Source organism: Melanostigma gelatinosum, assembly GCF_949748355.1.
Source record: "Melanostigma gelatinosum genome assembly, chromosome: 1".
In the NCBI taxonomy this organism is placed as follows: domain Eukaryota; kingdom Metazoa; phylum Chordata; class Actinopteri; order Perciformes; family Zoarcidae; genus Melanostigma; species Melanostigma gelatinosum.
Genome location: NC_136634.1, coordinates 29,184,170 through 29,324,287, shown reverse-complemented (window position 1 = coordinate 29,324,287; position 140,118 = coordinate 29,184,170). Strand labels below are relative to the sequence as shown.

Sequence of the window (140,118 nt, the reverse complement as noted above, 5' to 3'; positions counted from 1 at the left end):
GTAGGTGAAGCTGCAGAGGGAAGCTGCGTCGAAGGATGGGAACAGGAGGTGGAACGTTGTGTGGAAGGCGCGAAAGGCGTTCCAGCCCGTCCAGTAGGTGGAAAGGGTGCTGGGGGCTAGGCTGGAGATGATGGCTTGCTGGGACAGGGAGACGAGCTCGGTGATGGTTGGTTATAGAGTATGTATATCGTGTCGGAAAATGGTGGGACCGGGGTTGGGTCCTCCTCCGCGTCTCGCGCTAAGGTCCTGAAGGTCTGGAAGAGAAAACGAGACAGGGAGTCAGCGACGGAGTTGCGGTGGCCGGGGACGTGTCTAGCTCTGAGGATGAACCGATGGGTGACCGACAGCCACGTGAGGCGACGTAAGAAGGGCATGAGCGCGGGGGAGTTCGACCGGCCTTTGTTGATGACATCGACTACGGCGAGGTTGTCCGAGTGGACGAGAATGGATCTTTTCGACCACTCGTGCCCCCACAGGAGGGTGGCGATGACTACTGGATATAGTTCGTGGGCCGCTGAAGACGGGCGGAGGGGGTTTTGGAGGAAGTTGCGGAATTCGCTGGGCCACTTGGCTGAGAACCATCGCCTGCCATAGTATCCCCCAAAACCGGCGGAGGGGGCAGCGTCAGTGAAGAGCTGGATGTCTTCTGGGTTGGAGAGGTGGTCATCATAAAAGAAGGTGATGCCGTTCCAGTTGGACAGGAGATGCCGCCACATCTGCATCTCTGCTCTGGAGAGTTTGTCCAGGGCGACTAGCTCGTCGAGGGCGGATGTGGATGATGCGAGGGAGAGCAAGTGTGAGATGAATGAGCGGCCCTGGGGGATGATGCGCAGGGCGAAGTTCAGGTGTCCCAAGAGGGAGAGCAGTTGCCGTTTGGTACAGGAGGGGGTAAGGAGAAAGTTTTGGAGGAGGAGTATGATGCGGTGGAGTTTGTCGGCCGGCAAGGAAGCTTGAAACTGGACGGTGTCGAGGGTGATCCCGAGGAACTCCAGGGTGTGGGAAGGCCCTTCTGTCTTCCCCTTGGAGAGAGGTACACCGAGCTGAGCGAAGACCGATGTAATGGTCGAAAGGCCGTGGCCGGGAGGTGCTGACTGGGGTGATATGACTAGGAAGTCGTCGAGCAGGTGGACCAGGTGGGGGATTTTATGGTTGTTAGTGAGGATCCAGCAGAGGGCCTCTGCCAGCAAGTCGAACAGTTTGGGGCTGCTTTTACAGCCGAAGGTGAGTCGGACGGCGAAGTAGTATGCGTCCTTCCAGCGAACGCCGAAGAGGTGCCAGAATTCCGGGTGGAGGGGGAGGATTTTGAAAGCGTTAGCTACGTCGGTTTTGGCGAGCCAGGCGCCTCTGCCGGCGATTTTCGTGAGGGAAATGGCGTGGTTAATGGTGGCGTATTTCAGGGAGAAGTGTTTGCTGGGGATTAAGCTGTTGATGCTCGGGATGAGGCCACCGTGAGGGGCTGACAAGTCGATAATTAAGCGTTTTTTGCCCGAATATTTCCTGGTGGCTATGCCAATCGGGCTGATGCGGAAATTAGAAGACGGTGGTTGTGGGAATGGCCCGACCATGAACCCCGCACTTACCTCTGTGGCCAGTAAGGCGTCGACTGTGTCGGGTTCCCTCAGGGCGGACTGTAGGTTATTGCACTGGAAGGGTACTGAAGGCGGGGAGATAGTCCCTGGGTGGAAGCCTTCTACGAGGCCCGAGATGAGGAAGTCGACGAAGCGTGGCTCCGGATGGTTTGTGAGGGCCTGTTTTAGCGCTCGGATGTTGATGGGGGTTGATACGGATGCACGTAGTCATAGTTTTGTCGGGTTGTGGGGGCACGCTGGGCGGGAGTGGCCGCTGCCGCAGAAGGAGCAAGTGTGGAGGAATCTGCACTGGGACATGGTGGCGTCGAGTGACGCGGGCCAAAAGGGGAGGGGCCTTAAGAACTACAGCTAAAAACTATAAAGATGGCGGATTCGAGTGACTCGGACAAAATGGCAGTTAGGCTGCTGTATGTAATCACGTGTGCCTGGGCAGCACGTGATGTGAGGCGATCGTTTCAACGGGGTTTCTCAGGTGTAGAGCTAGGAGCTGTGTGTGTTACGTGAGAGGAGGAAAGAGAAAAAGGTGGTGGCTCATGAATCAAACTTCTGCGTGCGGTCCGCGTTGTAGTGATAATGGGGGTCGCTGGCGTATCGTACACAACGTGCCGTTGTCGGTAGAACTGCCAGCAGTTATGTACGATAGCCGAGATTCCACACTTCACTCACAGAGCTGATTTAATGAGCAGAGAATACTACACGAAGTGTAGTAAAACAAATGAAAAGAAATCAAATAAATCCCAAGCAAACAGTCACAGTTAATACACGAATACAGCGGAGCTTCTCTCGTCCGCGAGGAGTTGCGCCATATCTCAATATCACGCGACAGTAACTTAAACACACAAAAACACGGGAATATCAACATATGAATGAATGACCTGAATTAAATTTACGTTAATTTAAGCTAAGCTATGCCCAAATGCCAAGAATCTTACTTGTCGATGCTTCGTTGCAACGTTGAAGTGTTCGTGAGCAAAGCGGTCCGTTTTCCTCGTCGGGAAGGGGGACAGGGGGGAGCTTGCGGGTCGGCGCGGCTTTGCAGCGGGCGCTGTGTGTCGCACGGCTTTTGCTGGTGCGGCTTCGGTCCGTTGGCGTGGCTCTGGAGCAAACGCAGACGTGATCAGTCCTCGCTGCAGGGAGGATGACCTAACTTCGGCTGAGACGACGTGGTCCGTAGGTCTTGCCGGGAATCCTCGGTCACGAGAGGAGCGAGGCTTCGTCGGGCTCCTCTGTGCCGGTTTGTGCACAAAATAAAAAGAAAAGCGGAGAACGGATCGCTGATGCGGATTCGTCTCGCGGGCTGAGTGGAGCCGTACTCAAAGTGGAACACTGTCGTTTCGTCCAGCAAAACGGCTCGTGACCTGACAGGGTTTGAGAAGGGGAGAAGGGCCGCTGCTTCCTCGTGTCCTCGGTCGTGCTGGAGGGGGAAGGAGAGGCCGATGTATCTTCATGCGTCCAGGACGAAGGTCCGGGTGAAGAGCGGTTGCGTGCTCCCTAACTCAACCGAGGTCGAAGGGGAAAAGCGGAGAAGTGTGAACCTGCAGACAGTTTTGTAGAACAGGGGTTGAACCACAGGGGTCCTGGGTTCTTTTGGCCTTCGGCCAATGAGATTGCCGCGGTTACCATGGTTATTTGGGGGGGGGGAATTCACACCCTAGTGTGACATTCCACCCAGAGGAGCTGGCTCTCATCAAAACTACAGGTCAGGATGAGACCTGTGCTTGACAAAGTGAAGGCCTGATTCTCTTTGTCCACAGCACATGTTGAAGCCATCTGCTCAGACCCCAACAACCACGTGTGAAAAGGAGGAATGTTGAGTGCATTAAATGAAACGTGGTTCACAAAGGGGTTCACCTCATATGCACAAAAATTTTGTTCTGCATGTGTAACCTGTTCTACTCACAATGTAGGCATGCCTGTAGCGGTGTCCAGCCAAGCTGCACATCCGCCTCCAACACGGCCTTTTGAACACATTATGATGGACTTTGTTGAGCTCTCTCCATCTGAAGGTAAGAGACACTGTCTTGTGATGGTGGACATGTGGTCAAAGTGGGTTGAAGTTTTTCCATCAAGTAAACAAACTGCTGCGACAGTCGCAAAAGCTTTGATTTCTGAAATCATTCCTCGTTGGGGCATTCCTACTAAAATATCAAGTGACAACGGTTCTCATTTTGTAAACCAGGCCATTACAGAACTAAGCGCATACTTGGGTATCGACTTAAGAACACACTGCGCTTACCATCCAGCCAGTGGTGGCGCTGTGGAACAAGAAAATGGTACACTCAAGACCAAGTTAGCAAAATGTTGTGCTGACACAGGTCTGCCTTGGACAAAAGCTCTGCCTCTAGTTCTGATGTACATGAGAATGAGAAAGCGAACACGAAGCAATCTGAGTCCTTTTGAGATACTGTTTGGTTTTCCTCCTCATGTAGGAACTGAAGCACCAGGGGCGCCACTTCCCTCAACCGCCTTATGCGAACATGAAATGTCAACATATTGTGCACAATTAATGATATGCTAATGATATGTACCAGGCTATGATTCCCTGCTGAATAACCAAAAAGATGCTCGTGGTTACAGTATGTCATTCTATCAGCATGTCCTGTACAGGCTAATTAGGTCACCTTTAAAATAAATGTGGCTCTGGTGTAACTGAAGTTTGGTCAAAGTGTCAAACATTTGGGTTTTTATCCATCATCATACATTTTTTTTGCTTTTCATCTTTTTATTCATCCTCACCTCTGTGTCCAACTTTAGCCAGCAGATGCAGCAGCGGCAGCAGAAGGGTGTAGTTGGGGCTGAAACTGCGGCCGGTGTTGACCAGCGCAGTAAGCAAGGCCTCGCTGCCACCTTTACTGATCATGTAGTGGATCCGACGATCTGTACCTGAATAGAAAGAGATATAGCGGTGTGTCCCCTGCTGGAAAGAATTCCACAGAAACAAAACAACTGCAAACAAAACTAATTCTTTGTTGGGCAGAGAAAACCAGTTTGATTTAAAAGGAAGGCTGGAGGGGCGGACTAGTCTTTTCAGTGGTATTAAGACTGGCACATTTTATTTTTTGTTGTTGGCTCTGTGAGCACATTAGATTGGAAATAAAACACAGACTTTGAGGCTTAAGTGTTGACTTTCAGTCTTACTTTGAGGTTGTTTCCATTCACAGCCGAGTCGAGTGGAGAAAAAACCCAGCATTGTTCAAGATGCAAGTATTTTTCCAGCCACCTTCTTTCAATAAGCATTTTCAATTTGCACTTAAAGAACCGTGAAAAAACAACTGTGTCTGAGGTGGATAAAAGCAGAAACAGACTTGGGGAAAAAAATGATGACCTAAAGCAAATTACTTTAACATCAATGGAGAGCTGAAAACCACCATTTCGCTACCGAAAGCTTGATTGGGTCCTGTCAGATGCCTAAGAGGTCTACTCCATGTGTCTGAATGGTCTTTCATGCTTTTAGGTTGTAGCGCTTTACAAATAGATGTTATTTACTGTTGTACATGGAGAACAAAACGCTGTACAATGGTTCAATCAAACTGACATTTGAAAGGGCAGAAAGAGACAAAGTTCCCTCTGACCAACCGTTGAATAAGAACAGAAGAAATCGCCATTCATTAGCAAGATAAACTGGAAAATTAGCATTAAAATGGGTGCAGAGGAAAAGCTTCCTGTTTCAGTGTCAAGTGTTATATATTACAGCCATAACAAGCTGGAATTAACAGGCAATATGTTGCTTTAGCAAAGCTCTTCTTTAAACGTCACAATATAAATAGAGGGTTAGTCTAGGGTTAGCACTATTGGAATATCAACGGACCATTCTTTCGAGTGACAAATCACAGTTTAAACCTATTCAATCTAACCACTAAGTAGACTGGAGAGAAACTAAATATTTAGAGACTAGTTGCACTGTGGTGGTTGAATGGTGATCAAGGGTCAATTACACTTTTCTGGACAGGGATACATGTATTTAACATCCAACAGTATTTTTCCTAGTATTTCGTCCCCTGTCATGCAACACTTTGGGGACTTCGACTAGAAGTTTTGATCTTTGTTGAAATAGTTAATATTGAAAGAAAAAAGAGAAACATCAACATAAAACCTGACGAGACTTTACAACAGTAGTGTACCGTATATTCCTAACAGGAGTGGATGAATGGATACTCATTTATTCACATTTTCTTTTGACAGAAATGTAATTATTGTCCATGATACTTTGACTAAACCTTGTCCTTTTGAGTTATGGTACATCATACTTTTACCAGGATGTAAAAGAAAGAAAGAAAAAATAATTGTATGTTTTGTGGCAGTTTTGGTTAAATATTTTTACATAAGCAAATGACAATTTGCCATCAAGTCATCTATCAATGACATTATTTTCAACAATTATTTCAGGTGGACATGAATTCATGCATAAATGTGACACATACATCTGAGGAGTTTGAAACTAATTAAGTTAAGCAGATTCGATTTCTCATTTTCCTGCATCCCCTCCTCTGTTATTTGACTCAATACTGGCTTTTACACTGTCCCTGTGTTTACTGCTGCAGACAACAGTTAGTCCCCTACATGACATTGCCATGTCAAATGCACTTCAGTGGTCAAAAGCTGATCTGAGCTTACCAGCAGACAAAAGTTCATCCAGGACATTGAGGGTATTTAAGGTGCTCTCCACATCTCCTGCATTCTGCAGAGACAAAAAAAAAAAGTAAAAATATACAATGAATGCAAGTCCAAAAAATATTTTGAAAAAATAATGCCTAACCTCAATCTGCATTAATGCAGTGAAATGGACACTTTGGTGGCCTCTATACAAGTTATTTTTTGTTTCAGATTCAGCACATACGAGAATGCATGGGGCCCCAAGGGCAGACTACCTACCATGATGCGCCCCCTCAGGCCAGTGTGAGGGCGAAAAAATAGCTGCCCGGCCGTTCCCGACAACAAACGCATGTATAATCTAGGTTTTCATGGGTCTATCTGATTTACTGTACATGTTGATGGACCACCCAATCTACCCTGTGTCAGGACTGCGCCGTAGGACCCCAGGACATCCAGCAGATGGTGGCAGAGTGCGCCTTAATTAGGTTTTGTGGACTGATTGGACTTGGCTCACCTTAAGTGGGTTCACCTGTGTAATTGCCTCAAGTGTATTTAAGGCGTGTCTGTACCTTGCCCTTCGTTCGAGCCTCATGTTTTCTTGACACGTCTGTTCCTGTGTTTTCCCTCTGTGGGATATCTTATTAAAGTCTACCTCTTTTTGGCTCCTGAACTCGGCGTTTTGTATCTACACTCAGTACCTTCAAGTTGGACGTGACAGTAGGCTCGAACCACCAACATGAGTGTAACAGGCGCCGAAGGAGGAGACGTCAGCCTAGCCCAGGTGCTCGGCGCTGTGGAATCCCAGGGAACCTCGATCCAGCAGATCCAAGCCTGGATAACCCAGCAAATGCACCAGCCGAACCCCCCGGCTGCCAAGACGTTCCTACAGAAACCAGAGCGGTATGCCGGCACTCCAGAGACCTGTCAGGGATTTTTGACACAGTGTGACCTGTGTTTTGTCATGCAGCCTGATCAGTTCCCCTCAGAAAAAGCTAAGGTCGCTTTTATGATTTCGCTGCTAACCAGTAGAGCTCTAGTATGGGCTACTGCCCTATGGGAGGCAAATTCCCCACTTTGTGCTAATGCAGTAGAGTTCTCCAAGACACTACGCCAGGTTTTTAACCACCCAGTGAGTGGCAGAGAAGCAGCACGCCGCATCAGCTCGCTCCGCCAAGGAGCTAGACCTGTGTCTGAATATGCCATAGAATTCCGCACCTTGGCAGCTGAGTGCAAATGGAACAATGAAGCACTTTTGACCACTTTTTACAATGGCCTGTCGGAGGCGGTCAAAGATGATTTGGCTAGTCGGGAGTGGGGGGTCACTGTAGATGAGCTCATAACCACCTCTATCTGCCTCGATCAGCGCATACGCGAAAGGAGGCGTGAGCGCAGGCTTCCCAATTCGGCACCTCCCCAAGCGCATTCACCACTGGGCGCGTCGGGCCCCACTGCTCAGCCCGCTCAAGCGGAGGCAATGGAGGTAGGCAGGTACCGCATTACACCTGCAGAACGAGGATGCTCATTAGGAGGAGGGGACAGCGTAGTGAGCAATTTTGTCCACTCTCAGTACCCCAACCCAGTTAAGCGCCTCTGCCTGAGGGCTCGACTCACCTGGACCCCAGAGAACCCGGAGAACATCCCTATCACGGTGCTGATCGATTCAGGCTCAGAGGAAAACCTGATGGACTCTGCTCTGGCCAACCGCCTCGGTCTACCTACCAAGGCCCTTCCCAATCCTGTGAGAATCCAGGCGCTCGACGGACGACCCCTAGGCTCCGGTAAAATTGACTTCATGACACACCCCTTACTACTGCAGATTGGGTCACATACAGAGACTGTTTCTTTGGCTTTAGTCCAATCCCAACATGATAGAGTAGTACTAGGGTTTCCCTGGCTTCAGACACACAATCCCCAGTTCAACTGGTCCACTGGCGAACTTTTATCATGGAGCCCAGAGTGTATCTCAGCCAAACATGTTACCCCTGTGATGAAGTGTTCTGTTGCCTGTTCATCCTCTGAGCTCTCTTCAGTCCCTGCAGAGTATCATGACCTAGCTGAAGTATTTAGTAAGACTAGAGCTACAGCACTTCCTCCTCACAGACCTTTTGACTGTGCCATTGACCTGTTGCCTAACACTATTCCCCCCCGGGGACGACTATACCCTCTCTCCAGGCCCGAGACTCAGGCCATGGAGGACTACATTAGCGAGTCTCTTAAGAACGGGCTTATTACCCCTTCAACTTCACCAGTGTCAGCAGGATTCTTTTTTGTACCCAAGAAAGATGGTGGTCTACGACCATGCATAGATTACCGAGCACTGAACAACATCACAGTAAAGAACAAATATCCGTTGCCACTCATGTCTTCCGCTTTTGATCTTCTTGGAGGAGCTACAGTGTTCACTAAACTAGACCTGCGGAATGCTTACCATCTGGTCCGCATCAGAGAGAATGATGAGTGGAAGACTGCTTTTAGCACCCCCAGTGGACATTATGAATACCGGGTAATGCCATTTGGTCTGACCAATGCTCCTGCTGTGTTCCAAGCCTTTGTAAATGAAGTGCTCAGGGAGTTCCTCAACCGCAGTGTGTTCGTTTACCTCGATGATGTGCTCATTTTTTCCAAGTCCCTCACAGAACATCGCCAGCACGTCCGGCAGGTCCTCCAGCGGTTGCTGGACAACCAGCTCTTCGTCAAACTGGAGAAGTGTGAGTTCCACGTTACCCGCACCTCCTTTTTGGGGTATGTCATCTCCCCCGATGGAGTAATCATGGACGAATCCAGGGTGCAGGCTGTACTGGACTGGCCGGTTCCCGCCACTCTCAAGCAAGTACAGCGTTTTGTGGGGTTTGCTAACTTTTATCGCCGTTTCATTCGAGGCTTCAGCTCCATAGTGGCACCTATCACAGCAGTGGCCCGGGGAGCCCCAACCAAACTCAGATGGACCCCGGAGGCGCAAGCGGCGTTCGAGCATCTCAAGGCTCAGTTCACGTCAGCCCCACTGCTGAGGCACCCTGACCCTGCCCTTCCGTTTGTGTTGGAGGTGGATGCATCCAGGTCTGGTGTTGGAGCTGTGCTGTCCCAGAAATCAGGTATGGACAACAAGACGCACCCATGTGCCTTTTTCTCTCGCAAGCTTAGTGACGCTGAGAGGAACTATGACGCCGGGGACAGGGAGCTGTTGGCCATCCTAAGGGCACTTGAAGAATGGAGACACTGGCTGGAAGGAGCGCGCCACCCATTCACAGTCATCACGGATCATAAGAACCTCCAGTACATCCGTGAGGCCAAGCGCCTGAACCCCCGACAAGCCAGGTGGGCCCTGTTTTTCACCAGATTCAGGTTTATCATCACGTTTCGCCCCGGCACCAAGAATGCCAAGGCTGATGCCTTATCGCGCCAGTATGACGCCAACGTTACTGACCCTGTCCCTGAGTGCATCATTCCCCCCAGCTGCGTGGTGGGACAGGTGACGCTTGCCCTGGAGGACGCCGTCCTGCGTGCGCAAGAGGAGGATCCAGGTCCTAGTGGAGTACCCCCGGGCCGTCTGTATGTCCCGCTCAACGCCCGCTCTGAGGTTCTACAATGGGGGCATGACTCACCAGTGACGGGCCATCCTGGGGCTGCCCGCACGATGGAGCTAGTCAGCCGCCGCTTTTGGTGGCCACGCATGAGAACTGACATTGAGGAGTATGTTCACGCATGTTCTGTTTGTGCTACACAGAAGTCAGGAAACCAAGCCCCGGCGGGCCTGCTCCACCCCCTGCCGGTTCCTTATCGGCCATGGTCCCACATCTCAATGGACTTCATCACTGGCCTACCACCTTCTGACGGTAACACAGTGATTTTTGTAATTGTGGACCGTTTTTCCAAAGCAAGCCACTTTGTCCCACTACCTAAGCTGCCGTCTGCGAAGGAAACCGCTGATTTGGTGGTCCGAGAGGTGGTGCGTCACCATGGCATCCCTAGTGACATTGTCTCTGATAGAGGGCCCCAATTCATGTCCAAGTACTGGAGTGCATTTTGGTCCTTGTTTGAAACGTCTGTCAGTCTTTCATCAGGCTACCATCCGGAGAGTAATGGACAGACGGAACGCGTGAACCAGGAGCTGGAGAAATACCTACGCTGCATGGTATCATCCAATCCGGGTGCCTGGAGTCGAAAGCTGGTGTGGGCTGAGATCGCCCACAACCAACTGAGTGGGTCCTCCACCGGTATGTCGCCTTTTGAGGTTCAGTACGGATATGTCCCGCCATTTTTTCCCTCTCAGCAGTCCGAGTCTGCGGTCCCCTCTGCGGATGCTGCGGTGGCCAGATGCCGCCAGGCCTGGAAGAAGGCCCGTGCTGCGCTTACGCGCGCCACCGAAACCCATCGGATCCAGGCCAATCGCAGGAGATGGCGCGCCCCGACGTTCCGCCCTGGACAGAGAGTATGGCTCTCCACCAAGAACCTGCCTCTGCGCACGGACTCCAAATTCACTCCCCGGTTCATCGGTCCGTTTCCTGTGGAGAGGAGGATCAACCCGGTGGCTTACAAACTCAGACTTCCTAGGACTCTCCGGGTGAGACCAGTGTTTCATGTCTCTTTGCTGAAACCTCTCTTCTCCTCGCCCTTGTCCAGGCCTGCCCCACTGCCGCCGCCTCCGCGGGTCGTCGCTGGTGGTCCTGTCTACACCGTCCGGAGGCTGCTGGATTCCCGGCGGAGGGGGCGAGGCCTTCAGTACCTGATTGACTGGGAGGGCTACGGCCCAGAGGAACGCTCATGGGTGCCCTCACGGCACGTCCTGGATCCTGCCCTCATCCGTGCCTTTCACCGTGCACACCCTCTCCAGCCTGGCCCACCTGGAGGTGGCCGTCGGGTGGGGGGTACTGTCAGGACTGCGCCGTAGGACCCCAGGACATCCAGCAGATGGTGGCAGAGTGCGCCTTAATTAGGTTTTGTGGACTGATTGGACTTGGCTCACCTTAAGTGGGTTCACCTGTGTAATTGCCTCAAGTGTATTTAAGGCGTGTCTGTACCTTGCCCTTCGTTCGAGCCTCATGTTTTCTTGACACGTCTGTTCCTGTGTTTTCCCTCTGTGGGATATCTTATTAAAGTCTACCTCTTTTTGGCTCCTGAACTCGGCGTTTTGTATCTACACTCAGTACCTTCAAGTTGGACGTGACACCCTGAGGAGTTTCCCATCCGAAAGTTCACATTGGTCTCACTGTAACTGACGGTGCACTGGTATATGTGTCTGATTAAATTCTGCTGCTCCATCAGAAATCTGTTGGGTGAGCTAAACATTACCCTCATTAGAATGTGTGTTGAATGAAGAGGCCCCCGCCGCTGGCCAACAATCTGCCTGTTTAAATAGGGACAAACCATGCAGAGTTGTGTTGAGTTACTGTAACGAGAGACAGTTGCTAAACACAGAGGTAACCGCATCTGTGATTATGGAGCAAGTTATGTAAAATGTACCTATTGACCATCTGTAGCATCCTGCCACCTACTTCTGCAGCTAAATACAACGCCGATCCCTTTGGGTTCGGCTCAGTATGTCTCGGACAGGGCCTGGGGACATGGGGCTCTCACATTTAACCAGTGGTGGGCCGTCAGGGCCAGCAAAGCCTTCTCTGCTGGCCTAAACAGAATCACAAAGTAAAAGCTATTTTATAATTGAATCATTTTTCATAAATACACTACATTACGTATTCAAATTATTTTTTCCATTCGCTTATTTTCTCATTGCACAGCTCCTGTCTTCCTCTGTTGCTCTGCTTCCAGTGCAGCTTGTTGTAAGTAGAGCTTTTATCCAATCAGATTTCACCTCTATGTCTGTCAAGTCAAACAGGGGTTTTCTTTTATATAAATAGAAACAATATAAATAACTGAAAGGAATTTAAACTAATGGTAAATAAAATAATAAATGAAGCCGTTAGTAAAGGGTTTGATACTGACTGCGTGTGTTCGGAGGGAAAGCAGGGCGAAACCAATCTGCCTGGAGGTGTATATAACCAGTGACACAGTAACACACGGGGTCGCAGAAAATACCGTCCGGAAATTGGACAATCAAGTACCATCGAGATCGTAGGGACGAGGGGAGGGAGGCAGAAATGTTGTGTCTGAAAAAAACAGTTGTGGCCGCGGGAAAAACTATCAAAGAATCATAGCGCGAGTTAAAGGTAGGCTGCTGTTTGTTTGGTCTTAGCTCTGAAACATAACAGCAGACATGTAAAATAAAATGCTTTTCTTGTTTATCATAAGCCAGGCTACATCAAGTATAATAATGCACAATGATCTGATCAATTATGCAAATAATGTTGGTGTGTGTGCGTGTGTGTGTTTGAGAGTGAGAGAGACTGTACATTTATTGAAAGCCAGCAGTGGCTCTTATGATTAGAACTATTTATGTAGATAAGCCTCCAATATAACACAGTGCTGTTATACAGTATATAAGGTTAACCAAAATGTAATGTTTTTGACTTAAATGTCTCTCTTGTGGTTTATGTTCCTGCCTGAAAAGAACAGAGACAGAGAACAGCGACAGAGAGAAGGAAGAGAAGAGAGGCAAAGGGAGACCGCAATAAGCAGAAAAACAGTAGAAAGCTGACTTAAAGAAGCAGAAAAACAGTAGAAAGCAGACTTAAAGAAGCAGAAAAGACCAGAAAGCAGACTCAAAGAAGCAGCAAAGAACAGAAAGCAGACTCAAAGAAGCAGAAAAGAACAGAAAGCAGACTCAAAGAAGAGCAGAAAGCAGACTCAAAGAAGCAGAAAAGAACAGAAAGCAGACTCAAAGAAGCAGAAAAGAACAGAAAGAAGACAGCAATAAGCAGAAAAAGAGTAGAAAAGACAGGAAGAACCTTTAAAGTAAGAAAGGTAGGTATTGTGTGTCTGTGTGTGAGTTTTTTCCTTTACAGGAGGATCAAGAAAATAAGAGATGGATATAGAAATTGTAAATCTACAATGGTTTAAGGTAAATATATTTATGTCTATGCATGTGTTAAATAAGCATGCGTCTATACATGGTAATCTGGCAATTTATAGAACTATTCAATTTATTGAGACATGTACTGTGGCTTTAAAACAAATTTTGTATTTAATTTCTTACTGTGCCAAAATAAATGTGTATTTGCAGATGCCAAACATGTGGCAAGTCAGGAAGAGGGAGAGGAAGACGAGGAAGTGGACCCAGGAGGCCATGACACAGGCCCTACTGGAGGTGAAAGCAGGCAGGCTTTCTCTACGGCAGGCAGCCCAGCAGTTTGGGGTCCCTAAGTCCAGCCTGAGTGACCGAGTCAGTGGAAGGGTGTCCTCTGACTGTGTCTATGGTCCCTGAAGATGAGGATTCCCTGGTGGAGTACTGTTTGTATTCTGCCAGTCACGGGTTTCCACTGACGAAGCCTCAGGTCCTGGCCCACGCTCTGGCCATCTATAACGTCCGCCACCGGGACGCACAAAGAACCGTGCTTGGCCAGACGTGGTGGATAAACTTCCGGGAGCGGCAACACCATCGCCTTACTGCCCGGACCCCAGACATCATTGACCGTGGGAGGGCATCCTGCGCCAAGAGGGGGCCAATTGAGGAGTATTTCGGGCTCCTCACCACCACCCTGGAGGAGCACGGGTTGAGGGTTTCAGCTTGACTCAACAAGAAGGAAGGTCATCGTGCCCCGGGGGACTAAACATGCTTACAGGCAGGCCCAGGGAACCAGAGACCACATCACCGTCCTGGCCTGCCTCAACGCGGCTGGGGAGGATGTCCCCCCCCCCCATTCATCATCTACAAGGGGGGATATCCTGGGGGCCCCTATAACAAGGAAGGGGTTCCCGATGCCCTCTACGGGAAGTCGCCAGCAGGGTACATTGACAGTGAGCTGTTTAGGAAGTGGTTTGTCGGGCATTTCCTGAAGTTCGCCGTGCAGGAGCGCCCGCTGTTGCTCATCATGGACGGACATCAATCACACCTGGATCCAGAGCTGGTCCGGGCAGCACAGAGGGAGGGGGTCATTCTCTTGTGCCTGCCACCACATACGTCTCACATCCTTCAACCTCTGGATGTGAGTTTCTTCGGACCCTTGAAGGCAGATTTCTCTGGTGTTACAGGAGATCTGTCGGCAGTGAGCCACTCCTTCTTGGTTTCTAAGAAGGAGTTTTCAAGGGTCCTAAGAGACTCCTACCAGAGGGTGAAGGATCGGAGACTGGTGGTGGCTGGGTTCAGGAGGTGTGGCCTCTACCCTCTGGACCCAATGGCTATCGACTGGTCACGGGTCATGCCGTCCGGGCCGCAGCGTGGGGCCTCCTTACCACCTCCGCCAACCTCATCGGCATCTTCCTGGGCTGCGCCTGATGTTGCCCTCCCCTCCCAGCATCCCCTTTCTCTAGCCCCTATCCCCAATCCCCAGAACCAACCCACACCTGCCCCTCCTCCCAATCCCTACATGACCCATCCCCTGGTAACATCAGGCCGGATAACAGTAGACCTGGCCCACCTCCTGGCCGAAATAAACTACAACCGCAACACCGGCAAGGTCAGGAGGAACATCACCAAGGCCAGGTTACTGACAGCTCAGGAGATGTCTGACGTCATCGTGGAGGCAGAGGACCGTGCTGCAAGACTGGAGGCCCAAGCTCTGGCCAGAAGAGACAGAGAGCAGCAGCGGGCCGGAGACACCGGCCCAGCAGCCACTTCCTCTACCCTGTCTGGCGGCTCTCGCCCCAGCCGCAGAAGACCAGTGTCCCTCGGGGCTACTACAGCCACCAGCTCCGGACTTTCCATCGCCGGTCCCTCATCCCGCTCTGCCCCCTCTTGTGCCTCCCACGGTCCCCGGCTGCCTGCCAGCAGCACATCACCACTGAGCCTGCCTGCTGAGGAACACCGCCACCTTCCCCCGTCTCCTGGTCAGCGCATACCTATTTTGCATTTGAATTCACGTATAAATCAGAATTCATTAACTATTGTTACGCATAAACATTATTATAAGTATGTATTTTAGAGTTGTAATAATAAAATATGATTATTATTTCAGAGCCTTCAACATCGGCTGCGGGACGTGGCCTCTATGGGTCCCAAACTCCTTCCTCTCCCTCCCACTGTAAATCCTTTAAATAATCTGAAAAAAACCACAATATTATAACACGATGGTGACATTAGCCATGATGAAGAGTAAACAAAGCATGGTTATGCTTTTTCTGTTATTTATACAGCCTCCCAACCTGCAGAGAACCGACCTTCATCCAGCTCCTCGTCTGCTGGACCTACGACATCCACCGGTACTTCATGTTAACGTTCATTGTATGCCAACCCATGAAAATCTGATCATTGTCTTTAATTCAACGTAATTTTTTATTTATTTTAATAGATCACACTCCTGAAGCGATGGAGCAGACAGTTTGGGAGTGTGGCCGGTGCCAGGAACCTGACCCTCCAGAGAGCTCGGCGGGATTGGTGTGGTGGGTCCAGTGTGACAGCTGCCACACATGGTATCACACCGTGTGTGTGGGCTGGGATGAGGAGCTGGATGATGAAGATGATTATTTCAAATGCCATGTGTGTCCTGATTTTTAATTAAATTTTTGATTGGTTTGTTTTTAAATAAATGTTTGCACAGAACTTTTCAATCATTTGCACAAGTTATTTGTCTTTCACTTTAACAATGTAGCTTTTTAATCATGAATACTTGTGTTTTTAGTTGTGATATAACTCTTACTCTGCACTGTGTGTTATGATAATAATTGTTGTGTACATAATTGTTAAATTACATACATCAGCTGGTGTTTTGCCAGTGATTGACATGAGAAGAGTTTAACAAAACATCCAGCTGGTGGTGGTATAGGCTCAAACGGAAATTAAGGAGCTTTTATTGCATCATTTGGAGTTGTTGAAGCGTGATATCTTATTGTGAAGGACAGAACTACGGTCCCGGATGTGTTGACAGCATTGATGGTCATTTTTGCGACCCTGGAACAAGCGAATATCCCCGAAAAACCTGCAGCAGCCAGTGTTTACAACGAGGATAGAAGTCCGTACGGATTAGGCCAATAGCAGTGCACGGCTAATTCACCCGCGTTAGCATCGTTTTAACGACTCTGGTAAAGGCAAAGCTAACTGTAATAATTCCAACAATATTTTGTTTGAAAGGTACGAAGTTTAACTTCAGTTTAACACCATTAAATCAACTGAAAACATTACACGATCATTTTTATCAACATTGTAAGTGAATTGTATTGAAACATTAGCTAAAAACTGTCCGGTTTGGGGTACAACTCCGTTAAGACTTTGAAGTGATGTGAAGCAAGCTGCAGTCCAGTTTGCTAGCATTAGCATTAGCACGTACCAACCTTTTCTTCACAGCTGCATGCACAGATCACCCCTTGTTTGTAATGCCGTTGTTTAATGATTGATTGTACACAAATGTGTTTTATCTGGTTGCGGTAAATTGTATTAGTATGAGGTCAAATTATTCACTGTTGGTATTGTAAATATACATGACAGCATTAACTGTTTGTTAATATCAGGGCATTTTAGATTGTAGGATTTGACACTGGTGCTTTATTTAATCAAGCCGTTATGAAAACTTTGCCTGTGTAAATTATTCACTGTGTATTTAATATGGGTTCTGTTTCTTTTCAATTTAAAGGTTTTTTACCTGACTGAAAGAACTGAACAGCTAACAGTGCTAAAAGTGCTAAGCTAAAAGGCTAGAAGTGCTAAGCTAACTGAACTAAGTGGCAAACTGAACTAACGTAACGATGGCCTGCCTCGGTCGGCGCTAGCTGCTATTGGCCTGTCTCGAACGATTCCGTCGTGACGCCCTTTCCGGTCATTACGCTGTCATTTTCTTCGGCGATCGCCAACCAAACGTAAATAATATTAATTCATACATATCAAATAATCTATGTGTCAAATTTCATGAATATATATGGACGTTTATATGTCTAAATACTATAGGAAAGTGACTTTGATGAGAGAAAGCAGAAAGAACGCTCGGGCGACGCTTAAACAGCTCGAATGGAAATTAAGGAGCTTTTATTGCATCATTTGGAGTTGTTGAAGCGTGATATCTTATTGTGAAGGACAGAACTACGGTCCCGGATGTGTTGACAGCATTGATGGTCATTTTTGTGACCCTGGAACAAGCGAATATCCCCGAAAAACCAGCAGCAGCCAGTGTTTACAACGAGGATAGAAGTCCGTACGGATTAGGCCAAGAGCAGTGCACGGCTAATTCACCCGTGTTAGCATCGTTTTAATGACTCTGGTAAAGGCAAAGCTAACTGTAATAATTACAACAATATTTCGATTGAAAGGTACGAAGTTTAACTTCAGTTTAACACCATTAAATCAACTGAAAACATTACACGATCATTTTTATCAACATTGTAAGTGAATTGTATTGAAACATTAGCTAAAAACTGTCCGGTTTGGGGTACAACTCCGTTAAGACTTTGAAGTGATGTGAAGCTAGCTGCAGTCCAGTTTGCTAGCATTAGCATTAGCACGTACCAACCTTTTCTTCACAGCTGCATGCACAGATCACCCCTTGTTTGTAATGCCGTTGTTTAATGATTGATTGTACACAAATGTGTTTTATCTGGTTGCGGTAAATTGTATTAGTATGAGGTCAAATTATTCACTGTTGGTATTGTAAATATACATGACAGCATTAACTGTTTGTTAATATCAGGGCATTTTAGATTGTAGGATTTGACACTGGTGCTTTATTTAATCAAGCCGTTATGAAAACTTTGCCTGTGTAAATTATTCACTGTGTATTTAATATGGGTTCTGTTTCTTTTCAATTTAAAGGTTTTTTACCTGACTGAAAGAACTGAACAGCTAACAGTGCTAAAAGTGCTAAGCTAAAAGGCTAGAAGTGCTAAGCTAACTGAACTAAGTGGCAAACTGAACTAACGTAACGATGGCCTGCCTCGGTCGGCGCTAGCTGCTATTGGCCTGTCTCGAACGATTCCGTCGTGACGCCCTTTCCGGTCATTACGCTGTCATTTTCTTCGGCGATCGCCAACCAAACGTAAATAATATTAATTCATACATATCAAATAATCTATGTGTCAAATTTCATGAATATATATGGACGTTTATATGTCTAAATACTATAGGAAAGTGACTTTGATGAGAGAAAGCAGAAAGAACGCTCGGGCGACGCTTAAACAGCTCGAATGGAAATTAAGGAGCTTTTATTGCATCATTTGGAGTTGTTGAAGCGTGATATCTTATTGTGAAGGACAGAACTACGGTCCCGGATGTGTTGACAGCATTGATGGTCATTTTTGTGACCCTGGAACAAGCGAATATCCCCGAAAAACCAGCAGCAGCCAGTGTTTACAACGAGGATAGAAGTCCGTACGGATTAGGCCAAGAGCAGTGCACGGCTAATTCACCCGTGTTAGCATCGTTTTAATGACTCTGGTAAAGGCAAAGCTAACTGTAATAATTACAACAATATTTCGTTTGAAAGGTACGAAGTTTAACTTCAGTTTAACACCATTAAATCAACTGAAAACATTACACGATCATTTTTATCAACATTGTAAGTGAATTGTATTGAAACATTAGCTAAAAACTGTCCGGTTTGGGGTACAACTCCGTTAAGTGGCTTACTGAACGAAGTGGCTAAGCTGAACTAAGTGAGCTGAGTGAACTGTACTGAACTGAACTGAACCTACCAAAAATAAAAGGAGGAAAAGGGAAAAGTTGTTTGGTTTTTGAGTGGAATCCAGTTGGGACCCTTCAGGTGGACTCGACCCCTTTCAAGTGGGGAAAATGCAGACGTTAAAAACTTAACTGAACAGTAAAAGACGGAGAACTTGACAATGTCTCGAGGTAAGAAGAGAGGCCCTCGGCCCTCTGCATAGCCTTTGCAGTTTAAGTGAATGGGGACAATATTGTTGCTTGTCATAGTCTTCAACCAATCAGATTTTTAGTTTGACATGTTGGGCGTATACTTTGACGTGACAGAGCTCTCTGGGTGGCCTAGCCGAGTACGTCAGCAATAACGTGCGGATCAGTCTTATCGTGTGGTGTGATTGGTCAGAGGACTAGCGTGACTGTTGTGAAGCTGAAAGCTACCTTGCAGAACTTAGTAGTAAGAGTTCAGGTTGAAAGATATGTAAGAAGTTACGACATTGACATGACATTTTTAGCATTTTGCTTGCTGTAGATTTTTTTTTTTTTTTTTTTACCAAGCTTTGTTTTTTTAACACTCAATGGCTGAAGGAGGAGAAATGGATTTCTCGAGGAGGACATTTCAAGAAAAGCTGGACAAATCTGGATTGTGTGGTGATGCTTTAGCCCTGTTTGAATCAGTAGGGAACAGCTGCCTAAATGCTGCAGGGAGAGTTTTTAGCGCGTGAGTTTGTGCATGTTTTCCTGCTAAGCTAGCTAAGCATTGCCTGCCAGAACACGCGTCCCGTGTACAATGTTTTTCTACCGTGGTGGGCGTGTCAGGTATTACGTTGTCTGTTACGTCGGGTGGGTTGCCATGTTAAGCGCAGTGGCTCCACCGAAAGAACATTATATTTCCCACAATTTAAATTTCTGCATTTTCCAAATGCACTAGTATTATTCAAACATATTGTTCAGTTCATAAGCCTTGTACCAAACGGTTTAATACGAATAAGTGTATTGTTACGCCCCTAGAAACAAATAATAACCCGTAGCTGTGGCATCATAATGAGGTTATCAGGAGGTGGTTCAACTGTAGTAGGACAGCACTGAAGGCCCAGGTATAAAATGCACAGCCCGCCATTGCATTTAACGTGTGTGAATGCAGCCCAGTCTTACCAAATGGCGTATCAGACTGGTATGATCAAGCCATGCCTAAAAAACAGAAGTCATGCGTAGATAGCCTACAAAATAATTAAGCAAGTTATCCACATCATCATGAAGATTATTTTGAAAAGACTATGTACATATAACAAGCGTAAATTGTCACGTCGGAAAATGCACGAAAAATTAGGTAACTTTTTGTCAATATTATACAAGGATACATTGATGAATGACACAATTTTACAGTCCTTTGGCATGCAATGAGAATGTCTTTCTTGGTGTTTGCGTGTCATATCTTATCAAACTTAGCATAAATACTGTGCAACCTTCTTTGATGAGTTTACTGAACTGCTGTCTGTAATCTGTATTGATTTTGACTGTTGTTATTGTTGGTGACTTTAATATCCATGTTGATAATCCCCAGGACAGAGAGTCTATAGAAATATGTGGTGTCCTTGATAACTATGATCTGACTCAGCATGTGACAGGACCCACCCACAACAGGGGGTACACTCTGGACCTAATCATCACCAAAGGTGTAAACATTTCCAAGGTTGCTGTGACTGATGTTGCACTCTCTGATCATTTCTGTGTTTTCTTTGAGAGTGCAATCTCCTTGCACACAAATGTCCAAACCAAGGTTGTGACAAAGCGTTACATCTCTGAAAACACCAGTGAACTATTTATTCATAAGTTCTCCTCCACACCAGCCCTCTCTTGCCTCTCAGTCAATGAGCTTGTAGATGGCTTCAATTTTAAAGTTAAAAATATTATTGATGCCATTGCACCCACTAAAGTGAAGGTTGTCTCGGGTAAGCAAAGATCTCCTTGGAGAAATGCTACGTTGGTCAAAATGGAGAAACGAGTGTCGGCAAGCTGAGCGCAGGTGGCGAAAAACTAATCTCCAGGTTCACTGTGACATCTATAAAGAGAGACTTCGCAAATATAATTTGGAACTTAGAAATGCAAGGCAGTCATTCTTCTCTGACATCATAACCAAAAACAAGAACAATACACGCGCCTTATTTGCTACTGTCGACAGGCTAACAAACCCTCCAGTGTCGGTAGCTGCTGAACTCCAATCCACCTGGGCATGCAATCAATTTGCCTCCTTTTTTACTGACAAAATTCAGAAAATTAGACAAGCAGTCAGTGCCTCCACACCAACCACAGGATATGTGTTGTCCCGATCTCTGAATAACATCCATTCAAATATCATGACACAATTTCATTCAATCGATCGTAGAAGCCTAGAAGACATTATACAACATCTGAAGTCATCCTCCTGCTGCTTGGATATTCTACCAACACACTTTTTCAAAAATATTTCAAACTGCATGACCACTGATCTTTTACAAATTGTAAACACATCCCTTCTCTCAGGTGTCTTCCCACAAGCCATAAAAACTGCAGTTATTAAACCACTCCTAAAGAAGGTTAGTTTAGACTCCGCAACGATGAAAAATTATAGGCCAATATCAAATCTCCCATTTTTGAGTAAAATAATTGAAAAAGCGGTTTTCCAACAGCTGACCAACTTCTTGACCGTAAATAACTGCTTTGATGTTTTCCAGTCAGGCTTTCGACAGCACCACAGTACTGAAACTGCTCTTGTTAAGGTTTTCAACGACATCCACTTAAACACAGACAATGGCAGAAGTTCAGTCTTAGTCTTACTAGATCTCAGTGCTGCATTCGACACGGTCGACCATGCCATACTCCTAGAAAGACTAAAAATCTGGGTGGGACTCTCTGGCACAGCACTTAACTGGTTTGAATCCTACTTGAAGGGCCGAGAATACTTTGTGTCTGTGGCTCATTACACATCGGAGCTGACTAAAATGACATGTGGTGTTCCCCAAGGTTCAATACTGGGGCCTCTTCTGTTCAACATCTACATGCTTCCACTAGCTCAGATTATGGAAAACAACAAAGTGTGTTATCATAATTTTGCAGACGACACACAAATCTATATAACTATGTCACCAGGGGACTATAATCCCATACAAGGGCTGGGTAACTGCATTGAACAAATCAACAACTGGATGTGCCAGAATTTTCTTCAATTAAACAAAGCAGAAGTAATTGTTTTCGGTACCAAGGACGAACAATTGGAAATCACCGCTCAGCTTCAGTCACTGATGTTAAAACCCACAAACCAAAACAGAAATCTAGGTGTAGTTATGGATTCAGATCTCAACCTGAACAGCCATATCAAGACAATTACAAAATCATCCTACTATCACCTGAAGAATATATCAAGGATTAGAGGACTTATGTCTCAACAGGATTTGGAAAAACTTGTCCACGCATTTATCTTCAGCAGACTGGACTACTGTAACGGTGTGTTTACAGGTCTCTGTAAAAAGTCAGTCAGAAAGCTGCAGCTGATTCAGAACGCTGCAGCTCGAGTCCTCACTAAGACCAGGAGGGTGGATCACATCACTCCAGTTCTGAGGTCTTTGCACTGGCTTCCTGTCCAACAAAGAATTGACTTTAAAATCCTGCTGTTGGTTTACAAAGCACTGAATGGTTTAGGGCCAAAATACATCTCTGATCTGCTTCTACCTTATGAACCATCCCGACCCCTCAGGTCGTCTGGGACCGGTGTACTATCTGTTCCCAGAGTCAGAACTAAACATGGAGAAGCAGCGTTCAGTTTTTCTGCTCCACATATCTGGAACAAAGTCCCAGAAAGCTGCGGGTCTGCTGAGACCCTCAGCTCATTTAAATCAAGATTGAAGACTTTTCTGTTTGCTGCTGCCTTTAATTGAACCACATTCAATTCATATATTAATCAATTTCCTGCATTTCTGCATTTTACGACTGCATTTTATTTCTTGCACTGTTTTTTTAATGTTTTAATGAATGTTCTTAATTGTTTTTAAATCTCCTTTTCTTTTGCCTTATGTTTTGATGCTTTTAATGGTTTTATGTGAAGCACTTTGAATTACCTTGTTGTTGAAATGTGCTATACAAATAAACTTGCCTTGCCTTGCCTATACAAAAATAAATTGAATTGAATTGAATTCAACATTGGATAAAGCCAGGTTCAAAATACTGTGTAAACCCTTGGACTGCCGTTTTAATGCCTCGAGTTCGCCAACTTGGCTTTTTTGCAAGCAGTAAACGGAAGGGCCATATTAGGACTGTGGGTGAGTGATGTAGAGACGCCATATACGCCCTATACGCCATATACGCCCTAAAGAATACCCTGCTTTATGGTCTACTTGACTCTAAGGCTACATCCATAGCCTACTAGTCCATTTTCAAATGAAAACAGAGTTTAAAAAAAGAAACTATCTCCGTCCACACGGTGTTTCAGCATCGTTTTTGCATTGATCTCCGTCCAGGCTAACGCGCCTCAAAACAAATATAACATGACTCTTCACGTACATTGGGCATGCGCGTGGTTGTCGATGTAAACAGGAAGTAGATTGATTGATTCGTTAAAAAAAATATGACAGAGTAATAAAGTAGTAATAATGAAAGGTCGTGTTTGATACTTAAGATCTTCTCTAAAATCTTCCTCTATGAACTCAAACAGACACAGTTCGTGGAAAGTTTTAGAAGTTTCATTTTTCAGACTTAGTTACAACGCTGCAGGTCTTGTTCTATATCTCGCTCACATGTCAAATTTACTTTAAAATCAACATTTACACGTAAAGGTTTACTAGATTATGGGTCCATAAATGTGGTCAACACACGTCTCTCACTCGTTTCCTCAGTTTCGTTGTTCTCACTCGTAGCTCTGCTGTTAGCTTAACTATCTGTCCTACTGAATAGCATTTACTGGTTTTGTTCCTTTTACATTTTATCTGCGGACTTCACAATAGATGTGCAGAACAAAGTAAGCATTAATAAGGACAGGAAAGTCCCCCGTTTTGTGTCCATCACCCTCCCTAAAGCCGCTAACCGTGACTTCAGAAGTCCGCTCCGTTGGTCTGGTAACACCGCTGGTCACGCCGCTCGCTAATCGCTCCACTAACAGCTGCTTCCTCCGTAATAATGCAGACTTTAACTGAACAGCTGCTAGTAAAGACAACAAGGTCAGCAGCACCTGTAATCAGTTGTCCATGTTGAATTAACCCGGTAGTGTGACGAATCAGGGAAGGACTGCTAAGAACCAATCAAGTAGTGAACGCGGGTGTGGGCGTCAGCATTTCTAAACATATCCGTTTTCGACCGTCCACACGAAAACGCAACCCGGAGTTCTCAAACGTATCCGTCCTCGGGAGCGTTTTCAAACTCCTCCGTTTTCGGTGTTCGAAAATGCCGGCGTAGTGTGGACGCTCAGTGTAAACGTAGCAAAACATGCGTTTTCAAACGGAAACGGAGTAGGGTGGATACCTAAATGGACCGTAATTTACGAAATGAACATCATGCTGTATTGAAGAAGACTTGAAACTAGAGATTGAGACCATAAACCCATGTTTACAATGTTTACTGAGGTAATAAATCAAGAGAGAAGTAGAGTCATTTTCTCATAGACTTCTATACAATCTGACTTACTTTTGCTACCAGAGAGTTGCCTGCCTTGTGAACCAAATTGTTATAGTGTTTTAAATCGTTTTTAACAGTATTTTTTAACTTCACAGGCTAAAAAATGTCAGGTGGCACAACCACATATTTATTTAAAAAAAAAACATTTCTTCAAACTGAAATTTTTGACAAGTATCCCTGAGAGCAGTGATTCTCAACTGGTGGGTCACGACTCAAAAGTGGGTCGCGGACCCGTTTTCACTGGGTCGCGGGCCTTTGCCTGTAAAAAAAATGTATAATGTCTTTCACTCAACATTGCTAAACATTAGTAAATCATGTTAGAGCTTTAACTATAATATGATCTAGTGTCATTCTTTGCAGTTGCACCACCTGACATTTGCAACTCATTTCAAATTAAACAGGCATCTACTAGAACACTAGCAGTAGCTTTTGTTCTTGCCAACACCTTCATACATATACATTTTGAATCGAACAAAGACATTTATGATAAAATAACATGTTTCCAGTTTTACATTGGTTGTACCGCTCTAACATGAAAAGTGTACCAGCCTACCTATAAGTTGAAAGTAGCTATTTATCAATATTTAAAACTCACTCTGCCATAAAGGTCAGTTGAGGTCCTCTTGATGATGCAATAACCTGTTTACTGTTCTGCACTTTAATTCTATAATAAAAGTCCCATCTTTACAGCTGTGCCATCCTGACATTTGAGAACATTCAAAATGCTGGACAAAAGATTTCAAATGATCTCAACAGCTTAAAACTATTGGTATTTGTAAAAATGTGGTTTATTTGAATCGTTTCAACAATAAAGGCATGCCATAGTATTTTATTTCAAATGTATTATCATTTAAATACCCTTTTTAATCGTTTTCTTAGTCTGTTCATTTGCTAGGACGGGTGCACCGCTTGACGTTTTCCGGGTTTGAGAAGCCAAAGCATGAATATATATTACTTGATTGTACTGAAAATGTATTAAAACTGGAAAGGTTTTGTAGAATGAAATGATATGTCATGAATTGATACAATTATTTTTAAAGGAAATAATGGACTCGGACACAAAGATATGCATGCCATTGACCCAATATACGACTGAAGTCGAAGAGACAATGACCTTTGAAGACATTGATCGTAAAATGTCATACATTACTACAGGTGAATACGGTAAAAAACGTTGTACTAATAGATATCACCATGACACTTCCCCAGTTGATTACGCAGAGTAATCAACCCAGAGTACTCAGTTTTCTGAAATTGAAATATGCAAATTAGGCATTATCTTATGATAACCTTTAGTAACGTTAGGAGGAATCTACAAATCGACAAAGTAGTAAAGTGAATACCTAAATGTGTATTTTGGACGTTTTCCTTCCAAGACGTGCTATGGAAGCAAAATAGCCCAAAATCTCAAAAGATATTTTATTTCAAATGTATTATCATTTAAATACGAATGATTGTCAAAATTGACAATATCATGAAAAACAATCTTTCTAGCTTCCTGCTTCCTTCAGGACCACCTCATGTTGATAAGAGAGCAGAGGATATGTCCCGAAGTATTTGTATTCATACGTCACCCCCGCGCACCAAGGCTCCAGTGTCAACCACAAACCAAATTGTGTGAGAATCTGATACACAGCGTACGCAAAGTGGCCCAGGTTTAATGCACATTTGACACATGTTTGATGAAGCAACAACCAAAAGCGGGCCTACTCAGACATGTACAGTGTTTTTACACAAACACATATTTTAAGCTATCTTTGGATTGTATGTGATTGAATGCATTACACATGGGATATTTCCTTCCATTCCATCAGTGTTTCCTTCTGCTTCTCATGGGATATATGTGGGTTTACAGTCACATTACGACAGCACTGGCCTACATTCTATACGATCTGGGAGCCGGCGTTGAAGTCGTTGACGTCTGCCATACCCGTGGCAAAGATTAGTGCTGAGTTAAACATCCTTCACAGGAAGAAGGATTTGATATCAGCCGCTGGTCAGCTAGTTTGTGTTTGATTCATGGAAACGCTGGTAAACATAGACTAATAGCAACAGGGCTACGGGGTTGCTGCTGTCCACCTACTCAGCATGTCCTTAAATAAAGCCAGCTGTAGCTTAAAAATAAATAAAGCGGTTAGCAATATGATGCTGATACTGTTTATCAGACTCTGTGACTGATGTTGCTCCAAGATGTTATTTCATTGATATGTTCACTGAAGAGGTGTTTAATCCAGATAACTCAGATTATCTCTTGATTTAAAGCAACCACAGAAGCGCTGTGAAACATTACGAAAGATACCTGATAAATAAATGTATGTTGACAGCTGTGTCCTGGCTGAAAGATTGTTGTTTGTTGGACCAATCCACCTACCCCCCTCCTGCCCCCGTGTGTGCTTTTGAGGACTTTATACTTCCTCGTCCATGATTACATGGATAACATAAAAAAAATGTCTGTAGGTATAGCTACGAATTGTGGATGAGACCAGCTGCAGCTGCTGTCTCATGTCATGAGCAGCACATTTCCTTTGTCACACTCAGAGGTGTCCCCCTCCACAATGTCACGATGAGTCCAAGAGTGCTGTTTTTTTCCTCGCATGTGTGGACAATGCACACATGCCTTGGTCTATGTTTGCGTGCCCCCCCCGAGCATCACGGGCCGCTTTTCCGTCAGTACCAGGCTTACAAGCCCCTGCGTAGTGCGGCCTCGGGAGGATTTCGTTCAGCCGCCATGTTGATCCAAGGCCTCTTGTGCTTTTAAATTGTCTACTCTAGCTTATCACATTCTATTGTAAATTTTCATATTTTGAATTATGTCTTGTACTATTGCACTGTGTTCATTATCATGCACAGATCACCAAGCTAACTTCCTTGTATGTGCTAACATACTTGGTAATAAAACATTTCTGATTGGGTTCCATTGGGAAGTTATACGTTTTCATTATCCATCAAAACATCGATATGTCATTTAATGTTCATTATAATCGAATGAAGTTTCGGACACAGATGAACGATACGTCTACAATGATGCACAGTGTCGGCTCGTGGTTTTGACAGTGGACTATTCGGGTATTATGTGAAACCCTAGTAACTGGACCTTGAGTTCAACATTTTTTGGTTTTCCTAAATAAAACAAATTTAAAAATCAAAGTTAAAATGTCCTCTCTGCACATCTCTGAGAGACATATCTCAGAACCTGCACTGGACTCATCAGAGGGACTTTGTGTCAGGTTGAGCTGGATTTCCAGTTCATGACAATCCTTTGCTTTTAATGAAAAATAAAAGATGGACGCCACATTCTCTTTCACATAACTATATGACGTACTGTTCAAAGTAGTACTACTTTCAATACTCAATACTCAATTACTCAATTACTCAATACTTTAACTTCTCTTTCTACCTGAGTATTTCAACACTCTACCCACTCCTGCTTTGATAATGCTGAAGGTCAATTAACAGTGAACACACTGTACTCTGAAATATCAGCTCACAGCAACAAATCCCCAAATCTACATGGGATACATGGCTAATTCTGGTGTTTATGGTCTCATCACTTACAGTGATGCCTTTGAAGGCTCATTGTGCTGTGGGTTGAATGGAATACCTCATGGGTTTATGACCTTTATGAAAAAAAACAAGTGTTCAGAACTCCTATAGTGTTTCGATGTGTGCCAAGAGAAGATAACTACGAACTAAAAAGTCAAAAACTGAACAGCTCAGCCATGTTATTAGTTCTGCAGCACTGTAGAACAGCACACTGTGGATCCCTACCTGCAGACTGGAGAGGAGGAGCTCTAAGCCGCTGGAGGAGCTCATGGAGGCTGTCATACTTGGTCGGCCTCTTTCTGTAGCGAACAGACAGACAGACAGACGGACGGACAGACAGACGGTTAAATAGACGGAAAAATAAACTGTCAGACAGAAAGTTAAAGAAACAGTTTGTATTTTTGTTTGCCTGTTTATTTATCTCTGCAACAACAAGACCAACAAACTGTGAAACAGATAAATATACAAGCAAATAGAAAGATGAATAAACAGGCAGACAGAAATATAAGAACATGTTTAAAAAGACGGATAAATAGAAATATAAACTAACAGACGGAAAGACAAACTGCTAAACCTACAGATCAATAAACAGGCAGACATAAAGATGAACAAACTGTTAAACAGACAGACGAGCAAAAGAACAGGCAGACGGACGGACCAACAGACAAATGAGAAAAAAGAAGCCGGAGCAGCAGCACCGAGGCAAATCCAAAGTGCGTCCTGACCGCTGTGCACACAGCGTCTCACACACACAAGGAACTTAAAGCGTCGGTCTCTCTCGTCTCTCTCACACCGAGACAGACGCGTCACATGCATTATTGCTGTGTCTAAGGAGAGAGAGCGACATGGAGACTCTCCCTGAATTAAACTTGGCTGGGAATACCTCCGTGTGTGTGTGTGTGTGTGTGTGTGCGCGCGCGCGTCACTGTTGCAAACAAGTATATTCAATATGTGTACAGTATGTGTTTCTACACATCTTCCAGAGAGTGTCTTTTTTAAAATATAGCAGAAAACCCTGTTTGCTTCCTGTTGTAAAATACCAGCAGAGTATATTTGTTGAGTTTTGCATGGGGCTTTGTTAGTGTTGCAGAACACTGTCAAATGCATGAACACAAATAAATGTGTGGGCAGCCGTGTGTCTGTGCATGCGTGCCTGTGCATGTGTAACCCTATCCCTCCAGGATAAAGCGCTCCAGAAAACATTTGCAGTGTTGAAAAGGCCGCCACTATAAAAAAACCTTGACAAGGCCGGTTGGGCAGCTGCGGGACACGAAATATATACAGTAGGAGACTTCAACCAATAAGGGTTTTGATGTCTGGTAAAAATATTTATTTTGAAAATAGGCCATTTGCATTGCAATCACCAAACTCCGCTAAGATGACAAGTGTGTGTGATTCAATGCTAACTAAGCTTCTGTTTCTGGGTAACGCCACATGTCTGTATTTATATTGGTACAGTACCTTCAGAAGGGAGTATGGATTTCATGGTAATTACCACTTTTGACTTTCAAGAATGAAAAATGTGGTTATTTCACTATTGTCACCATAATACCATTTTTAATCCAAATATTGCAGTGATAACCATTTTATTGTCAGGAGGTTACAGAACTATTGTTATGGCACTACGAAATAGTTTTGCTTCGATGCTATCTTTAAATGCGTTTCCCCATTATTATCTCCGCCAGGGGATCATGCTCTCGCTCGTGTGTGCTTTTGTGAGTGAGTGAGTGAGTGAGTGAGTGAGCACTTCTGTGTCTGTCCATGCATTCTGCTGCAGCACACTGCATAATATTTTGGGTGGCCAGTCATGGCTCCCTGTCATTGACCCCCCAGCGGGTAGGGCTGGCATGTGATAACACAGCTGAGGTCATCTCTGACCCCCAACTGCTGCTCTGTGCCCAGAGACACAGAGGGGAGAAACCATAGACTACATGTCTGTGGTTCCCCTGTCCGCTGTCGCTGTCACTCTTCCTCTACGTTCATTCATCAGCCACATTCATCCCCTACAAGCAACACTAGCTCCCCTTGGTGGCATGGAGGGTATCCAACTACTCTTTCCCTTGCCGCTACCGTAACCTCTACTCCACGACCCATGAATATTCCCGTGAGAATCACAGACTCGCGCTCACGCCCTAGTTATGGTCGGTTTCGAGGTGCTGCACGAGTGATCCGTCATATTGCACATACCCCCAAAGCTTCCTGTGGTGATGACGACACAGTCTTCCCCCATCAAAATGTGTCTGATTAATGCACGCTCTGTAACAAACAAGGCTCACATTTTAAATGACTTGTTCACAAGTCATAATTTGGCTTTTTTATTTATGACAGAGACCTGGCAACGGAATATGGAATGCATCCATTTCAATGAACTCTGCCCTGTGGACGGCTCTTATGTTGGGACACCGCGTCTGACAGGCCGCGGTGGAGGCCTCGCCGTGATCTGGAAGAATCAGCTTTCCTGCCAATTGGGGAGCACAGACTCCTATGCTACTTTTAAGCTGCAGCTCACTAAAGTGGGCAGGCTAAAGCCGTTTTACTGTTTTTTAATTTACCGACCTCCAGGTCCTGCAGGTCAGTTTTTATCAGAGTTCACAGACTTTCTGACCTCTATTATCAAGCTAGACAAAGTGCTTCTGGTTGGTGATTTTAATCTGCATATCAATGATACCACAGAATGCAGTGCCACTGAGTTTCTCAATATTACTGAATCTTTTAATTTCATGCAACATGTTTCTGGCGCCACTCACAGGGGTGGTCACACCTTGGACCTTGTGTTTTCTCTGGGTCTTGATATTGATAATACCCGTTGTGAGGACCTACTGATCAGTGACCATAAATGTATTTTCTTTGATCTTTCTGTCAATGCTGACTCCTTGTGTCTGAAACAAACATTCCTCAACCGCATTATTACTCAGAGTACAGCTGATCATTTCTCTATGCACTTCTGCTGTGATATTAACACAAATCTCAATGATGTTGAACTCTTGATACAGTCATTTAATGAACATTGCACCACTTTGCTGGATAAAGTGGCACCTCTTAAGGAAAGGACCAGGGCTGCCTACAACACTTCTCCGTGGATGACAGACGCTGTGTGCAGCCTGAGACGGAAGTGTCGCAAGACAGAGCATGATAAACCACAACTTTTGAATTTAATTACAGCAAAATCCAAGTCTTCTAACTCAGAGATAGATCCTAGCCTAGACTTGCTCACTCCAGAAATTGAGAAATATACGGGAGCTCTAACTAACATGAGTCGAGTTTTGTTTTCTCAGGTGACAAACGCAGAAGCAGCAGCTGACGAAAGGAAGCAGGCTCCTGTCATGTCACCAGGCAGTCTGGTGTGGATAAGAGTCCACAAGCGCAAGTGGAGTGAACCAAGGTGGACCGGTCCATGGGAGGTAATATTGGCAACCTCACATGCAGTAAAGGTAAAAGGTAAAATGGGAGCGACTTGGCACCACCTCACTCACTGTGCAGCAGCGAAGGTAACGAGTAAGACACTCGCAGAGATAGGATTGAACATCAAACAGGCAAAATTTGAAGCTAAAGATACCCAGAAGAGGGGTTAGACAGTACTGAAGATGATTTTTCCCCCACAAGTTTAAGCGATGGCGTCCATTAGGAGACTCTAGGTTCAGTGGGTTATGGAAGTCTGTAATTATTTTCTTCCTGATTTCAGCAGTTTCCCTCTTAGTATGGGGAATTAAACACAGACAGGAACCAGAACACATGCATGACTACATCGAGATTCGACATTTAGCCTCAGTAGCTAATCAAACCGATCCCCGACCACGTAGAGAGGCTTCCCTGAAGACACTCACCTATGAAAATGTTACTCTCACTCTTATTCAAAGAAGGTACGGCATAAGTATGAAGAACCAAAAGAGGGGCCGATAGCCCAAAGGGAGCTTTTGATGACCAAGTGTACATAGATGTCATAAGGCTGCCAAGGGGGGTGTCTAATGAATTTCAAGCCAGAAATCAAATAGCAGCAGATTTAGAATCAGTTTTCTCTCAAAGGGTAACAATTAATAAAAATGTCGATTGGATCAACTACATTTACGATAACCAACAGCGTTTTGTAAACTTCACCAGGGACACCATATCAGGGCTGCATGCGCAGCTGGCGAAGACTAGTTTAATGACCTTGCAGAACAGAATGGCATTAGATATGATTTTAGCAGAGAAAGGTGGCGTTTGCCAGATGCTTGGGTCTGCTTGCTGTACTTTCATTCCAAATAACACAGCTCCTGATGGATCGGTGACCAGGGCACTGGCGGGAGTGACAGCACTCAGCCAAGAGCTAGCAGACAACTCCTGGTGTCACTAATTCATTCACCGACTGGTTGGAGGCAGACGCAAATACAGGGCAACCAGTTATGTGTAGAGGATGAGGGAGAATTGGAGCTTCTGATGGCCACAGTCTAGATGAGGCCACCAGCGGCACTTCACAAGCAGTTCCTGACCATCCTCTCGGTCAGGAACTGAAGGACCTGATAAGGCCCAGATGGACTTCTGAAACACATCCGGTGAGATATTGGAAATTTGGGAAATAGACGGATTGTTTTGGATGAGTATTTTGAGATTTTTTTGTTTAATGGGTTATAATGGGATTTTAGGGTGTAAGGATTAAGAAATGTAATTTTGTCAAGTGTAAAAGAACAGTCAAGGCTTCTCAGTATGTGTTCTCTAGCCTACAGACTGTCTCCTGATCCTGCCAGCCCCAAGACATGGAAGGCAGTGAACTTCAACGCATTCGACTGGTTTTTGAGTTAGCGAGGCAAGTGTAGGGAGAAACAGACCGGATAGGAATACTTGAAATGATATCTGTATGCATGAATTGTTGTTTGCCACTGTTTAGATAGTTAGGGAGCCTCTCCCTGGATTGAGTAGGGGAGGGGACTCAAGGAACATTTTGGTAGCTAACCCACAGTGAACTGTGGGTTAGGGGGGAATTATAAGAAATTTGAGCATAGAACTGTGTTTAGTAGCTATAATAAAAGTGTTCAATGATTCATATTTAAGAATTCATAATTAGTCATAATCATAAGTGTTTTGGAAATGCATAATTAAGATAAGCATAAAGTGTTTTAGGATAAGCAGCTAGAAGTAGAATTTGAGACATGAAGCTTTTGCCAAAGTTGCAGAAGTTTAACATTGATACTGAATGTTTATCATAGAGGGATTAAACAACAACTGACAGTCATTGAATGTGTTAGTAAACTCAGGGACAGAAAGGCAGACAGGCGAATACACTCCTGGAAGTTAGCCAATAGGAATTGGGATAAACGGATGGGGAGGAGTCGCGAACGGATATGAGGGCGGGAGATAGAAAGTGTTTTTCTGCCTCTTTTAGCGTGTGGTTGCCTGGGACGGCTGTGTCCTGGGACCAGAGGTAGTTTTTTCCAAAGTGGGTTAATATTGTAATATTTCTTAGGAGTAATTACTCCATTGTGTAACTGTAATCGTACTTGCATCAGTGGAATTAAATTCCTGTTAATTGTAAACCAGTTTTGGTAGATTTATTGTTGCAGCGTGTCGACTGTACAAAGCAGCCGGACACGTGCTCTGGCCTCCTCGCTGTGGAACAGACTCAAACTTCCACAAGCGGCTCTGGAAAGTCACTGGGCTAGAAGTGCATCGCTCATATCTCAAAGACCTCAGAGTTTCCTTTAATATTGGAGTAAAGGAAGCTAGAACTGCTTATTTTGCCAACTTAATCTCTTCCTCAAAGAGAAATCCCAAGATTTAGTTTGACACAATTAAGATAATTGTTTCACCGTCTGTCTACATTGCCATGCTGTTCTGTTGACGATTGCAACAAATTCCTTATCAATTTTAATAATAAGGTAACAGGTATATATCAAAACTGCCTTTCTTGTCCAACATTTTAGAGAAAGTGGTGGCCAAACAACTTACTGCTGCACTGGAGAGGCACAACATGTACGACAAGTTCCATTCTGGGTTTCGCAGACAACACTCTACTGAAACCGCTCTCCTGAGGGTTTCAAATGACAGTCTCATGTGTTCTGATGCAGGTGACTGGTCTGTGTTAGTTCTTCTGGACCTCAGTTCTGCATTTGACACTGTTGACCATAACATCCTGATTAAGAGGCTACGTGATTGGGTGGGCATATCTGGCATAGCGTTAGACTGGTTTACGTCTTACCTCAATGACAGAAGTTTCAATGTCTCTGTGGGTGATTTTGTGTCTGTTACCTCTCCACTGTCATGTGGCGTACCGCAGGGCTCGGTTCTGGGGCCTCTGTTATTTTCCCTTTATCTTTTGCCTTTGGGACTGATTATAAAAAGTTATGTGTCCTATCATTTATATGCAGATGATATCCAACTCCATCTGTCATTCAAACCCAGCGAGGCCTTCACATTAACCAGGAGGGGGCGTTCGTCTAAGACCTAACCGTGATTTGTATACTAATCTCAACCTGTTGAAATACAAGCCGAACACACAACCTGGAATCACATGACTGCAATAAAATTGTTGTTTATTGTGAAGAATACTTACCTGGTCATCATGACATGTATTTTCAGTCATCAACTCATGTCACCAGATCATTTACCTGCATGTACAGTGTTCATTCTGTAAAAACAATTGATACAAATCTACAAATTAATATGAATGCAAATGTTGTTCTCTGTTATTGCATAGAAGTCTTTATTGTATTTAACAGACAAGTCGCTGTTATTATTTGGAAATCCACATGTTTGTATGGAACAATGTACACTGTAACCACAATACGCAGTTTGGAGTCGAGTTAAAGGTTTAGGGGGGGTCACATGACGAGAGGGACACACCTGTTTATGTCTGGTTGACACTTGACCTTTAAGCAATGTTATGCCCCACCCCTTCCTGTGTTATGGGAGTTCACAGGTAGGACCCAAACACAAGACCACAGGAGACAGAAGTTACTATTAACAGGTTTTATTTAGACGGTGTGAAGGTCTGGAGCCCGTGGTCCGACACCCAAGTGGCAGATCGACGGTGTGAGGCCCGTGGCTCGACACCGGAGGGCTGGCAGCTTGACGGCGAGAGTAGTCCGTGTCACACAAGGAGGGCAGAGCGCCGGAGTGTAATCCGTAAACACAAGGAGGGCAGAGGACGCCACGGGGTTTCAGCGGGTGAAAGACGGTACGACCTGACCACCCCAGACTGCAGGACCAGAGCTTATGTAGTGACAGGGGACTCATTAGTGGGCCCTGAGTCTGGTGTGTCAGGCTGCAGGAGGTGATCGGCTGGAGTGTCCTCAGCTGTGCACAATCAAGGGTGTGGCCATGGGAGGCGTCTGGAGGCAGAGGACAAACACAGAGCACATGGCACACAATAACAAACGGGGGAATGACAGAACACATGAGGAGAGGAGATCAGGGGAAACAGAGGTAACACCGAACAGGTCAGACAGGGATCCTGACATCCTGTTACTCAGAGCACGCTGTAGTACGAACGTACTTAGCATGACCCAGTCCATTGTAGTTAACTCTTGATTACAATGCTCATTTTCAGCCTGATGAAGGTTAAATATTAACCGAAACGTCGCTTTATTTAATTTTTTTATTTGTTTATTCGTGTTTAACTTGAACCAGCGAGAATAAAAGGTAAAACGCAAGGCTTCTGCAACTTTTTCCTCGCGAAGTCTCCCGCCGGGGGCCATCATGGCTGGCAGGGACACACACAGACGTGAACGAAATACGGACCGGTATGGAGATGAACGCAGCAGAGGCCGCAGAACACGCTACCACAGCCCAGAACACCACGGCAGACCTGGCTCCCCCCGAAGAGGTAGGGTCCACTCGGACAACCGTAGGCTCAATGAGTATTCCGAAGGAAACATTACCGGATACGAGCACAGTGGACAGGGCAGCTGGAGCGGAGCGCGGCGCACTGATTCAACTCATAGACACCGCGTTCCGTCACCACGTTACCGCCGGTCGTACGCCTCGGTCACTAGAACTGGGCGCAGACCTGATGAAGGCGGCCCTGTTAGACGTCATGGTTCTCCTCGACGGGCACACGGAAGTGGGTCTCGGTCCAGGCGCCACGGACGCGCGGAGCGCACCTGGACACAGCGCGCCACGGACAGAGATGACGCACCCCCACGGCGTACGGAGCCATTCCGACACCGTGACCACTCCAACCACCACCGGACCAGCCCGGTAAGAAGAACAGAAAGAGACTATTACAGCCGGAGAGGCCATGTTTCCGGCTCGCGCCGCGGCTCGCAGGAGCGAGTTCGCGGAGCGCGCGCTCCTATCGTGAGGAGCGCGTGCGTGTCGACCACGGACCGGGGAGGGCCACAACAACACGCACAGAGCAGGACTACACGATGGCGGGCGCAGAACGACGCGGCAACGCTACCGCAGCCGCGAACAACGGGATGACAGCGGACCCAGGTCGGACGACCCGGACTTTGCTTTGAAGTGCCGCAATCTATTCAAGGTGATAAAGACATTACATCATTTTCTAAATGTCACAAATGAAAAACCTCCTTTGACTATAGAAAAAATGACTGAACATCTGACCACAGCAATCAAACCTGCAATCCCAAATCCCAACGTTTTAAAGACAATTGAAGGCAACGCCAAGAATTGGGCCAAAAAACACTTTACACTCAACACTCAAAGAGCATTACGAGAAGACAGTGGAAGTTGAACTGGAGGCACTCTCGAAGCTCAGAGTAAAAGAATGGGGAGCTCCTTTTCAAATAGCCTCAAATTGGGCTAGAAAGAGCCTGGGAAAGAGATTAGCTGGTGACACACTAGAAAATGCAAAGCAGGTGATCACAGACACATTGAGGCAGCTCACGGAAGAGGAGTGCGATGATTCCTCCAGCATCACAGATCTGGAGTCAGCAGATGAATCACCAACACCGAGGGACAGGTCTCCTACGCCCGCAGCACAGGGGGCGACGGCAACAGGTGAGGCAGATCAGAGTGCACCCAGCACCCCCATCTTGTCCCAGTCCCAGATAGAGGACCTCCTCCCTCCACCACGAGGGAATGAGGACACGCCTGCCATCGCTGGGGCCACGCCCACTAACCCTCAACATCCTTCCCCACGTCCACAGAGGATGCAGGACCGAACTGCCAGCCGCCGTTACACGGGAGGCTCCTTCTCTCTCGTGCCGAGAAAAGCAACAGGACCCAACCCTCTGACCCGCCCCAGAGTGGCCCCTCCCAGGACACAAAGTCCTGACAGCCAAGATGCGCTGTCCACCACCAGCTCCCCTGAGGAACTCTCCCAGGAGGAGCTCACAGCTCCTGGGGACCGAAATTCGGACAACACATCCCACACAAGCGGGAATATGGGCCCAGTGTCACTCACCCCTCGTGGGGGGAACAGACTCCAGACTGCAGTACAGACCCTACTGGGCCGCACACCTGGGGACGTCACCACGCCACAGGGACCCGGACCCTGTCATCCCACCAGACACCATCCAGAAAGACACACGATTGGATCCTCTACATTAAAGAAATATGTATCATAATTGGCGACTCGAATGTTAACAGATTTCCCGCCTATAACGTCACAGGACTGCAGGTCGACGGCTTCCCGGGAGCCAACCTCAGACATGCTGAAGACATTCTGGAAAACACCAGGACCACAGGACCAGTGGAGAAAATCATCCTCGCCTTCGGCCTGAACAACAGAGTTCAGAAATCCAAAGAGACTGCAGTCAAACAGCTGCAGAGAACATTGAGAATGTGTAAGCTCAAGTTTCCTCTTGCACAGGTACTGGTCCCACAAATCAACTTCTCCCCCGGCCTCCCTCTGCAGGAAAAACGGTCAACAGAACAACATCCCAACAGTGCAGGAGGAGGTATTCAGGACGGACCACAACCACATCCATTGGACACCTCGAACAGCAAAGGTCATCTTTAATCACTGGTGTAGTCATCTTGGTTTAAACTAGAGGTCCCCACTAACCTACCTGCTAAGGAGGGGGACAAAACAGTTATCAATTTGGCCACAAATTTCAGATGCACCGCCAACCAACTTTCTCTCCTTAATAAAGGATTGAGTTTTATTCCCACTAAAGGCACTAATGAGGACATCAAATTACAAGCTAGATTTGACTTACAACAGTATCACAGGAGACTGAAATTAGCAGCCTATTACGAGGACTCACCTGAAACAACCGGATTAAGATTCATTCGTAAATCTAACTGGTCTCCCCCACAATCAGTAATCCCCCAAGAGATAGCTAAAATGATCAGGGCGGACACAAAGTACTTCCAAGAGTACTTCACTAATCACCAGACACCTCCAAATTTGACCCCTCAAGAATATCTTGCCCTATTGGAATTAACAAAAAACTAAAGATTAGTCATTAAACCAGCGGATAAAGGCAGCTCAATTGTAATTATGGACAGAGAACAGTACTTATGGGAGGGGTACAGACAATTGAACGATCCTAAATATTATGTCAAATTAGACAAACCTATCTATTTGGAAACAATACCTATGGTGAACAAAATCCTAAATTCTCTCTGTGTAAAGGGTTTCATGAATAAAAAACAAAAGCATTATCTGATGGGGGACAATGAACCCAGAGCCAGGATATTTTACATGCTGCCAAAAATCCACAAGGATGCTGCAAAGTGGAGCATACCACACATCATTCCTCCGGGGAGACCTATAGTCTCAGACTGCAATAGTGAGACATATTATACAGCAGAGTACTTGGACTATTTTCTTAATCCACTCTCAATTATACATCCAAGCTACATCAAAGATATGTATCACTTTGTAAACCTGGTGAAAGAACTAACTATTCCAGAAGATGCTATTCTATTTACCATCGACATCGACAGCTTGTACACAAATATAGATATTAAGGAGGGCATGTTGTGGAATATTTCTATGAAAAGTCGGGAGAAGAGTGTCAAAGTGTTATCAAATCAATGTCAAATGAAACAGAGTCTGGATGAACGATCAAGGTTGTAATAGTCAATTTATTTGCTTGCAAGCAAAGAGAACACTGTCCCACAGACATATCACGTCATCTGCAGGAGGTGCTCTGAATAACACAGTCAGATGCATGTCTTGCAAGCAAAGAGAGCACAGTCTCACAGATACATCACCGTCATCTGCAAGAGGTGCTCTGAATAACACAGTCAGATGCATGTCTTGCAAGCAAAGAGAGCACAGTCTCACAGATACATCACCGTCATCTGTAAGAGGTGCTCTGACAACATAGTCAGATACATGGACATTTATACTGCTTCCTTTGATTGGGTCACTGTGACCTCATCAAAGAGTTCAGTCACAAGAAATACAGAGTCTGAATAAGCCTGTTTTACCATCACACATCACATATACATACAGAGGGTCATGCTCTTCAGCTGATGCGCATCAGGAAGTACCGTAATCTAGACCTCTGTGTGTCGCCGTCTTTGAAGACAGAAACAATGCACAGGAAAACAGATAACATAACAGATAACAAATAACAAGACACCTGGATGCAAAACTGATAGAATCATCTACTCAAATAGGTTTTGTGCCTGCACTTTTAAAAACTTATATTCTTCTATCCTAAAGCATAAGACGATGACATATTTTCCCATAACAGGCATGCAAGCCATAAAAAATATCTTTCAAAAAAATCCCAACAAGCACAGACCAGACAAGGAGCTATTGCAACTCCTAGAAATTTATCTCATGAGAAACGACTTTGTTTTCAATCAAGATATCTTTTTGCAGATCAAGGGAACAGCTATGGGTAAGAAATTCGCTCCAGCATACGCAAACATCTTCATGGCAGAGTGGGAAGAATCAGCCCTCAAGGCCTGCACACTGAGACCACTGCATTACTACAGGTTTCTAGACGACATCTGGGGAATATGGCAACATTCCAGAGAAGAATTTGACACATTTCTCAATACTCTACATAATCACAGAGAATCTATAAAAATTAAATCCACACATAGCCTCACAACAGTTGATTTTTTGGACACAACCACCTATAAAGGAGACAAATTCAAAGAAAAAAACACACTGGACGTTAAGGTCTTCTTTAAAGAAACACACACATGCTCTACTTTTCAAGACCAGTTTCCACCCCAAACATATGTTGGGAACGTAAAGGAGCGTGTTTGGGTTATCAGCATTTAAGAAACTGAATTCTTGACATCAATAGAATTATTGATGTATGTAACAATTATTAATGATTATTAATAAAAACGGGGCACCACCCTGCGAACAGGGACCAATAACCAAACGATAAAACTAAGTCTCATAATTAGTAGTCACTCATAATGTCAATAGTCTGCGTATGACTATACATTCAGTGACAGTGAAGGTTTTAAGTTCGAGCACAGGCTACTACATACAGTCTTATCAAATACATATGCACAAGTAATCACAGACGACTGCTCCTTAAAGTATAACAGAGTTTATTAAATCAAAATAATAAATGATCAGATCAATTAATATTGCAACCAACAAACGTTATCATACAATTTTATATGCCTAAACTAAAGAATGAATAAAATGGATGAGGGTGTATGTCTGTGTGTGTGTGTGTGTGTGTGTGTGTATGTGTGTGTGGGTGGGTCTGTGGGTGAACAGGAAGGAGAGTCTTACAGCTACCGCTAAAAACTACAAAGATGGCGGCGTCGAGTGACGCGGGCCAAAAGGGGAGGGGCCTTAAGATACTACAGCTAAACTAGCTAAACTACCACCAGATGGCGGAGTCGAGTGACTCGGACAAAATGGCGGTGAGACTGCTGTATGTAATCACGTGTGCCGATGCAGCACGTGTGTTGTGAGGCGATCGTTTCAACGGGGTTTCCCCAGGGGCAGAGATAAGAAAGAGAGAGCAAAGGCGGGGGTCATGAATCAAGCTTCTGCGGGCGGTCCGCGTTGCAGTGAGAATGGGGATCGCTGGCGTATCGTACACAACGTGCCGTTGTCGGTAGAACTGCCAGCAGTTATGTACGATTGCCGAGATTCCACACTTCACTCACAGAGATGATTTAATGAGGAGAGAATAATACACGAAGTGTAGTAAAACAAATGAAAAGAAATCAAATAAATCCCAAGCAAACAGTCATAGTTAATACACGAATACAGCGGAGCTTCTCTGCTCCGTAAAGAGTTGCGTAATATCACGCGACAGTAACTTAAACACAGAAAAACACGGGAATATCAACATATAAATGAATGACCTGAATTAAACTTATGTTAATTTAAGTTAAGCTATGCCCAGATGCCATGAATCTTACTTGTCGATGCTTCGTTGCAACGTTGAAGTGTTCGTGGCAAAGCGGTCCTTTTTCTCGGCAGGAAGGGGGGGGGGGGCTGCTTGCAGCGCGGCTGGTAGCGGGCGCTGTGTGTCGCACGGCTTTTGCTGGTGCGGCTTCGGTCCGTCGTGGCGTGAGCTCGTCCTGGAGCGAAACGAGCAGACGTGAACTATCCTCGCTGCAGGGAGGACAGTTTAACTTCGGCTGAGACGACGTGGTCCGTAGGTCTCCCGGTAATCATCGGTCAGGAGAGGATTAGACGTCTTCCTGCCGGAGTGTGCGCAAAAAGAAAAAGAAGGAAAAGCAGAGAACGGATCGCTGAAGCGGATTCGTTATCGCGGGCTGTTTCGTCCAGCGAAATGGCTCGTGACCTGTCAGGGTTTGAGTAGGGGAGAAGGGCCGTTGCGTCCTCGTGGCCTCCGTCGTGCTGGAGGGGGGAGGAGAGGCCGATGTATCTTCATGCGTCCAGGACGACGGTCCGGGTGAAGAGCGGTTGCGTGCTCCCTAACTCAACCGAGGTCGAAGGGAAAAAGCATGGAGGTCTGATCTACAGACAGTTTTATAGAACAGTGGCTGAACCACAGGGGGTCCCGGAGCCCCTTGGCTCTCGGCCAATGAGACTGCAGCGGTGCACCCAGGTGACTTCAGGAACCATAGTTTTTTTGGGGGGGGGGGGGATTCACACCCAAGTGTGAAATTCCACCCAGAGGAGCTGGCTCTCATCAAACTACAGGTCAGGATGAGACCTTTGCTTGAAAAAGTTAAGGCCTGATTCTCTTTGTCCACAGCACATATTGAAGCCATTTGGTCAGACCCCAACACTAATATAATGAATGTTACAAACATGTTATATACCCAATTAAAGAAGAGATTCTGGGCAACAATATCCTTTAAGTCATTTTACACACTCACGATTCTACACAACTAATATAATCAACTAGAAGATGTACCACAATGTTGTAGGTGCGTGGAAACAAACAAGGAGGCATTTCTGCATTTTACTACTGTATTTTATTTCTTACACTGTTCTTAATTGCTGTTAAATCTCCTTTTCTTTTGCCTTATGTTTTGATGCTTTTAATGGTTTTAAAAAGGACTGCACAATATATCGCCATTTCCTCCGGGACCGAGTTCGTGCAAGGCGTACACTATAAAACGCAGATCGGCAGAGATCTTTTCCAGACGTGGTTTGTGTGTTAGTAATTGCAGAATTGCGGCAGTGTATGGTTGATTGCGTGCAGCGCAATGTCTCAAGGAGACATCGATTCATATTTAGAAAGTGCACAATATGTCGGCATTTCCTCCGGGACCGAGTTCGTGCAAGGCGTACACTATAAAACGCAGATCGGCAGAGATCTTTTCCAGACGTGGTTTGTGTGCGAGTAATTGCAGAATTGCGGCAGTGTATGGTTGATTGCGTGCAGCGCAATGTCTCAGGGAGACATCGATTCAAAAAAGCGAGTGTCTCTCCACTCCGGTTCTGCCCTTTACGCACCGGTCACATGACAGCGCATCCACTCCCAACGCCCTCACCGACAAAACCCGGGCCGGTCCTCTGCCCGAGCACAACAGTGCGCACCGCACAATAACCTCGAGCCAACATCCACAGTAAACCAACACCTGATACGCGTACCTGTTTATCTGTAAGTGGGAGCACGTGCGGCTCTAACAGTTAACCCCTTCGGGAAACGAGGGGGGTGAAGCCCTAAACATTGTTCAGTAAACAAAGAATCATTTCAAAGTGGAGTACCGTGGCCTGATTGTCCTGCTGAATCTCTAAGGAAAGAAATGTGGCGCTGCACCACTGTTTGTGCATTATGTACAGTTTTTCTTTACTTTCTATGCTGGAATACCTGGCGTCAAACCTGCTGTCTTTAAGTATGAAACATATAAACAGAAGCACATTAGGCCTACTAAATAAAAAGGAAAATGACTGAGGGATAATCTTCAAGACAGGGGTCTAGATTGAGTAAAAAAGCAGGAGCAACTTTCAGGCCCTGTCATTTCAGATGATATAATGTTTAATTAAAGCATAAATAACACACAGTAAAGCCCAAGTTTAGTTCCCAGCTTTGCACAATTGGAGGTCCAGCCTACAGAGTAAATGTATCGTTTAAAATAAATGGTTTCTATCGTTTCCATGTTTTATTTTTGCAAACTAATTCCTTGATAATACACATAAAATAAAAAAGATGTAGTGCAATCATGCAGCATCACTAAAACTAAAAGCACAAAATATATTATAATTTATCTGTTGCCTACAGCCAGAGGCCTTTGTTTCACATCATCCTTCATCTCTTTCTCGTCCCTCATTTCCTGTCAGCTCTCCACTGTACCCTCTAATAAAGCAACAAAAATACAATTGAAACAAATCCTGATCTGACCTGCAGGAGACCCACGGACTGAAAACCTGAATGTGTGCTGAACGTGCTGCATGGAGTCTGATGGCTGTAATGCAGAATAAGACTTCATGCGAAACAAGCCTTAGACGACATCATGTGTTGTTGGAGTTAAAGTAATAACTACATAGTTTACATATGTAGTCATTTGACTTCACCACATGGCTGCTACCTAAATGTGATGGACACCATTCTAAAAGAATCAATCTTCACGATGTTCCACTTCACATCATGTCTAATTGAACCACATGTGGGAAGTTTTGTTGTACTTGTTGGCTACATAAGATAATCATCTCGTCTGTATCTAAAGGTGGTACCAACAAGGCAGAGAGGGAAACACTTGAATCCTTTACCGCCATTGTGCTCAGCTTTACAGGGAGCTCGTCAGAAGTGAAACGATCTAAAACGACGCTTAAAAAATAAAATTTAAACCAATCGTGTTCCGCCCATACAGGTCAAATCAAACTCATCTTTTGACACTCACCGTCCAACCATGCAGCCTTCCTCCTCGGCTTCCCTGCTGTACTTGTGTCTGGCGGCTGGCGGTCCCAGGGCATCAGATGTGCCGAAGAACACTGCAGAGGAATACACTGCTATTCCAGATCTCCCTGCTCTGACGACTTCATATCCTGGACTGGCTGCCGTTGAAGACGGGGGAGATGAGGAAATCTGGACGCTGTGAATTCCCTCAAAAGCATCCATGTCTCTCTCAGGCTCCTCGGGAACTTGTAGACGTCTCCACTGAGGTTACAATCAGTTTGTCAAATGCTTTTAGTGGTGTTTAGTGATCCTGATATACCTGCGGGTGCCAAGCACAGACAATTCAGAAGAGAAAGAGTTTCATCCTGGAATTTGGAATCGCACGAAAACTAAAAAAGTTTCACTCAATAAACCTCACAGTCAAAGTCGTTCAGTAGCCAGTGGACGAGTCAAGACCTCTGCAGTGTTTGAATAACTTACACACGTGCCAGAGGAGCTCAGGCTCTTTTATTTGCCGGTTCTCATGCTCAAGGAATGTGTTTCTTTGTGAGATATCCAGTGTAAACATTACTTCAACTTAAGTTAGGACAGTATCATACACGAGAAGCTGCGAGAAACTTAATCCAGGATGATTTAAGGACAGCAAAAATGCACAGAACATACTCACCAAAGTGTTCAAAATTGATCTCTAGTCGTTGCAGGAGCATCACAAATCTGTCAAAACAGCTGAAATCGTGCTTTAATAATCTCAAGATTGAACTCTGTCCGCACTTCTCTCTGCTTTTTGGTCTCCTGGTTAGACAGGAAGGGTTAATCACTAACACCCTCTGGCCAGTTAGAGTACAGCTGTACACATTTCTTCCAGCAGAGAGAGAGGGGGGGGGGGGGACGACACACAGTCTCACCTGATCAAGAGGTTTCCATGAGGAAAAACCGAATGACACAAAATGAATCAATGTTCCCTGTATAGGTGTGAACTGAAATCAAGAAATGAGAATACGTTCAAACAGGTTGTGTGTTCACCAAAAGCCAGAGATAGTTAACTGGGTGTTCCACCTTGAGTAAACTGCTTTCATAGAGTTATATTTCAAAAATGTCAACACAACTACTCAGCACTCGTGCCTTTCAGCAACCAATTTGTGGCAGTGTGGGCGCTCTGCTGTCCTCAGATTTGTTCAGATTAACAGGACCTGGCCTCACAATGCAGCTTTGTTGCTGAAGCAGATTAACACATCAAGTGACCGGAGGTGTAGGAGTCCCCTGCTCTCTTTTTCTTTCCGGCTTCCTTTTTTTCCCCAACATCATTCCAACGAACGCTGCGGCTACACATCTCGGGCCACAGTGACTCCGATGGACAGACGTTTTCATGTTGCGTGGTAGGTAAAAACTTCACAGCTTTGTGTTTGAGGCCCTCACATGTTGCATTTGCCTGTTGTAGCCCCGCGAACATCTCCTCAGATGTATTGGTGTATTTCAGATCTATGAAATAAGGGAAAATATTATTTGAAATGGTTATTTAAATGTGCAGAAAAATGGAAAATCAGTATCAGTTGATTAAGAGAAACCAAACATATGGATTAAAGAGTACGTAGAGAAAATATATGTTTTTTTTTTACTTTATCATTTTAGATTTGTGACCAAACTGGCCTTATGAGATCCAGGCTGATCGCTGACGTTGAGCTGAGACGAAGCACAGAGAACACAGCCACACTGGTTTGCTTCATGTCACAACACAGTCACCCAGCAAGTTGGCCAGCAAGCAGCAATGACTGTAACGTACTCTCGCAGGGTTGCCGATGCAGGTCTGGGGACCTTCTTTCACCTGCTTCTGCGTTGGAAGGGCAGCATTTATAAACTGCTCTATAGAGAGCTCATCATCTTCACTCTTCTCTACTACTTCTTCAGCATTGTTTATAGGTACTCTCATAGCAGAACTTCAATCTTCTATATTTTTTTTTACCTAAACATCTTTGTTACGGGTCACTTAGATTTAGTTCATTGAAGAAGTGTGACCGAGGTACTAAGGAGGACATTCTGTAGTTGAAACTTCAAACTACGTAACAGAGACACGGTTTCTAAATAATAATAATTATTTCTTTGGCATTTCTGTACTGAAATTTTGTGTTACTTATCGGCCGATATATACGCCCGATATTGACGATAAGTATCGGCTAATATCAGAACCCGGACCGATTTATCCGCTCCAGTGGCAGCGTTACTTAAAGGCGCTATGTCTACGAGATTGAGAGCATTTCTGTTGCCTCTCAGCGGCTCTAAACATGGCTGAACAATGCAATGTTCTCATTTTAATTTTGAGATCCACTTCATGTTCTACACAAGAGTTTTTGAGTTTTTTATTAAATGGCTTTACTTTATTAAAACAGACAATTTTCTCATTTTGATAACATATGGAAGTCATTACAACATGCCTATGTTACAATGAGAACACATTTTTTGTTTTAATAGGATAAGTTGGTGTGTTACTTTAGCAGTAAATGTTTCTTGTTTGTGATACAACAACATACAAAAATTGATGTAATAAGAAAAGTTTTATGCAAAAACGGATTCATTTGGGATGTTGTATGTTGGACCAGAAAGTGTCACAGGGCTCACCTCCCTGTGTTTTAGTTGTAATGGGCTCAATAGATGTTTCCTTCACCAGGTTTGTGCTTACCGATGACCAGAAGAGGCTGTTTGAGAAGCTGTCGATATACTGTGACCGCTATGCAGAGCTCATCCCGGTGTCTTTTGTGCTGGGTGAGTTGAGGCTGACTGTTTCATGGATCTACATCTCAATCTAAGACCATTCTCCTGGAAACGATCACAGGAGGTTGGCATGCACTTCTGTACTTGCAATGTTCTTTTTTTTTTTGCCAGGCTTCTATGTCACCTTGGTTGTGTCCCGTTGGTGGGGCCAGTTTGAGAATGTCCCCTGGCCGGACCGCTTGGCAGCATTAGTGGGTGGTCATGTTCGGGGAACAGACGAGGCCTCCAGGCTGACCCGACGGACTCTGATGCGATACGCCAACCTCTCTGGTGTGCTCATCTACCGCTCCGTCAGCACGGCCGTCTACAAGAGGTTCCCCACCATGGAGCATGTGGTGCGGGCAGGTACAACGTGGCCACGAAACCACCAAAACTCACTGTCGCTGGTACCAGTCATAAGACAACAACATCAAAATCTGCTGAATCTGTTTGCACTATTTAAAAGAAGAAGAAAAAAGAAGAAAACTGTGTAAGGTGGTCCAGCATGGAACCGGTTGAGACTCAGTGTGTTTCCATCTGATGTGGTTGAACTATTTGTATGCTACATGCTACTGATGTAACGGCTGAGTAAAGAACTACAAACATGGAAACAAACGTCTTAAATGCTTTGTCTCTTCGTGTCATTCCTTTATTTCCATGCCGTGTTTGTGTCTCTCAGGTTTGATGACGTCCGATGAGCTGAGGCACCTGGAGGACTTGCGCTCTCCTCACAACAAGTTCTGGGTTCCCTGCATGTGGTTCGTCAGCCTGGCTCTGAGGGCTCGGATTGAGGGTCGCATCAACAACGACGTGGCTCTCACAGCCATTCTCACTGTAGGTCATCAAGTGCATCTGTCTGCAGGCCGAAAGAGTTGAACATCATCACGTTCTGAAACATTTTTTAAAATTGCTCCCCCCCCCCTCATTTGGCTGTTCTGCTTTTTTCCCTCTGTTCAGGAGTTGAACAGTTTACGGGCAAAGTGCATGAAGCTGTATGGTTACGACTGGATCAGCCTGCCTCTTGTCTACACTCAGGTTTTGTTGATATACTGTGTTGTAACTGAAATATCGTAGATGCATTTGCGATTGAACAAATTGAATGAACAGTTCTTGTGTTGTGATAAATGTGCAATGATTAGGTGTCTAAAAAGAGATAACACTGCTAATGGCGATGTAGAGCTTATATTAGGCTGCTGGTGGGCGATAGAGAATGACATTTAGTGTGTCACTCTAATCCGAATCATCGTGGACCTAAAATCATTAACTCAGTTTGTCAAATTAGAAATCTGACCAAGCAAAACACAATGAGTGCACAACAATAATGCAAAGACTTGACAAGAGACCGTTTCCTCAAAGGGAGTTGTGAAACACGCGTGACTCGTGTTTTTTAACCAGGTGGCCACAGTGGCGGTCTACAGCTTCTTCCTGGCTTGTCTGATCGGTCGTCAGTTCTTGGATCCAGCTCAAGGCTACTCCGGTCACGATCTGGACTTCTACCTGCCCGTGTTCACCCTGCTGCAGTTCTTCTTCTATGTTGGCTGGCTGAAGGTGAGGTTCAAGTCACGCTGATGCTGCACAAGAAATGCTCTTCATTTGTCCTGCCGACCTGTATTGTGGTGTCTTTCTGCTCGTGGTCTCAGGTGGCTGAGCAACTCATCAATCCTTTTGGAGAAGACGACGACGACTTTGAAACCAACTGGCTCGTCGATCGCAATTTACAGGTTTGGATTCAAACTATTTGCCACTTTCACATCAGCCGCAGACAGAGGCGGTCTTATTCTTCCTGTTTTGATTTGTCTCTCAGGTGTCCTTGCTGTCGGTGGACGAGATGTACGACAGCCTGCCGCTGGTGGAGAGGGATATGTACTGGAATGAGTGTGAACCTCAGCCTCCCTACACTGCTGCCAGCGCTGAACATCGCAAACCCTCCTTCATGGGCTCAGCCCTGGATATCAGGTTCAGTAATGTTTTTACTTTCTGGCAGACAATTCTAAATACCGAGAAATACTCTCCCAACCATATAACCACTTATTTCATCTGAACTAGTGTTCCCAAGGAGGAGATGGAGTTTCAGTCCAATCTGGAGCAAATTAAAGAACACGAGGAAGCCAACTACTCCACCCCGCTGCTCGGAGGGCTGGGTCGTGTCCTCGGTGTCCAGTCCCCTAACTTTCCTCGCTCCTCCCGCGTCTCTCTGCTGCGCCGCCGCCCTGGAGCGCCACTGAGCCGCTTCCCTCTTTACCTGCACCCAGAGGCCTCATTGACTCCACCGCAAAGCCGCCAGCCTCTGAACCACGAGCGAGATCCAGACTATGCCTTCTCCACCATGCCCCTGAATGAGAGACCGGGTTTCTACAGCTGCCCACAAACACCCATCCACTGTGTGCCCCCCGCGGTGCCTCGCCCTCGACCTGCCCGGCGAACTCAGAACGAGTGGAACCGCAGCTGCAGCTCCCTGGCTCCTCAGATGGCGGGCTCACAGCCGCTGCCCCCCGACACCCCCAACCACGTCCCCCCACCGCCGTCCTCTGCTTTCCCCTGGCTGAGTGAGGATGGCGAGGTCCAGAGTGCCCCTATGTTCTCGTTCCCAGACCCTCCGCCTGAACTCAGACCTGAACACAGACCTGAACACGGCCTGCTGTCTCGCCGCCCTCCACCACCGCGCCTTACTCTGGACACCCTCCCCTCAGCTGACAGCCAGCCCGGGCCCCCGAGTGCTCTGACTGCAGGAAGCGGAGGAGAACGGGTGTTCTCGTTCACTCCTCCTTCCCGAACAGCAGCTACAAATCCCCATAATCCCAACAGCAGCTCTGGCAGCATTAATGCAACAAGCACCAACGTGACGGGAAGTCTCTGCAACGGTACAAGTCACACTCATTTTAGTAGCCATGGGAATTTCAGCACCAACATGAGATCAAGCAACGGGGGCACCAATGGTGGGCTGAGCAACAACATGGACACCGTTTCCACTTCGGCGCCATCGCAGCAAGAAACCAATCAGCAACACTCGCCCAATGACTCAGGAATCTCATTGGCTGAAGGAGAGCTGCTGGGCGTTTTGGTGGACGGTGGCGTGAAGAAGGCGGCAGGAGGGAAGGAGCAAGAATGAGAACACAAGGTGTGACAGACCGTGGGTTTTGTATACATGTGGCATTCAAAGTATTTCACACAAACGCGCACGAATTCATGTTACATCTGAACTGTATTAGTCATCTGGAGCCCTACACACAATAGATACGTATGTGTTGCAAACACAGTAGTTAGGCTCTACTTTGTTAAACTGTTATAGAACAATTAACCTACTTGTAAGAGATTTAACCCTCAACATGTGAAGGAAAAATAAGAAACTAGTTAGGTCTGAAACTCGACAGGAAAATGTGTATATTCTAGTCTTTTCAGCATTGTTTCCATCAGTGCACTCTTTAATAAATCATATGCATTTCATGTTTAGTTAATTTTTTTAATAAAAAAAAAGTGTAGTCTTGAAATTACTTACTATTTTTATTGGATTATATAAGGAAACGATGTACACATAACAAATAGAGAACCGATGCATTTCTGCTGGAACAATATCGTTATGCATAAGCTAAATGTGGATCATATTTGAAAAATGTGAAATTCAATAGCAGAGGACTTGGACGGTGTATGGAAGAACTTTACAAAATGTGGGAGGGATTTATCATCCCTATTGAAATAGAATGCCTGTGAATAAAGACATTTTGTTTTAGTAATCTCCAAATTTAAAGGGACACAAAAAGCAGTGGGCCAAAAAAAAAGAGCCAATCTGAATCAGGTAAAATAATGTGTAAGTGTGCACTGGCCTTTACAGCGAATAAAATGTTGCGCTGAATAAGCTTTTATTAGGCTTCACAAATAATCAAATCTAAAAACCTACACAAGATTTCTTTTTTTTTTTTGTTCAACCATTTTATTATAATTTATTTATATATAATATATATAATTTACAACAAACAAAAAAAAAAACATAAACAGACATTAAAACAAAGATGAAACTTTATACAGTAATATAATATGTGTATCTGCAGCAGTGTACAGACATCACTTGCCTCCAAAGGGAGGAGAGTGCCACACAGCCGAGCTGGTCCGTTTGAAATAACGAGGCTTGCTCTTGTAAAAGATATTTTCCAGTTTTGGTGGCGCAATTGTTCCAAAGAGAGAGTCTAGATCAGGAGGGTTGAAGTACTGCTTCATCATGTTGTGCTGCAGATTGAGAGCTGGAGGGGAACAAATTAAAGACAATGTTGTGATTTAAGACGACGCATGAGACTGACGGCACACTGTGCAAACCCAAAATAAGTCTGGTAAAAAGTATTAGTGGAATTAACTCAATTTGGAACAAGTCACAATATTACAATTGACTGACCTCAGCAGGCCTGCGGGGCCTAGCTATGGGTGTTAAACTATGATTGGACAACAGAGGACTTGGTCAATTTCAGCTTCGTGCATTACAAAAAATATTACTAAAGTGAATTATAAACAACGCTACAGAAGGCGAGGTAAATAGGTTGATCATCATAATAAATGACCGTGATATTAAATCATCTCTGCCCAGGATGGAACGGGCTTCCTTGGGGCAGACTCGTCATCAGTGGAGTCGTCACTGTTTTGGTCCATCCCGTAATCGTCCCCAAATTTGGGCAACGGTTTGTTGCCGGCCTTTGGAGTGATGGAGTACGATTGTGGCGATCGCTGCAGAGGATAAAACACACGTTTCCATAGTGTTCAAAGACAGGAACAGATTCAAAACATCCGCCAAGAACGCATTATTTAAACTTACCACAAAATCCACTGTCTTATTGAGGTCAGCACCTTTTCCTACAGGCGGGCCCATTACAGAGTGCTGCAAGAATTCGGAAAAGTGGTAAATATGCCCTTCACTGTTGCCTACAGGTTTCTTGCTGATTTTAGAATATTAAACGCTATGAAGCAGTTATTCAATGAGTGGGATCAAGTCCAAATGTAGCCAGTGTAGATTCTTACCTCGATATCCACAGTCACATTCAGGCAAGAAGCCGCCTACAGAGGGGACAATCAAGAGGTACATGTGACTCCACTGGGGATAGAATCGATTCAAGTCTTTGTGTCAACGTTTGCAGGTGTACCTAAAGTAAATGTCCCCCTGTTGGTTTACCTTTTCAGAAGCGGCCTTTTGAGCAGCAGCTTCTTGCTCTTCTGCAGCTTTCTCTTCTGCAGCTAATCGCCGCTCCTCCTAGTGGAACAGAAAGCTTTCAATTAAGCCAAAACTAGTGGTGTCACGGATCAGTTTGGGAGCATTTTGGCTTCCCTGTAAATTATAATGACGGGGTATGGGTGGTAGACAAAACCATTACGGTACATAGGCATTGTTTACAAAGAAAGCCATACGAACACGGCAATACATCGAGCATGGCCACACATTTGAAGCGCCACCATCCTGGTCTATCAGCGACGGCGGGAAAGCCGCAGCAACAAGGTATCCTCGCAGCATTTAAGAAACAGTTTGTGGCAGAGTCAGACCGGGCTAAAGCCATTACAGCATCAAGTGGGGTCTTTATTGCTGCGGACATGAGGCCATACTCAGTGGTAGAAAACAAAGGATTTCAGAATATGCTTAAAGTGCTTGAGCCACGTTACGAAGTCCCCTCACGCAACCACTTCAGTGGGAAGATCGTTCCAGGCCTATATGAAGACGAAAAGATCAAGACGAGTTATCCAAGGCATCCTTTGTTGCCATCACCAAAGACGGGTGGACCTCCAGGGCAACGGAGAGCTACGTGACTGACCGCTCACTTCATCACGGCGGAGTGGGAGATTCATAGTCCGGTGCTGCTGTGAGAGTCACACAGCCACAAACCTGGCACAAGTGCTGACAGAAGCAGTAGCAGAGTGGAAGCTATATTCCAAAAGCAATATTCCAGTCACCACAGATAATGCCAGGAACCAAACAAATGCAGTCATAGAAGCTGGACTGGGACCACAGATACCTTGTTTTGCACATGTGATCAATTTAGCATCACAAAGGGGAATCTCAGTGAACCAGATGGACCGCCTCCTTGGGAGAATCAGGAAAGTAGTTTCATTTTTCCACCGAAGCACAACAGCCACTCATGTGCTTCAGACCAAGCAAGAAATGCTACAGCTACCGTCCCACAAGCTCATACATGATGTCCCAACAAGATGGAACTACACTTATGACATGCTGGAGCGTTATCTTGAGCAGCAGGCAGCTATTTACTCTGCACTGACAGACAAGACGCTGAAGAAAAATATCAGAAACATCGTCACCTTGTCCGATGCTGACGTGAAAATTGCAGAGGATGTCCTCCAGGTGCTCAAACCCCTCAAAACCATTACAACCCTATTGAGCACTGAAACTACACCATCTGTGTCCATGATCCTACCTCTGAAATCCATGGCCCCAAGTGAGGATGACTGCACAGTCACTAGAGATGTGAAGGCTGCCATTAGAGGGGACCTGAACCCCAGATACATGGCCCCCCCTAATCTACAAGACTACCTTCATAGATCTACTGCACTAGATCCAAGGTTTAAGTCCCTGTCTCACCTAGACCCTGCCCTATGCTTGAGAACATACAATGATCTCTCCACTGAGATTATGGCCACTGAAGAGGTAACAAAAAAATGAATGAGAGCGATTTATTTCATTGTAGTCATCCCAATTATAGTTTCATGAAACATGAGATAATTAGTTTTACAGATCAAGTAAGTGCAGGGTCAAGCCACAGAGCACGCATTGACAGGACCAGACTCAGAGGCATCTCCTCCACAGAAGAAGTCAGCCATAGAGGAGCTTTTTGGAGAGACCTTTGCGAGCAAGGATGATGACCGCCACACCTTTGCCAACACGATCACAGAGGAAGTGGCACTCTACAAGGCAGCAACTGGCATTCCAGTGGGGGGTGATCTGCTGGCATGGCGGAAAAGCAATCAGTGTAAATACCCTCACACTGCCATGATGGCAAGACGCGACCTCGCTGTACCTGGCACTTCAGTGCCTAGTGAGAGGGTGTTCTCCACAGCAGGGGGCATAGTGACTGCAAAAAGCTCTACCCTCTCCCCAGAGAATGTAGACAGTCTCATCTTTTTGAAGAAAAATTTAACATTGTAGATCATTTCATAGGAACGGTAGACATTCCACGTTTATTGCAGTGTATTTGAATGGAAGGAAGTAAATATAGACAAATTGTTGCCTCGCAGTTCAGTTCAGTTAACAGTGTAAGCCAGCGCCGGTCTGCTCTGCTTTCTTTTTCACGCTGTAGACATTTGCAGTTTTTTTTCTTTCAGTATTGACTAAAAGAAGAGGGTATCAAGTCAACATAATTCATGTTTCACTTAAACAGAGTTGAGTTTTATTTATTTCATTTTGGATACCATCAATATTTTTGTTTTTATGAGAGGCTATAGCCCAAAGTTTTTTGCTTTCAGTGTTCTTGTACTTATCTACTTAATAAATGGAAAGCAAAGTTACATTTGACTCCTCCCCTTTTCTTTGCTGATCCGAAAAATTATCTGAACTCCTGAACCGTGATCCGAACCGAACGTGATCCGTGACACCCCTAGCCAAAACATTCGGCAAATTTCAAACAGTTTTTAATTTCATTATGGGGTTTTCCAGGAATTAGATGTATTTTGACAATTAGCCTGCCGATGGCCAGATGTTTCAGCTGACATTTAACATACGCTATCTATTAAGAAAGGGCACCACTACTGCATTCTGTGCCCTTCTTTAATGCTGACAGCACTGTGGAGATAGGCTAGAAATATCATGAAGAACATTTCGATAAGAGGTAAAAGGTATTGAGGAATCTTTCCAGATGTGAAGTTACCCTGACCAGAGACATATACATTTCTACACTTTCTTGCTTTTAAAGCTCTTTTCTACCATCAGATTATGTTGCTCTTTGGCAGTCAGTAGAACATCTGTTTTATTGGACAGTTCTCAGAAGTCAGTGTTTTCCATTTTGTTTGCAGGTGTACCTAAAGTAAAGTAAATGTCCCCCTGTTGGTTTACCTTTGCAGAAGCGGCCTTTTGAGCAGCAGCTTCTCGCTCTTTGGCAGCTTTCTCTTCTGCAGCTAATCTCCGCTCCTCCTCCTAGTGGAACAGAAGTCAGTGTTTTCCATTTTTTTTGGGCTGCTAAATCAAACACCGTTTGACACGCGTTTAAGACATTCAATTTCTCACCAGTCTTTTCAAACGTGCCTTTCTTTTCTCCTCCAGTTCTCGCCTCTCTTTCTCTTTCGCTGCTCTCTCCACTTCCTGCTGCAGAGCAAGAGCTTTTTCTTTTTCCACTCGCTCCCTGAAAAACAGACATTAAGTCAGGAACTGTTTTATTGCTTTCACCAATGCAGCTTTCAGTTTAATCCACCTTTACCGTGTTGAAAAGCTAATCAGATTACTTGGTGTATAAAGCAGCTGGTATGGTACTATTGATAGGAGTATTGAAGGCCACCAATAACCTTTCAGCAGCAGCTAGGCGCTCTCTCTCCAGCTCCAGCGCTCGGCGAGCTTCAGCCAGCTTACGAGCTCGCTGGTCCTCCTCCTCGGCCTTCTTAGCCAGTAACTCCTGCTGCCGCTTCTCTTCCTCCTGGAGTTAAAACAAAACGCGTACAACATTTAAAAAAAAGGCTGATTGCAAACCGAAGATTATGTTACTTTATAAAAAAGAAAAAAAAGAAGAAAAAAAACTTCCCGCTACATGACAAGATGAAAAGTTGTACTTTGGACACAAACTGAACATTTTGTTGCAACGTCTCGAAAAATGCACCTAAACGGTCACAATGCGACAGCCTGCTATGCGCCATGTAGTTCTCAGCTAAATTCTTTGCAGTCACACAGACTTGATATACGGCACCAAACTAAGCCCAACACAAATGACAGGAATGAATAAGACGGCGCCGTCTCACCGCTTGCTGAATCTTCTTCCTTTTAGAGTCTTCCTCCAACTTCCTCTTCTGCTCCAGGTCGTCTTGACGTTTAATGGCCTCCTTCTTTTTGGCCTTGTCGTCTGCCAGACGCTGCACCAAGAGACCCAACACCAAATGTTAGATATGGGGTTCAATCTTTTTTGGAGGTGAACAAATAGAGTGAAGTTGCCAAATACCTTATCATTCTTCTCATCAATCTGAGCCATCTTTTGCTCAATCTTCTTTTTCTTCTCCACCTCCTGCTGCTCTTCTTTTACTTTGGCCTCAAACACTCTTCTCAGCCTCTCATCTCTCTTCCTGGACCACAAAAATTAAAAGTCGAAGCACAAGAACAAACTACGGTTCAGTCAGAGGGAGTAAAGATGTGGAGCGTTAACCTTTTGAGATTGTCTCGTTTCCTTTTCTTCTCCTCATCCATTTTCTTCATCCTTTCTTCCTCCAGCTCCTGCTTCTTCTTAAGTGCTTCCAGTTTGTAACGCTCCTTCCTCTGAGAAAAGAGAAGACAAGGTTTAAGGAAATGTGTGTTGTCAGAAATCAACTAATTCTAACACATTGTTAATAGGCAGCAAATGTCAAAGGAATACAAGGAGCAGGTGGAGCGCATGCATGTGGAAAAAGATCACCATACCAGTGAAGCAAAAATCCACCGTGACAGACTGATTTATTTCCACCGACTTAAAGAAGTTTGTGCTCACACTGCTGGACTGTGACCATTAGTCTCTGTGCAGACAATTCAACAGAGCAAGTGTAGAGAAAGACCGCGCTGGAAGTTGCCGTTAAAATAAGAAGCGCTCTTTAAAGACGGCTGTTAACGGATGAGTGATACGCAAGAAGACAGATCTTGTGTCTATTTTTAAACAAGCTATATCACAAAGCAATAGTTTGCTACCATCATGTCTCCGGTTTCTATTTATTTAAATTGTTTATTTGACACAAAGCAGAGAAACAGAGTCAGACACTCTGTACACTACGACAAGTGTAGCTGGATGTCATGTGATCACGAGAACAAATCATTTGTACAACAAGACCCAAACCCCAAAAAGTGGACAAAGACATTAATTCCAGTGTGATCTTCTCACCCAATAAATCACAATCCGCTGACACGAGTTTTAAGAACAAATAGTGTCACGGCGTCTGGTTCAGATGGATTTTTACTTCGGATTAAATACATTTTACAAAGTCAAACGGTGAAGCTACCAAAGCTGTTTTATAGGATTGTTGGTTCAAAAGTTCAGAGACACCATCGACTAACTAACACATGCCGTTTGGGTTGTTGAAAGCGGCTCATCTAAGGTGCATGTTACATGAGGAGACATTGAATCAAGGTCCACTATGGGATGTTAGACACCACAGAATGCCCACAAACAGTCAGTACTTCCACACTACACTTACCACTATACCAACGCTCAACTGAGGAGCGAAAACACATCCAAACAAAAGAGGATGTCAGCCACAATATTTCAAAAACAATTGCAATTCAATTTGTAACACGTTTTCCTAGTTTATTTGTCCAACAAGATTTGGGCTTCAGGAGACACAACTGAGATTGTAATTCAGTTCCCAAGGAGAGTTATGCACGTATAAAACAATGTGTTTTCAATTCACTGCAATACAACACGCGTGTTTAGCTAATGCGTTTACAGTAAGAGATGTGTCCGGTATCGCCGCAAATCCAAACACATTTTAATTACGACTGCAGTCAAAGATAATCTTAATCGACTGAAATTCTACCTACACCTCAACCAATCGATTGGGATCTGCATGTTAAAAAAAAAAGCTATTCGAAATATTGATACCCCCACAACGCCGTCCCGCAGAGCACCCACCCTCCGGTTGCCCCTCTGGTAAACACCGTTAGCTACGAGCTCAGGCATCGCAGTCCTGAGAATCATTGAGAGGCAGTCAAAATGCCCCCACTCTTGTATCCTGCGCCTTTAAAGTAAAACTAGTGATTGTTCGACCAAACAGAATTTGGTTGGACAAGATCATATCAGCCAAACAACGAGACGGTGTCGGCTCTAGTTTTAATGGATCGTATCGGCGATAATAAAGCAGATCAAAATCTGATGCTTTCTTCACTGAACTAGTGTGTTTTGTCCAGCTCAGCCTGCTACCAGTGTATGACAGAGTTGAGGTGTACAGCTTACCTTGGGGTCAATCCTCAGAGGAGCGACTTGTCTAATGAAGGACTTCATGACAGCAGTCTGGCCGAGGGAAGTTGGAGTCATCATCAGCATCTGATTCCTCTGCACAGTGTGGCGAAAAGACTTCATGTTGGGTCTTATTGCCTATGTGTTCATAAGAAAAGAGAACAAGTTCCAACATTTGAGCCACTTATTATTTTAACACTTGGCAAAACCTCTTTTTTTCTTCCATCTTACACTTTTCTTGGGACGAGAGGGCCTCTTTGTGGGACTTTCCACGACAGTATCTGGTGCTTTGCGTTTGGTACTCTGGCGTGACCTTCTCACAGACACACAAGAATTGATTTAACAACAGGTTGACCAGTGCAGTTATTAAGTGCAACACACACACAGCACTCACATGCGACCTGACTGGGAAGTCAGCTGCTTCTCAATAACTGAAACACAAACAAACATGTATTTAGCACACACAAGTACCATTACATATCAATTCACGTTTATGTTCAACAACAAATCAAACAAAATCGAATTCATCAAAAATATATATATGAAATGCTCAGTTTCCACACCTGTTCTCTTGTTGAGAGTGTTGACTGTTGACGGGGGGGCCAGTGTGGCAGAGTTTGCAGCCACAGATCGAGTGATGCGTCCAACAGATGGACGGAAGCTCTGGTTAATCTGGAGCTACATTTGTTTCACAAAAAAAATAAAAGCAAAACAAAGACATTAGTTGAATAACAAATACAAATTAAATGAGTTTCACACTTAAACAGACAAAGACATGTATTCATACCTCCGGCATTTCCGTCCATTCTTCAGCTGCAGCATTATCCTCAGAGTCTGCACTTACATCTACCGGTAACAAGCTACAGCAGTGAAGACATTTAAAAACATATAAAGAACATTCAATTCATGTACAGTCACGTGTGACTGAGTAATTAACCAGTCACCGTTACCAATAGTTTAAATTATAGATTCAAACACATGATTTTTTTTACCATTAAGACAATATAATCACCTATACACACAGACAAATGTCAGTCATTACTCACACTGCTCTGTCCTCTGCAGAGTCCACACAAGAGTCATCTGCAACCACAAACATGATATCCAGATTAACAACAGAGTGTGATGTCTAATGGTTGGTATTTTGTTATTATAAACCAAATACGGGTCATTTCTCACCATCAACATTGCTGCTACATGTGGAGTTGCCCATGCGAGCCACCTTCCTCTTAAGCATGGAGCGGCGCGAGGCACGGCGCACAGACTCCTGAGTCATACTGTGCCGTAGACCGGCCAGCGAGTGACGCAGCTTGCGGGAGCATCGCACGGAGCTTCTCCGCGAGCTTCGCGCTGCGCCAGCGATTGCAATTTTAGCAGCTGTGCGGCCGGGAGAAGGCAGCGGATCTTTAGCACACTCGGCAGCCAATTGGTCCGAGGAAGCGATTCTGACGACGATCCCGGGCGAGGGTATCGTGGGTGGGGACGGGGCGAGGTCCAGCTCGTCTTCTGCATCGTTCACCTTGTTATTTTTGGCCATCTCTTCCTCCTGTGGCTTCTTGTTCTGCTCCTCCACGGTCTTCAGACTTCCACATGACTGGCTCGCATCCTCTGCCGCCTCAGACACCGTTTGTTTGTTTTTACGGGTGGTGCGTTTGGGCCGTGCAGTAGAGCCGGCGTCAGAGGTGGACGCGTCGGGAACGGTCTCTTCCTCAGCGATGAAGTTCAGTGATTTGACAGAGGGGCCACGGAGGTTACTACGCCTTCCCTTTGAAGATCTGGACAGGAAGAGTCAGAAGCACACTTTAAAACCCCGTCACAATTAAAATGTGAAACTTTTACTTACTAATGAAAGCAACAAACCTTCGTCTGGCTTGATGTTCTTCTTGATGCCCCGTGGACATACGCTTCCTGCGCCTTTTCTGTGATGGTGTTTTTGGCATCAATTCTGGCTCAGCAACGAAATCTCTGAAATATAAAGAAACAGCTTCACTTGTAAAACCGTAAAGATAATTTTAGAGACAAAACTGATTTCTAAAGATCGAATCTTGTGGAAACAAATAATAGAGCAAACATGTTTTATATTCCTTCAAACCTACCCTGAAAACATGCGGTTGGCCTCTTGTTGGATCTCCACAAGCCACACCATGTGGTCAGTCTCGATCTCACTGGTGAACTCTTTTAATTTGCCATCTAATTGTTGCTTGAGGGACTGGACAGATGACCGGACGGTGTTCATGTTGACGGCTTGAGGGAAAGATTGCACTGTTAAACCAGGAGAAGCTGGATCAGACTTGAGATGGAAGTAAACAATGATTATTTGAAGCGTCGCCATAAAGACTCAACTAGCTGTCCATGTTTTAACAGTCTTTATTTTCCTTTTAGCATAACCATATCAGATACATTTTTCACTCGTCTGTGTAAAAGCAGCTAAATGGTGCACATGCGCAGTGTCTTCTATTCTCGCGGTCGAGTTGGGTTGCACAAAGTAGCTATTCAACAACAATGTGGTCCACAAAGGAAAACGCTTACAGTTTTGTTATTAAAATGAGCTGCGTGGTCAAATTAGCCCAACACAACCGTTAGCTTAGCTAACATGAAACACGAACAACGAACATGCAACACCAAAACGTGCTAACCTAACTTTTTTTACTGTGGTAACCACTAACGTACTGGAAGAGTTACGTTATTCAAACTTAGTTGGTAACAATGTTATAGTTCATAACTGCTTTGCAATGTTTTAAACGGCTCGTGCTACGATGTTAGTCAGCTAACGTTAATTTAGCTAACACTAGTCTTGGACGTCAAAATAAATGGCGTTACCTTCGATGTCTGAATCTCTGAAAGGGGAATCCGATGATCGTTGCTCCGCTTGTTTTAACAGCTAAATCGATCGCATACTGAGGTGGAGGTAAATGTGCTAAAATAACGGCGTTATTATGTGTAAACTCTAAACAACCTGAACCTAACCGCAGTCCTCTGACACTGACCCGCTGAAACCGTTTCAAACTTTATCAGCCAATCACAAGGCGTAGCTCAGTGACGTTAGAGAGGGGTTGTTCGATTTGTTGTTTAGGATTATCCGCAAGGGCGGGCCCTGCGGATCGGAACAATAGAGAGCAATGGCTCGAGGCAGGTAAACCGCCAACATGTGAAGACAGATCGAGCGAACCCAATGAAAAGTTTAGGGCGGAGTTACAGCGTTGATCAGATTTAAATCAACCAACCGATATTTGGCAGGATTTGCGCCGCCCCGTCTGTGATACTCAAACACATGTTTGACAGCTTTATCTCCCGTTCTTTAGTCATTTCAGTTTGAGGGACACAAACAGTTTTTATGTAAGAAAAATTAGCGTTTTTTTCTGTTCTTTGTCACACCCTCTCCTGCACACTGTAGGACTGCTAAACAAAGACACCGGATATCAGAATCAAACATGATATTTTAAGTCAAACAACAAAGGTTTTTTTAGATCCAGCTCACCAAGGTGAACATTCTCAAGAGATGGAAAGCAAAAGGGACAATTAAGCTTTGCACAAAATGTAGTTTTATTTGAATATAACTCATTTACAATACAACATTGGTTTTATAACACCGATGGCATATCATGAAAATAACACTAAAAATTTCATACATTTTGTCCATGATTACTAATGCTCGAGTGAATGGAAACATACAACTTAACGGCAGGTTAGATATGAAATAACTTGCTCAACATATTTTTAATTGCTGGTAAATGATGAGGAGGGTCATGGCCATTGTTTCAGAGAGGCCAACAGGAATACGCCGAGACCAGTTTACAAACACACCCGGGCCCTCGAGGAAAAGTAACCGGCTTCCCTGAAAATATAGATGTATATTAGTAAATCAATGATAATCTGTTACTGCATCAGTGCCATTTAAAAAATATGAGATCTGAAATCAAGGAGCAAAGTGAAGATAACACAGTACTAAATAAAATCACATGAGACTTGATGCAACATATTAATTAACAGAAAAATACATGCACATGAATTCAAACAAATAGGCTTGTAGAGGATTTGTTTGGTCATTTTCGGTCTTCCCTCTGTTGAAATATATCATGTATTATGGATTGGGGTGGAGTTTACACTGGAGTGTATTAATCAATAGCATCTTGGCAAATTATTGAGAAACGGAATTCCTCTGAGTATGAATTGGTTTTGCAAACCAGAAGCGTCCTATCATCCTCCAGTGTGCAACATCTGCCACCACAGTCTCCAGATTCACTCCAACATACAGTCGACTGAAATCACATTGTCTTATTCTGACAAATGGTATGTCACTTTCGATTACTGACCAACTCTGGAGCCACTATTTTTGTAAGCATTATGGGAGGTATGATACCAAAGAGGGAGTGTGAGCTCTCGCAGGTATTTTCTCCCTGGATCAGAGGGATGGTGCCATTTCTGGAGTTGTAAAATATGTCATGCATGCAGTTTAAGACTGAATTTTCCTCATTATTGCACTCTTTCTTACTTTGTAACTCAAATACTGTGCCATACCTATTAACTAATGTACTACTGTTGTTATCATTATTTTGTATTGTATCATTTTCATATTCACCATTTGTCTGTAGTTTGGAAGACTAAGTGTGTTTTTTAATATGCAGCACATTTAAGGATGAATATCCTTGTACTAAAAACTAAAATCTATTTTTGCTTGTGTGTGTGTGTGTATCACCTGGCGTTAGAGGGATTGTAGTTCCTGATGCCTTCAGGACAACCTGCAGATCACAGGACTTAATGTTGCCAGCACTGTTGGCCTGTTCCCTCAGTATGATACAAACTTCATCTTTCCTCAGCAGCCAGTCCATCTGACTGCCCAGGTAGTTCACACCACGGACGCAGAGCTCAGAAATGTCATTGGGAAGAAGTGGGGAAAAGGCCAAGCATTCCTTCTGAACTCTAGAAGAAAAACACAGCATGTCACTCTCTGTATCGCTGCCTACATGCTGTGTACATATTGAGGTGTTTTTCATTGTGAACTGACCTAAAGCCAGTATAACCAAACAGCACGGCTTGCAGGAATCCCCCCATCCCTGTGAGAAAGTTGACTGCACCAGAGCCATCTGCTGATTCACTCCATACCTGTGAGGGGAGACAATCACACATTCACAGGATATCCAGTAAACAGGCATTTACTAGCATTATGTGGCTGTGTGAGTCAGAAGGACACCTGGAACGGCCCCTGGATGTTTTTGTAGCACTTCTCAAGTAAACGTTGAGCTCTCTCAGCCTCGCCCAGTTCCAGCCAGCCGATTGCAAACATACCCTTACAATGGAAAGCAAAAGCATTGGTATAAACATACACTTATTAAGAAAGAAGTATCAGCAACAACAGGCTTTTAAATCCAATACAAGGAGACACTGTAAAACATATAATTATGTGCACTACAGGCAACTAATACAACTAAAAAACCAAACCAATTTACATGACAGCTGTTGATACTAGGTCATTTGCATTTGCGTAATTTGGTTTTACAAAATCTGTGATGAGCTATTAAAATAGTTGTTACAGATTAAAACACCAACAGTCTAAAGTAGACAAAAATGAACTCCACCTCTAGCAGTTATATTTGGTAATAATCAAATCCAATCCAATAAAATGCTGACGGATATGTACTTTGAGTACATTTTGCAGTAAATACTTGTACTTTAAAGCTGCATTTGTGTGTTTTTTTGGATAAACACTGACATCATCACCTTATGAAGTTGATGTGACTAACGTGTTAGCAAACAGTTGCCTTTGTTCACATTCAGCATTTACAGAGCAACATTAGCATATTCACACTCTTTTATCTCCACCTTCACAAATATGGCCTAATTTGAGCTTTAAGTAAGATTATGAATGCAAGACCTTCAATTGTGTATTTTTTACATTGTGGTTTGGCTACTCTTATATATACTTTAGTAAAGGATCTGAACACTTCTTTAAGTGCATTTGGCAATAAATCTCTGATACAGTCACATGCAACATGCTGTGTCTTACCCACGTCATGGCCGGACCATTAGGGTCTGTTACTGGTTCATACGCTTCCAGGTCATTTCTCCTGATCTCTGGGGACATCAGCAGTCCAAGAGGATAGCCCAACATCACCGTGTCTGCCTGTTTCACTGGATGACCTGTGAGAAGTACAAATTATATTCCCACATCGTGGACATGATTATCTTATGAAGGTCAGTGTCCAAAAGAAACAAAAAGTAACCTTTGACGTAGCCATCGAACTCAGGATGGTACTGGGATTCCTCGTCAAAAGGTATTTTGAGGTGTTCGGCCACTTCCTGCCATTCTTTCGGTGCCGGATGTTGTAGGAGGTCGGCCAAATCTACAGCGAACTGGAGACTGATGAATGAGAAACGTTCTGTGTTATTGGTAATCACCAGTTAATATCCACTGCAGGAAAATATTCAAATACCAGTACCTGAATTTGGCCACCGCGTTTGTGTACACAGAGTTGTTGACATCGTAGTAATACTCATCAGGTGGCATGACACCTGAACGGGAAAAAAGGGAAATGCTTCATGCTATTTTAGTTCTACTTTGTTACGTTTTGTGTGATTTGTGTTTTTCCGTGGAAGATGAGAGAGGTCAGATGTCTTTAATTTAACTTCTATTGACTCATTTGCCTGTTAATCATGTAAAGCTGAATGTATTCTGTATAATAATCCTTCTAATCATGTTCTTTTTACCTAAGAGGTGATACTTCTGGTCCTCGAGGTTCCATGATGCTCTAGAAACCCAGTAATCTGCCACACCGTAGATCACCTCTCTGCCCTGGCCCTCTGTGAACATGGACAGATCCTGCAACAAAGAGCTGAGTTGATATCCTCACACAGGCCCGGGTGAGACACTATGATGAGTGGGGATAAAAGAGTATACCTCAGTGAGGTAGAGATAGTGTTGGAAGGCCAGGGTGACATCTCCATTTATGTGAATCTCTTGTTGTCCATAAATGTCCTCTGGACACACCTCCCTCCCTGACACAGCACTCTCCCATGGGAACTTCAGTCCCTGTATTGGTAACATCTTTTCTTTAGAAGACTCAGTCGCAGTTTCATGGTTATTGTTAAAATGTAGAACAAGAGCACGCAGAAAAAGAGTAACAGTATCAGCCCTAAATTATACACAACACTGTTACCACCAGTCTGTTTCCATCCCTCAGCAACTTAACTGACACGAATATGATATCAAACAACAACGCTCTCGTTTACTCTTATCTGCAGATACTCTATTTGTTACAGCTATTAAAGACGCTTGAGGCTAAAGTGTTGCTAGTACAACATTCTAGGTAAAGTTAACTGTAAATGTTGAATTACTGTTGATGTAATGTAGCTCGTTTTGATCTTTTGTAGACTTTATTTTTTAGTTTTACAAGCATAATTATTTTTGTTGTATTTCCAATGGGGACTTAAAGGAAAAGTTTAACATTTGGGTAAAATACACTTTTTTTTGCCGAGATTTAGATCAGAAGATCGATACAACTCTCGTGTGTGTATGCTCATTTAAAGAATAGAGCTAGATGTTCAGCCTAGAATAAAGACCTGAAGCTAGTCTGGCTCTGTTCAAAGGTAACAAAATGCATGCATATACCTATAAAGCTTACTGATTCACATGTTGCATCTTGCCAGGTTAGCTCTTTCCCGCCTTGCTGCTCGTCTTTCGCTAAATGAAGCTGCTAAGCTAAGCTAACCTGTTCCTGGTTCTGCTTCTGGACTAAATTCATTGTTACAACACACATGCTCTAACTTTTGTGGATTGCATCGCATCCTTTTCTGATTTGTTACTACCATTGAGTTTCTCATGTGTTGTCCTAAAGTTTTCAGTTTCACATCTGCTCCCAGTAAAAAAAAAGCTACAAAGACCAAATGTTCTCTTCAACTTTGTTAGGAATGTGTTTAGCTCACTGCATAGCTGTGCACTCATAGTCAGTGAGGGAAGAAGAGCTGTGATGGTGATGGAGTATCCCACTGATGATCATACCTTGAAGCCCTGCTTTTGGGCATTGTCTTTTGCCCCATCCATAGTCCCCACCCGGTACTCCAGCACAGATCGGGCTAGCTTTGGATAGAAGAGGGCTATGGCAGGATACATCCAAATGTCCTGTCACAGGAAGGTGGGATCATTGTGTGATACATCATACAACCCAAACCAACAACATCCAAACAACATAGCTAGCCATCAACGGACACCATGCCTTACCTGGTCCCAGAAAATGTGTCCCCAGTAGTCCTGACCATCCCCACCATTAGACAGTCCGCCTGGACTGACTCCACCAAAGGAGCTGGAGGTGTCATGTATGGAGGGGAAGGTGCTAAGGAGGTAAAACATGCAGCCTATCAGAGCCTTGCAGAGGCCCTCTGACCCTGCCACCTCCACCTTGCTCTGCAGCCACAGTTCTTTCCAGGCCTTCTCGTGAGACGGACGCAGGTCACCAGAGGCTATCAGATTCAGGCCCTCGTCATAATTGGCCTCAGCTGTGTCTAAACTGTTGGCCACAACCAGGATGAAGGCCCAGCGAGCCTGGCTCTGTCCTGGAAGCAGTGTCAGGGTGGGGGGTTTGGGGGTCCAGATAAGGTGCACTGACGGACAGGAACCTCCTGGGAACTCAGCAGTGGTCACCTTTCCTTGGACGTGACTGAGGGAGAGTGGGATGTAGACTGTGTGAGGCATCATATTCATACTGCAGTTCAAAATGCGCATTTTACAGATGTTTTTGTGAAGCGTACCTTCCTCCTTTGTAATCAGGACAAGACTCGAAAACAATGTCTTTGCTTTGAGGTGTGAATGAGCTGACCAGATTCACAGTGATTGTCTCCTCTGAGGTCACCTGACGCACCATCAGAATCTCCATCACCATCAGGTTAGGGTAGTATCGGTGTGAATACAGAGACTGTGAGACCGTTACACTTGCTGAGCTCAGGCTGTGGGTGAAAATACCTGAAAATACCATTAGTCGTCATAATTCTTCACAACACAGATTCCTGCAATCAGACGGTCAAATACTGCAGAGACTACCTGTGCGGGTGTCCAGGCTGCAGGTGTGCTGGGCTGGTGCGTCCATCTCAACCTTCACAGCAAGAGGACAGGGGACATCCGCACGGTGACAACGTCCACCCTCCCCGTTATACACCCCCCCCATGTGCATGGTATTGTTGTACACCCTCCATCCCAGCAGCCCATTGGCTAGTGGAGGGAGGAAGCGGCGGTCAGTGGGTAGAGCGTCAGTGGTGAAGATGTAAGGGTCTTCATCATAGGACATGGTGGTGTTCAGTTGGAAATCTGGTTTCCCCAATGCAGTCAGGGTTCGTTGAGAGGGTCCCAGCTCTTCAACAGTGAATAATTATTTCACATAATACAAGTTAGCGTGGTCTGACAACATCTATATTTTGAAATCAGTTCTCAATGGGAATAACACACTGCCTCATTGAGATTATTATGGTTATGTGCTGTATTTATGCAAGCTTACGAAACTAAAATATCTCAGTTTGCATGGGTATGAGGCACGAGATCACTGCTGGAAACGTTTACTGTGGAACCAAACACACACTCTTCACAGGTTCCTGCCTGCACAGGCTATTTGTGGAATGTGTACTTTGACACTTTTGTGTCACAAGACATGTGCCATCCAAAGACATCATGAAGCAATGATGTGAACAGAAAGTTTAAAAAGGAGCCACTCATCCAACAAAACAAAAACAGACTCAAATTCCTCAGTAATTAAGCATTGAAGTAGTAATTACATTGAAGGCAAATAAATAAACATACAATGTCAGAGCTTAAGCTAAACCACTCCTGAAAGTTAATCAAAGGTGTTGCATTCAACAGCCTGCATAAATAATACCCAGCATACATCCTTTCAACATACATTAAACGGGAAGAAACATCTGTTTCTGCAACAAAGAGGAATGCTGAAAAAGCTAATTGAAGATAAAACCTGCAGAAGGTCCCAAAGCGCTCGTCCTTAACTATTTAACCAACAAAAAACAAAGAGCTCATGTGTTGTAGTTCCTTTTGGAGTCCATGTGAAAGCAAAGGACTCAAATGTTGTTGATAAAGTGGGTTGAAGTTAGTAATGTCGTGCTGAGGACTGGAGGAGGCCATGCAGCCTTCTGTGCTGCAGAGAAAACCTGGACATGATTATGGGTCTGCTGGAAAACATGGCATGGATTTAATGTCGAGGATAAAGCAGAGTATGTGTAAACCCAGCAGTGCAGTTTTCACTGGATCAATATAGATCACCACTCGATTTTAACATGCTCATTAGATTTTCAGTGAATGTCAAGAACACAAGTATTTATGTTGTCAACTCCCAGCTTGAAGAAAAAGGTCTTAACGACATAAAGATACACTTTAGTTACAGTTGGTCAGTCTTGTTACAGGCTGTAACTACTGCCACATGTGCGCACATATTCACAATTAAAGCATCAGGACCACTTGGCTGAGACTGTGAAAATACTCTGAAGGTCACCGTTACAGTGTTTACATTTCCATCCCATCTCTTCTAAGAAGTATCACGTCACTCTCTCCAAACTAAATCATGCCATCTCCCCTCTGCTCACCAGTCGCTCTAAACTCCCTTCTTACCTTTTTGCTGTTCGCTCTTTTATTTTACATCTCACTCAACCAATTTACACGATCATTTGCCAACCAAGAAATGCAACATCCTCTGTTTGCAGATGTAATTTCTCTCTTTACCCTCATTTCTCTACTGTAAAGGCAAAAATTGTTCAGGAAATGATTATTGTTATTTGTAATGGGATAAAAGCCACGGTACAGCCTATTAAGAGACGTGGGCCCCTGGTAAACCTGCTAGAAGGCCGCGATTGAGGGTCTCTCTGATGAACACCACCCAGTATTCCTGTACCCAGTACTCACTTCCGGTCCCAGGTGGACGTTTGAGCGCTCTACCAATTTTACACATAAAAGCCAGTTTGTCAGTCAATTTGTGACAGAAAAGGATACAAAATATGAATGTGGTTTGAAAGATTAGTGCATCGAACAGACAAGAAAGGTTTAATAAAAGACTTGGTTGCATTGTGGGAATTGTAGGACCTGGCATTTGTAAGGCTTAGCACATACCGTTTCACCTTATGAGCCTTTCTCTTGATCCAACAAGATGTTCTGCCTCACTCGCAGCTCAGCTGTAGCATTTCACGAGTTTCACCACTTGGTTGCGCTGAGGAGCTGTTTGTGTAACATCTGGCAACATGCCGGGGGTCAGAGCCACAAACCCTGGGAAAAGAAGTGCTTTGTCCATATAAGGCTGCAATCCATCCGCTTCCCTTCCTCTGTCTTTCTCAGACCTGAGGGATATTTACAGAGAGAGCCTCGGCCAGCCTGCCCTTCCTTATTAGGAGCGCAGCTTGTTGTCAGTACTTGTACCCTGCAGGACAGTGGTCCATCGCTCTGCTCTCAGATGAGACAAACAGATGGATGACTGGTGTTAACTACACTTTAGTCCAAACGGACAAGAGCTCAAAACACAACGGGAGTCTCACAGATTTTTACCCAGACGTCTACTGAGCACTCATCCAGCATTTCTATCATGTCAGTGAAGCAAGTGATGAACTGTCCACCTGGGAGCATCAGTAGATGAATGGACCAGTCCAAACATACTGTAAATACATCTGTGTTGCCCTGTTTCCTCTGCTATGCTCACTGTGTTGCAGCTGTTCTGTTCCTCTTCTTTTTTTTTCTCCCCAGTGATGAACATCTGGCTACCAGAACAACTGTAGGCAGGGACGATACAATGTGGGTGAAGCGGGAAAATCTGACGACTCCATCGGTCACAACACATTAATAATACGATGGGAATTAAAGTGGGATTGAGTGTTGTGGAGGGAAACACTGTTCAGGATACATCCTTGTCAAAGAGTAAAGTAACATTGAATGTCTGTGAACAAAGCAGTAGAGGTGAATCTGACATTCACGTGTACACAATAACTAGGAAGTTGCTACAAACACACTTGTTTTTATTAGGGTGCAGACATCCATTCAATATATTAGAAAACCAACATGTGAAGAAAAGCTACATGGAATTTGACTTCAAAGGGGGTATTATTCAAGACGAATATTTATACACATAATATACATCACCACGCTCCACTGCAAGAGAGAAATTGACAATGAAAAACTATGAAAATAATATCTTTATCGATGGTAATATTTAAAACCATCCATAGCATAATAGGCTTTGAGCTGTGGGTAACTTCTCCCTCCACTCACAAGCAAGAGGGTGCTGCTCTGAAACAGGTCCGTCTGTCTGGAGGACGGGCGAAGCGTCGCACATCTTTTATTGCTTTGCAGAGAGTAAAGTGCTGTGGTCGACTGACCTGCTTCTGCGGCCATTTTTTATTTATTTTTTTTAAGAGCATGAAGTGTGTTTGTGGTCACAAAAATAACAATGTATGTGAGGAAGTGCATAGGTGGAGAGGTAGGTGGGTTCAAACACTGGCATGTGGAGACCAAACAACCCAACAGAGTTCTGTGGACTGTCCCCGTCATCAGGACGATGTTGAATGTAGAGACAGAGCCTGAAACGTGAAAGAACTACAACAAAACCTTTACTGCTTGACAACACCTTCGATTTGAACTGCGAGTATTCCCTTTGGCTGCACCTTGTGGCCGTTTATTTCCATCCATACAAAACATACACACATTCACTTCCTGCCACCCTTTAACCCCCTCTGTCACCAGGGTTACGCCCCTTTCCTTAAAGAGGCCCCGTGAATCCGGTCGTTCCCTACAATGTCATGTATTTTTCGCCATGACTCGGCGAGCTACGCACACAGTTACGAACACAAAGCTAAAAGCTAACACATCAGAAAGCACGAAGATTCAACACAGATTCCAGAGATATCTTCAGAATGTCTCTCCGTGAAACCATTACAGAGCTATCAGCCAACAAGCACCAGCACCATAAACCGCTTTATCAATAATAATCATAAATGCACCATACCGTGAGCTGATTTCGTGAAGAGAACAGATAAATTCCTGGTTATTTCTATTCAAATATGTGTTAGACGTATATCCTGTTTGTCATTGAACTGTTTCCTTGAAGAAAGGGGGGTCAATCTAGCTTAGGGGAGCTGGGGGTGGGGATTTTACTTTCGGCGTATTGGATTTTACGCTTTGCGAGGGACGGCGCGGTTTTGATTTTGACTGGCTAACGATTCTGTCAATCAATACAACGTTGTCCCAGCTCAATTCTATGGACTGATGCATCGAAGGAGGGTTCATTCACTGAAATCGACCAATGCTGAGGTAGGTCTCCACAGACACAGAGAAACTGCAGTCAGACGAGACAACTCCATAGATTACAGACACAAACGGGGCTCAGAGAGGATTATGGCTCTCAAAATGAAGCCACACTGCTGTATTTGGATAGATTGAACACTATTAGTGATAAAACAAGTGGAATATATAGTTATATAGGATATAAAATTACAATGGAACAGCTGGTTCCAAAATGACAATTTCGTGAACTCGCCTGACCTCTCTGCAAATTCTGACTTTGATAAAGTGAAGCAGGACAAAATTAGAGAGGTTTTAGTACAGAGAGACTGTTCATATACTGTGCTATGATTTGGAAGAGGTTTGAACTTTCAGCTGCATTATTCAAAAGACATAATCATGCTTTCATGCTTTTTTTTCAGGCGAACCTGAAACTTTTCAATTTGAGCTGTGTGCCATCTTCATTTACTCTTAACCAGTAACATATACAAAAAAACAAAACTGCAATCTTCAAAGGATAATCCCTGAGAATATTTCACATCCGATTTTCTGATCAATTTAAATTAGTATGTGCTTGTAATTGTACATTTTGGCTGACGTAAATTTGTATCACAACCTCTCGAAATATGATTTCGTCAGAGTACGATTTCATTGAAAGACGATCAATGTTGAAATATTGCCCCTAATGTGTGCTAGTTGTTTATTAATTACTGCATGGTCTAGTCCTTGGATTCATTTGTGATCTGTCCCCATACCTCACTGCTGAAACTACTGGAACCTCAAGGTATTGTCCTTTTTTGGTTTGAGAGAAAAAGGTTAATGTTAAACTTTAGCTGCACCATATTTACAGCACCCATCCCCTACACCTTTACTCCCGTGTATTTCACTTCTTGTTTTAACTGTATGCACTCCGTTGGGAGTGTGAATGCGGGTGTGCTCAGAGTGTCAGGTTGGCAAACCTTTTCATTTTTTACGTTTCCAGTTTTCGTAGTACCCTGATTGACCTGAAGATATTTTTTGCTGCCATGGAGTTTGTTAAAATGCTTATTCACAACCGTTGCCGTGATTGTATTCAGTGGTTTTCGGGTTTTCAGTAGTCCGAGCATGCTATTGATTGGAGGTAGAGAGAGCCATACTGAGACATACTTGCCATCTTCGAGGCTTAACAGAACATCATCTTGGTATGTGAGCCATGCTCTGGTCCTGTCTCACATTGCCAGCAGCTCAGAGTTGGACTCAACAGGTAACTATCAGTCTGAAATTGAGATAAATGGCCCGCAAATCTGGAGGTAGATCCAGAGATCATTAGTGCAGGGTTAAAAGAAGGTACCATCCCAAAACAACAAAATGCAACAACATCGAAAGATTTTGGAGTTTGTAAAATCAGCCGCTATATAATGGAATGTATTCTGTCTTCCAGACAGCGACTGTCTTAATCATAGTAACAAAATAGGAGTGGGAGGGACGTTAGCGTTCAAATCAACGTAGCTGGATGGTCAGACCGGCGGCCATTTGAATGTGTTCCTTTCATAGACTGAATAAGAAGTGGAGGCAGTCATCGGGATGCCACTCATTGGTTTGTGGACTACCGTTTTAAAGTGCAGTTGTTGCCAAGTTGTTTCTTTCTCAACAAAAGAACAGATGTCACCATATTTAGAATGTGGAGGAGTGACATAGAGACGCAGGCAGCGACCCTTTATGGTCTGTTTGACTCTAAATGGACCATAATGTACGAAGTGAACATCATGCTGTATTGAAGACTACTTTAAACTAGAGATTGAGACCATAAACTCATGTTTACAATGTTTACTGAGGTAATAAATCAAGAGAGAAGTAGAGTAATTTTCTCATCGACTTCTATACAATTCTTTTAGCAAACAGAGGAGTCGCCACCTGCTGGTCTGTAGAGAGAATGCACGTTTTAAGAAACTGCTGCATCAGCTTCACTCGCAGAACCGGTGATTGCCGCCTGGTCCGTTGCCATTCAGCCCGCTTTAGCAAGCTAACTTCTGTATAAACTCAACTGACTTACGGAAAATCACAGACTCACTTAGGTGAGGATTTGCAATAACGACTAAAATGAGCAGTGGAGTAGTAACATTAGCATCGAGAGTCAGAGTAAATAAGTAAAATTGAATAACTTAATACTTCCTGCGTAAGCTCTCTTCCCAGCAAGCTGCGACACTTTACGTCCCCTCTGATGTGGTTGTCGCCATAACAACAAACAACATCTGACCTTTTCTTTTGTAGTCAAATGACCTCGGAACAGTTCACAAGACAATGAATTGAAACAGGTTCCTCAAAAGACATTTGTATCATCGAGCTCTGTTTCATCACCGTCTGAAAGTTAAAAGGCTATAAAACTAACTTCATAACTTGATCTAGTTCAGCTGGGCTTCCAGGCTATCAAAGTCCTGTCTCTCTTCCTTCAGCTGACATCCACCCTGCATCGTTTGCTTTTGCACCTTCAACACTTTCGCAGCACACATGCCACACATCCATGCATTGGTTTCATGCTTTCATGGCTAACATTGCTGATTTCCACACCGTGTGGTGTGTAATGTAATACATTACAGACAGATGGCTGATCCAAATCTGCCTGCAGGAGTTCATAGCTCACATGCTCGACTTAAGTTTTAAACTAAAGCGAAAGCCTTTTTTTCGACTTCATCTAATTGATACCATAAATGAAAGGTAATTGGCTTTTACATGCATTTACTCTCCACTGCAGCTCTGCTCACCAGACTTGGGAGGTCACCCTGGAGAGAAATAGAAGGTCTATGTTCATCCTTTAGTCCTACCCAGATTGATCATCTTGTCGATAGTGCTACAAGCTCACTGAGAAGGACACTAGACTCTATTGCTCCTTTAAAAAAGAAGTTAGTCAAACAAAGGAGGTTCGCTCCATGTTATAACCCTGAAACCCGCAAATAAAAGCAAACATCGCGAAAACTTGAAAGAACATGGCATTCCACTAACTTGGAAGAATCTCGGCTAGTCTGGCGAGACAGTCTTAAAACGTATAAGAAGGCCCTCCGTAATGCCAGAGCAGCTTATTACTCATTGTTAATAGAGAAACATAAGAACAACCCCAGGTTCCTCTTCAGCACTGTAGCAGGCTGACAGGGAGTCACAGCTCTGTTGTGCCGAGTATCCCTATAGACCTCAGTAGCAATGACTTCATGAACTTCTTTAATGATAAGATTATAATTATTAGAGAGAACATTAATAATCCCCTGCCCTCGACAAGTACCGATCTTTCCACAAATAGAGTAACCTTAGCTCTGGTAAAAATAATTAATGACCTTTTAATCATCATTTAACCTCACCTCATTTAAATCAAGATTGAAGACTTTTCAGTTTGCTGCTGCCTTTAATTGAACCACATTCAATTAATATATTAATCAATTTCCTGCATTTCTGCATTTTACTACTGTATTTTATTTCTTACACTGTTCTTAATTGCTGTTAAATCTCCTTTTCTTTTGCCTTATGTTTTGATGCTTTTAATGGTTTTAAAAAGGACTGCACAATATATCGCCATTTCCTCCGGGACCGAGTTCGTGCAAGGCGTACACTATAAAACGCAGATCGGCAGAGATCTTTTCCAGACGTGGTTTGTGTGTTAGTAATTGCAGAATTGCGGCAGTGTATGGTTGATTGCGTGCAGCGCAATGTCTCAAGGAGACATCGATTCATATTTAGAAAGTGCACAATATGTCGGCATTTCCTCCGGGACCGAGTTCGTGCAAGGCGTACACTATAAAACGCAGATCGGCAGAGATCTTTTCCAGACGTGGTTTGTGTGCGAGTAATTGCAGAATTGCGGCAGTGTATGGTTGATTGCGTGCAGCGCAATGTCTCAGGGAGACATCGATTCAAAAAAGCGAGTGTCTCTCCACTCCGGTTCTGCCCTTTACGCACCGGTCACATGACAGCGCATCCACTCCCAACGCCCTCACCGACAAAACCCGGGCCGGTCCTCTGCCCGAGCACAACAGTGCGCACCGCACAATAACCTCGAGCCAACATCCACAGTAAACCAACACCTGATACGCGTACCTGTTTATCTGTAAGTGGGAGCACGTGCGGCTCTAACAGTTAACCCCTTCGGGAAACGAGGGGGGTGAAGCCCTAAACATTGTTCAGTAAACAAAGAATCATTTCAAAGTGGAGTACCGTGGCCTGATTGTCCTGCTGAATCTCTAAGGAAAGAAATGTGGCGCTGCACCACTGTTTGTGCATTATGTACAGTTTTTCTTTACTTTCTATGCTGGAATACCTGGCGTCAAACCTGCTGTCTTTAAGTATGAAACATATAAACAGAAGCACATTAGGCCTACTAAATAAAAAGGAAAATGACTGAGGGATAATCTTCAAGACAGGGGTCTAGATTGAGTAAAAAAGCAGGAGCAACTTTCAGGCCCTGTCATTTCAGATGATATAATGTTTAATTAAAGCATAAATAACACACAGTAAAGCCCAAGTTTAGTTCCCAGCTTTGCACAATTGGAGGTCCAGCCTACAGAGTAAATGTATCGTTTAAAATAAATGGTTTCTATCGTTTCCATGTTTTATTTTTGCAAACTAATTCCTTGATAATACACATAAAATAAAAAAGATGTAGTGCAATCATGCAGCATCACTAAAACTAAAAGCACAAAATATATTATAATTTATCTGTTGCCTACAGCCAGAGGCCTTTGTTTCACATCATCCTTCATCTCTTTCTCGTCCCTCATTTCCTGTCAGCTCTCCACTGTACCCTCTAATAAAGCAACAAAAATACAATTGAAACAAATCCTGATCTGACCTGCAGGAGACCCACGGACTGAAAACCTGAATGTGTGCTGAACGTGCTGCATGGAGTCTGATGGCTGTAATGCAGAATAAGACTTCATGCGAAACAAGCCTTAGACGACATCATGTGTTGTTGGAGTTAAAGTAATAACTACATAGTTTACATATGTAGTCATTTGACTTCACCACATGGCTGCTACCTAAATGTGATGGACACCATTCTAAAAGAATCAATCTTCACGATGTTCCACTTCACATCATGTCTAATTGAACCACATGTGGGAAGTTTTGTTGTACTTGTTGGCTACATAAGATAATCATCTCGTCTGTATCTAAAGGTGGTACCAACAAGGCAGAGAGGGAAACACTTGAATCCTTTACCGCCATTGTGCTCAGCTTTACAGGGAGCTCGTCAGAAGTGAAACGATCTAAAACGACGCTTAAAAAATAAAATTTAAACCAATCGTGTTCCGCCCATACAGGTCAAATCAAACTCATCTTTTGACACTCACCGTCCAACCATGCAGCCTTCCTCCTCGGCTTCCCTGCTGTACTTGTGTCTGGCGGCTGGCGGTCCCAGGGCATCAGATGTGCCGAAGAACACTGCAGAGGAATACACTGCTATTCCAGATCTCCCTGCTCTGACGACTTCATATCCTGGACTGGCTGCCGTTGAAGACGGGGGAGATGAGGAAATCTGGACGCTGTGAATTCCCTCAAAAGCATCCATGTCTCTCTCAGGCTCCTCGGGAACTTGTAGACGTCTCCACTGAGGTTACAATCAGTTTGTCAAATGCTTTTAGTGGTGTTTAGTGATCCTGATATACCTGCGGGTGCCAAGCACAGACAATTCAGAAGAGAAAGAGTTTCATCCTGGAATTTGGAATCGCACGAAAACTAAAAAAGTTTCACTCAATAAACCTCACAGTCAAAGTCGTTCAGTAGCCAGTGGACGAGTCAAGACCTCTGCAGTGTTTGAATAACTTACACACGTGCCAGAGGAGCTCAGGCTCTTTTATTTGCCGGTTCTCATGCTCAAGGAATGTGTTTCTTTGTGAGATATCCAGTGTAAACATTACTTCAACTTAAGTTAGGACAGTATCATACACGAGAAGCTGCGAGAAACTTAATCCAGGATGATTTAAGGACAGCAAAAATGCACAGAACATACTCACCAAAGTGTTCAAAATTGATCTCTAGTCGTTGCAGGAGCATCACAAATCTGTCAAAACAGCTGAAATCGTGCTTTAATAATCTCAAGATTGAACTCTGTCCGCACTTCTCTCTGCTTTTTGGTCTCCTGGTTAGACAGGAAGGGTTAATCACTAACACCCTCTGGCCAGTTAGAGTACAGCTGTACACATTTCTTCCAGCAGAGAGAGAGGGGGGGGGGGGGACGACACACAGTCTCACCTGATCAAGAGGTTTCCATGAGGAAAAACCGAATGACACAAAATGAATCAATGTTCCCTGTATAGGTGTGAACTGAAATCAAGAAATGAGAATACGTTCAAACAGGTTGTGTGTTCACCAAAAGCCAGAGATAGTTAACTGGGTGTTCCACCTTGAGTAAACTGCTTTCATAGAGTTATATTTCAAAAATGTCAACACAACTACTCAGCACTCGTGCCTTTCAGCAACCAATTTGTGGCAGTGTGGGCGCTCTGCTGTCCTCAGATTTGTTCAGATTAACAGGACCTGGCCTCACAATGCAGCTTTGTTGCTGAAGCAGATTAACACATCAAGTGACCGGAGGTGTAGGAGTCCCCTGCTCTCTTTTTCTTTCCGGCTTCCTTTTTTTCCCCAACATCATTCCAACGAACGCTGCGGCTACACATCTCGGGCCACAGTGACTCCGATGGACAGACGTTTTCATGTTGCGTGGTAGGTAAAAACTTCACAGCTTTGTGTTTGAGGCCCTCGCATGTTGCATTTGCCTGTTGTAGCCCCGCGAACATCTCCTCAGATGTATTGGTGTATTTCAGATCTATGAAATAAGGGAAAATATTATTTGAAATGGTTATTTAAATGTGCAGAAAAATGGAAAATCAGTATCAGTTGATTAAGAGAAACCAAACATATGGATTAAAGAGTACGTAGAGAAAATATATGTTTTTTTTTTACTTTATCATTTTAGATTTGTGACCAAACTGGCCTTATGAGATCCAGGCTGATCGCTGACGTTGAGCTGAGACGAAGCACAGAGAACACAGCCACACTGGTTTGCTTCATGTCACAACACAGTCACCCAGCAAGTTGGCCAGCAAGCAGCAATGACTGTAACGTACTCTCGCAGGGTTGCCGATGCAGGTCTGGGGACCTTCTTTCACCTGCTTCTGCGTTGGAAGGGCAGCATTTATAAACTGCTCTATAGAGAGCTCATCATCTTCACTCTTCTCTACTACTTCTTCAGCATTGTTTATAGGTACTCTCATAGCAGAACTTCAATCTTCTATATTTTTTTTTACCTAAACATCTTTGTTACGGGTCACTTAGATTTAGTTCATTGAAGAAGTGTGACCGAGGTACTAAGGAGGACATTCTGTAGTTGAAACTTCAAACTACGTAACAGAGACACGGTTTCTAAATAATAATAATTATTTCTTTGGCATTTCTGTACTGAAATTTTGTGTTACTTATCGGCCGATATATACGCCCGATATTGACGATAAGTATCGGCTAATATCAGAACCCGGACCGATTTATCCGCTCCAGTGGCAGCGTTACTTAAAGGCGCTATGTCTACGAGATTGAGAGCATTTCTGTTGCCTCTCAGCGGCTCTAAACATGGCTGAACAATGCAATGTTCTCATTTTAATTTTGAGATCCACTTCATGTTCTACACAAGAGTTTTTGAGTTTTTTATTAAATGGCTTTACTTTATTAAAACAGACAATTTTCTCATTTTGATAACATATGGAAGTCATTACAACATGCCTATGTTACAATGAGAACACATTTTTTGTTTTAATAGGATAAGTTGGTGTGTTACTTTAGCAGTAAATGTTTCTTGTTTGTGATACAACAACATACAAAAATTGATGTAATAAGAAAAGTTTTATGCAAAAACGGATTCATTTGGGATGTTGTATGTTGGACCAGAAAGTGTCACAGGGCTCACCTCCCTGTGTTTTAGTTGTAATGGGCTCAATAGATGTTTCCTTCACCAGGTTTGTGCTTACCGATGACCAGAAGAGGCTGTTTGAGAAGCTGTCGATATACTGTGACCGCTATGCAGAGCTCATCCCGGTGTCTTTTGTGCTGGGTGAGTTGAGGCTGACTGTTTCATGGATCTACATCTCAATCTAAGACCATTCTCCTGGAAACGATCACAGGAGGTTGGCATGCACTTCTGTACTTGCAATGTTCTTTTTTTTTTTGCCAGGCTTCTATGTCACCTTGGTTGTGTCCCGTTGGTGGGGCCAGTTTGAGAATGTCCCCTGGCCGGACCGCTTGGCAGCATTAGTGGGTGGTCATGTTCGGGGAACAGACGAGGCCTCCAGGCTGACCCGACGGACTCTGATGCGATACGCCAACCTCTCTGGTGTGCTCATCTACCGCTCCGTCAGCACGGCCGTCTACAAGAGGTTCCCCACCATGGAGCATGTGGTGCGGGCAGGTACAACGTGGCCACGAAACCACCAAAACTCACTGTCGCTGGTACCAGTCATAAGACAACAACATCAAAATCTGCTGAATCTGTTTGCACTATTTAAAAGAAGAAGAAAAAAGAAGAAAACTGTGTAAGGTGGTCCAGCATGGAACCGGTTGAGACTCAGTGTGTTTCCATCTGATGTGGTTGAACTATTTGTATGCTACATGCTACTGATGTAACGGCTGAGTAAAGAACTACAAACATGGAAACAAACGTCTTAAATGCTTTGTCTCTTCGTGTCATTCCTTTATTTCCATGCCGTGTTTGTGTCTCTCAGGTTTGATGACGTCCGATGAGCTGAGGCACCTGGAGGACTTGCGCTCTCCTCACAACAAGTTCTGGGTTCCCTGCATGTGGTTCGTCAGCCTGGCTCTGAGGGCTCGGATTGAGGGTCGCATCAACAACGACGTGGCTCTCACAGCCATTCTCACTGTAGGTCATCAAGTGCATCTGTCTGCAGGCCGAAAGAGTTGAACATCATCACGTTCTGAAACATTTTTTAAAATTGCTCCCCCCCCCCTCATTTGGCTGTTCTGCTTTTTTCCCTCTGTTCAGGAGTTGAACAGTTTACGGGCAAAGTGCATGAAGCTGTATGGTTACGACTGGATCAGCCTGCCTCTTGTCTACACTCAGGTTTTGTTGATATACTGTGTTGTAACTGAAATATCGTAGATGCATTTGCGATTGAACAAATTGAATGAACAGTTCTTGTGTTGTGATAAATGTGCAATGATTAGGTGTCTAAAAAGAGATAACACTGCTAATGGCGATGTAGAGCTTATATTAGGCTGCTGGTGGGCGATAGAGAATGACATTTAGTGTGTCACTCTAATCCGAATCATCGTGGACCTAAAATCATTAACTCAGTTTGTCAAATTAGAAATCTGACCAAGCAAAACACAATGAGTGCACAACAATAATGCAAAGACTTGACAAGAGACCGTTTCCTCAAAGGGAGTTGTGAAACACGCGTGACTCGTGTTTTTTAACCAGGTGGCCACAGTGGCGGTCTACAGCTTCTTCCTGGCTTGTCTGATCGGTCGTCAGTTCTTGGATCCAGCTCAAGGCTACTCCGGTCACGATCTGGACTTCTACCTGCCCGTGTTCACCCTGCTGCAGTTCTTCTTCTATGTTGGCTGGCTGAAGGTGAGGTTCAAGTCACGCTGATGCTGCACAAGAAATGCTCTTCATTTGTCCTGCCGACCTGTATTGTGGTGTCTTTCTGCTCGTGGTCTCAGGTGGCTGAGCAACTCATCAATCCTTTTGGAGAAGACGACGACGACTTTGAAACCAACTGGCTCGTCGATCGCAATTTACAGGTTTGGATTCAAACTATTTGCCACTTTCACATCAGCCGCAGACAGAGGCGGTCTTATTCTTCCTGTTTTGATTTGTCTCTCAGGTGTCCTTGCTGTCGGTGGACGAGATGTACGACAGCCTGCCGCTGGTGGAGAGGGATATGTACTGGAATGAGTGTGAACCTCAGCCTCCCTACACTGCTGCCAGCGCTGAACATCGCAAACCCTCCTTCATGGGCTCAGCCCTGGATATCAGGTTCAGTAATGTTTTTACTTTCTGGCAGACAATTCTAAATACCGAGAAATACTCTCCCAACCATATAACCACTTATTTCATCTGAACTAGTGTTCCCAAGGAGGAGATGGAGTTTCAGTCCAATCTGGAGCAAATTAAAGAACACGAGGAAGCCAACTACTCCACCCCGCTGCTCGGAGGGCTGGGTCGTGTCCTCGGTGTCCAGTCCCCTAACTTTCCTCGCTCCTCCCGCGTCTCTCTGCTGCGCCGCCGCCCTGGAGCGCCACTGAGCCGCTTCCCTCTTTACCTGCACCCAGAGGCCTCATTGACTCCACCGCAAAGCCGCCAGCCTCTGAACCACGAGCGAGATCCAGACTATGCCTTCTCCACCATGCCCCTGAATGAGAGACCGGGTTTCTACAGCTGCCCACAAACACCCATCCACTGTGTGCCCCCCGCGGTGCCTCGCCCTCGACCTGCCCGGCGAACTCAGAACGAGTGGAACCGCAGCTGCAGCTCCCTGGCTCCTCAGATGGCGGGCTCACAGCCGCTGCCCCCCGACACCCCCAACCACGTCCCCCCACCGCCGTCCTCTGCTTTCCCCTGGCTGAGTGAGGATGGCGAGGTCCAGAGTGCCCCTATGTTCTCGTTCCCAGACCCTCCGCCTGAACTCAGACCTGAACACAGACCTGAACACGGCCTGCTGTCTCGCCGCCCTCCACCACCGCGCCTTACTCTGGACACCCTCCCCTCAGCTGACAGCCAGCCCGGGCCCCCGAGTGCTCTGACTGCAGGAAGCGGAGGAGAACGGGTGTTCTCGTTCACTCCTCCTTCCCGAACAGCAGCTACAAATCCCCATAATCCCAACAGCAGCTCTGGCAGCATTAATGCAACAAGCACCAACGTGACGGGAAGTCTCTGCAACGGTACAAGTCACACTCATTTTAGTAGCCATGGGAATTTCAGCACCAACATGAGATCAAGCAACGGGGGCACCAATGGTGGGCTGAGCAACAACATGGACACCGTTTCCACTTCGGCGCCATCGCAGCAAGAAACCAATCAGCAACACTCGCCCAATGACTCAGGAATCTCATTGGCTGAAGGAGAGCTGCTGGGCGTTTTGGTGGACGGTGGCGTGAAGAAGGCGGCAGGAGGGAAGGAGCAAGAATGAGAACACAAGGTGTGACAGACCGTGGGTTTTGTATAGATGTGGCATTCAAAGTATTTCACACAAACGCGCACGAATTCATGTTACATCTGAACTGTATTAGTCATCTGGAGCCCTACACACAATAGATACGTATGTGTTGCAAACACAGTAGTTAGGCTCTACTTTGTTAAACTGTTATAGAACAATTAACCTACTTGTAAGAGATTTAACCCTCAACATGTGAAGGAAAAATAAGAAACTAGTTAGGTCTGAAACTCGACAGGAAAATGTGTATATTCTAGTCTTTTCAGCATTGTTTCCATCAGTGCACTCTTTAATAAATCATATGCATTTCATGTTTAGTTAATTTTTTTAATAAAAAAAAAGTGTAGTCTTGAAATTACTTACTATTTTTATTGGATTATATAAGGAAACGATGTACACATAACAAATAGAGAACCGATGCATTTCTGCTGGAACAATATCGTTATGCATAAGCTAAATGTGGATCATATTTGAAAAATGTGAAATTCAATAGCAGAGGACTTGGACGGTGTATGGAAGAACTTTACAAAATGTGGGAGGGATTTATCATCCCTATTGAAATAGAATGCCTGTGAATAAAGACATTTTGTTTTAGTAATCTCCAAATTTAAAGGGACACAAAAAGCAGTGGGCCAAAAAAAAAGAGCCAATCTGAATCAGGTAAAATAATGTGTAAGTGTGCACTGGCCTTTACAGCGAATAAAATGTTGCGCTGAATAAGCTTTTATTAGGCTTCACAAATAATCAAATCTAAAAACCTACACAAGATTTCTTTTTTTTTTTTGTTCAACCATTTTATTATAATTTATTTATATATAATATATATAATTTACAACAAACAAAAAAAAAAACATAAACAGACATTAAAACAAAGATGAAACTTTATACAGTAATATAATATGTGTATCTGCAGCAGTGTACAGACATCACTTGCCTCCAAAGGGAGGAGAGTGCCACACAGCCGAGCTGGTCCGTTTGAAATAACGAGGCTTGCTCTTGTAAAAGATATTTTCCAGTTTTGGTGGCGCAATTGTTCCAAAGAGAGAGTCTAGATCAGGAGGGTTGAAGTACTGCTTCATCATGTTGTGCTGCAGATTGAGAGCTGGAGGGGAACAAATTAAAGACAATGTTGTGATTTAAGACGACGCATGAGACTGACGGCACACTGTGCAAACCCAAAATAAGTCTGGTAAAAAGTATTAGTGGAATTAACTCAATTTGGAACAAGTCACAATATTACAATTGACTGACCTCAGCAGGCCTGCGGGGCCTAGCTATGGGTGTTAAACTATGATTGGACAACAGAGGACTTGGTCAATTTCAGCTTCGTGCATTACAAAAAATATTACTAAAGTGAATTATAAACAACGCTACAGAAGGCGAGGTAAATAGGTTGATCATCATAATAAATGACCGTGATATTAAATCATCTCTGCCCAGGATGGAACGGGCTTCCTTGGGGCAGACTCGTCATCAGTGGAGTCGTCACTGTTTTGGTCCATCCCGTAATCGTCCCCAAATTTGGGCAACGGTTTGTTGCCGGCCTTTGGAGTGATGGAGTACGATTGTGGCGATCGCTGCAGAGGATAAAACACACGTTTCCATAGTGTTCAAAGACAGGAACAGATTCAAAACATCCGCCAAGAACGCATTATTTAAACTTACCACAAAATCCACTGTCTTATTGAGGTCAGCACCTTTTCCTACAGGCGGCCCATTACAGAGTGCTGCAAGAATTCGGAAAAGCAGCTCTGAAGAAACAGAAGATTTAAGAAACAGTTTGTGGCAGAGTCAGACCGGGCTAAAGCCATTACAGCATCAAGTGGGGTCTTTATTGCTGCGGACATGAGGCCATACTCAGTGGTAGAAAACAAAGGATTTCAGAATATGCTTAAAGTGCTTGAGCCACGTTACGAAGTCCCCTCACGCAACCACTTCAGTGGGAAGATCGTTCCAGGCTTATATGAAGACGAAAAGATCAAGACGAGTTATCCAAGGCATCCTTTGTTGCCATCACCAAAGACGGGTGGACCTCCAGGGCAACGGAGAGCTACGTGACTGACCGCTCACTTCATCACGGCGGAGTGGGAGATTCATAGTCCGGTGCTGCTGTGAGAGTCACACAGCCACAAACCTGGCACAAGTGCTGACAGAAGCAGTAGCAGAGTGGAAGCTATATTCCAAAAGCAATATTCCAGTCACCACAGATAATGCCAGGAACCAAACAAATGCAGTCATAGAAGCTGGACTGGGACCACAGATACCTTGTTTTGCACATGTGATCAATTTAGCATCACAAAGGGGAATCTCAGTGAACCAGATGGACCGCCTCCTTGGGAGAATCAGGAAAGTAGTTTCATTTTTCCACCGAAGCACAACAGCCACTCATGTGCTTCAGACCAAGCAAGAAATGCTACAGCTACCGTCCCACAAGCTCATACATGATGTCCCAACAAGATGGAACTACACTTATGACATGCTGGAGCGTTATCTTGAGCAGCAGGCAGCTATTTACTCTGCACTGACAGACAAGACGCTGAAGAAAAATATCAGAAACATCGTCACCTTGTCCGATGCTGACGTGAAAATTGCAGAGGATGTCCTCCAGGTGCTCAAACCCCTCAAAACCATTACAACCCTATTGAGCACTGAAACTACACCATCTGTGTCCATGATCCTACCTCTGAAATCCATGGCCCCAAGTGAGGATGACTGCACAGTCACTAGAGATGTGAAGGCTGCCATTAGAGGGGACCTGAACCCCAGATACATGGCCCCCCCTAATCTACAAGACTACCTTCATAGATCTACTGCACTAGATCCAAGGTTTAAGTCCCTGTCTCACCTAGACCCTGCCCTATGCTTGAGAACATACAATGATCTCTCCACTGAGATTATGGCCACTGAAGAGGTAACAAAAAAATGAATGAGAGCGATTTATTTCATTGTAGTCATCCCAATTATAGTTTCATGAAACATGAGATAATTAGTTTTACAGATCAAGTAAGTGCAGGGTCAAGCCACAGAGCACGCATTGACAGGACCAGACTCAGAGGCATCTCCTCCACAGAAGAAGTCAGCCATAGAGGAGCTTTTTGGAGAGACCTTTGCGAGCAAGGATGATGACCGCCACACCTTTGCCAACACGATCACAGAGGAAGTGGCACTCTACAAGGCAGCAACTGGCATTCCAGTGGGGGGTGATCTGCTGGCATGGCGGAAAAGCAATCAGTGTAAATACCCTCACACTGCCATGATGGCAAGACGCGACCTCGCTGTACCTGGCACTTCAGTGCCTAGTGAGAGGGTGTTCTCCACAGCAGGGGGCATAGTGACTGCAAAAAGCTCTACCCTCTCCCCAGAGAATGTAGACAGTCTCATCTTTTTGAAGAAAAATTTAACATTGTAGATCATTTCATAGGAACGGTAGACATTCCACGTTTATTGCAGTGTATTTGAATGGAAGGAAGTAAATATAGACAAATTGTTGCCTCGCAGTTCAGTTCAGTTAACAGTGTAAGCCAGCGCCGGTCTGCTCTGCTTTCTTTTTCACGCTGTAGACATTTGCAGTTTTTTTTCTTTCAGTATTGACTAAAAGAAGAGGGTATCAAGTCAACATAATTCATGTTTCACTTAAACAGAGTTGAGTTTTATTTATTTCATTTTGGATACCATCAATATTTTTGTTTTTATGAGAGGCTATAGCCCAAAGTTTTTTGCTTTCAGTGTTCTTGTACTTATCTACTTAATAAATGGAAAGCAAAGTTACATTTGACTCCTCCCCTTTTCTTTGCTGATCCGAAAAATTATCTGAACTCCTGAACCGTGATCCGAACCGAACGTGATCCGTGACACCCCTAGCCAAAACATTCGGCAAATTTCAAACAGTTTTTAATTTCATTATGGGGTTTTCCAGGAATTAGATGTATTTTGACAATTAGCCTGCCGATGGCCAGATGTTTCAGCTGACATTTAACATACGCTATCTATTAAGAAAGGGCACCACTACTGCATTCTGTGCCCTTCTTTAATGCTGACAGCACTGTGGAGATAGGCTAGAAATATCATGAAGAACATTTCGATAAGAGGTAAAAGGTATTGAGGAATCTTTCCAGATGTGAAGTTACCCTGACCAGAGACATATACATTTCTACACTTTCTTGCTTTTAAAGCTCTTTTCTACCATCAGATTATGTTGCTCTTTGGCAGTCAGTAGAACATCTGTTTTATTGGACAGTTCTCAGAAGTCAGTGTTTTCCATTTTGTTTGCAGGTGTACCTAAAGTAAAGTAAATGTCCCCCTGTTGGTTTACCTTTGCAGAAGCGGCCTTTTGAGCAGCAGCTTCTCGCTCTTTGGCAGCTTTCTCTTCTGCAGCTAATCTCCGCTCCTCCTCCTAGTGGAACAGAAGTCAGTGTTTTCCATTTTTTTTGGGCTGCTAAATCAAACACCGTTTGACACGCGTTTAAGACATTCAATTTCTCACCAGTCTTTTCAAACGTGCCTTTCTTTTCTCCTCCAGTTCTCGCCTCTCTTTCTCTTTCGCTGCTCTCTCCACTTCCTGCTGCAGAGCAAGAGCTTTTTCTTTTTCCACTCGCTCCCTGAAAAACAGACATTAAGTCAGGAACTGTTTTATTGCTTTCACCAATGCAGCTTTCAGTTTAATCCACCTTTACCGTGTTGAAAAGCTAATCAGATTACTTGGTGTATAAAGCAGCTGGTATGGTACTATTGATAGGAGTATTGAAGGCCACCAATAACCTTTCAGCAGCAGCTAGGCGCTCTCTCTCCAGCTCCAGCGCTCGGCGAGCTTCAGCCAGCTTACGAGCTCGCTGGTCCTCCTCCTCGGCCTTCTTAGCCAGTAACTCCTGCTGCCGCTTCTCTTCCTCCTGGAGTTAAAACAAAACGCGTACAACATTTAAAAAAAAGGCTGATTGCAAACCGAAGATTATGTTACTTTATAAAAAAGAAAAAAAAGAAGAAAAAAAACTTCCCGCTACATGACAAGATGAAAAGTTGTACTTTGGACACAAACTGAACATTTTGTTGCAACGTCTCGAAAAATGCACCTAAACGGTCACAATGCGACAGCCTGCTATGCGCCATGTAGTTCTCAGCTAAATTCTTTGCAGTCACACAGACTTGATATACGGCACCAAACTAAGCCCAACACAAATGACAGGAATGAATAAGACGGCGCCGTCTCACCGCTTGCTGAATCTTCTTCCTTTTAGAGTCTTCCTCCAACTTCCTCTTCTGCTCCAGGTCGTCTTGACGTTTAATGGCCTCCTTCTTTTTGGCCTTGTCGTCTGCCAGACGCTGCACCAAGAGACCCAACACCAAATGTTAGATATGGGGTTCAATCTTTTTTGGAGGTGAACAAATAGAGTGAAGTTGCCAAATACCTTATCATTCTTCTCATCAATCTGAGCCATCTTTTGCTCAATCTTCTTTTTCTTCTCCACCTCCTGCTGCTCTTCTTTTACTTTGGCCTCAAACACTCTTCTCAGCCTCTCATCTCTCTTCCTGGACCACAAAAATTAAAAGTCGAAGCACAAGAACAAACTACGGTTCAGTCAGAGGGAGTAAAGATGTGGAGCGTTAACCTTTTGAGATTGTCTCGTTTCCTTTTCTTCTCCTCATCCATTTTCTTCATCCTTTCTTCCTCCAGCTCCTGCTTCTTCTTAAGTGCTTCCAGTTTGTAACGCTCCTTCCTCTGAGAAAAGAGAAGACAAGGTTTAAGGAAATGTGTGTTGTCAGAAATCAACTAATTCTAACACATTGTTAATAGGCAGCAAATGTCAAAGGAATACAAGGAGCAGGTGGAGCGCATGCATGTGGAAAAAGATCACCATACCAGTGAAGCAAAAATCCACCGTGACAGACTGATTTATTTCCACCGACTTAAAGAAGTTTGTGCTCACACTGCTGGACTGTGACCATTAGTCTCTGTGCAGACAATTCAACAGAGCAAGTGTAGAGAAAGACCGCGCTGGAAGTTGCCGTTAAAATAAGAAGCGCTCTTTAAAGACGGCTGTTAACGGATGAGTGATACGCAAGAAGACAGATCTTGTGTCTATTTTTAAACAAGCTATATCACAAAGCAATAGTTTGCTACCATCATGTCTCCGGTTTCTATTTATTTAAATTGTTTATTTGACACAAAGCAGAGAAACAGAGTCAGACACTCTGTACACTACGACAAGTGTAGCTGGATGTCATGTGATCACGAGAACAAATCATTTGTACAACAAGACCCAAACCCCAAAAAGTGGACAAAGACATTAATTCCAGTGTGATCTTCTCACCCAATAAATCACAATCCGCTGACACGAGTTTTAAGAACAAATAGTGTCACGGCGTCTGGTTCAGATGGATTTTTACTTCGGATTAAATTCATTTTACAAAGTCAAACGGTGAAGCTACCAAAGCTGTTTTATAGGATTGTTGGTTCAAAAGTTCAGAGACACCATCGACTAACTAACACATGCCGTTTGGGTTGTTGAAAGCGGCTCATCTAAGGTGCATGTTACATGAGGAGACATTGAATCAAGGTCCACTATGGGATGTTAGACACCACAGAATGCCCACAAACAGTCAGTACTTCCACACTACACTTACCACTATACCAACGCTCAACTGAGGAGCGAAAACACATCCAAACAAAAGAGGATGTCAGCCACAATATTTCAAAAACAATTGCAATTCAATTTGTAACACGTTTTCCTAGTTTATTTGTCCAACAAGATTTGGGCTTCAGGAGACACAACTGAGATTGTAATTCAGTTCCCAAGGAGAGTTATGCACGTATAAAACAATGTGTTTTCAATTCACTGCAATACAACACGCGTGTTTAGCTAATGCGTTTACAGTAAGAGATGTGTCCGGTATCGCCGCAAATCCAAACACATTTTAATTACGACTGCAGTCAAAGATAATCTTAATCGACTGAAATTCTACCTACACCTCAACCAATCGATTGGGATCTGCATGTTAAAAAAAAAAGCTATTAGAAATATTGATACCCCCACAACGCCGTCCCGCAGAGCACCCACCCTCCGGTTGCCCCTCTGGTAAACACCGTTAGCTACGAGCTCAGGCATCGCAGTCCTGAGAATCATTGAGAGGCAGTCAAAATGCCCCCACTCTTGTATCCTGCGCCTTTAAAGTAAAACTAGTGATTGTTCGACCAAACAGAATTTGGTTGGACAAGATCATATCAGCCAAACAACGAGACGGTGTCGGCTCTAGTTTTAATGGATCGTATCGGCGATAATAAAGCAGATCAAAATCTGATGCTTTCTTCACTGAACTAGTGTGTTTTGTCCAGCTCAGCCTGCTACCAGTGTATGACAGAGTTGAGGTGTACAGCTTACCTTGGGGTCAATCCTCAGAGGAGCGACTTGTCTAATGAAGGACTTCATGACAGCAGTCTGGCCGAGGGAAGTTGGAGTCATCATCAGCATCTGATTCCTCTGCACAGTGTGGCGAAAAGACTTCATGTTGGGTCTTATTGCCTATGTGTTCATAAGAAAAGAGAACAAGTTCCAACATTTGAGCCACTTATTATTTTAACACTTGGCAAAACCTCTTTTTTTCTTCCATCTTACACTTTTCTTGGGACGAGAGGGCCTCTTTGTGGGACTTTCCACGACAGTATCTGGTGCTTTGCGTTTGGTACTCTGGCGTGACCTTCTCACAGACACACAAGAATTGATTTAACAACAGGTTGACCAGTGCAGTTATTAAGTGCAACACACACACAGCACTCACATGCGACCTGACTGGGAAGTCAGCTGCTTCTCAATAACTGAAACACAAACAAACATGTATTTAGCACACACAAGTACCATTACATATCAATTCACGTTTATGTTCAACAACAAATCAAACAAAATCGAATTCATCAAAAATATATATATGAAATGCTCAGTTTCCACACCTGTTCTCTTGTTGAGAGTGTTGACTGTTGACGGGGGGGCCAGTGTGGCAGAGTTTGCAGCCACAGATCGAGTGATGCGTCCAACAGATGGACGGAAGCTCTGGTTAATCTGGAGCTACATTTGTTTCACAAAAAAAATAAAAGCAAAACAAAGACATTAGTTGAATAACAAATACAAATTAAATGAGTTTCACACTTAAACAGACAAAGACATGTATTCATACCTCCGGCATTTCCGTCCATTCTTCAGCTGCAGCATTATCCTCAGAGTCTGCACTTACATCTACCGGTAACAAGCTACAGCAGTGAAGACATTTAAAAACATATAAAGAACATTCAATTCATGTACAGTCACGTGTGACTGAGTAATTAACCAGTCACCGTTACCAATAGTTTAAATTATAGATTCAAACACATGATTTTTTTTACCATTAAGACAATATAATCACCTATACACACAGACAAATGTCAGTCATTACTCACACTGCGCTGTCCCATGCAGAGTCCACACAAGAGTCATCTGCAACCACAAACATGATATCCAGATTAACAACAGAGTGTGATGTCTAATGGTTGGTATTTTGTTATTATAAACCAAATACGGGTCATTTCTCACCATCAACATTGCTGCTACATGTGGAGTTGCCCATGCGAGCCACCTTCCTCTTAAGCATGGAGCGGCGCGAGGCACGGCGCACAGACTCCTGAGTCATACTGTGCCGTAGACCGGCCAGCGAGTGACGCAGCTTGCGGGAGCATCGCACGGAGCTTCTCCGCGAGCTTCGCGCTGCGCCAGCGATTGCAATTTTAGCAGCTGTGCGGCCGGGAGAAGGCAGCGGATCTTTAGCACACTCGGCAGCCAATTGGTCCGAGGAAGCGATTCTGACGACGATCCCGGGCGAGGGTATCGTGGGTGGGGACGGGGCGAGGTCCAGCTCGTCTTCTGCATCGTTCACCTTGTTATTTTTGGCCATCTCTTCCTCCTGTGGCTTCTTGTTCTGCTCCTCCACGGTCTTCAGACTTCCACATGACTGGCTCGCATCCTCTGCCGCCTCAGACACCGTTTGTTTGTTTTTACGGGTGGTGCGTTTGGGCCGTGCAGTAGAGCCGGCGTCAGAGGTGGACGCGTCGGGAACGGTCTCTTCCTCAGCGATGAAGTTCAGTGATTTGACAGAGGGGCCACGGAGGTTACTACGCCTTCCCTTTGAAGATCTGGACAGGAAGAGTCAGAAGCACACTTTAAAACCCCGTCACAATTAAAATGTGAAACTTTTACTTACTAATGAAAGCAACAAACCTTCGTCTGGCTTGATGTTCTTCTTGATGCCCCGTGGACATACGCTTCCTGCGCCTTTTCTGTGATGGTGTTTTTGGCATCAATTCTGGCTCAGCAACGAAATCTCTGAAATATAAAGAAACAGCTTCACTTGTAAAACCGTAAAGATAATTTTAGAGACAAAACTGATTTCTAAAGATCGAATCTTGTGGAAACAAATAATAGAGCAAACATGTTTTATATTCCTTCAAACCTACCCTGAAAACATGCGGTTGGCCTCTTGTTGGATCTCCACAAGCCACACCATGTGGTCAGTCTCGATCTCACTGGTGAACTCTTTTAATTTGCCATCTAATTGTTGCTTGAGGGACTGGACAGATGACCGGACGGTGTTCATGTTGACGGCTTGAGGGAAAGATTGCACTGTTAAACCAGGAGAAGCTGGATCAGACTTGAGATGGAAGTAAACAATGATTATTTGAAGCGTCGCCATAAAGACTCAACTAGCTGTCCATGTTTTAACAGTCTTTATTTTCCTTTTAGCATAACCATATCAGATACATTTTTCACTCGTCTGTGTAAAAGCAGCTAAATGGTGCACATGCGCAGTGTCTTCTATTCTCGCGGTCGAGTTGGGTTGCACAAAGTAGCTATTCAACAACAATGTGGTCCACAAAGGAAAACGCTTACAGTTTTGTTATTAAAATGAGCTGCGTGGTCAAATTAGCCCAACACAACCGTTAGCTTAGCTAACATGAAACACGAACAACGAACATGCAACACCAAAACGTGCTAACCTAACTTTTTTTACTGTGGTAACCACTAACGTACTGGAAGAGTTACGTTATTCAAACTTAGTTGGTAACAATGTTATAGTTCATAACTGCTTTGCAATGTTTTAAACGGCTCGTGCTACGATGTTAGTCAGCTAACGTTAATTTAGCTAACACTAGTCTTGGACGTCAAAATAAATGGCGTTACCTTCGATGTCTGAATCTCTGAAAGGGGAATCCGATGATCGTTGCTCCGCTTGTTTTAACAGCTAAATCGATCGCATACTGAGGTGGAGGTAAATGTGCTAAAATAACGGCGTTATTATGTGTAAACTCTAAACAACCTGAACCTAACCGCCGTCCTCTGACACTGACCCGCTGAAACCGTTTCAAACTTTATCAGCCAATCACAAGGCGTAGCTCAGTGACGTTAGAGAGGGGTTGTTCGATTTGTTGTTTAGGATTATCCGCAAGGGCGGGCCCTGCGGATCGGAACAATAGAGAGCAATGGCTCGAGGCAGGTAAACCGCCAACATGTGAAGACAGATCGAGCGAACCCAATGAAAAGTTTAGGGCGGAGTTACAGCGTTGATCAGATTTAAATCAACCAACCGATATTTGGCAGGATTTGCGCCGCCCCGTCTGTGATACTCAAACACATGTTTGACAGCTTTATCTCCCGTTCTTTAGTCATTTCAGTTTGAGGGACACAAACAGTTTTTATGTAAGAAAAATTAGCGTTTTTTTCTGTTCTTTGTCACACCCTCTCCTGCACACTGTAGGACTGCTAAACAAAGACACCGGATATCAGAATCAAACATGATATTTTAAGTCAAACAACAAAGGTTTTTTTAGATCCAGCTCACCAAGGTGAACATTCTCAAGAGATGGAAAGCAAAAGGGACAATTAAGCTTTGCACAAAATGTAGTTTTATTTGAATATAACTCATTTACAATACAACATTGGTTTTATAACACCGATGGCATATCATGAAAATAACACTAAAAATTTCATACATTTTGTCCATGATTACTAATGCTCGAGTGAATGGAAACATACAACTTAACGGCAGGTTAGATATGAAATAACTTGCTCAACATATTTTTAATTGCTGGTAAATGATGAGGAGGGTCATGGCCATTGTTTCAGAGAGGCCAACAGGAATACGCCGAGACCAGTTTACAAACACACCCGGGCCCTCGAGGAAAAGTAACCGGCTTCCCTGAAAATATAGATGTATATTAGTAAATCAATGATAATCTGTTACTGCATCAGTGCCATTTAAAAAATATGAGATCTGAAATCAAGGAGCAAAGTGAAGATAACACAGTACTAAATAAAATCACATGAGACTTGATGCAACATATTAATTAACAGAAAAATACATGCACATGAATTCAAACAAATAGGCTTGTAGAGGATTTGTTTGGTCATTTTCGGTCTTCCCTCTGTTGAAATATATCATGTATTATGGATTGGGGTGGAGTTTACACTGGAGTGTATTAATCAATAGCATCTTGGCAAATTATTGAGAAACGGAATTCCTCTGAGTATGAATTGGTTTTGCAAACCAGAAGCGTCCTATCATCCTCCAGTGTGCAACATCTGCCACCACAGTCTCCAGATTCACTCCAACATACAGTCGACTGAAATCACATTGTCTTATTCTGACAAATGGTATGTCACTTTCGATTACTGACCAACTCTGGAGCCACTATTTTTGTAAGCATTATGGGAGGTATGATACCAAAGAGGGAGTGTGAGCTCTCGCAGGTATTTTCTCCCTGGATCAGAGGGATGGTGCCATTTCTGGAGTTGTAAAATATGTCATGCATGCAGTTTAAGACTGAATTTTCCTCATTATTGCACTCTTTCTTACTTTGTAACTCAAATACTGTGCCATACCTATTAACTAATGTACTACTGTTGTTATCATTATTTTGTATTGTATCATTTTCATATTCACCATTTGTCTGTAGTTTGGAAGACTAAGTGTGTTTTTTAATATGCAGCACATTTAAGGATGAATATCCTTGTACTAAAAACTAAAATCTATTTTTGCTTGTGTGTGTGTGTGTATCACCTGGCGTTAGAGGGATTGTAGTTCCTGATGCCTTCAGGACAACCTGCAGATCACAGGACTTAATGTTGCCAGCACTGTTGGCCTGTTCCCTCAGTATGATACAAACTTCATCTTTCCTCAGCAGCCAGTCCATCTGACTGCCCAGGTAGTTCACACCACGGACGCAGAGCTCAGAAATGTCATTGGGAAGAAGTGGGGAAAAGGCCAAGCATTCCTTCTGAACTCTAGAAGAAAAACACAGCATGTCACTCTCTGTATCGCTGCCTACATGCTGTGTACATATTGAGGTGTTTTTCATTGTGAACTGACCTAAAGCCAGTATAACCAAACAGCACGGCTTGCAGGAATCCCCCCATCCCTGTGAGAAAGTTGACTGCACCAGAGCCATCTGCTGATTCACTCCATACCTGTGAGGGGAGACAATCACACATTCACAGGATATCCAGTAAACAGGCATTTACTAGCATTATGTGGCTGTGTGAGTCAGAAGGACACCTGGAACGGCCCCTGGATGTTTTTGTAGCACTTCTCAAGTAAACGTTGAGCTCTCTCAGCCTCGCCCAGTTCCAGCCAGCCGATTGCAAACATACCCTTACAATGGAAAGCAAAAGCATTGGTATAAACATACACTTATTAAGAAAGAAGTATCAGCAACAACAGGCTTTTAAATCCAATACAAGGAGACACTGTAAAACATATAATTATGTGCACTACAGGCAACTAATACAACTAAAAAACCAAACCAATTTACATGACAGCTGTTGATACTAGGTCATTTGCATTTGCGTAATTTGGTTTTACAAAATCTGTGATGAGCTATTAAAATAGTTGTTACAGATTAAAACACCAACAGTCTAAAGTAGACAAAAATGAACTCCACCTCTAGCAGTTATATTTGGTAATAATCAAATCCAATCCAATAAAATGCTGACGGATATGTACTTTGAGTACATTTTGCAGTAAATACTTGTACTTTAAAGCTGCATTTGTGTGTTTTTTTGGATAAACACTGACATCATCACCTTATGAAGTTGATGTGACTAACGTGTTAGCAAACAGTTGCCTTTGTTCACATTCAGCATTTACAGAGCAACATTAGCATATTCACACTCTTTTATCTCCACCTTCACAAATATGGCCTAATTTGAGCTTTAAGTAAGATTATGAATGCAAGACCTTCAATTGTGTATTTTTTACATTGTGGTTTGGCTACTCTTATATATACTTTAGTAAAGGATCTGAACACTTCTTTAAGTGCATTTGGCAATAAATCTCTGATACAGTCACATGCAACATGCTGTGTCTTACCCACGTCATGGCCGGACCATTAGGGTCTGTTACTGGTTCATACGCTTCCAGGTCATTTCTCCTGATCTCTGGGGACATCAGCAGTCCAAGAGGATAGCCCAACATCACCGTGTCTGCCTGTTTCACTGGATGACCTGTGAGAAGTACAAATTATATTCCCACATCGTGGACATGATTATCTTATGAAGGTCAGTGTCCAAAAGAAACAAAAAGTAACCTTTGACGTAGCCATCGAACTCAGGATGGTACTGGGATTCCTCGTCAAAAGGTATTTTGAGGTGTTCGGCCACTTCCTGCCATTCTTTCGGTGCCGGATGTTGTAGGAGGTCGGCCAAATCTACAGCGAACTGGAGACTGATGAATGAGAAACGTTCTGTGTTATTGGTAATCACCAGTTAATATCCACTGCAGGAAAATATTCAAATACCAGTACCTGAATTTGGCCACCGCGTTTGTGTACACAGAGTTGTTGACATCGTAGTAATACTCATCAGGTGGCATGACACCTGAACGGGAAAAAAGGGAAATGCTTCATGCTATTTTAGTTCTACTTTGTTACGTTTTGTGTGATTTGTGTTTTTCCGTGGAAGATGAGAGAGGTCAGATGTCTTTAATTTAACTTCTATTGACTCATTTGCCTGTTAATCATGTAAAGCTGAATGTATTCTGTATAATAATCCTTCTAATCATGTTCTTTTTACCTAAGAGGTGATACTTCTGGTCCTCGAGGTTCCATGATGCTCTAGAAACCCAGTAATCTGCCACACCGTAGATCACCTCTCTGCCCTGGCCCTCTGTGAACATGGACAGATCCTGCAACAAAGAGCTGAGTTGATATCCTCACACAGGCCCGGGTGAGACACTATGATGAGTGGGGATAAAAGAGTATACCTCAGTGAGGTAGAGATAGTGTTGGAAGGCCAGGGTGACATCTCCATTTATGTGAATCTCTTGTTGTCCATAAATGTCCTCTGGACACACCTCCCTCCCTGACACAGCACTCTCCCATGGGAACTTCAGTCCCTGTATTGGTAACATCTTTTCTTTAGAAGACTCAGTCGCAGTTTCATGGTTATTGTTAAAATGTAGAACAAGAGCACGCAGAAAAAGAGTAACAGTATCAGCCCTAAATTATACACAACACTGTTACCACCAGTCTGTTTCCATCCCTCAGCAACTTAACTGACACGAATATGATATCAAACAACAACGCTCTCGTTTACTCTTATCTGCAGATACTCTATTTGTTACAGCTATTAAAGACGCTTGAGGCTAAAGTGTTGCTAGTACAACATTCTAGGTAAAGTTAACTGTAAATGTTGAATTACTGTTGATGTAATGTAGCTCGTTTTGATCTTTTGTAGACTTTATTTTTTAGTTTTACAAGCATAATTATTTTTGTTGTATTTCCAATGGGGACTTAAAGGAAAAGTTTAACATTTGGGTAAAATACACTTTTTTTTGCCGAGATTTAGATCAGAAGATCGATACAACTCTCGTGTGTGTATGCTCATTTAAAGAATAGAGCTAGATGTTCAGCCTAGAATAAAGACCTGAAGCTAGTCTGGCTCTGTTCAAAGGTAACAAAATGCATGCATATACCTATAAAGCTTACTGATTCACATGTTGCATCTTGCCAGGTTAGCTCTTTCCCGCCTTGCTGCTCGTCTTTCGCTAAATGAAGCTGCTAAGCTAAGCTAACCTGTTCCTGGTTCTGCTTCTGGACTAAATTCATTGTTACAACACACATGCTCTAACTTTTGTGGATTGCATCGCATCCTTTTCTGATTTGTTACTACCATTGAGTTTCTCATGTGTTGTCCTAAAGTTTTCAGTTTCACATCTGCTCCCAGTAAAAAAAAAGCTACAAAGACCAAATGTTCTCTTCAACTTTGTTAGGAATGTGTTTAGCTCACTGCATAGCTGTGCACTCATAGTCAGTGAGGGAAGAAGAGCTGTGATGGTGATGGAGTATCCCACTGATGATCATACCTTGAAGCCCTGCTTTTGGGCATTGTCTTTTGCCCCATCCATAGTCCCCACCCGGTACTCCAGCACAGATCGGGCTAGCTTTGGATAGAAGAGGGCTATGGCAGGATACATCCAAATGTCCTGTCACAGGAAGGTGGGATCATTGTGTGATACATCATACAACCCAAACCAACAACATCCAAACAACATAGCTAGCCATCAACGGACACCATGCCTTACCTGGTCCCAGAAAATGTGTCCCCAGTAGTCCTGACCATCCCCACCATTAGACAGTCCGCCTGGACTGACTCCACCAAAGGAGCTGGAGGTGTCATGTATGGAGGGGAAGGTGCTAAGGAGGTAAAACATGCAGCCTATCAGAGCCTTGCAGAGGCCCTCTGACCCTGCCACCTCCACCTTGCTCTGCAGCCACAGTTCTTTCCAGGCCTTCTCGTGAGACGGACGCAGGTCACCAGAGGCTATCAGATTCAGGCCCTCGTCATAATTGGCCTCAGCTGTGTCTAAACTGTTGGCCACAACCAGGATGAAGGCCCAGCGAGCCTGGCTCTGTCCTGGAAGCAGTGTCAGGGTGGGGGGTTTGGGGGTCCAGATAAGGTGCACTGACGGACAGGAACCTCCTGGGAACTCAGCAGTGGTCACCTTTCCTTGGACGTGACTGAGGGAGAGTGGGATGTAGACTGTGTGAGGCATCATATTCATACTGCAGTTCAAAATGCGCATTTTACAGATGTTTTTGTGAAGCGTACCTTCCTCCTTTGTAATCAGGACAAGACTCGAAAACAATGTCTTTGCTTTGAGGTGTGAATGAGCTGACCAGATTCACAGTGATTGTCTCCTCTGAGGTCACCTGACGCACCATCAGAATCTCCATCACCATCAGGTTAGGGTAGTATCGGTGTGAATACAGAGACTGTGAGACCGTTACACTTGCTGAGCTCAGGCTGTGGGTGAAAATACCTGAAAATACCATTAGTCGTCATAATTCTTCACAACACAGATTCCTGCAATCAGACGGTCAAATACTGCAGAGACTACCTGTGCGGGTGTCCAGGCTGCAGGTGTGCTGGGCTGGTGCGTCCATCTCAACCTTCACAGCAAGAGGACAGGGGACATCCGCACGGTGACAACGTCCACCCTCCCCGTTATACACCCCCCCCATGTGCATGGTATTGTTGTACACCCTCCATCCCAGCAGCCCATTGGCTAGTGGAGGGAGGAAGCGGCGGTCAGTGGGTAGAGCGTCAGTGGTGAAGATGTAAGGGTCTTCATCATAGGACATGGTGGTGTTCAGTTGGAAATCTGGTTTCCCCAATGCAGTCAGGGTTCGTTGAGAGGGTCCCAGCTCTTCAACAGTGAATAATTATTTCACATAATACAAGTTAGCGTGGTCTGACAACATCTATATTTTGAAATCAGTTCTCAATGGGAATAACACACTGCCTCATTGAGATTATTATGGTTATGTGCTGTATTTATGCAAGCTTACGAAACTAAAATATCTCAGTTTGCATGGGTATGAGGCACGAGATCACTGCTGGAAACGTTTACTGTGGAACCAAACACACACTCTTCACAGGTTCCTGCCTGCACAGGCTATTTGTGGAATGTGTACTTTGACACTTTTGTGTCACAAGACATGTGCCATCCAAAGACATCATGAAGCAATGATGTGAACAGAAAGTTTAAAAAGGAGCCACTCATCCAACAAAACAAAAACAGACTCAAATTCCTCAGTAATTAAGCATTGAAGTAGTAATTACATTGAAGGCAAATAAATAAACATACAATGTCAGAGCTTAAGCTAAACCACTCCTGAAAGTTAATCAAAGGTGTTGCATTCAACAGCCTGCATAAATAATACCCAGCATACATCCTTTCAACATACATTAAACGGGAAGAAACATCTGTTTCTGCAACAAAGAGGAATGCTGAAAAAGCTAATTGAAGATAAAACCTGCAGAAGGTCCCAAAGCGCTCGTCCTTAACTATTTAACCAACAAAAAACAAAGAGCTCATGTGTTGTAGTTCCTTTTGGAGTCCATGTGAAAGCAAAGGACTCAAATGTTGTTGATAAAGTGGGTTGAAGTTAGTAATGTCGTGCTGAGGACTGGAGGAGGCCATGCAGCCTTCTGTGCTGCAGAGAAAACCTGGACATGATTATGGGTCTGCTGGAAAACATGGCATGGATTTAATGTCGAGGATAAAGCAGAGTATGTGTAAACCCAGCAGTGCAGTTTTCACTGGATCAATATAGATCACCACTCGATTTTAACATGCTCATTAGATTTTCAGTGAATGTCAAGAACACAAGTATTTATGTTGTCAACTCCCAGCTTGAAGAAAAAGGTCTTAACGACATAAAGATACACTTTAGTTACAGTTGGTCAGTCTTGTTACAGGCTGTAACTACTGCCACATGTGCGCACATATTCACAATTAAAGCATCAGGACCACTTGGCTGAGACTGTGAAAATACTCTGAAGGTCACCGTTACAGTGTTTACATTTCCATCCCATCTCTTCTAAGAAGTATCACGTCACTCTCTCCAAACTAAATCATGCCATCTCCCCTCTGCTCACCAGTCGCTCTAAACTCCCTTCTTACCTTTTTGCTGTTCGCTCTTTTATTTTACATCTCACTCAACCAATTTACACGATCATTTGCCAACCAAGAAATGCAACATCCTCTGTTTGCAGATGTAATTTCTCTCTTTACCCTCATTTCTCTACTGTAAAGGCAAAAATTGTTCAGGAAATGATTATTGTTATTTGTAATGGGATAAAAGCCACGGTACAGCCTATTAAGAGACGTGGGCCCCTGGTAAACCTGCTAGAAGGCCGCGATTGAGGGTCTCTCTGATGAACACCACCCAGTATTCCTGTACCCAGTACTCACTTCCGGTCCCAGGTGGACGTTTGAGCGCTCTACCAATTTTACACATAAAAGCCAGTTTGTCAGTCAATTTGTGACAGAAAAGGATACAAAATATGAATGTGGTTTGAAAGATTAGTGCATCGAACAGACAAGAAAGGTTTAATAAAAGACTTGGTTGCATTGTGGGAATTGTAGGACCTGGCATTTGTAAGGCTTAGCACATACCGTTTCACCTTATGAGCCTTTCTCTTGATCCAACAAGATGTTCTGCCTCACTCGCAGCTCAGCTGTAGCATTTCACGAGTTTCACCACTTGGTTGCGCTGAGGAGCTGTTTGTGTAACATCTGGCAACATGCCGGGGGTCAGAGCCACAAACCCTGGGAAAAGAAGTGCTTTGTCCATATAAGGCTGCAATCCATCCGCTTCCCTTCCTCTGTCTTTCTCAGACCTGAGGGATATTTACAGAGAGAGCCTCGGCCAGCCTGCCCTTCCTTATTAGGAGCGCAGCTTGTTGTCAGTACTTGTACCCTGCAGGACAGTGGTCCATCGCTCTGCTCTCAGATGAGACAAACAGATGGATGACTGGTGTTAACTACACTTTAGTCCAAACGGACAAGAGCTCAAAACACAACGGGAGTCTCACAGATTTTTACCCAGACGTCTACTGAGCACTCATCCAGCATTTCTATCATGTCAGTGAAGCAAGTGATGAACTGTCCACCTGGGAGCATCAGTAGATGAATGGACCAGTCCAAACATACTGTAAATACATCTGTGTTGCCCTGTTTCCTCTGCTATGCTCACTGTGTTGCAGCTGTTCTGTTCCTCTTCTTTTTTTTTCTCCCCAGTGATGAACATCTGGCTACCAGAACAACTGTAGGCAGGGACGATACAATGTGGGTGAAGCGGGAAAATCTGACGACTCCATCGGTCACAACACATTAATAATACGATGGGAATTAAAGTGGGATTGAGTGTTGTGGAGGGAAACACTGTTCAGGATACATCCTTGTCAAAGAGTAAAGTAACATTGAATGTCTGTGAACAAAGCAGTAGAGGTGAATCTGACATTCACGTGTACACAATAACTAGGAAGTTGCTACAAACACACTTGTTTTTATTAGGGTGCAGACATCCATTCAATATATTAGAAAACCAACATGTGAAGAAAAGCTACATGGAATTTGACTTCAAAGGGGTATTATTCAAGACGAATATTTATACACATAATATACATCACCACGCTCCACTGCAAGAGAGAAATTGACAATGAAAAACTATGAAAATAATATCTTTATCGATGGTAATATTTAAAACCATCCATAGCATAATAGGCTTTGAGCTGTGGGTAACTTCTCCCTCCACTCACAAGCAAGAGGGTGCTGCTCTGAAACAGGTCCGTCTGTCTGGAGGACGGGCGAAGCGTCGCACATCTTTTATTGCTTTGCAGAGAGTAAAGTGCTGTGGTCGACTGACCTGCTTCTGCGGCCATTTTTTATTTATTTTTTTTAAGAGCATGAAGTGTGTTTGTGGTCACAAAAATAACAATGTATGTGAGGAAGTGCATAGGTGGAGAGGTAGGTGGGTTCAAACACTGGCATGTGGAGACCAAACAACCCAACAGAGTTCTGTGGACTGTCCCCGTCATCAGGACGATGTTGAATGTAGAGACAGAGCCTGAAACGTGAAAGAACTACAACAAAACCTTTACTGCTTGACAACACCTTCGATTTGAACTGCGAGTATTCCCTTTGGCTGCACCTTGTGGCCGTTTATTTCCATCCATACAAAACATACACACATTCACTTCCTGCCACCCTTTAACCCCCTCTGTCACCAGGGTTACGCCCCTTTCCTTAAAGAGGCCCCGTGAATCCGGTCGTTCCCTACAATGTCATGTATTTTTCGCCATGACTCGGCGAGCTACGCACACAGTTACGAACACAAAGCTAAAAGCTAACACATCAGAAAGCACGAAGATTCAACACAGATTCCAGAGATATCTTCAGAATGTCTCTCCGTGAAACCATTACAGAGCTATCAGCCAACAAGCACCAGCACCATAAACCGCTTTATCAATAATAATCATAAATGCACCATACCGTGAGCTGATTTCGTGAAGAGAACAGATAAATTCCTGGTTATTTCTATTCAAATATGTGTTAGACGTATATCCTGTTTGTCATTGAACTGTTTCCTTGAAGAAAGGGGGGTCAATCTAGTTTAGGGGAGCTGGGGGTGGGGATTTTACTTTCGGTGTATTGGATTTTACGCTTTGCGAGGGACGGCGCGGTTTTGATTTTGACTGGCTAACGATTCTGTCAATCAATACAACGTTGTCCCAGCTCAATTCTATGGACTGATGCATCGAAGGAGGGTTCATTCACTGAAATCGACCAATGCTGAGGTAGGTCTCCACAGACACAGAGAAACTGCAGTCAGACGAGACAACTCCATAGATTACAGACACAAACGGGGCTCAGAGAGGATTATGGCTCTCAAAATGAAGCCACACTGCTGTATTTGGATAGATTGAACACTATTAGTGATAAAACAAGTGGAATATATAGTTATATAGGATATAAAATTACAATGGAACAGCTGGTTCCAAAATGACAATTTCGTGAACTCGCCTGACCTCTCTGCAAATTCTGACTTTGATAAAGTGAAGCAGGACAAAATTAGAGAGGTTTTAGTACAGAGAGACTGTTCATATACTGTGCTATGATTTGGAAGAGGTTTGAACTTTCAGCTGCATTATTCAAAAGACATAATCATGCTTTCATGCTTTTTTTTCAGGCGAACCTGAAACTTTTCAATTTGAGCTGTGTGCCATCTTCATTTACTCTTAACCAGTAACATATACAAAAAAACAAAACTGCAATCTTCAAAGGATAATCCCTGAGAATATTTCACATCCGATTTTCTGATCAATTTAAATTAGTATGTGCTTGTAATTGTACATTTTGGCTGACGTAAATTTGTATCACAACCTCTCGAAATATGATTTCGTCAGAGTACGATTTCATTGAAAGACGATCAATGTTGAAATATTGCCCCTAATGTGTGCTAGTTGTTTATTAATTACTGCATGGTCTAGTCCTTGGATTCATTTGTGATCTGTCCCCATACCTCACTGCTGAAACTACTGGAACCTCAAGGTATTGTCCTTTTTTGGTTTGAGAGAAAAAGGTTCATGTTAAACTTTAGCTGCACCATATTTACAGCACCCATCCCCTACACCTTTACTCCCGTGTATTTCACTTCTTGTTTTAACTGTATGCACTCCGTTGGGAGTGTGAATGCGGGTGTGCTCAGAGTGTCAGGTTGGCAAACCTTTTCATTTTTTACGTTTCCAGTTTTCGTAGTACCCTGATTGACCTGAAGATATTTTTTGCTGCCATGGAGTTTGTTAAAATGCTTATTCACAACCGTTGCCGTGATTGTATTCAGTGGTTTTCGGGTTTTCAGTAGTCCGAGCATGCTATTGATTGGAGGTAGAGAGAGCCATACTGAGACATACTTGCCATCTTCGAGGCTTAACAGAACATCATCTTGGTATGTGAGCCATGCTCTGGTCCTGTCTCACATTGCCAGCAGCTCAGAGTTGGACTCAACAGGTAACTATCAGTCTGAAATTGAGATAAATGGCCCGCAAATCTGGAGGTAGATCCAGAGATCATTAGTGCAGGGTTAAAAGAAGGTACCATCCCAAAACAACAAAATGCAACAACATCGAAAGATTTTGGAGTTTGTAAAATCAGCCGCTATATAATGGAATGTATTCTGTCTTCCAGACAGCGACTGTCTTAATCATAGTAACAAAATAGGAGTGGGAGGGACGTTAGCGTTCAAATCAACGTAGCTGGATGGTCAGACCGGCGGCCATTTGAATGTGTTCCTTTCATAGACTGAATAAGAAGTGGAGGCAGTCATCGGGATGCCACTCATTGGTTTGTGGACTACCGTTTTAAAGTGCAGTTGTTGCCAAGTTGTTTCTTTCTCAACAAAAGAACAGATGTCACCATATTTAGAATGTGGAGGAGTGACATAGAGACGCAGGCAGCGACCCTTTATGGTCTGTTTGACTCTAAATGGACCATAATGTACGAAGTGAACATCATGCTGTATTGAAGACTACTTTAAACTAGAGATTGAGACCATAAACTCATGTTTACAATGTTTACTGAGGTAATAAATCAAGAGAGAAGTAGAGTAATTTTCTCATCGACTTCTATACAATTCTTTTAGCAAACAGAGGAGTCGCCACCTGCTGGTCTGTAGAGAGAATGCACGTTTTAAGAAACTGCTGCATCAGCTTCACTCGCAGAACCGGTGATTGCCGCCTGGTCCGTTGCCATTCAGCCCGCTTTAGCAAGCTAACTTCTGTATAAACTCAACTGACTTACGGAAAATCACAGACTCACTTAGGTGAGGATTTGCAATAACGACTAAAATGAGCAGTGGAGTAGTAACATTAGCATCGAGAGTCAGAGTAAATAAGTAAAATTGAATAACTTAATACTTCCTGCGTAAGCTCTCTTCCCAGCAAGCTGCGACACTTTACGTCCCCTCTGATGTGGTTGTCGCCATAACAACAAACAACATCTGACCTTTTCTTTTGTAGTCAAATGACCTCGGAACAGTTCACAAGACAATGAATTGAAACAGGTTCCTCAAAAGACATTTGTATCATCGAGCTCTGTTTCATCACCGTCTGAAAGTTAAAAGGCTATAAAACTAACTTCATAACTTGATCTAGTTCAGCTGGGCCTTCCAGGCTATCAAAGTCCTGTCTCTCTTCCTTCAGCTGACATCCACCCTGCATCGTTTGCTTTTGCACCTTCAACACTTTCGCAGCACACATGCCACACATCCATGCATTGGTTTCATGCTTTCATGGCTAACATTGCTGATTTCCACACCGTGTGGTGTGTAATGTAATACATTACAGACAGATGGCTGATCCAAATCTGCCTGCAGGAGTTCACAGCTCACATGCTCGACTTAAGTTTTAAACTAAAGCGAAAGCCTTTTTTTCGACTTCATCTAATTGATACCATAAATGAAAGGTAATTGGCTTTTACATGCATTTACTCTCCACTGCAGCTCTGCTCACCAGACTTGGGAGGTCACCCTGGAGAGAAATAGAAGGTCTATGTTCATCCTTTAGTCCTACCCAGATTGATCATCTTGTCGATAGTGCTACAAGCTCACTGAGAAGGACACTAGACTCTATTGCTCCTTTAAAAAAGAAGTTAGTCAAACAAAGGAGGTTCGCTCCATGTTATAACCCTGAAACCCGCAAATAAAAGCAAACATCGCGAAAACTTGAAAGAACATGGCATTCCACTAACTTGGAAGAATCTCGGCTAGTCTGGCGAGACAGTCTTAAAACGTATAAGAAGGCCCTCCGTAATGCCAGAGCAGCTTATTACTCATTGTTAATAGAGAAACATAAGAACAACCCCAGGTTCCTCTTCAGCACTGTAGCAGGCTGACAGGGAGTCACAGCTCTGTTGTGCCGAGTATCCCTATAGACCTCAGTAGCAATGACTTCATGAACTTCTTTAATGATAAGATTATAATTATTAGAGAGAACATTAATAATCCCCTGCCCTCGACAAGTACCGATCTTTCCACAAATAGAGTAACCTTAGCTCTGGTAAAAATAATTAATGACCTTTTAATCATCATTTAACCTCACCTCATTTAAATCAAGATTGAAGACTTTTCAGTTTGCTGCTGCCTTTAATTGAACCACATTCAATTAATATATTAATCAATTTCCTGCATTTCTGCATTTTACTACTGTATTTTATTTCTTACACTGTTCTTAATTGCTGTTAAATCTCCTTTTCTTTTGCCTTATGTTTTGATGCTTTTAATGGTTTTAAAAAGGACTGCACAATATATCGCCATTTCCTCCGGGACCGAGTTCGTGCAAGGCGTACACTATAAAACGCAGATCGGCAGAGATCTTTTCCAGACGTGGTTTGTGTGTTAGTAATTGCAGAATTGCGGCAGTGTATGGTTGATTGCGTGCAGCGCAATGTCTCAAGGAGACATCGATTCATATTTAGAAAGTGCACAATATGTCGGCATTTCCTCCGGGACCGAGTTCGTGCAAGGCGTACACTATAAAACGCAGATCGGCAGAGATCTTTTCCAGACGTGGTTTGTGTGCGAGTAATTGCAGAATTGCGGCAGTGTATGGTTGATTGCGTGCAGCGCAATGTCTCAGGGAGACATCGATTCAAAAAAGCGAGTGTCTCTCCACTCCGGTTCTGCCCTTTACGCACCGGTCACATGACAGCGCATCCACTCCCAACGCCCTCACCGACAAAACCCGGGCCGGTCCTCTGCCCGAGCACAACAGTGCGCACCGCACAATAACCTCGAGCCAACATCCACAGTAAACCAACACCTGATACGCGTACCTGTTTATCTGTAAGTGGGAGCACGTGCGGCTCTAACAGTTAACCCCTTCGGGAAACGAGGGGGGTGAAGCCCTAAACATTGTTCAGTAAACAAAGAATCATTTCAAAGTGGAGTACCGTGGCCTGATTGTCCTGCTGAATCTCTAAGGAAAGAAATGTGGCGCTGCACCACTGTTTGTGCATTATGTACAGTTTTTCTTTACTTTCTATGCTGGAATACCTGGCGTCAAACCTGCTGTCTTTAAGTATGAAACATATAAACAGAAGCACATTAGGCCTACTAAATAAAAAGGAAAATGACTGAGGGATAATCTTCAAGACAGGGGTCTAGATTGAGTAAAAAAGCAGGAGCAACTTTCAGGCCCTGTCATTTCAGATGATATAATGTTTAATTAAAGCATAAATAACACACAGTAAAGCCCAAGTTTAGTTCCCAGCTTTGCACAATTGGAGGTCCAGCCTACAGAGTAAATGTATCGTTTAAAATAAATGGTTTCTATCGTTTCCATGTTTTATTTTTGCAAACTAATTCCTTGATAATACACATAAAATAAAAAAGATGTAGTGCAATCATGCAGCATCACTAAAACTAAAAGCACAAAATATATTATAATTTATCTGTTGCCTACAGCCAGAGGCCTTTGTTTCACATCATCCTTCATCTCTTTCTCGTCCCTCATTTCCTGTCAGCTCTCCACTGTACCCTCTAATAAAGCAACAAAAATACAATTGAAACAAATCCTGATCTGACCTGCAGGAGACCCACGGACTGAAAACCTGAATGTGTGCTGAACGTGCTGCATGGAGTCTGATGGCTGTAATGCAGAATAAGACTTCATGCGAAACAAGCCTTAGACGACATCATGTGTTGTTGGAGTTAAAGTAATAACTACATAGTTTACATATGTAGTCATTTGACTTCACCACATGGCTGCTACCTAAATGTGATGGACACCATTCTAAAAGAATCAATCTTCACGATGTTCCACTTCACATCATGTCTAATTGAACCACATGTGGGAAGTTTTGTTGTACTTGTTGGCTACATAAGATAATCATCTCGTCTGTATCTAAAGGTGGTACCAACAAGGCAGAGAGGGAAACACTTGAATCCTTTACCGCCATTGTGCTCAGCTTTACAGGGAGCTCGTCAGAAGTGAAACGATCTAAAACGACGCTTAAAAAATAAAATTTAAACCAATCGTGTTCCGCCCATACAGGTCAAATCAAACTCATCTTTTGACACTCACCGTCCAACCATGCAGCCTTCCTCCTCGGCTTCCCTGCTGTACTTGTGTCTGGCGGCTGGCGGTCCCAGGGCATCAGATGTGCCGAAGAACACTGCAGAGGAATACACTGCTATTCCAGATCTCCCTGCTCTGACGACTTCATATCCTGGACTGGCTGCCGTTGAAGACGGGGGAGATGAGGAAATCTGGACGCTGTGAATTCCCTCAAAAGCATCCATGTCTCTCTCAGGCTCCTCGGGAACTTGTAGACGTCTCCACTGAGGTTACAATCAGTTTGTCAAATGCTTTTAGTGGTGTTTAGTGATCCTGATATACCTGCGGGTGCCAAGCACAGACAATTCAGAAGAGAAAGAGTTTCATCCTGGAATTTGGAATCGCACGAAAACTAAAAAAGTTTCACTCAATAAACCTCACAGTCAAAGTCGTTCAGTAGCCAGTGGACGAGTCAAGACCTCTGCAGTGTTTGAATAACTTACACACGTGCCAGAGGAGCTCAGGCTCTTTTATTTGCCGGTTCTCATGCTCAAGGAATGTGTTTCTTTGTGAGATATCCAGTGTAAACATTACTTCAACTTAAGTTAGGACAGTATCATACACGAGAAGCTGCGAGAAACTTAATCCAGGATGATTTAAGGACAGCAAAAATGCACAGAACATACTCACCAAAGTGTTCAAAATTGATCTCTAGTCGTTGCAGGAGCATCACAAATCTGTCAAAACAGCTGAAATCGTGCTTTAATAATCTCAAGATTGAACTCTGTCCGCACTTCTCTCTGCTTTTTGGTCTCCTGGTTAGACAGGAAGGGTTAATCACTAACACCCTCTGGCCAGTTAGAGTACAGCTGTACACATTTCTTCCAGCAGAGAGAGAGGGGGGGGGGGGGGACGACACACAGTCTCACCTGATCAAGAGGTTTCCATGAGGAAAAACCGAATGACACAAAATGAATCAATGTTCCCTGTATAGGTGTGAACTGAAATCAAGAAATGAGAATACGTTCAAACAGGTTGTGTGTTCACCAAAAGCCAGAGATAGTTAACTGGGTGTTCCACCTTGAGTAAACTGCTTTCATAGAGTTATATTTCAAAAATGTCAACACAACTACTCAGCACTCGTGCCTTTCAGCAACCAATTTGTGGCAGTGTGGGCGCTCTGCTGTCCTCAGATTTGTTCAGATTAACAGGACCTGGCCTCACAATGCAGCTTTGTTGCTGAAGCAGATTAACACATCAAGTGACCGGAGGTGTAGGAGTCCCCTGCTCTCTTTTTCTTTCCGGCTTCCTTTTTTTCCCCAACATCATTCCAACGAACGCTGCGGCTACACATCTCGGGCCACAGTGACTCCGATGGACAGACGTTTTCATGTTGCGTGGTAGGTAAAAACTTCACAGCTTTGTGTTTGAGGCCCTCGCATGTTGCATTTGCCTGTTGTAGCCCCGCGAACATCTCCTCAGATGTATTGGTGTATTTCAGATCTATGAAATAAGGGAAAATATTATTTGAAATGGTTATTTAAATGTGCAGAAAAATGGAAAATCAGTATCAGTTGATTAAGAGAAACCAAACATATGGATTAAAGAGTACGTAGAGAAAATATATGTTTTTTTTTTACTTTATCATTTTAGATTTGTGACCAAACTGGCCTTATGAGATCCAGGCTGATCGCTGACGTTGAGCTGAGACGAAGCACAGAGAACACAGCCACACTGGTTTGCTTCATGTCACAACACAGTCACCCAGCAAGTTGGCCAGCAAGCAGCAATGACTGTAACGTACTCTCGCAGGGTTGCCGATGCAGGTCTGGGGACCTTCTTTCACCTGCTTCTGCGTTGGAAGGGCAGCATTTATAAACTGCTCTATAGAGAGCTCATCATCTTCACTCTTCTCTACTACTTCTTCAGCATTGTTTATAGGTACTCTCATAGCAGAACTTCAATCTTCTATATTTTTTTTTACCTAAACATCTTTGTTACGGGTCACTTAGATTTAGTTCATTGAAGAAGTGTGACCGAGGTACTAAGGAGGACATTCTGTAGTTGAAACTTCAAACTACGTAACAGAGACACGGTTTCTAAATAATAATAATTATTTCTTTGGCATTTCTGTACTGAAATTTTGTGTTACTTATCGGCCGATATATACGCCCGATATTGACGATAAGTATCGGCTAATATCAGAACCCGGACCGATTTATCCGCTCCAGTGGCAGCGTTACTTAAAGGCGCTATGTCTACGAGATTGAGAGCATTTCTGTTGCCTCTCAGCGGCTCTAAACATGGCTGAACAATGCAATGTTCTCATTTTAATTTTGAGATCCACTTCATGTTCTACACAAGAGTTTTTGAGTTTTTTATTAAATGGCTTTACTTTATTAAAACAGACAATTTTCTCATTTTGATAACATATGGAAGTCATTACAACATGCCTATGTTACAATGAGAACACATTTTTTGTTTTAATAGGATAAGTTGGTGTGTTACTTTAGCAGTAAATGTTTCTTGTTTGTGATACAACAACATACAAAAATTGATGTAATAAGAAAAGTTTTATGCAAAAACGGATTCATTTGGGATGTTGTATGTTGGACCAGAAAGTGTCACAGGGCTCACCTCCCTGTGTTTTAGTTGTAATGGGCTCAATAGATGTTTCCTTCACCAGGTTTGTGCTTACCGATGACCAGAAGAGGCTGTTTGAGAAGCTGTCGATATACTGTGACCGCTATGCAGAGCTCATCCCGGTGTCTTTTGTGCTGGGTGAGTTGAGGCTGACTGTTTCATGGATCTACATCTCAATCTAAGACCATTCTCCTGGAAACGATCACAGGAGGTTGGCATGCACTTCTGTACTTGCAATGTTCTTTTTTTTTTTGCCAGGCTTCTATGTCACCTTGGTTGTGTCCCGTTGGTGGGGCCAGTTTGAGAATGTCCCCTGGCCGGACCGCTTGGCAGCATTAGTGGGTGGTCATGTTCGGGGAACAGACGAGGCCTCCAGGCTGACCCGACGGACTCTGATGCGATACGCCAACCTCTCTGGTGTGCTCATCTACCGCTCCGTCAGCACGGCCGTCTACAAGAGGTTCCCCACCATGGAGCATGTGGTGCGGGCAGGTACAACGTGGCCACGAAACCACCAAAACTCACTGTCGCTGGTACCAGTCATAAGACAACAACATCAAAATCTGCTGAATCTGTTTGCACTATTTAAAAGAAGAAGAAAAAAGAAGAAAACTGTGTAAGGTGGTCCAGCATGGAACCGGTTGAGACTCAGTGTGTTTCCATCTGATGTGGTTGAACTATTTGTATGCTACATGCTACTGATGTAACGGCTGAGTAAAGAACTACAAACATGGAAACAAACGTCTTAAATGCTTTGTCTCTTCGTGTCATTCCTTTATTTCCATGCCGTGTTTGTGTCTCTCAGGTTTGATGACGTCCGATGAGCTGAGGCACCTGGAGGACTTGCGCTCTCCTCACAACAAGTTCTGGGTTCCCTGCATGTGGTTCGTCAGCCTGGCTCTGAGGGCTCGGATTGAGGGTCGCATCAACAACGACGTGGCTCTCACAGCCATTCTCACTGTAGGTCATCAAGTGCATCTGTCTGCAGGCCGAAAGAGTTGAACATCATCACGTTCTGAAACATTTTTTAAAATTGCTCCCCCCCCCCTCATTTGGCTGTTCTGCTTTTTTCCCTCTGTTCAGGAGTTGAACAGTTTACGGGCAAAGTGCATGAAGCTGTATGGTTACGACTGGATCAGCCTGCCTCTTGTCTACACTCAGGTTTTGTTGATATACTGTGTTGTAACTGAAATATCGTAGATGCATTTGCGATTGAACAAATTGAATGAACAGTTCTTGTGTTGTGATAAATGTGCAATGATTAGGTGTCTAAAAAGAGATAACACTGCTAATGGCGATGTAGAGCTTATATTAGGCTGCTGGTGGGCGATAGAGAATGACATTTAGTGTGTCACTCTAATCCGAATCATCGTGGACCTAAAATCATTAACTCAGTTTGTCAAATTAGAAATCTGACCAAGCAAAACACAATGAGTGCACAACAATAATGCAAAGACTTGACAAGAGACCGTTTCCTCAAAGGGAGTTGTGAAACACGCGTGACTCGTGTTTTTTAACCAGGTGGCCACAGTGGCGGTCTACAGCTTCTTCCTGGCTTGTCTGATCGGTCGTCAGTTCTTGGATCCAGCTCAAGGCTACTCCGGTCACGATCTGGACTTCTACCTGCCCGTGTTCACCCTGCTGCAGTTCTTCTTCTATGTTGGCTGGCTGAAGGTGAGGTTCAAGTCACGCTGATGCTGCACAAGAAATGCTCTTCATTTGTCCTGCCGAGCTGTATTGTGGTGTCTTTCTGCTCGTGGTCTCAGGTGGCTGAGCAACTCATCAATCCTTTTGGAGAAGACGACGACGACTTTGAAACCAACTGGCTCGTCGATCGCAATTTACAGGTTTGGATTCAAACTATTTGCCACTTTCACATCAGCCGCAGACAGAGGCGGTCTTATTCTTCCTGTTTTGATTTGTCTCTCAGGTGTCCTTGCTGTCGGTGGACGAGATGTACGACAGCCTGCCGCTGGTGGAGAGGGATATGTACTGGAATGAGTGTGAACCTCAGCCTCCCTACACTGCTGCCAGCGCTGAACATCGCAAACCCTCCTTCATGGGCTCAGCCCTGGATATCAGGTTCAGTAATGTTTTTACTTTCTGGCAGACAATTCTAAATACCGAGAAATACTCTCCCAACCATATAACCACTTATTTCATCTGAACTAGTGTTCCCAAGGAGGAGATGGAGTTTCAGTCCAATCTGGAGCAAATTAAAGAACACGAGGAAGCCAACTACTCCACCCCGCTGCTCGGAGGGCTGGGTCGTGTCCTCGGTGTCCAGTCCCCTAACTTTCCTCGCTCCTCCCGCGTCTCTCTGCTGCGCCGCCGCCCTGGAGCGCCACTGAGCCGCTTCCCTCTTTACCTGCACCCAGAGGCCTCATTGACTCCACCGCAAAGCCGCCAGCCTCTGAACCACGAGCGAGATCCAGACTATGCCTTCTCCACCATGCCCCTGAATGAGAGACCGGGTTTCTACAGCTGCCCACAAACACCCATCCACTGTGTGCCCCCCGCGGTGCCTCGCCCTCGACCTGCCCGGCGAACTCAGAACGAGTGGAACCGCAGCTGCAGCTCCCTGGCTCCTCAGATGGCGGGCTCACAGCCGCTGCCCCCCGACACCCCCAACCACGTCCCCCCACCGCCGTCCTCTGCTTTCCCCTGGCTGAGTGAGGATGGCGAGGTCCAGAGTGCCCCTATGTTCTCGTTCCCAGACCCTCCGCCTGAACTCAGACCTGAACACAGACCTGAACACGGCCTGCTGTCTCGCCGCCCTCCACCACCGCGCCTTACTCTGGACACCCTCCCCTCAGCTGACAGCCAGCCCGGGCCCCCGAGTGCTCTGACTGCAGGAAGCGGAGGAGAACGGGTGTTCTCGTTCACTCCTCCTTCCCGAACAGCAGCTACAAATCCCCATAATCCCAACAGCAGCTCTGGCAGCATTAATGCAACAAGCACCAACGTGACGGGAAGTCTCTGCAACGGTACAAGTCACACTCATTTTAGTAGCCATGGGAATTTCAGCACCAACATGAGATCAAGCAACGGGGGCACCAATGGTGGGCTGAGCAACAACATGGACACCGTTTCCACTTCGGCGCCATCGCAGCAAGAAACCAATCAGCAACACTCGCCCAATGACTCAGGAATCTCATTGGCTGAAGGAGAGCTGCTGGGCGTTTTGGTGGACGGTGGCGTGAAGAAGGCGGCAGGAGGGAAGGAGCAAGAATGAGAACACAAGGTGTGACAGACCGTGGGTTTTGTATAGATGTGGCATTCAAAGTATTTCACACAAACGCGCACGAATTCATGTTACATCTGAACTGTATTAGTCATCTGGAGCCCTACACACAATAGATACGTATGTGTTGCAAACACAGTAGTTAGGCTCTACTTTGTTAAACTGTTATAGAACAATTAACCTACTTGTAAGAGATTTAACCCTCAACATGTGAAGGAAAAATAAGAAACTAGTTAGGTCTGAAACTCGACAGGAAAATGTGTATATTCTAGTCTTTTCAGCATTGTTTCCATCAGTGCACTCTTTAATAAATCATATGCATTTCATGTTTAGTTAATTTTTTTAATAAAAAAAAAGTGTAGTCTTGAAATTACTTACTATTTTTATTGGATTATATAAGGAAACGATGTACACATAACAAATAGAGAACCGATGCATTTCTGCTGGAACAATATCGTTATGCATAAGCTAAATGTGGATCATATTTGAAAAATGTGAAATTCAATAGCAGAGGACTTGGACGGTGTATGGAAGAACTTTACAAAATGTGGGAGGGATTTATCATCCCTATTGAAATAGAATGCCTGTGAATAAAGACATTTTGTTTTAGTAATCTCCAAATTTAAAGGGACACAAAAAGCAGTGGGCCAAAAAAAAAGAGCCAATCTGAATCAGGTAAAATAATGTGTAAGTGTGCACTGGCCTTTACAGCGAATAAAATGTTGCGCTGAATAAGCTTTTATTAGGCTTCACAAATAATCAAATCTAAAAACCTACACAAGATTTCTTTTTTTTTTTTGTTCAACCATTTTATTATAATTTATTTATATATAATATATATAATTTACAACAAACAAAAAAAAAAACATAAACAGACATTAAAACAAAGATGAAACTTTATACAGTAATATAATATGTGTATCTGCAGCAGTGTACAGACATCACTTGCCTCCAAAGGGAGGAGAGTGCCACACAGCCGAGCTGGTCCGTTTGAAATAACGAGGCTTGCTCTTGTAAAAGATATTTTCCAGTTTTGGTGGCGCAATTGTTCCAAAGAGAGAGTCTAGATCAGGAGGGTTGAAGTACTGCTTCATCATGTTGTGCTGCAGATTGCGAGCTGGAGGGGAACAAATTAAAGACAATGTTGTGATTTAAGACGACGCATGAGACTGACGTCACACTGTGCAAACCCAAAATAAGTCTGGTAAAAAGTATTAGTGGAATTAACTCAATTTGGAACAAGTCACAATATTACAATTGACTGACCTCAGCAGGCCTGCGGGGCCTAGCTATGGGTGTTAAACTATGATTGGACAACAGAGGACTTGGTCAATTTCAGCTTCGTGCATTACAAAAAATATTACTAAAGTGAATTATAAACAACGCTACAGAAGGCGAGGTAAATAGGTTGATCATCATAATAAATGACCGTGATATTAAATCATCTCTGCCCAGGATGGAACGGGCTTCCTTGGGGCAGACTCGTCATCAGTGGAGTCGTCACTGTTTTGGTCCATCCCGTAATCGTCCCCAAATTTGGGCAACGGTTTGTTGCCGGCCTTTGGAGTGATGGAGTACGATTGTGGCGATCGCTGCAGAGGATAAAACACACGTTTCCATAGTGTTCAAAGACAGGAACAGATTCAAAACATCCGCCAAGAACGCATTATTTAAACTTACCACAAAATCCACTGTCTTATTGAGGTCAGCACCTTTTCCTACAGGCGGCCCATTACAGAGTGCTGCAAGAATTCGGAAAAGCAGCTCTGAAGAAACAGAAGATTTAAGAAACAGTTTGTGGCAGAGTCAGACCGGGCTAAAGCCATTACAGCATCAAGTGGGGTCTTTATTGCTGCGGACATGAGGCCATACTCAGTGGTAGAAAACAAAGGATTTCAGAATATGCTTAAAGTGCTTGAGCCACGTTACGAAGTCCCCTCACGCAACCACTTCAGTGGGAAGATCGTTCCAGGCTTATATGAAGACGAAAAGATCAAGACGAGTTATCCAAGGCATCCTTTGTTGCCATCACCAAAGACGGGTGGACCTCCAGGGCAACGGAGAGCTACGTGACTGACCGCTCACTTCATCACGGCGGAGTGGGAGATTCATAGTCCGGTGCTGCTGTGAGAGTCACACAGCCACAAACCTGGCACAAGTGCTGACAGAAGCAGTAGCAGAGTGGAAGCTATATTCCAAAAGCAATATTCCAGTCACCACAGATAATGCCAGGAACCAAACAAATGCAGTCATAGAAGCTGGACTGGGACCACAGATACCTTGTTTTGCACATGTGATCAATTTAGCATCACAAAGGGGAATCTCAGTGAACCAGATGGACCGCCTCCTTGGGAGAATCAGGAAAGTAGTTTCATTTTTCCACCGAAGCACAACAGCCACTCATGTGCTTCAGACCAAGCAAGAAATGCTACAGCTACCGTCCCACAAGCTCATACATGATGTCCCAACAAGATGGAACTACACTTATGACATGCTGGAGCGTTATCTTGAGCAGCAGGCAGCTATTTACTCTGCACTGACAGACAAGACGCTGAAGAAAAATATCAGAAACATCGTCACCTTGTCCGATGCTGACGTGAAAATTGCAGAGGATGTCCTCCAGGTGCTCAAACCCCTCAAAACCATTACAACCCTATTGAGCACTGAAACTACACCATCTGTGTCCATGATCCTACCTCTGAAATCCATGGCCCCAAGTGAGGATGACTGCACAGTCACTAGAGATGTGAAGGCTGCCATTAGAGGGGACCTGAACCCCAGATACATGGCCCCCCCTAATCTACAAGACTACCTTCATAGATCTACTGCACTAGATCCAAGGTTTAAGTCCCTGTCTCACCTAGACCCTGCCCTATGCTTGAGAACATACAATGATCTCTCCACTGAGATTATGGCCACTGAAGAGGTAACAAAAAAATGAATGAGAGCGATTTATTTCATTGTAGTCATCCCAATTATAGTTTCATGAAACATGAGATAATTAGTTTTACAGATCAAGTAAGTGCAGGGTCAAGCCACAGAGCACGCATTGACAGGACCAGACTCAGAGGCATCTCCTCCACAGAAGAAGTCAGCCATAGAGGAGCTTTTTGGAGAGACCTTTGCGAGCAAGGATGATGACCGCCACACCTTTGCCAACACGATCACAGAGGAAGTGGCACTCTACAAGGCAGCAACTGGCATTCCAGTGGGGGGTGATCTGCTGGCATGGCGGAAAAGCAATCAGTGTAAATACCCTCACACTGCCATGATGGCAAGACGCGACCTCGCTGTACCTGGCACTTCAGTGCCTAGTGAGAGGGTGTTCTCCACAGCAGGGGGCATAGTGACTGCAAAAAGCTCTACCCTCTCCCCAGAGAATGTAGACAGTCTCATCTTTTTGAAGAAAAATTTAACATTGTAGATCATTTCATAGGAACGGTAGACATTCCACGTTTATTGCAGTGTATTTGAATGGAAGGAAGTAAATATAGACAAATTGTTGCCTCGCAGTTCAGTTCAGTTAACAGTGTAAGCCAGCGCCGGTCTGCTCTGCTTTCTTTTTCACGCTGTAGACATTTGCAGTTTTTTTTCTTTCAGTATTGACTAAAAGAAGAGGGTATCAAGTCAACATAATTCATGTTTCACTTAAACAGAGTTGAGTTTTATTTATTTCATTTTGGATACCATCAATATTTTTGTTTTTATGAGAGGCTATAGCCCAAAGTTTTTTGCTTTCAGTGTTCTTGTACTTATCTACTTAATAAATGGAAAGCAAAGTTACATTTGACTCCTCCCCTTTTCTTTGCTGATCCGAAAAATTATCTGAACTCCTGAACCGTGATCCGAACCGAACGTGATCCGTGACACCCCTAGCCAAAACATTCGGCAAATTTCAAACAGTTTTTAATTTCATTATGGGGTTTTCCAGGAATTAGATGTATTTTGACAATTAGCCTGCCGATGGCCAGATGTTTCAGCTGACATTTAACATACGCTATCTATTAAGAAAGGGCACCACTACTGCATTCTGTGCCCTTCTTTAATGCTGACAGCACTGTGGAGATAGGCTAGAAATATCATGAAGAACATTTCGATAAGAGGTAAAAGGTATTGAGGAATCTTTCCAGATGTGAAGTTACCCTGACCAGAGACATATACATTTCTACACTTTCTTGCTTTTAAAGCTCTTTTCTACCATCAGATTATGTTGCTCTTTGGCAGTCAGTAGAACATCTGTTTTATTGGACAGTTCTCAGAAGTCAGTGTTTTCCATTTTGTTTGCAGGTGTACCTAAAGTAAAGTAAATGTCCCCCTGTTGGTTTACCTTTGCAGAAGCGGCCTTTTGAGCAGCAGCTTCTCGCTCTTTGGCAGCTTTCTCTTCTGCAGCTAATCTCCGCTCCTCCTCCTAGTGGAACAGAAGTCAGTGTTTTCCATTTTTTTTGGGCTGCTAAATCAAACACCGTTTGACACGCGTTTAAGACATTCAATTTCTCACCAGTCTTTTCAAACGTGCCTTTCTTTTCTCCTCCAGTTCTCGCCTCTCTTTCTCTTTCGCTGCTCTCTCCACTTCCTGCTGCAGAGCAAGAGCTTTTTCTTTTTCCACTCGCTCCCTGAAAAACAGACATTAAGTCAGGAACTGTTTTATTGCTTTCACCAATGCAGCTTTCAGTTTAATCCACCTTTACCGTGTTGAAAAGCTAATCAGATTACTTGGTGTATAAAGCAGCTGGTATGGTACTATTGATAGGAGTATTGAAGGCCACCAATAACCTTTCAGCAGCAGCTAGGCGCTCTCTCTCCAGCTCCAGCGCTCGGCGAGCTTCAGCCAGCTTACGAGCTCGCTGGTCCTCCTCCTCGGCCTTCTTAGCCAGTAACTCCTGCTGCCGCTTCTCTTCCTCCTGGAGTTAAAACAAAACGCGTACAACATTTTAAAAAAAGGCTGATTGCAAACCGAAGATTATGTTACTTTATAAAAAAGAAAAAAAAGAAGAAAAAAAACTTCCCGCTACATGACAAGATGAAAAGTTGTACTTTGGACACAAACTGAACATTTTGTTGCAACGTCTCGAAAAATGCACCTAAACGGTCACAATGCGACAGCCTGCTATGCGCCATGTAGTTCTCAGCTAAATTCTTTGCAGTCACACAGACTTGATATACGGCACCAAACTAAGCCCAACACAAATGACAGGAATGAATAAGACGGCGCCGTCTCACCGCTTGCTGAATCTTCTTCCTTTTAGAGTCTTCCTCCAACTTCCTCTTCTGCTCCAGGTCGTCTTGACGTTTAATGGCCTCCTTCTTTTTGGCCTTGTCGTCTGCCAGACGCTGCACCAAGAGACCCAACACCAAATGTTAGATATGGGGTTCAATCTTTTTTGGAGGTGAACAAATAGAGTGAAGTTGCCAAATACCTTATCATTCTTCTCATCAATCTGAGCCATCTTTTGCTCAATCTTCTTTTTCTTCTCCACCTCCTGCTGCTCTTCTTTTACTTTGGCCTCAAACACTCTTCTCAGCCTCTCATCTCTCTTCCTGGACCACAAAAATTAAAAGTCGAAGCACAAGAACAAACTACGGTTCAGTCAGAGGGAGTAAAGATGTGGAGCGTTAACCTTTTGAGATTGTCTCGTTTCCTTTTCTTCTCCTCATCCATTTTCTTCATCCTTTCTTCCTCCAGCTCCTGCTTCTTCTTAAGTGCTTCCAGTTTGTAACGCTCCTTCGTCTGAGAAAAGAGAAGACAAGGTTTAAGGAAATGTGTGTTGTCAGAAATCAACTAATTCTAACACATTGTTAATAGGCAGCAAATGTCAAAGGAATACAAGGAGCAGGTGGAGCGCATGCATGTGGAAAAAGATCACCATACCAGTGAAGCAAAAATCCACCGTGACAGACTGATTTATTTCCACCGACTTAAAGAAGTTTGTGCTCACACTGCTGGACTGTGACCATTAGTCTCTGTGCAGACAATTCAACAGAGCAAGTGTAGAGAAAGGCCGCGCTGGAAGTTGCCGTTAAAATAAGAAGCGCTCTTTAAAGACGGCTGTTAACGGATGAGTGATACGCAAGAAGACAGATCTTGTGTCTATTTTTAAACAAGCTATATCACAAAGCAATAGTTTGCTACCATCATGTCTCCGGTTTCTATTTATTTAAATTGTTTATTTGACACAAAGCAGAGAAACAGAGTCAGACACTCTGTACACTACGACAAGTGTAGCTGGATGTCATGTGATCACGAGAACAAATCATTTGTACAACAAGACCCAAACCCCAAAAAGTGGACAAAGACATTAATTCCAGTGTGATCTTCTCACCCAATAAATCACAATCCGCTGACACGAGTTTTAAGAACAAATAGTGTCACGGCGTCTGGTTCAGATGGATTTTTACTTCGGATTAAATTCATTTTACAAAGTCAAACGGTGAAGCTACCAAAGCTGTTTTATAGGATTGTTGGTTCAAAAGTTCAGAGACACCATCGACTAACTAACACATGCCGTTTGGGTTGTTGAAAGCGGCTCATCTAAGGTGCATGTTACATGAGGAGACATTGAATCAAGGTCCACTATGGGATGTTAGACACCACAGAATGCCCACAAACAGTCAGTACTTCCACACTACACTTACCACTATACCAACGCTCAACTGAGGAGCGAAAACACATCCAAACAAAAGAGGATGTCAGCCACAATATTTCAAAAACAATTGCAATTCAATTTGTAACACGTTTTCCTAGTTTATTTGTCCAACAAGATTTGGGCTTCAGGAGACACAACTGAGATTGTAATTCAGTTCCCAAGGAGAGTTATGCACGTATAAAACAATGTGTTTTCAATTCACTGCAATACAACACGCGTGTTTAGCTAATGCGTTTACAGTAAGAGATGTGTCCGGTATCGCCGCAAATCCAAACACATTTTAATTACGACTGCAGTCAAAGATAATCTTAATCGACTGAAATTCTACCTACACCTCAACCAATCGATTGGGATCTGCATGTTAAAAAAAAAAGCTATTAGAAATATTGATACCCCCACAACGCCGTCCCGCAGAGCACCCACCCTCCGGTTGCCCCTCTGGTAAACACCGTTAGCTACGAGCTCAGGCATCGCAGTCCTGAGAATCATTGAGAGGCAGTCAAAATGCCCCCACTCTTGTATCCTGCGCCTTTAAAGTAAAACTAGTGATTGTTCGACCAAACAGAATTTGGTTGGACAAGATCATATCAGCCAAACAACGAGACGGTGTCGGCTCTAGTTTTAATGGATCGTATCGGCGATAATAAAGCAGATCAAAATCTGATGCTTTCTTCACTGAACTAGTGTGTTTTGTCCAGCTCAGCCTGCTACCAGTGTATGACAGAGTTGAGGTGTACAGCTTACCTTGGGGTCAATCCTCAGAGGAGCGACTTGTCTAATGAAGGACTTCATGACAGCAGTCTGGCCGAGGGAAGTTGGAGTCATCATCAGCATCTGATTCCTCTGCACAGTGTGGCGAAAAGACTTCATGTTGGGTCTTATTGCCTATGTGTTCATAAGAAAAGAGAACAAGTTCCAACATTTGAGCCACTTATTATTTTAACACTTGGCAAAACCTCTTTTTTTCTTCCATCTTACACTTTTCTTGGGACGAGAGGGCCTCTTTGTGGGACTTTCCACGACAGTATCTGGTGCTTTGCGTTTGGTACTCTGGCGTGACCTTCTCACAGACACACAAGAATTGATTTAACAACAGGTTGACCAGTGCAGTTATTAAGTGCAACACACACACAGCACTCACATGCGACCTGACTGGGAAGTCAGCTGCTTCTCAATAACTGAAACACAAACAAACATGTATTTAGCACACACAAGTACCATTACATATCAATTCACGTTTATGTTCAACAACAAATCAAACAAAATCGAATTCATCAAAAATATATATATGAAATGCTCAGTTTCCACACCTGTTCTCTTGTTGAGAGTGTTGACTGTTGACGGGGGGGCCAGTGTGGCAGAGTTTGCAGCCACAGATCGAGTGATGCGTCCAACAGATGGACGGAAGCTCTGGTTAATCTGGAGCTACATTTGTTTCACAAAAAAAATAAAAGCAAAACAAAGACATTAGTTGAATAACAAATACAAATTAAATGAGTTTCACACTTAAACAGACAAAGACATGTATTCATACCTCCGGCATTTCCGTCCATTCTTCAGCTGCAGCATTATCCTCAGAGTCTGCACTTACATCTACCGGTAACAAGCTACAGCAGTGAAGACATTTAAAAACATATAAAGAACATTCAATTCATGTACAGTCACGTGTGACTGAGTAATTAACCAGTCACCGTTACCAATAGTTTAAATTATAGATTCAAACACATGATTTTTTTTACCATTAAGACAATATAATCACCTATACACACAGACAAATGTCAGTCATTACTCACACTGCGCTGTCCCATGCAGAGTCCACACAAGAGTCATCTGCAACCACAAACATGATATCCAGATTAACAACAGAGTGTGATGTCTAATGGTTGGTATTTTGTTATTATAAACCAAATACGGGTCATTTCTCACCATCAACATTGCTGCTACATGTAGAGTTGCCCATGCGAGCCACCTTCCTCTTAAGCATGGAGCGGCGCGAGGCACGGCGCACAGACTCCTGAGTCATACTGTGCCGTAGACCGGCCAGCGAGTGACGCAGCTTGCGGGAGCATCGCACGGAGCTTCTCCGCGAGCTTCGCGCTGCGCCAGCGATTGCAATTTTAGCAGCTGTGCGGCCGGGAGAAGGCAGCGGATCTTTAGCACACTCGGCAGCCAATTGGTCCGAGGAAGCGATTCTGACGACGATCCCGGGCGAGGGTATCGTGGGTGGGGACGGGGCGAGGTCCAGCTCGTCTTCTGCATCGTTCACCTTGTTATTTTTGGCCATCTCTTCCTCCTGTGGCTTCTTGTTCTGCTCCTCCACGGTCTTCAGACTTCCACATGACTGGCTCGCATCCTCTGCCGCCTCAGACACCGTTTGTTTGTTTTTACGGGTGGTGCGTTTGGGCCGTGCAGTAGAGCCGGCGTCAGAGGTGGACGCGTCGGGAACGGTCTCTTCCTCAGCGATGAAGTTCAGTGATTTGACAGAGGGGCCACGGAGGTTACTACGCCTTCCCTTTGAAGATCTGGACAGGAAGAGTCAGAAGCACACTTTAAAACCCCGTCACAATTAAAATGTGAAACTTTTACTTACTAATGAAAGCAACAAACCTTCGTCTGGCTTGATGTTCTTCTTGATGCCCCGTGGACATACGCTTCCTGCGCCTTTTCTGTGATGGTGTTTTTGGCATCAATTCTGGCTCAGCAACGAAATCTCTGAAATATAAAGAAACAGCTTCACTTGTAAAACCGTAAAGATAATTTTAGAGACAAAACTGATTTCTAAAGATCGAATCTTGTGGAAACAAATAATAGAGCAAACATGTTTTATATTCCTTCAAACCTACCCTGAAAACATGCGGTTGGCCTCTTGTTGGATCTCCACAAGCCACACCATGTGGTCAGTCTCGATCTCACTGGTGAACTCTTTTAATTTGCCATCTAATTGTTGCTTGAGGGACTGGACAGATGACCGGACGGTGTTCATGTTGACGGCTTGAGGGAAAGATTGCACTGTTAAACCAGGAGAAGCTGGATCAGACTTGAGATGGAAGTAAACAATGATTATTTGAAGCGTCGCCATAAAGACTCAACTAGCTGTCCATGTTTTAACAGTCTTTATTTTCCTTTTAGCATAACCATATCAGATACATTTTTCACTCGTCTGTGTAAAAGCAGCTAAATGGTGCACATGCGCAGTGTCTTCTATTCTCGCGGTCGAGTTGGGTTGCACAAAGTAGCTATTCAACAACAATGTGGTCCACAAAGGAAAACGCTTACAGTTTTGTTATTAAAATGAGCTGCGTGGTCAAATTAGCCCAACACAACCGTTAGCTTAGCTAACATGAAACACGAACAACGAACATGCAACACCAAAACGTGCTAACCTAACTTTTTTTACTGTGGTAACCACTAACGTACTGGAAGAGTTACGTTATTCAAACTTAGTTGGTAACAATGTTATAGTTCATAACTGCTTTGCAATGTTTTAAACGGCTCGTGCTACGATGTTAGTCAGCTAACGTTAATTTAGCTAACACTAGTCTTGGACGTCAAAATAAATGGCGTTACCTTCGATGTCTGAATCTCTGAAAGGGGAATCCGATGATCGTTGCTCCGCTTGTTTTAACAGCTAAATCGATCGCATACTGAGGTGGAGGTAAATGTGCTAAAATAACGGCGTTATTATGTGTAAACTCTAAACAACCTGAACCTAACCGCCGTCCTCTGACACTGACCCGCTGAAACCGTTTCAAACTTTATCAGCCAATCACAAGGCGTAGCTCAGTGACGTTAGAGAGGGGTTGTTCGATTTGTTGTTTAGGATTATCCGCAAGGGCGGGCCCTGCGGATCGGAACAATAGAGAGCAATGGCTCGAGGCAGGTAAACCGCCAACATGTGAAGACAGATCGAGCGAACCCAATGAAAAGTTTAGGGCGGAGTTACAGCGTTGATCAGATTTAAATCAACCAACCGATATTTGGCAGGATTTGCGCCGCCCCGTCTGTGATACTCAAACACATGTTTGACAGCTTTATCTCCCGTTCTTTAGTCATTTCAGTTTGAGGGACACAAACAGTTTTTATGTAAGAAAAATTAGCGTTTTTTTCTGTTCTTTGTCACACCCTCTCCTGCACACTGTAGGACTGCTAAACAAAGACACCGGATATCAGAATCAAACATGATATTTTAAGTCAAACAACAAAGGTTTTTTTAGATCCAGCTCACCAAGGTGAACATTCTCAAGAGATGGAAAGCAAAAGGGACAATTAAGCTTTGCACAAAATGTAGTTTTATTTGAATATAACTCATTTACAATACAACATTGGTTTTATAACACCGATGGCATATCATGAAAATAACACTAAAAATTTCATACATTTTGTCCATGATTACTAATGCTCGAGTGAATGGAAACATACAACTTAACGGCAGGTTAGATATGAAATAACTTGCTCAACATATTTTTAATTGCTGGTAAATGATGAGGAGGGTCATGGCCATTGTTTCAGAGAGGCCAACAGGAATACGCCGAGACCAGTTTACAAACACACCCGGGCCCTCGAGGAAAAGTAACCGGCTTCCCTGAAAATATAGATGTATATTAGTAAATCAATGATAATCTGTTACTGCATCAGTGCCATTTAAAAAATATGAGATCTGAAATCAAGGAGCAAAGTGAAGATAACACAGTACTAAATAAAATCACATGAGACTTGATGCAACATATTAATTAACAGAAAAATACATGCACATGAATTCAAACAAATAGGCTTGTAGAGGATTTGTTTGGTCATTTTCGGTCTTCCCTCTGTTGAAATATATCATGTATTATGGATTGGGGTGGAGTTTACACTGGAGTGTATTAATCAATAGCATCTTGGCAAATTATTGAGAAACGGAATTCCTCTGAGTATGAATTGGTTTTGCAAACCAGAAGCGTCCTATCATCCTCCAGTGTGCAACATCTGCCACCACAGTCTCCAGATTCACTCCAACATACAGTCGACTGAAATCACATTGTCTTATTCTGACAAATGGTATGTCACTTTCGATTACTGACCAACTCTGGAGCCACTATTTTTGTAAGCATTATGGGAGGTATGATACCAAAGAGGGAGTGTGAGCTCTCGCAGGTATTTTCTCCCTGGATCAGAGGGATGGTGCCATTTCTGGAGTTGTAAAATATGTCATGCATGCAGTTTAAGACTGAATTTTCCTCATTATTGCACTCTTTCTTACTTTGTAACTCAAATACTGTGCCATACCTATTAACTAATGTACTACTGTTGTTATCATTATTTTGTATTGTATCATTTTCATATTCACCATTTGTCTGTAGTTTGGAAGACTAAGTGTGTTTTTTAATATGCAGCACATTTAAGGATGAATATCCTTGTACTAAAAACTAAAATCTATTTTTGCTTGTGTGTGTGTGTGTATCACCTGGCGTTAGAGGGATTGTAGTTCCTGATGCCTTCAGGACAACCTGCAGATCACAGGACTTAATGTTGCCAGCACTGTTGGCCTGTTCCCTCAGTATGATACAAACTTCATCTTTCCTCAGCAGCCAGTCCATCTGACTGCCCAGGTAGTTCACACCACGGACGCAGAGCTCAGAAATGTCATTGGGAAGAAGTGGGGAAAAGGCCAAGCATTCCTTCTGAACTCTAGAAGAAAAACACAGCATGTCACTCTCTGTATCGCTGCCTACATGCTGTGTACATATTGAGGTGTTTTTCATTGTGAACTGACCTAAAGCCAGTATAACCAAACAGCACGGCTTGCAGGAATCCCCCCATCCCTGTGAGAAAGTTGACTGCACCAGAGCCATCTGCTGATTCACTCCATACCTGTGAGGGGAGACAATCACACATTCACAGGATATCCAGTAAACAGGCATTTACTAGCATTATGTGGCTGTGTGAGTCAGAAGGACACCTGGAACGGCCCCTGGATGTTTTTGTAGCACTTCTCAAGTAAACGTTGAGCTCTCTCAGCCTCGCCCAGTTCCAGCCAGCCGATTGCAAACATACCCTTACAATGGAAAGCAAAAGCATTGGTATAAACATACACTTATTAAGAAAGAAGTATCAGCAACAACAGGCTTTTAAATCCAATACAAGGAGACACTGTAAAACATATAATTATGTGCACTACAGGCAACTAATACAACTAAAAAACCAAACCAATTTACATGACAGCTGTTGATACTAGGTCATTTGCATTTGCGTAATTTGGTTTTACAAAATCTGTGATGAGCTATTAAAATAGTTGTTACAGATTAAAACACCAACAGTCTAAAGTAGACAAAAATGAACTCCACCTCTAGCAGTTATATTTGGTAATAATCAAATCCAATCCAATAAAATGCTGACGGATATGTACTTTGAGTACATTTTGCAGTAAATACTTGTACTTTAAAGCTGCATTTGTGTGTTTTTTTGGATAAACACTGACATCATCACCTTATGAAGTTGATGTGACTAACGTGTTAGCAAACAGTTGCCTTTGTTCACATTCAGCATTTACAGAGCAACATTAGCATATTCACACTCTTTTATCTCCACCTTCACAAATATGGCCTAATTTGAGCTTTAAGTAAGATTATGAATGCAAGACCTTCAATTGTGTATTTTTTACATTGTGGTTTGGCTACTCTTATATATACTTTAGTAAAGGATCTGAACACTTCTTTAAGTGCATTTGGCAATAAATCTCTGATACAGTCACATGCAACATGCTGTGTCTTACCCACGTCATGGCCGGACCATTAGGGTCTGTTACTGGTTCATACGCTTCCAGGTCATTTCTCCTGATCTCTGGGGACATCAGCAGTCCAAGAGGATAGCCCAACATCACCGTGTCTGCCTGTTTCACTGGATGACCTGTGAGAAGTACAAATTATATTCCCACATCGTGGACATGATTATCTTATGAAGGTCAGTGTCCAAAAGAAACAAAAAGTAACCTTTGACGTAGCCATCGAACTCAGGATGGTACTGGGATTCCTCGTCAAAAGGTATTTTGAGGTGTTCGGCCACTTCCTGCCATTCTTTCGGTGCCGGATGTTGTAGGAGGTCGGCCAAATCTACAGCGAACTGGAGACTGATGAATGAGAAACGTTCTGTGTTATTGGTAATCACCAGTTAATATCCACTGCAGGAAAATATTCAAATACCAGTACCTGAATTTGGCCACCGCGTTTGTGTACACAGAGTTGTTGACATCGTAGTAATACTCATCAGGTGGCATGACACCTGAACGGGAAAAAAGGGAAATGCTTCATGCTATTTTAGTTCTACTTTGTTACGTTTTGTGTGATTTGTGTTTTTCCGTGGAAGATGAGAGAGGTCAGATGTCTTTAATTTAACTTCTATTGACTCATTTGCCTGTTAATCATGTAAAGCTGAATGTATTCTGTATAATAATCCTTCTAATCATGTTCTTTTTACCTAAGAGGTGATACTTCTGGTCCTCGAGGTTCCATGATGCTCTAGAAACCCAGTAATCTGCCACACCGTAGATCACCTCTCTGCCCTGGCCCTCTGTGAACATGGACAGATCCTGCAACAAAGAGCTGAGTTGATATCCTCACACAGGCCCGGGTGAGACACTATGATGAGTGGGGATAAAAGAGTATACCTCAGTGAGGTAGAGATAGTGTTGGAAGGCCAGGGTGACATCTCCATTTATGTGAATCTCTTGTTGTCCATAAATGTCCTCTGGACACACCTCCCTCCCTGACACAGCACTCTCCCATGGGAACTTCAGTCCCTGTATTGGTAACATCTTTTCTTTAGAAGACTCAGTCGCAGTTTCATGGTTATTGTTAAAATGTAGAACAAGAGCACGCAGAAAAAGAGTAACAGTATCAGCCCTAAATTATACACAACACTGTTACCACCAGTCTGTTTCCATCCCTCAGCAACTTAACTGACACGAATATGATATCAAACAACAACGCTCTCGTTTACTCTTATCTGCAGATACTCTATTTGTTACAGCTATTAAAGACGCTTGAGGCTAAAGTGTTGCTAGTACAACATTCTAGGTAAAGTTAACTGTAAATGTTGAATTACTGTTGATGTAATGTAGCTCGTTTTGATCTTTTGTAGACTTTATTTTTTAGTTTTACAAGCATAATTATTTTTGTTGTATTTCCAATGGGGACTTAAAGGAAAAGTTTAACATTTGGGTAAAATACACTTTTTTTTGCCGAGATTTAGATCAGAAGATCGATACAACTCTCGTGTGTGTATGCTCATTTAAAGAATAGAGCTAGATGTTCAGCCTAGAATAAAGACCTGAAGCTAGTCTGGCTCTGTTCAAAGGTAACAAAATGCATGCATATACCTATAAAGCTTACTGATTCACATGTTGCATCTTGCCAGGTTAGCTCTTTCCCGCCTTGCTGCTCGTCTTTCGCTAAATGAAGCTGCTAAGCTAAGCTAACCTGTTCCTGGTTCTGCTTCTGGACTAAATTCATTGTTACAACACACATGCTCTAACTTTTGTGGATTGCATCGCATCCTTTTCTGATTTGTTACTACCATTGAGTTTCTCATGTGTTGTCCTAAAGTTTTCAGTTTCACATCTGCTCCCAGTAAAAAAAAAGCTACAAAGACCAAATGTTCTCTTCAACTTTGTTAGGAATGTGTTTAGCTCACTGCATAGCTGTGCACTCATAGTCAGTGAGGGAAGAAGAGCTGTGATGGTGATGGAGTATCCCACTGATGATCATACCTTGAAGCCCTGCTTTTGGGCATTGTCTTTTGCCCCATCCATAGTCCCCACCCGGTACTCCAGCACAGATCGGGCTAGCTTTGGATAGAAGAGGGCTATGGCAGGATACATCCAAATGTCCTGTCACAGGAAGGTGGGATCATTGTGTGATACATCATACAACCCAAACCAACAACATCCAAACAACATAGCTAGCCATCAACGGACACCATGCCTTACCTGGTCCCAGAAAATGTGTCCCCAGTAGTCCTGACCATCCCCACCATTAGACAGTCCGCCTGGACTGACTCCACCAAAGGAGCTGGAGGTGTCATGTATGGAGGGGAAGGTGCTAAGGAGGTAAAACATGCAGCCTATCAGAGCCTTGCAGAGGCCCTCTGACCCTGCCACCTCCACCTTGCTCTGCAGCCACAGTTCTTTCCAGGCCTTCTCGTGAGACGGACGCAGGTCACCAGAGGCTATCAGATTCAGGCCCTCGTCATAATTGGCCTCAGCTGTGTCTAAACTGTTGGCCACAACCAGGATGAAGGCCCAGCGAGCCTGGCTCTGTCCTGGAAGCAGTGTCAGGGTGGGGGGTTTGGGGGTCCAGATAAGGTGCACTGACGGACAGGAACCTCCTGGGAACTCAGCAGTGGTCACCTTTCCTTGGACGTGACTGAGGGAGAGTGGGATGTAGACTGTGTGAGGCATCATATTCATACTGCAGTTCAAAATGCGCATTTTACAGATGTTTTTGTGAAGCGTACCTTCCTCCTTTGTAATCAGGACAAGACTCGAAAACAATGTCTTTGCTTTGAGGTGTGAATGAGCTGACCAGATTCACAGTGATTGTCTCCTCTGAGGTCACCTGACGCACCATCAGAATCTCCATCACCATCAGGTTAGGGTAGTATCGGTGTGAATACAGAGACTGTGAGACCGTTACACTTGCTGAGCTCAGGCTGTGGGTGAAAATACCTGAAAATACCATTAGTCGTCATAATTCTTCACAACACAGATTCCTGCAATCAGACGGTCAAATACTGCAGAGACTACCTGTGCGGGTGTCCAGGCTGCAGGTGTGCTGGGCTGGTGCGTCCATCTCAACCTTCACAGCAAGAGGACAGGGGACATCCGCACGGTGACAACGTCCACCCTCCCCGTTATACACCCCCCCCATGTGCATGGTATTGTTGTACACCCTCCATCCCAGCAGCCCATTGGCTAGTGGAGGGAGGAAGCGGCGGTCAGTGGGTAGAGCGTCAGTGGTGAAGATGTAAGGGTCTTCATCATAGGACATGGTGGTGTTCAGTTGGAAATCTGGTTTCCCCAATGCAGTCAGGGTTCGTTGAGAGGGTCCCAGCTCTTCAACAGTGAATAATTATTTCACATAATACAAGTTAGCGTGGTCTGACAACATCTATATTTTGAAATCAGTTCTCAATGGGAATAACACACTGCCTCATTGAGATTATTATGGTTATGTGCTGTATTTATGCAAGCTTACGAAACTAAAATATCTCAGTTTGCATGGGTATGAGGCACGAGATCACTGCTGGAAACGTTTACTGTGGAACCAAACACACACTCTTCACAGGTTCCTGCCTGCACAGGCTATTTGTGGAATGTGTACTTTGACACTTTTGTGTCACAAGACATGTGCCATCCAAAGACATCATGAAGCAATGATGTGAACAGAAAGTTTAAAAAGGAGCCACTCATCCAACAAAACAAAAACAGACTCAAATTCCTCAGTAATTAAGCATTGAAGTAGTAATTACATTGAAGGCAAATAAATAAACATACAATGTCAGAGCTTAAGCTAAACCACTCCTGAAAGTTAATCAAAGGTGTTGCATTCAACAGCCTGCATAAATAATACCCAGCATACATCCTTTCAACATACATTAAACGGGAAGAAACATCTGTTTCTGCAACAAAGAGGAATGCTGAAAAAGCTAATTGAAGATAAAACCTGCAGAAGGTCCCAAAGCGCTCGTCCTTAACTATTTAACCAACAAAAAACAAAGAGCTCATGTGTTGTAGTTCCTTTTGGAGTCCATGTGAAAGCAAAGGACTCAAATGTTGTTGATAAAGTGGGTTGAAGTTAGTAATGTCGTGCTGAGGACTGGAGGAGGCCATGCAGCCTTCTGTGCTGCAGAGAAAACCTGGACATGATTATGGGTCTGCTGGAAAACATGGCATGGATTTAATGTCGAGGATAAAGCAGAGTATGTGTAAACCCAGCAGTGCAGTTTTCACTGGATCAATATAGATCACCACTCGATTTTAACATGCTCATTAGATTTTCAGTGAATGTCAAGAACACAAGTATTTATGTTGTCAACTCCCAGCTTGAAGAAAAAGGTCTTAACGACATAAAGATACACTTTAGTTACAGTTGGTCAGTCTTGTTACAGGCTGTAACTACTGCCACATGTGCGCACATATTCACAATTAAAGCATCAGGACCACTTGGCTGAGACTGTGAAAATACTCTGAAGGTCACCGTTACAGTGTTTACATTTCCATCCCATCTCTTCTAAGAAGTATCACGTCACTCTCTCCAAACTAAATCATGCCATCTCCCCTCTGCTCACCAGTCGCTCTAAACTCCCTTCTTACCTTTTTGCTGTTCGCTCTTTTATTTTACATCTCACTCAACCAATTTACACGATCATTTGCCAACCAAGAAATGCAACATCCTCTGTTTGCAGATGTAATTTCTCTCTTTACCCTCATTTCTCTACTGTAAAGGCAAAAATTGTTCAGGAAATGATTATTGTTATTTGTAATGGGATAAAAGCCACGGTACAGCCTATTAAGAGACGTGGGCCCCTGGTAAACCTGCTAGAAGGCCGCGATTGAGGGTCTCTCTGATGAACACCACCCAGTATTCCTGTACCCAGTACTCACTTCCGGTCCCAGGTGGACGTTTGAGCGCTCTACCAATTTTACACATAAAAGCCAGTTTGTCAGTCAATTTGTGACAGAAAAGGATACAAAATATGAATGTGGTTTGAAAGATTAGTGCATCGAACAGACAAGAAAGGTTTAATAAAAGACTTGGTTGCATTGTGGGAATTGTAGGACCTGGCATTTGTAAGGCTTAGCACATACCGTTTCACCTTATGAGCCTTTCTCTTGATCCAACAAGATGTTCTGCCTCACTCGCAGCTCAGCTGTAGCATTTCACGAGTTTCACCACTTGGTTGCGCTGAGGAGCTGTTTGTGTAACATCTGGCAACATGCCGGGGGTCAGAGCCACAAACCCTGGGAAAAGAAGTGCTTTGTCCATATAAGGCTGCAATCCATCCGCTTCCCTTCCTCTGTCTTTCTCAGACCTGAGGGATATTTACAGAGAGAGCCTCGGCCAGCCTGCCCTTCCTTATTAGGAGCGCAGCTTGTTGTCAGTACTTGTACCCTGCAGGACAGTGGTCCATCGCTCTGCTCTCAGATGAGACAAACAGATGGATGACTGGTGTTAACTACACTTTAGTCCAAACGGACAAGAGCTCAAAACACAACGGGAGTCTCACAGATTTTTACCCAGACGTCTACTGAGCACTCATCCAGCATTTCTATCATGTCAGTGAAGCAAGTGATGAACTGTCCACCTGGGAGCATCAGTAGATGAATGGACCAGTCCAAACATACTGTAAATACATCTGTGTTGCCCTGTTTCCTCTGCTATGCTCACTGTGTTGCAGCTGTTCTGTTCCTCTTCTTTTTTTTTCTCCCCAGTGATGAACATCTGGCTACCAGAACAACTGTAGGCAGGGACGATACAATGTGGGTGAAGCGGGAAAATCTGACGACTCCATCGGTCACAACACATTAATAATACGATGGGAATTAAAGTGGGATTGAGTGTTGTGGAGGGAAACACTGTTCAGGATACATCCTTGTCAAAGAGTAAAGTAACATTGAATGTCTGTGAACAAAGCAGTAGAGGTGAATCTGACATTCACGTGTACACAATAACTAGGAAGTTGCTACAAACACACTTGTTTTTATTAGGGTGCAGACATCCATTCAATATATTAGAAAACCAACATGTGAAGAAAAGCTACATGGAATTTGACTTCAAAGGGGGTATTATTCAAGACGAATATTTATACACATAATATACATCACCACGCTCCACTGCAAGAGAGAAATTGACAATGAAAAACTATGAAAATAATATCTTTATCGATGGTAATATTTAAAACCATCCATAGCATAATAGGCTTTGAGCTGTGGGTAACTTCTCCCTCCACTCACAAGCAAGAGGGTGCTGCTCTGAAACAGGTCCGTCTGTCTGGAGGACGGGCGAAGCGTCGCACATCTTTTATTGCTTTGCAGAGAGTAAAGTGCTGTGGTCGACTGACCTGCTTCTGCGGCCATTTTTTATTTATTTTTTTTAAGAGCATGAAGTGTGTTTGTGGTCACAAAAATAACAATGTATGTGAGGAAGTGCATAGGTGGAGAGGTAGGTGGGTTCAAACACTGGCATGTGGAGACCAAACAACCCAACAGAGTTCTGTGGACTGTCCCCGTCATCAGGACGATGTTGAATGTAGAGACAGAGCCTGAAACGTGAAAGAACTACAACAAAACCTTTACTGCTTGACAACACCTTCGATTTGAACTGCGAGTATTCCCTTTGGCTGCACCTTGTGGCCGTTTATTTCCATCCATACAAAACATACACACATTCACTTCCTGCCACCCTTTAACCCCCTCTGTCACCAGGGTTACGCCCCTTTCCTTAAAGAGGCCCCGTGAATCCGGTCGTTCCCTACAATGTCATGTATTTTTCGCCATGACTCGGCGAGCTACGCACACAGTTACGAACACAAAGCTAAAAGCTAACACATCAGAAAGCACGAAGATTCAACACAGATTCCAGAGATATCTTCAGAATGTCTCTCCGTGAAACCATTACAGAGCTATCAGCCAACAAGCACCAGCACCATAAACCGCTTTATCAATAATAATCATAAATGCACCATACCGTGAGCTGATTTCGTGAAGAGAACAGATAAATTCCTGGTTATTTCTATTCAAATATGTGTTAGACGTATATCCTGTTTGTCATTGAACTGTTTCCTTGAAGAAAGGGGGGTCAATCTAGCTTAGGGGAGCTGGGGGTGGGGATTTTACTTTCGGTGTATTGGATTTTACGCTTTGCGAGGGACGGCGCGGTTTTGATTTTGACTGGCTAACGATTCTGTCAATCAATACAACGTTGTCCCAGCTCAATTCTATGGACTGATGCATCGAAGGAGGGTTCATTCACTGAAATCGACCAATGCTGAGGTAGGTCTCCACAGACACAGAGAAACTGCAGTCAGACGAGACAACTCCATAGATTACAGACACAAACGGGGCTCAGAGAGGATTATGGCTCTCAAAATGAAGCCACACTGCTGTATTTGGATAGATTGAACACTATTAGTGATAAAACAAGTGGAATATATAGTTATATAGGATATAAAATTACAATGGAACAGCTGGTTCCAAAATGACAATTTCGTGAACTCGCCTGACCTCTCTGCAAATTCTGACTTTGATAAAGTGAAGCAGGACAAAATTAGAGAGGTTTTAGTACAGAGAGACTGTTCATATACTGTGCTATGATTTGGAAGAGGTTTGAACTTTCAGCTGCATTATTCAAAAGACATAATCATGCTTTCATGCTTTTTTTTCAGGCGAACCTGAAACTTTTCAATTTGAGCTGTGTGCCATCTTCATTTACTCTTAACCAGTAACATATACAAAAAAACAAAACTGCAATCTTCAAAGGATAATCCCTGAGAATATTTCACATCCGATTTTCTGATCAATTTAAATTAGTATGTGCTTGTAATTGTACATTTTGGCTGACGTAAATTTGTATCACAACCTCTCGAAATATGATTTCGTCAGAGTACGATTTCATTGAAAGACGATCAATGTTGAAATATTGCCCCTAATGTGTGCTAGTTGTTTATTAATTACTGCATGGTCTAGTCCTTGGATTCATTTGTGATCTGTCCCCATACCTCACTGCTGAAACTACTGGAACCTCAAGGTATTGTCCTTTTTTGGTTTGAGAGAAAAAGGTTAATGTTAAACTTTAGCTGCACCATATTTACAGCACCCATCCCCTACACCTTTACTCCCGTGTATTTCACTTCTTGTTTTAACTGTATGCACTCCGTTGGGAGTGTGAATGCGGGTGTGCTCAGAGTGTCAGGTTGGCAAACCTTTTCATTTTTTACGTTTCCAGTTTTCGTAGTACCCTGATTGACCTGAAGATATTTTTTGCTGCCATGGAGTTTGTTAAAATGCTTATTCACAACCGTTGCCGTGATTGTATTCAGTGGTTTTCGGGTTTTCAGTAGTCCGAGCATGCTATTGATTGGAGGTAGAGAGAGCCATACTGAGACATACTTGCCATCTTCGAGGCTTAACAGAACATCATCTTGGTATGTGAGCCATGCTCTGGTCCTGTCTCACATTGCCAGCAGCTCAGAGTTGGACTCAACAGGTAACTATCAGTCTGAAATTGAGATAAATGGCCCGCAAATCTGGAGGTAGATCCAGAGATCATTAGTGCAGGGTTAAAAGAAGGTACCATCCCAAAACAACAAAATGCAACAACATCGAAAGATTTTGGAGTTTGTAAAATCAGCCGCTATATAATGGAATGTATTCTGTCTTCCAGACAGCGACTGTCTTAATCATAGTAACAAAATAGGAGTGGGAGGGACGTTAGCGTTCAAATCAACGTAGCTGGATGGTCAGACCGGCGGCCATTTGAATGTGTTCCTTTCATAGACTGAATAAGAAGTGGAGGCAGTCATCGGGATGCCACTCATTGGTTTGTGGACTACCGTTTTAAAGTGCAGTTGTTGCCAAGTTGTTTCTTTCTCAACAAAAGAACAGATGTCACCATATTTAGAATGTGGAGGAGTGACATAGAGACGCAGGCAGCGACCCTTTATGGTCTGTTTGACTCTAAATGGACCATAATGTACGAAGTGAACATCATGCTGTATTGAAGACTACTTGAAACTAGAGATTGAGACCATAAACTCATGTTTACAATGTTTACTGAGGTAATAAATCAAGAGAGAAGTAGAGTAATTTTCTCATCGACTTCTATACAATTCTTTTAGCAAACAGAGGAGTCGCCACCTGCTGGTCTGTAGAGAGAATGCACGTTTTAAGAAACTGCTGCATCAGCTTCACTCGGCAGAACCGGTGATTGCCGCCTGGTCCGTTGCCATTCAGCCCGCTTTAGCAAGCTAACTTCTGTATAAACTCAACTGACTTACGGAAAATCACAGACTCACTTAGGTGAGGATTTGCAATAACGACTAAAATGAGCAGTGGAGTAGTAACATTAGCATCGAGAGTCAGAGTAAATAAGTAAAATTGAATAACTTAATACTTCCTGCGTAAGCTCTCTTCCCAGCAAGCTGCGACACTTTACGTCCCCTCTGATGTGGTTGTCGCCATAACAACAAACAACATCTGACCTTTTCTTTTGTAGTCAAATGACCTCGGAACAGTTCACAAGACAATGAATTGAAACAGGTTCCTCAAAAGACATTTGTATCATCGAGCTCTGTTTCATCACCGTCTGAAAGTTAAAAGGCTATAAAACTAACTTCATAACTTGATCTAGTTCAGCTGGGCCTTCCAGGCTATCAAAGTCCTGTCTCTCTTCCTTCAGCTGACATCCACCCTGCATCGTTTGCTTTTGCACCTTCAACACTTTCGCAGCACACATGCCACACATCCATGCATTGGTTTCATGCTTTCATGGCTAACATTGCTGATTTCCACACCGTGTGGTGTGTAATGTAATACATTACAGACAGATGGCTGATCCAAATCTGCCTGCAGGAGTTCACAGCTCACATGCTCGACTTAAGTTTTAAACTAAAGCGAAAGCCTTTTTTTCGACTTCATCTAATTGATACCATAAATGAAAGGTAATTGGCTTTTACATGCATTTACTCTCCACTGCAGCTCTGCTCACCAGACTTGGGAGGTCACCCTGGAGAGAAATAGAAGGTCTATGTTCATCCTTTAGTCCTACCCAGATTGATCATCTTGTCGATAGTGCTACAAGCTCACTGAGAAGGACACTAGACTCTATTGCTCCTTTAAAAAAGAAGTTAGTCAAACAAAGGAGGTTCGCTCCATGTTATAACCCTGAAACCCGCAAATAAAAGCAAACATCGCGAAAACTTGAAAGAACATGGCATTCCACTAACTTGGAAGAATCTCGGCTAGTCTGGCGAGACAGTCTTAAAACGTATAAGAAGGCCCTCCGTAATGCCAGAGCAGCTTATTACTCATTGTTAATAGAGAAACATAAGAACAACCCCAGGTTCCTCTTCAGCACTGTAGCAGGCTGACAGGGAGTCACAGCTCTGTTGTGCCGAGTATCCCTATAGACCTCAGTAGCAATGACTTCATGAACTTCTTTAATGATAAGATTATAATTATTAGAGAGAACATTAATAATCCCCTGCCCTCGACAAGTACCGATCTTTCCACAAATAGAGTAACCTTAGCTCTGGTAAAAATAATTAATGACCTTTTAATCATCATTTAACCTCACCTCATTTAAATCAAGATTGAAGACTTTTCAGTTTGCTGCTGCCTTTAATTGAACCACATTCAATTAATATATTAATCAATTTCCTGCATTTCTGCATTTTACTACTGTATTTTATTTCTTACACTGTTCTTAATTGCTGTTAAATCTCCTTTTCTTTTGCCTTATGTTTTGATGCTTTTAATGGTTTTAAAAAGGACTGCACAATATATCGCCATTTCCTCCGGGACCGAGTTCGTGCAAGGCGTACACTATAAAACGCAGATCGGCAGAGATCTTTTCCAGACGTGGTTTGTGTGTTAGTAATTGCAGAATTGCGGCAGTGTATGGTTGATTGCGTGCAGCGCAATGTCTCAAGGAGACATCGATTCATATTTAGAAAGTGCACAATATGTCGGCATTTCCTCCGGGACCGAGTTCGTGCAAGGCGTACACTATAAAACGCAGATCGGCAGAGATCTTTTCCAGACGTGGTTTGTGTGCGAGTAATTGCAGAATTGCGGCAGTGTATGGTTGATTGCGTGCAGCGCAATGTCTCAGGGAGACATCGATTCAAAAAAGCGAGTGTCTCTCCACTCCGGTTCTGCCCTTTACGCACCGGTCACATGACAGCGCATCCACTCCCAACGCCCTCACCGACAAAACCCGGGCCGGTCCTCTGCCCGAGCACAACAGTGCGCACCGCACAATAACCTCGAGCCAACATCCACAGTAAACCAACACCTGATACGCGTACCTGTTTATCTGTAAGTGGGAGCACGTGCGGCTCTAACAGTTAACCCCTTCGGGAAACGAGGGGGGTGAAGCCCTAAACATTGTTCAGTAAACAAAGAATCATTTCAAAGTGGAGTACCGTGGCCTGATTGTCCTGCTGAATCTCTAAGGAAAGAAATGTGGCGCTGCACCACTGTTTGTGCATTATGTACAGTTTTTCTTTACTTTCTATGCTGGAATACCTGGCGTCAAACCTGCTGTCTTTAAGTATGAAACATATAAACAGAAGCACATTAGGCCTACTAAATAAAAAGGAAAATGACTGAGGGATAATCTTCAAGACAGGGGTCTAGATTGAGTAAAAAAGCAGGAGCAACTTTCAGGCCCTGTCATTTCAGATGATATAATGTTTAATTAAAGCATAAATAACACACAGTAAAGCCCAAGTTTAGTTCCCAGCTTTGCACAATTGGAGGTCCAGCCTACAGAGTAAATGTATCGTTTAAAATAAATGGTTTCTATCGTTTCCATGTTTTATTTTTGCAAACTAATTCCTTGATAATACACATAAAATAAAAAAGATGTAGTGCAATCATGCAGCATCACTAAAACTAAAAGCACAAAATATATTATAATTTATCTGTTGCCTACAGCCAGAGGCCTTTGTTTCACATCATCCTTCATCTCTTTCTCGTCCCTCATTTCCTGTCAGCTCTCCACTGTACCCTCTAATAAAGCAACAAAAATACAATTGAAACAAATCCTGATCTGACCTGCAGGAGACCCACGGACTGAAAACCTGAATGTGTGCTGAACGTGCTGCATGGAGTCTGATGGCTGTAATGCAGAATAAGACTTCATGCGAAACAAGCCTTAGACGACATCATGTGTTGTTGGAGTTAAAGTAATAACTACATAGTTTACATATGTAGTCATTTGACTTCACCACATGGCTGCTACCTAAATGTGATGGACACCATTCTAAAAGAATCAATCTTCACGATGTTCCACTTCACATCATGTCTAATTGAACCACATGTGGGAAGTTTTGTTGTACTTGTTGGCTACATAAGATAATCATCTCGTCTGTATCTAAAGGTGGTACCAACAAGGCAGAGAGGGAAACACTTGAATCCTTTACCGCCATTGTGCTCAGCTTTACAGGGAGCTCGTCAGAAGTGAAACGATCTAAAACGACGCTTAAAAAATAAAATTTAAACCAATCGTG

General features: G+C 43.8%; 10 protein-coding genes across 20 annotated transcripts in view; 3 read left to right on the top strand and 7 right to left on the bottom strand.

The window, feature by feature from the left end:
• Window positions 1–28,684, bottom strand: part of agbl1 (AGBL carboxypeptidase 1) — a 174,828-nt gene extending 146,144 nt beyond the window's left edge. Inside the window, exons 1-4 of the mRNA XM_079273586.1 lie at window positions 28,655–28,684; window positions 28,222–28,295; window positions 6,204–6,267; window positions 4,326–4,472 (exon numbers count right to left, since the gene is read on the bottom strand). Coding sequence (XP_079129712.1) covers window positions 4,326–4,472; window positions 6,204–6,267; window positions 28,222–28,278 — 268 coding nt within the window. The 5' untranslated portion in view covers window positions 28,279–28,295; window positions 28,655–28,684. The remainder of the gene's footprint in view (window positions 1–4,325; window positions 4,473–6,203; window positions 6,268–28,221; window positions 28,296–28,654) is intronic.
• Window positions 28,685–45,865: 17,181 nt separating this feature from the next.
• On the top strand, window positions 45,866–50,624 carry LOC306789446 (bestrophin-4-like). The gene is made up of 9 exons (XM_079285401.1): window positions 45,866–46,052; window positions 46,798–46,892; window positions 47,013–47,246; window positions 47,560–47,714; window positions 47,838–47,915; window positions 48,276–48,428; window positions 48,521–48,601; window positions 48,685–48,836; window positions 48,927–50,624. Exons 1-9 carry the CDS (start codon window positions 45,901–45,903, stop codon window positions 49,987–49,989), a joined length of 2,163 nt encoding a protein of 720 aa, XP_079141527.1. The 5' UTR covers window positions 45,866–45,900; the 3' UTR covers window positions 49,990–50,624.
• Window positions 50,625–50,806: 182 nt separating this feature from the next.
• LOC306776318 (inner centromere protein-like) lies at window positions 50,807–60,948 on the bottom strand. The gene is made up of 20 exons (XM_079266969.1): window positions 60,797–60,948; window positions 60,073–60,220; window positions 59,837–59,941; window positions 59,156–59,751; window positions 59,023–59,059; window positions 58,764–58,836; window positions 58,540–58,654; window positions 58,371–58,407; window positions 58,208–58,289; window positions 57,974–58,114; window positions 56,171–56,313; window positions 56,003–56,123; window positions 55,806–55,916; window positions 55,359–55,486; window positions 55,084–55,198; window positions 54,913–54,993; window positions 52,033–52,110; window positions 51,882–51,917; window positions 51,679–51,741; window positions 50,807–51,590 (listed from the first exon to the last, which is right to left on the bottom strand). Exons 2-20 carry the CDS (start codon window positions 60,210–60,212, stop codon window positions 51,435–51,437), a joined length of 2,358 nt encoding a protein of 785 aa, XP_079123095.1. The 5' UTR covers window positions 60,213–60,220; window positions 60,797–60,948; the 3' UTR covers window positions 50,807–51,434.
• A 547-nt stretch (window positions 60,949–61,495) lies between these two features.
• Window positions 61,496–71,056, bottom strand: LOC306785794 (protein-glucosylgalactosylhydroxylysine glucosidase-like). Of its 4 annotated transcripts, XM_079280292.1 has the most exons (15): window positions 70,951–71,033; window positions 69,072–69,224; window positions 67,008–67,316; window positions 66,719–66,929; window positions 66,192–66,627; window positions 65,973–66,092; window positions 64,872–65,003; window positions 64,682–64,793; window positions 64,414–64,486; window positions 64,198–64,334; window positions 63,981–64,114; window positions 63,168–63,263; window positions 62,982–63,079; window positions 62,673–62,896; window positions 61,496–61,811 (listed from the first exon to the last, which is right to left on the bottom strand). In XM_079280292.1, the coding sequence occupies exons 3-15, from the start codon at window positions 67,249–67,251 to the stop codon at window positions 61,735–61,737; spliced, it is 2,094 nt and encodes a 697-aa protein (XP_079136418.1). In that variant the 5' UTR covers window positions 67,252–67,316; window positions 69,072–69,224; window positions 70,951–71,033; the 3' UTR covers window positions 61,496–61,734. The 4 variants fall into 4 exon arrangements, with proteins under 4 accessions (XP_079136418.1, XP_079136415.1, XP_079136417.1 ...); XM_079280289.1 differs by lacking the exon at window positions 69,072–69,224 and having other exon boundaries at window positions 70,951–71,056; XM_079280291.1 differs by lacking the exon at window positions 70,951–71,033 and having other exon boundaries at window positions 69,072–70,906.
• A 7,207-nt stretch (window positions 71,057–78,263) lies between these two features.
• Window positions 78,264–82,759, top strand: LOC306780144 (bestrophin-4-like). The gene is made up of 9 exons (XM_079272380.1): window positions 78,264–78,450; window positions 79,196–79,290; window positions 79,411–79,644; window positions 79,958–80,112; window positions 80,236–80,313; window positions 80,674–80,826; window positions 80,919–80,999; window positions 81,083–81,234; window positions 81,325–82,759. The coding sequence occupies exons 1-9, from the start codon at window positions 78,299–78,301 to the stop codon at window positions 82,385–82,387; spliced, it is 2,163 nt and encodes a 720-aa protein (XP_079128506.1). The 5' UTR covers window positions 78,264–78,298; the 3' UTR covers window positions 82,388–82,759.
• A 16-nt stretch (window positions 82,760–82,775) lies between these two features.
• On the bottom strand, window positions 82,776–92,782 carry LOC306780118 (inner centromere protein A-like). Of its 2 annotated transcripts, none has more exons than XM_079272327.1 (17): window positions 92,608–92,782; window positions 91,884–92,049; window positions 91,648–91,752; window positions 90,967–91,562; window positions 90,834–90,870; window positions 90,575–90,647; window positions 90,351–90,465; window positions 90,182–90,218; window positions 90,019–90,100; window positions 89,785–89,925; window positions 88,015–88,124; window positions 87,814–87,934; window positions 87,617–87,727; window positions 87,170–87,297; window positions 86,895–87,009; window positions 86,724–86,804; window positions 82,776–83,988 (listed from the first exon to the last, which is right to left on the bottom strand). In XM_079272327.1, exons 2-17 carry the CDS (start codon window positions 92,021–92,023, stop codon window positions 83,833–83,835), a joined length of 2,148 nt encoding a protein of 715 aa, XP_079128453.1. In that variant the 5' UTR covers window positions 92,024–92,049; window positions 92,608–92,782; the 3' UTR covers window positions 82,776–83,832. The 2 variants fall into 2 exon arrangements, with proteins under 2 accessions (XP_079128453.1, XP_079128452.1); XM_079272326.1 differs by having other exon boundaries at window positions 82,777–83,988; window positions 91,884–92,031; window positions 92,608–92,781.
• A 524-nt stretch (window positions 92,783–93,306) lies between these two features.
• On the bottom strand, window positions 93,307–102,866 carry LOC306780422 (protein-glucosylgalactosylhydroxylysine glucosidase-like). 4 transcript variants are annotated; one of them, XM_079272799.1, is made up of 15 exons: window positions 102,761–102,843; window positions 100,883–101,035; window positions 98,819–99,127; window positions 98,530–98,740; window positions 98,003–98,438; window positions 97,784–97,903; window positions 96,683–96,814; window positions 96,493–96,604; window positions 96,225–96,297; window positions 96,009–96,145; window positions 95,792–95,925; window positions 94,979–95,074; window positions 94,793–94,890; window positions 94,484–94,707; window positions 93,307–93,622 (listed from the first exon to the last, which is right to left on the bottom strand). In XM_079272799.1, the coding sequence occupies exons 3-15, from the start codon at window positions 99,060–99,062 to the stop codon at window positions 93,546–93,548; spliced, it is 2,094 nt and encodes a 697-aa protein (XP_079128925.1). In that variant the 5' UTR covers window positions 99,063–99,127; window positions 100,883–101,035; window positions 102,761–102,843; the 3' UTR covers window positions 93,307–93,545. The 4 variants fall into 4 exon arrangements, with proteins under 4 accessions (XP_079128925.1, XP_079128922.1, XP_079128924.1 ...); XM_079272796.1 differs by lacking the exon at window positions 100,883–101,035 and having other exon boundaries at window positions 102,761–102,866; XM_079272798.1 differs by lacking the exon at window positions 102,761–102,843 and having other exon boundaries at window positions 100,883–102,716.
• A 7,209-nt stretch (window positions 102,867–110,075) lies between these two features.
• On the top strand, window positions 110,076–114,571 carry LOC306780137 (bestrophin-4-like). The gene is made up of 9 exons (XM_079272361.1): window positions 110,076–110,262; window positions 111,008–111,102; window positions 111,223–111,456; window positions 111,770–111,924; window positions 112,048–112,125; window positions 112,486–112,638; window positions 112,731–112,811; window positions 112,895–113,046; window positions 113,137–114,571. The coding sequence occupies exons 1-9, from the start codon at window positions 110,111–110,113 to the stop codon at window positions 114,197–114,199; spliced, it is 2,163 nt and encodes a 720-aa protein (XP_079128487.1). The 5' UTR covers window positions 110,076–110,110; the 3' UTR covers window positions 114,200–114,571.
• A 13-nt stretch (window positions 114,572–114,584) lies between these two features.
• On the bottom strand, window positions 114,585–124,601 carry LOC306780149 (inner centromere protein A-like). Its single transcript, XM_079272397.1, has 18 exons — window positions 124,420–124,601; window positions 123,696–123,843; window positions 123,460–123,564; window positions 122,779–123,374; window positions 122,646–122,682; window positions 122,387–122,459; window positions 122,163–122,277; window positions 121,994–122,030; window positions 121,831–121,912; window positions 121,597–121,737; window positions 119,827–119,936; window positions 119,626–119,746; window positions 119,429–119,539; window positions 118,982–119,109; window positions 118,707–118,821; window positions 118,536–118,616; window positions 115,653–115,800; window positions 114,585–115,325 (listed from the first exon to the last, which is right to left on the bottom strand). Exons 2-18 carry the CDS (start codon window positions 123,833–123,835, stop codon window positions 115,150–115,152), a joined length of 2,316 nt encoding a protein of 771 aa, XP_079128523.1. The 5' UTR covers window positions 123,836–123,843; window positions 124,420–124,601; the 3' UTR covers window positions 114,585–115,149.
• A 517-nt stretch (window positions 124,602–125,118) lies between these two features.
• LOC306779732 (protein-glucosylgalactosylhydroxylysine glucosidase-like) lies at window positions 125,119–134,679 on the bottom strand. 4 transcript variants are annotated; one of them, XM_079271724.1, is made up of 15 exons: window positions 134,574–134,656; window positions 132,695–132,847; window positions 130,631–130,939; window positions 130,342–130,552; window positions 129,815–130,250; window positions 129,596–129,715; window positions 128,495–128,626; window positions 128,305–128,416; window positions 128,037–128,109; window positions 127,821–127,957; window positions 127,604–127,737; window positions 126,791–126,886; window positions 126,605–126,702; window positions 126,296–126,519; window positions 125,119–125,434 (listed from the first exon to the last, which is right to left on the bottom strand). In XM_079271724.1, exons 3-15 carry the CDS (start codon window positions 130,872–130,874, stop codon window positions 125,358–125,360), a joined length of 2,094 nt encoding a protein of 697 aa, XP_079127850.1. In that variant the 5' UTR covers window positions 130,875–130,939; window positions 132,695–132,847; window positions 134,574–134,656; the 3' UTR covers window positions 125,119–125,357. The 4 variants fall into 4 exon arrangements, with proteins under 4 accessions (XP_079127850.1, XP_079127847.1, XP_079127849.1 ...); XM_079271721.1 differs by lacking the exon at window positions 132,695–132,847 and having other exon boundaries at window positions 134,574–134,679; XM_079271723.1 differs by lacking the exon at window positions 134,574–134,656 and having other exon boundaries at window positions 132,695–134,529.
• Window positions 134,680–140,118: the final 5,439 nt, after the last annotated feature.

What these genes read in the sequence shown, in the direction of transcription:
- LOC306789446 (XM_079285401.1), top strand. Translation starts at nt 45,901, where the DNA reads ATGACTGTAACGTACTCTCGCAGGGTTGCCGATGCAGGTCTGGGGACC. An exon ending in GGAGCATGTGGTGCGGGCAG is followed by an intron (nt 47,247 to 47,559) that starts GTACAACGTGGC and finishes TGTGTCTCTCAG; the next exon opens with GTTTGATGACGTCCGATGAG. An exon ending in TCGTCGATCGCAATTTACAG is followed by an intron (nt 48,602 to 48,684) that starts GTTTGGATTCAA and finishes TTTGTCTCTCAG; the next exon opens with GTGTCCTTGCTGTCGGTGGA.
- LOC306776318 (XM_079266969.1), bottom strand. Translation starts at nt 60,212, where the DNA reads ATGAACACCGTCCGGTCATCTGTCCAGTCCCTCAAGCAACAATTAGAT. An exon ending in ATCTTTACTCCCTCTGACTG is followed by an intron (nt 56,124 to 56,170) that starts AACCGTAGTTTG and finishes TTTGTGGTCCAG; the next exon opens with GAAGAGAGATGAGAGGCTGA. An exon ending in TTGATGAGAAGAATGATAAG is followed by an intron (nt 55,917 to 56,002) that starts GTATTTGGCAAC and finishes CTCTTGGTGCAG; the next exon opens with CGTCTGGCAGACGACAAGGC.
- LOC306785794 (XM_079280289.1), bottom strand. Translation starts at nt 67,251, where the DNA reads ATGTCCTATGATGAAGACCCTTACATCTTCACCACTGACGCTCTACCC. An exon ending in GTTCGATGGCTACGTCAAAG is followed by an intron (nt 64,115 to 64,197) that starts GTTACTTTTTGT and finishes TACTTCTCACAG; the next exon opens with GTCATCCAGTGAAACAGGCA. An exon ending in ACATCCAGGGGCCGTTCCAG is followed by an intron (nt 63,080 to 63,167) that starts GTGTCCTTCTGA and finishes CTCCCCTCACAG; the next exon opens with GTATGGAGTGAATCAGCAGA.
- LOC306780144 (XM_079272380.1), top strand. Translation starts at nt 78,299, where the DNA reads ATGACTGTAACGTACTCTCGCAGGGTTGCCGATGCAGGTCTGGGGACC. An exon ending in CCCGGTGTCTTTTGTGCTGG is followed by an intron (nt 79,291 to 79,410) that starts GTGAGTTGAGGC and finishes TTTTTTTGCCAG; the next exon opens with GCTTCTATGTCACCTTGGTT. An exon ending in GGCTCAGCCCTGGATATCAG is followed by an intron (nt 81,235 to 81,324) that starts GTTCAGTAATGT and finishes CATCTGAACTAG; the next exon opens with TGTTCCCAAGGAGGAGATGG.
- LOC306780118 (XM_079272327.1), bottom strand. Translation starts at nt 92,023, where the DNA reads ATGAACACCGTCCGGTCATCTGTCCAGTCCCTCAAGCAACAATTAGAT. An exon ending in TCTGCATGGGACAGCGCAGT is followed by an intron (nt 90,648 to 90,833) that starts GTGAGTAATGAC and finishes TCACTGCTGTAG; the next exon opens with CTTGTTACCGGTAGATGTAA. An exon ending in AATGGACGGAAATGCCGGAG is followed by an intron (nt 90,466 to 90,574) that starts GTATGAATACAT and finishes AAACAAATGTAG; the next exon opens with CTCCAGATTAACCAGAGCTT.
- LOC306780422 (XM_079272796.1), bottom strand. Translation starts at nt 99,062, where the DNA reads ATGTCCTATGATGAAGACCCTTACATCTTCACCACTGACGCTCTACCC. An exon ending in TTTGGTTATACTGGCTTTAG is followed by an intron (nt 94,708 to 94,792) that starts GTCAGTTCACAA and finishes TTTTTCTTCTAG; the next exon opens with AGTTCAGAAGGAATGCTTGG. An exon ending in TACAATCCCTCTAACGCCAG is followed by an intron (nt 93,623 to 94,483) that starts GTGATACACACA and finishes CTATATTTTCAG; the next exon opens with GGAAGCCGGTTACTTTTCCT.
- LOC306780137 (XM_079272361.1), top strand. Translation starts at nt 110,111, where the DNA reads ATGACTGTAACGTACTCTCGCAGGGTTGCCGATGCAGGTCTGGGGACC. An exon ending in GGAGCATGTGGTGCGGGCAG is followed by an intron (nt 111,457 to 111,769) that starts GTACAACGTGGC and finishes TGTGTCTCTCAG; the next exon opens with GTTTGATGACGTCCGATGAG. An exon ending in TGCCTCTTGTCTACACTCAG is followed by an intron (nt 112,126 to 112,485) that starts GTTTTGTTGATA and finishes TTTTTTAACCAG; the next exon opens with GTGGCCACAGTGGCGGTCTA.
- LOC306780149 (XM_079272397.1), bottom strand. Translation starts at nt 123,835, where the DNA reads ATGAACACCGTCCGGTCATCTGTCCAGTCCCTCAAGCAACAATTAGAT. An exon ending in GGAAGAAGATTCAGCAAGCG is followed by an intron (nt 119,110 to 119,428) that starts GTGAGACGGCGC and finishes TTTTAACTCCAG; the next exon opens with GAGGAAGAGAAGCGGCAGCA. An exon ending in CGCCTAGCTGCTGCTGAAAG is followed by an intron (nt 118,822 to 118,981) that starts GTTATTGGTGGC and finishes TCTGTTTTTCAG; the next exon opens with GGAGCGAGTGGAAAAAGAAA.
- LOC306779732 (XM_079271721.1), bottom strand. Translation starts at nt 130,874, where the DNA reads ATGTCCTATGATGAAGACCCTTACATCTTCACCACTGACGCTCTACCC. An exon ending in GTTCGATGGCTACGTCAAAG is followed by an intron (nt 127,738 to 127,820) that starts GTTACTTTTTGT and finishes TACTTCTCACAG; the next exon opens with GTCATCCAGTGAAACAGGCA. An exon ending in TTTGGTTATACTGGCTTTAG is followed by an intron (nt 126,520 to 126,604) that starts GTCAGTTCACAA and finishes TTTTTCTTCTAG; the next exon opens with AGTTCAGAAGGAATGCTTGG.